The sequence below is a fragment of the Salmo salar genome, chromosome ssa13 (genome assembly GCF_905237065.1).
Source record: "Salmo salar chromosome ssa13, Ssal_v3.1, whole genome shotgun sequence".
In the NCBI taxonomy this organism is placed as follows: Eukaryota; Metazoa; Chordata; class Actinopteri; order Salmoniformes; family Salmonidae; genus Salmo; species Salmo salar.
In genome coordinates, this window is record NC_059454.1 from 45,104,211 (window position 1) to 45,248,389 (window position 144,179).

At 42.6% G+C, this 144,179-nt stretch overlaps 5 protein-coding genes and 1 long non-coding RNA gene across 18 annotated transcripts in view; 2 read left to right on the forward strand and 4 right to left on the reverse strand.

Annotated features, from left to right (window-relative positions):
* The first annotated feature begins 6,516 nt into the window (after positions 1-6,516).
* Positions 6,517-30,121, forward strand: LOC106566970 (eukaryotic translation initiation factor 4B). Of its 5 annotated transcripts, XM_014135679.2 has the most exons (14): positions 6,524-7,786; positions 8,030-8,121; positions 10,052-10,201; positions 17,495-17,700; positions 18,089-18,205; positions 20,811-20,865; positions 21,021-21,173; positions 21,271-21,384; positions 21,483-21,683; positions 21,784-22,015; positions 22,126-22,214; positions 22,420-22,651; positions 29,080-29,117; positions 29,222-30,121. In XM_014135679.2, exons 1-14 carry the CDS (start codon positions 7,680-7,682, stop codon positions 29,239-29,241), a joined length of 1,806 nt encoding a protein of 601 aa, XP_013991154.1. In that variant the 5' UTR covers positions 6,524-7,679; the 3' UTR covers positions 29,242-30,121. The 5 variants fall into 5 exon arrangements, with proteins under 5 accessions (XP_013991148.1, XP_013991149.1, XP_013991150.1 ...); XM_014135673.2 differs by lacking the exons at positions 29,080-29,117; positions 29,222-30,121 and adding an exon at positions 25,049-25,612 and having other exon boundaries at positions 6,517-7,786; XM_014135674.2 differs by lacking the exons at positions 29,080-29,117; positions 29,222-30,121 and adding an exon at positions 24,982-25,612 and having other exon boundaries at positions 6,520-7,786.
* A 2,665-nt stretch (positions 30,122-32,786) lies between these two features.
* On the forward strand, positions 32,787-87,999 carry tns2a (tensin 2a). Of its 6 annotated transcripts, XM_014135671.2 has the most exons (29): positions 32,791-33,672; positions 37,528-37,634; positions 43,121-43,226; positions 43,530-43,567; positions 56,260-56,298; positions 56,571-56,612; positions 56,728-56,777; positions 57,238-57,421; positions 65,983-66,033; positions 66,144-66,266; positions 66,609-66,673; positions 66,920-67,003; positions 67,121-67,233; positions 67,568-67,628; positions 67,783-67,858; positions 68,018-68,147; positions 68,560-68,625; positions 68,769-68,885; positions 71,369-72,937; positions 73,074-73,236; positions 75,238-76,286; positions 76,386-76,517; positions 76,647-76,739; positions 77,081-77,158; positions 77,482-77,562; positions 84,587-84,755; positions 84,923-84,991; positions 85,410-85,439; positions 86,156-87,999. In XM_014135671.2, the coding sequence occupies exons 2-29, from the start codon at positions 37,587-37,589 to the stop codon at positions 86,295-86,297; spliced, it is 4,968 nt and encodes a 1,655-aa protein (XP_013991146.1). In that variant the 5' UTR covers positions 32,791-33,672; positions 37,528-37,586; the 3' UTR covers positions 86,298-87,999. The 6 variants fall into 6 exon arrangements, with proteins under 6 accessions (XP_013991145.1, XP_013991146.1, XP_013991144.1 ...); XM_014135669.2 differs by lacking the exon at positions 37,528-37,634; XM_045693314.1 differs by lacking the exons at positions 32,791-33,672; positions 37,528-37,634 and adding an exon at positions 34,284-34,306.
* Positions 80,907-83,889, reverse strand: dhpr (Dihydropteridine reductase). The gene is made up of 7 exons (NM_001141387.1): positions 83,675-83,889; positions 82,997-83,089; positions 82,712-82,808; positions 82,393-82,533; positions 82,175-82,283; positions 82,001-82,084; positions 80,907-81,562 (listed from the first exon to the last, which is right to left on the reverse strand). Exons 1-7 carry the CDS (start codon positions 83,765-83,767, stop codon positions 81,463-81,465), a joined length of 717 nt encoding a protein of 238 aa, NP_001134859.1. The 5' UTR covers positions 83,768-83,889; the 3' UTR covers positions 80,907-81,462.
* A 148-nt stretch (positions 88,000-88,147) lies between the features above and the next one.
* LOC106566969 (uncharacterized) lies at positions 88,148-94,209 on the reverse strand. Its single transcript, XR_001319986.2, has 3 exons — positions 92,028-94,209; positions 91,335-91,553; positions 88,148-90,003 (listed from the first exon to the last, which is right to left on the reverse strand). It is a non-coding gene; the product is annotated as an uncharacterized lncRNA (long non-coding RNA).
* Positions 94,210-101,160: 6,951 nt separating this feature from the next.
* LOC106566968 (uncharacterized) lies at positions 101,161-117,072 on the reverse strand. Its single transcript, XM_045693317.1, has 4 exons — positions 116,359-117,072; positions 107,760-109,557; positions 107,383-107,646; positions 101,161-104,396 (listed from the first exon to the last, which is right to left on the reverse strand). Exons 1-4 carry the CDS (start codon positions 116,427-116,429, stop codon positions 103,524-103,526), a joined length of 3,006 nt encoding a protein of 1,001 aa, XP_045549273.1. The 5' UTR covers positions 116,430-117,072; the 3' UTR covers positions 101,161-103,523.
* A 15,031-nt stretch (positions 117,073-132,103) lies between these two features.
* renbp (renin binding protein) overlaps positions 132,104-144,179 on the reverse strand; it is a 12,620-nt gene continuing 544 nt past the window's right edge. Inside the window, exons 1-11 of one of the 4 annotated variants that reach the window (XM_014135664.2) lie at positions 143,097-143,305; positions 142,690-142,795; positions 142,430-142,505; positions 140,978-141,053; positions 137,880-138,058; positions 137,139-137,366; positions 136,888-136,969; positions 136,260-136,435; positions 134,453-134,584; positions 134,160-134,247; positions 132,104-133,731 (exon numbers count right to left, since the gene is read on the reverse strand). In XM_014135664.2, the coding sequence (XP_013991139.1) occupies positions 133,655-133,731; positions 134,160-134,247; positions 134,453-134,584; positions 136,260-136,435; positions 136,888-136,969; positions 137,139-137,366; positions 137,880-138,058; positions 140,978-141,053; positions 142,430-142,505; positions 142,690-142,790 (1,215 nt within the window). In that variant the 5' untranslated portion in view covers positions 142,791-142,795; positions 143,097-143,305 and the 3' untranslated portion in view covers positions 132,104-133,654. Of the gene's footprint in view, positions 133,732-134,159; positions 134,248-134,452; positions 134,585-136,259; positions 136,436-136,887; positions 136,970-137,138; positions 137,367-137,879; positions 138,059-139,701; positions 140,465-140,977; positions 141,054-142,429; positions 142,506-142,689; positions 142,811-143,096; positions 143,306-144,179 lie in introns of those variants that run through there. The other 3 variants (XM_045693318.1, XM_045693319.1, XM_045693320.1) reach the window with 3 other exon arrangements.

Below are 144,179 nucleotides of genomic sequence, written 5' to 3' on the forward strand. Positions count from 1 at the left end.
GTTTACTGACGCAATTAGCGTACATCCATCAGGTTGGCATGAGGTTTGATATACTCAGAGGCAATGGGGTCATTTATGGCATAACAATCCTGTTTTTGACCAGTTGCTCTGGCAACCATCACAGAAAACTTGCTCTGTAACAAATATCAAGTCAAAGTTGTCATACACATGGGATACATTATTTGTTTACAGAGCAAGTTTTTGGGGAATGTTGCCAGAGAAACAGGGCAAACACACTCATGGCTTCTGAGTAAACCATCTTTATGCTATAAAATAGATAAGAAAGTAGCATTCTACATAAGCATTAGTTGTGAGAAATGGCCGCCATCTCTGGCCTGGAAACCTGTCATCAAGGTGTGCGACTGTCACCACACAGCTTTAACAGAGACCACAGTGAGGACAGGATCATCAAGGGACTGTCACCATCATCACACCCCTCTACTGGCCAGGCCCCAGGCATGGCTGGTCACAGCACTTTGCACAGCAGTCATGCAGAACTGCTGCTTTAGTCCTAGCTACTTCCCGCTCCTCAGGAATGGTGACCCACATGGGATTCCCCGTTACCAATTACTAATCCACAACAAAACATATTGCTGTTGGAATGCCTTGGCTTGTATCCTGGTTATAATTTCAGATCACTTCCTGTATTTGCTGATAACAGCCATTGGACCATTTCAGAATACCACAGAAAAACAGTTTTAATTACATACAGTATAATTACCAGCAGGCTATGTATAAATCTAATTTCATGCTTGCTTAATCACTTTTCTTATCTGAGTATTAAATCAGAAATTCCCGGCATGACAGCTCTGACTATGAAACAAGACGGGAGCAGCCCAGGCCAAGTTGCAATCGTGCAGCTTGGCTAGGTCCACTGTGTTCCCCCCTATGGACTAGTTGGCTTTTGGCCTCCCATTCCAGTCAGATATGACCAAAAAAGGGTACTTTCTGCTACTGCTGGGAATCAGGCAATATCTCTCGCCTACAGAGCAGTGGAAAAATGACTCAGTAGTTGTGGGGCAGAGTGGAGGAATGTTGCAACTGCTACAGAAGCCAGGAATGATTTACCTGACTGTAAGAAATGTGTTATCTGACAGTGATATCTGTTGAATTATCATATTGTTTTACACTGTATTATCTACAGATTACTGTAGCGTCTGAGGTGTCTCTCATTGGAGCTTTGCAACTCACTGCCTTCAGGATTGTCTGAAGGCGCAACAGGAAAATATCATAGCTCTGTCCTTGTTGTTGAATGCTCTTTGGTCTGGCATCTGTCTGGAGATAATACTGTATGTCTGAGCCAGGAGACGTGTGTGTGTGTGTGTGTGTGTGTGTGTGTGTGTGTGTGTGTGTGTGTGTGTGTGTGTGTGTGTGTGTGTGTGTTTCTCACAGGTAAGGCTGACTCACAGATGAAAGATATTGTTGCGTAGAAACCCGAAGTGGGTGGCCAGCAGAGATAGATGGGATGGGCTGAGGGAAGCTGAGGGTTGGTATGTGGAATTGGAGACAAGTGGGAGTGGAGTTGCTGTGTGAGAGATAGAATGATGGTCAAAGATAAAAGTTTAATTTTTTTAATTAAAAAAATAAAAAACATAATAAAAAGTACATTTGAATGACACTAAGTGGCAGTGTTTTTACAACTAATGCCGGTTTGCCTGAGGTTGGATGCCGTGCAGGTGTTTGTACACATGCATATACACACACACTGTCATTCAAAACATACAAGAACACACACATGCATGTAATAGTGCCAGACATGCACACAAACATAATATACAGTTGGCATTGCTGTTATGATTTTAGTTGTCCTTGATGTCCTTTGTTTTAAATTTATAATCTTTTTATATATTTTGTTGCATTGTTGTTGGCTGTTTTCTTCTGTCTTTTCCTTTTTTCTCTTTAGTTCATTCTCTTGGTTGTTGGTGCATTGGGGGGGTTCTTGGAGGGTGGGGAATGGAATTCATTGGGGGGGTTTTTTCTTCCTGGGGGGGACTGTGGGAGGGGTCTCGAATGGTTGAGGGACAGCTATTGGGGAACTGTGGGGGGATCTTGGAGGGTTCGGGTTCACGTTTTTTGGCCTGGTGGTAGATCGGTCAACATGCCCTTGAGCAGGGCATTGAACCTGGATGCTTCTGTGTGTCGCTCTGAATGGGAATCTGTTGGATGACTGGTATGATGCAGTTATTGAGCGGTTTCACTGCAACTATATTGTATGTTTCGAATATTCAATAAATATACATCTTTTTTAATTATTTTTAAAAAAGGCTGACTCACAGAAGACAGGACACACACAGACATAACAGCAGGGCTTTCTCACACCCACACAATATTATGTGCACGCAGCACAGGACAAACAGTCATAGTGAAGGAATATGAGAACGCTGCTAAGGCTTAAACCTGGACATGACAGAACAGTGTCAACTGACACGATACGAATGCAACCGATACCATTTCAGTTGCACTTTCACTGCTCACTTAACTCTGGTGTTACGTAAGAGGACTAGACGTTCTGACCTCCTCCCAGGGCTTCTCCGGGCTAACTTATCAAACGTCAGCCCAGCTAAACGCTCCTTATGAAAACAGGGAAAAGAGACTTGACAGTTTGGTAGGATCAGGATGTTTAAACCATATCTGGTCTGTTTATACAAAACATGTCCCCGTGGGAACAAAACAGGTCATTTCTTAAAGCTGACACATCAGGTACTTAATTAATCTGATCCTGGATCACAAAAAAAGAAGATTACAGAATACATAATATTCTGATCCAGATTTTAAAAATTGAAAAACTGGGCTCCAGATGATGATGATGCATAAATATACCACAAGGGTGATATTATGACCTTAAGTGGGCCCTACATTTTGAAGCATGCTATGCATCTGGCACAACAGGCACATATTATCTCCTGACTGTAGACATTACTGCTGAGATAACACATTCATCATCAAGGCCCAGACAGGCCAAGCAGACACACCGAGAAATACTAGCTACCTTGAGCTGAGCATTGAATTTCTTAAAGCGTTGGCTCTGTGCCCATCAACACAGACTGGGATGAATTCTCAAGGATTCAGATAATTAAGAGAATTGACTCAAACTACCAAAGCTGACAAAACTGCTAACAACAAAATAATGAAAACTGGCTGCTGTTTTGAATGGACCCAGATCACTAGTCCCTCACATGGTATTGGTGAGGATATCAGCCAACAACCCTCTCTCACTCTCTCTACAAAAACAATACTTCATCATATGGATGGCTCCTACCGGTAATCTTAAGACTTCAAGTACTGTTCAATGTAATAATACTTTGCTCAAAGACCCTCCTGTGCTGTAGCCTATGTTGCTACAGTAGCAGCGAATGGGGGAATGACAGCCACTTCTCTTGGGAGAGTTCGAGATAGTCAGTATCAATCACATGTGAGCGACAAAAACAAACCCAGGACAGTAAATGGAGTCCTGTATCTTAGATTCCCAACCTGGATTCCTCTGTCTCCCCTCATCGGTGCTCATCAGTGAGGACGAGGAGAGTTAAGATTTCCGTGAGCCAGGCATCTGTAAAACCTCAGGAGACTAGTTTGCCTGCCAAGAGTGACAGTGGGAGAAGGGAGGGTGTCATTAAAACGGAGCTTAAATATTGTGATTAACTGCCACTGCTGCACACGCTTGAACAGTTTCAGATGGAGCGTGATCCACAGCATACATCCCACTTAGCTCTGTAAAATCACATTAAACTCAATTACCAGGCTTTTACTCAACACTTGTTTGCAAAGCAAGGAGTGTGAGAGAACAGATCTTTACTCAATCATGCGGTTCGTCTGCACACCTTTTGCAATGTTGACAGACCTGCCTTTTGTGGTGCTCGAGCAGTGATGTTAGTGCAAATAGCAGAGTCCAATTCAGTACAGCTGCACGGCCGCTGCAGTTATGGCTTTACCGACCTCCCCCAGGTTTTAGCTCATTTTCTGGCCTATCCAATGTCTTTTTACAGGTCACTCTGACATCTGCGATTGCATATTTTCTCAAGACAGCACAAACACAGCTTGAAATGTCATAAGGATAAATTGTGTTTACTTGACTTCTCTCAATTAAAAAGTACAATAAACAATTGTGTGCTCTTCCAAACCTCTAAAAGCACTTAACTAAGTCCAGCAAATCCAGCATGGTCAGTGTGGTTCTTTCTAAAGACACAGTGTTCAAGTCAATCTTTTGATTATGTAATGAACTTGAGCCACATTCCTTCTGCTTTCTGTGCAAAAACATCTAATAAATGATCCTGTCAATAACCACTGAAGAATCTTGAGTGAACCTGGCCACGCTGTTCCCGAGGGAGATCATCTTGGCATCCTGACTGGATGCACAATTATGACTTGTTAAGCTTTTAGTGGAATTCATTAGTTTTGGCTAGTACATGCCAATTACACATTTAGTGTGAAACACAGCCTCCTTTACAAATAGTACAGGCTCCTTGCTAAAAATATTGATATTCCTGATATGGCTTAATATTAAAATAACATCTGGAAACTGATAAGGTGAGACCTATAACAACAGAGCTGGTGGTGTTGCACTGTGAATCCACAATCAGCAGAACCCATGGAACGTAATAAATATCAGAATGTAATGTCATTGCTAAAGGGAGTCGGAACTGCGCGGAATACACATCTATCTGGAGGATTTTAGATCAAACTGATGGTGGAGGTGAGAGTGAAATGAGACATCTGTTATACTACCAAATCTATGGAACTCTGCACTCAATGTCCTTGAACAAGTCCAATTTGTTATTATTAATAGTTTGAGAAGTGTTATATTGTCCATGGTTCTGTATCTGTCTGTACACACAGGCAACACATTGATAGAGTATGACTAATCATAATGAGATGCTGTTGAAACATGCAAATAAAGTACTTACAGTAGTCAATTGGCAGGTGCTGTCTGTTGCTTTTCAGTGGAACAAGAGAACAATCCAAAAACAAAAGGACAAGAACCCACTTGCACTGACAAGAATCTAAATCCAAAAATGATTTTCCAATGAAAAATCTTCTGAAATATTTGTCTATCATCCCATCTAGCCTATTCTTTAGAAATGGTACCCACATGTTGTGTATATACAGTATACTGCTGGTAGTATACAAAAACAGATCTGTCATCAATTACCCCCTCCTCCCCCCGATCTCTCTCTCTCACACACACACACACACACACACACACACACACACACACACACCATATTGAAATTATTTCCAGGAAGACAGGTCAGCACCAGAAAAACTGTCTAAAGGAGCAGGCAACACAGAGCAAAGAAGCAATGCTCCACTAGCTTAGCTCAATCAACCACTAATTGTCTGGCAGCCATGTCCCTGTGCTGGAACAAGGACCCTGTGATAGAAGGGAGAGCATGAGCTCGACTCACTGGTTTCCCACTCTGTCATAAACCAGCAGCTTCTAGCTTAGCAACATACAGTCAAACCAGGGGGAAGTTGTGCAGTCAAACTAAATCAGCCCCAAAAATACCTCAACAACGTTACATTGACTTATGATTTAATAAGTAACACTCACATAGACACCCACAATCAGACCAGGATTTCCTGTCTTGTCATTGAGCAGAAACTCTGACGTTCACCAATGTTCTCCACAGTAATGAGGATCAAGGCAAAAACAAATACAGTACATTTGATATACTGTACACATGTTTAAAATACTTTGGCATTGGACAAACAAATATCGATAAACATACATAAAGACGACAATAATGCAGTTTTACAAGTGAGGGTTAAAAATGAGCTTTCCTCATTCTGTCTTCTACTACAACAGCTGTATCTTTTCACTTGACAGAAAGAAAGTACATCATGAGATATTTGTCCAGCACAACCTAATGGCCATATGTCAAACTAGCATGTTAAGTCAAACAAAATTAGATAACCTTGGTCTTCCAGTTCTTTCATTACAAAGTCGTATCAGAGTTTCATTGTACTCCAAAGTCTAAAGGCTACTGTGTGGAATGCATGTGGGAGCCACTGTTTTCAAAACACTGATTGAAGTGTTTTGGAGTTACTAAGTATTTCAGGCCTTGGTTGCGGTGACCAAGGAAATGAGGGAGGGAGTTAGGACCGCCCCTTGGCCCTAACAACTGGCTTGTGTGATACTCTACACCCGTTGTCACCCACCCAACAGGGCCGGCCCTATAGCCTTTTGTGAGCCCCCCCCCATCTTGGCGGCAGAGAGAAAATGTTTTATGTTAAAGTTAATTTCCTGTAATTCTACACATGTTGCTATGGGGAATAGAGAAGTTTTGCAATTTTGAAACAAAGTTCATACAATTCTACTAAGTTTGCCACGGGGCAGAGAAAACGTTGAAACGAAATTGGGATCCTTTAACAAAAACATTTATCACAAAACATAATATGTTTTATAGCCTAACTAGATGATAGGCTATAAAGGCCAGGGGGAAGTTGTGTCATTTAAAAGTAAACTCAGCGATATGACGTAGATGCAGAAAGCAAACAGCATAGTGGGTCAATCTCCGCAACAACTACGAGTGTTGAAGTGCAAGGTTCAACTTGTCCGCTGTTTAGGTGCCTTGGCTACCACGCTGTGATGATAGGCCCCGCTTTACTGAAGTTGCAAGACATTGCAAGCCAAGAAATTGCGAGATACAGCTTTTGATTGCTGATAGATAGGCCTAGTGGACGATTCTGACTGTCTGCCTGGTGGCCGACCTGCCGATACTGTGCCCCTCCCCTCTCCGTCCCTCACTAGCTCGCTATGAAAGATGAGTGTTTGTGTTCTCCTAAGTACAGCAACTAATCAGTCTCCTCCGTTCCAAAAATACTGAATCTTAGGAGTCTAATCTTGACACTCAGAAATGGGCGTTGACATCGGGCGGCGAATTGCAAGGATTTGAGGAATCAATTATTTTGGAGTCGACTTCACCACTACGTCATCGTTGTTAACAGAAAAAACTAATGTCAGAGAAAGGCAAGCGACAGCAGCGAAGTCCTGTATGGCAATACTTTGAGAAGTTCATTGAGAAGGAAACGCAAACTTTGTGAGGTGGAAGTTAAGTACAGTAATGGTAATACAGGTGCAATGCTTAACCATCTGAAAGGGAAGCACTGTGAGACCAAACCGTTGATGGCAGCAGCTGCATTGTGAATTCACGTGGGATTTATGCATTTTATGCTGTTTAATCGTTAAGAAAAATGTTCCACTTGTCACATCCCTACCCTGGGCACATGCCCTGTGTGCCTGGTCGGTATTCAGCCATGATTACTAGAAGTTTAGATCGCTGGCTAGACTAACTTACCAATCGTAATTGTTAGCTGACATGGCTAATTGAGTGACTGTCAGTGACTGACATAACAAGAGAAACTGCTGATGCACAAGCACATTTTTAAACTGCACCTTGTGTATTCTACTATTCTAACTTTCAACAGTATGCTGAGACCCCACTGAGTTCCTAAAACAGATATTTGTAAAAAAGTATTATAACTTTTTGGCCAGGGGCCCTAAGCGACCATCATATTGGTGTCATCATGCAATGGAATTAACACAGTGAACATGCGTACAAAATGTTAAATTGGACAATAGATCCCATTCTCATGAATTACTTTTGAGAACCTCGCTTCAAATTCCGTTAACTAGGCTTACACCGCCCCCCAGTGGTGATAGAGTGACCGACACCATTGCAATGCAGCCCTGTAGCTGGACACGTTGCGAAACATGCACGCGGAAACTTGCGTGCCCACGTCTCCAGGATCCAGGGCAGGCTGTCGATCTCCAACATGGCGGCGTTAGGTGAGGATTATGTTAGCTAAATTCTGCATGGGCCGGGTGTGGCAAGCATGGAGATATGCATTGAGTAGCATCGACTAAACATTTTAGAAAGGGATGGACTCACCTTTTGAAATACATACTTTCTCTGGGTGTTTCAGAATTGCGTGCTCTGTGTCAGGGCTGTATCACGATCGACGCTGCAGGGTGGGAGTGGGCATGGGACCGAGTAAACATCGCACTTACAGTTTTTTTCCCCCCCCCCAGGAAGAGGATCTGGTCATTGACCACAGGAATGACCATGCGTCTTCATAGATATTGTTTGTTTGGGACTACGATAGTTGCATACTGTGCCGACAGTGAGTTATCTGCTGGGTTTTAGAGGTAGTTACCTGTAGACGCTTGACATCTACACTATATATACCGAAGTATGCGGACACACCTTCAAATTAGTGGATTCGGCTATTTTAGGCACACCCGTTGCTGACAAGTGTATAAAATCGAGCTCACAGCCATGCATTCTCCATAGACAAACATCGGTAGTAGAATGGCCTTACTGGAGAGCTCAGTGACTTAAAACATAGCACTGTCATAGGATGTCACCTTTCCAAAAAGTCAGTTTGTCAAATTTCTGCCACACTAGAGCTGCGCTGGTCAACTGTAAGTGCAGTTATTGTGAAGGGGAAACGTCTAGGAGCAACAATGGCTCAACCGCAAAGTGGTAGGCCACAGAAGCTCACAGAACGGGACCGCCGAGTGCTGAAGCATGTAGCGCAAAAAAAATTGTCTGTCCTTGGTTGCAACACTCACAACCGAGTTTCAAACTGCCTCTGAAAGCAACGTCAGAACAAGAACTGTTCTTCGGGAGTTTCATGAAATGGGTTTCGATGGCCAAAATCACCATGCGCAATGCCAAGCATCGGCTGGAGTGGCGTAAAGCTCGTCGCCATAGGACTCTGGAGCAGTGGAAACGCGTTCTCTGGAGTGATAAATCATGCTGCACCATCTGGCAGAGAACACTACCTGCCCGAATGCATAGTGCCAACTGTAAAGTTTGGTGGAGGAGGAATAATGGTCTTGTGCTGTTTTTCATGATTTGGGTTAGGCCCCTTAGTTCCAGTGATGTTAAATATTAACGCTACAGCATACAATGACATTGTAGACGATTCTGTGCTTCCAACTTTGTGGCAACAGTTTGGGGAAGGCCCTTTCCTGTTTCAGCATGCCCCTGTGCACAAAGCGAGGTCCATACAGAAATCGTTTGTCGAGGTCAGTGTGGAAGAAGTTGACTGGCCTGCACAGAGCCCTGACCTCAACCCCACTGAACACCTTTGGGATGAATTAGAACGCCAACTGCGAGCCAGGCCTAATCGCCCGACATCGGTACCCGACATCACTGATGCTCTTGTGGCTGAATGGAAGCAAGTCCCCGCAGCAATGTTCCAACATCTAGTGGAAAACCTTCCCAGAAGAGTGGAGGCTGTTATAGCAGCAGGGGGGGGGGGGGATCAACGCCATGTTAATGCCCATGATTTTGGAATGAGATGTTCAACGAGTAGGTGTACACATACTTTTGGTCATGTAGTTAATGTAAACAAGAGAGTTGACAGCTGGCTAGCCTACGTTGACAGTATCTGGGGCATGCACAGTAGACCAGGGTGAGGTATTTATGTTTTGTGGGGTGTGTCAACATCTGATGGAGGAGGGGAAGGGGATGTCGGTATGGTAAATCAAATAGGGACCCTTGTGCGTCATGGCATCATTTCATGCCATTGTGAGCTCTCTGCAAGTCTGTAAAGGGAACATCCACACAGCACTGACATGGTCTGACTGTGAACCATATGGCCGGCTTGGAATGACCCTTAAAAATCAGGGAAATGTTAGTCTTGCAGGTTTATAATTTTTCCTTCACTGCTAAGGGACCATCATCGACCCAGTGCAACATCCCCAAACACGTTTGCCTGATTCACACTATAGGCCCAAAAGCAAGCCGAGCTGGCTTGGTTACGCAGCCACCATTGTTGCTGGAATCATGTTGGAAAGAACAGTGTGACTGTGAAAAGAAAATATCCAAGCCAGCACAGTAAGGTTTTGGGTCGGCCCTTTGGTATGAATCAGGCAATTGAACCAGGAGGAGTGTGTATGCCACTATATGATGCACTAGGTCTATATTGGTCTGTTAGGCTATGAAGCAGGCACTCTGGTAGCAGTAATACAGTTTTCCCATCACAGTCAGTCTTGTCAGAGAGCTGTTTGACTATGATGGTAAATGTTTTCCTCTACTCACAGCAGCTAAGAAGAAGGGGAATAAGAAGGTGAAGACCCTATCTCTGACTGACTTCCTTGCTGATGACAAGGGGGGCAATGCTCCCACAAGTTACGCTCCCACCAAGCCCACTAGCAGCTGGGCAGACGAGACAGATGACCTGGAAACAGAGGGTGAGATACTTCAGAAAAATAAACAATCGCCATAGATATTTTCTCCTATTTAGGCCTATATGTTGAGTGTTTATTCAACCAGGATAATGTTGGCTACTGTAATTCATTTAGGCCCAATCCTGTTTTGTGATATTCACCTCTGGTGTCAGTGCACCTGTGCTTGGTATTCATAGTCAACGTGTCAACAGCCGCTGACACATCTTATTGTTAGGATCCGTACATACAGTACCTAGCCAGCGTGACCTTAGAGGCAGTTTGCAGTTCAAACAAGAAAAGAGACACCCTGCCACTGTTTTGTGAAATAGCTAAGGGATGGGGCTGGATAAATGTAACCAGTCTTAAATTCATAGACATCTATGGATGCAAGGACTCTCATCATCCATGAGATCAAAATTATAGATCAAATCAAATTTTATGTCACATGCGCCGAATACAACAGTGAAATGCTTACTTACAAGCCCTTAACCAAAAATGCAGTTTTAAGAAAAATAAGTGTTAAGTAAAAAATAGCAGCAGTAAAATAACAATAGCGAGGCTATATATAGGGGGTACCAGTACAGAGTCAATGAACAGGGGCACCGGTTAATTGAGGTAATATGTACACTACCGTTCAAAGGTTTGGGGTCTCTTATAAATGTCTTTGTTTTCCATGAAAACATACATGAAATGAGTTGCAAAATGATAGGAAATATAGTCAAGAAGATGACAAGGTCATAAATAATGATTTTCTAAATTGAAATAATAATTGTGTCCTTCAAACTTTGTTTTTGTCGAAGAATCATCCATTTACAGCAATTACAGCCTTGCAGACCTTTGGTATTCTACAGTGGCTTGCGAAAGTATTCACCCCCCTTGGCATTTTTCCTATTTTGTTGCCTTACAATCTGGAATTAAAATTGATTTTTGGAGGGTTTGTATCATTTGATTTACACAACATGCCTACCACTTTGAAGATGCTGCAAGTCTCTTGGGGTATGTCTCTATAAGCTTGGCACATCTAGCCACTGGGATTTTTGCCCATTCTTCAAGGCAAAATTGTTCCAGGTCCTTCAAGTTGGATGGGTTCCGCTGGTGTACAGCAATCTTTAAGTCATACCACAGATTCTCAATTGGATTGAGGTCTGGGCTTTGACTAGGCCATTCCAATGCATTTAAATGGTTCTCCTTAGACCACAAGTGTTGTTTTAGCACTATGCTTAGGGTCATTGTCCTGCTGGAAGGTGAACCTCCGTCCCAGTCTCAAATCTCTGGAAGACTGAAACAGGTTTCCCTCAAGAATTTCCCTGTATTTAGCGCCATCCATCATTCCTTCAATTCTGACCAGTTTCCCAGTCCCTGCCAATGAAAAACATCCCCACAACATGATGCTGCCACCATCATGCTTCACTGTGGGGATGGTGTTCTCAGGTTGATGAGAGGTGTTGGGTTTGCGCCAGACATAGCGTTTTCCTTGATGGCCAAAAAGCTACATTTTTGTCTCATCTGACCAGAGTACCTTCTTCCATATGTTTGGGGAGTCACATGCCTTTTGGCGAACACCAAACATGTTTGCTTATTTTTTTCTTTCAGCAATGGCTTTTTTCTGGCCACTCTTCCGTAAAGCCCAGCTCTGTGGAGTGTACGGCTTAAAGTGGTCCTATGGACAGATACTCCAATCTCTGCTGTGGAGCTTTGCAGCTCCTTCAGGGTCATCTTTGGTCTCTTTGTTGCCTCTCTGATTAATGCCCTCCTTGCCTGGTCTGTGAGTTTTGGTGGGTGGTCCTCTCTTGGCAGGTTTGTTTTGGTGCCTTATTCTTTCCATATAATGGATTTAGTGGTGCTCCGTGGGATGTACAAAGTTTTGGATATTTTTTTTAGAACCCAACCCTTGTCTGTACTTAGCAATGCAAATAGTCTGGGTAGTCCTTTGATTAGCTGTTCAGCAGTCTTATGGCTTGGGGGTAGAAGCTGTTAAGAAGCCTTTTGGACCTAGACTTGGCGCTCCGGTACCTCGTGCCGTGCGGTAACAGAGAACAGTCTATGACTAGGGTGGCAGGAGTTTTTGACAATTTTCAGGGCCTTCCACTGGCACCGCCTGGTATAGAGGTCCTGGATGGCAGGAAGCTTGATGTACTGGGTCGTACGCACTACCCTCTGTAGTGCCTTGCGGTCGGAGGTCGAGCAGTTGCCATACCAGGCAGTGATGCAAACAGTCAGGATGTTTTGGTACAGGTACAGCTAACTAGTGCAAAAATTATATTGCGATATTGTCAAAACGATATGATATATCGTCAAAAATAATATTCCTAAATGTAACTATCGTCCCCCCCACCACTATCTTTGAGTCTAGACAGTGTTTACAATGGAGTAAAACAAACGTATATTTGGGGTTCTGGTTGGGTATGATAGTTGAACTAAGCTCATGAGGCATTTATACATTATATTCTTAATTAAGAATCAATGGGTATATATGTGGACACCCCTTCAAATGAGTGGATTTGGCTATTTCAGCCACACCTGTTGCTGACCGGTGTATAAAATCTAGCACACTGCCATGCAATTGCCATAGACAAACATTGGCAGCAGAATGGCCCATACTGAAGAGCTCAGTGACTTTTAACGTGGCACCGTCATAGGATTCTACCTTTCCAACAGTCAGCTTATAAAATTTCTGCCCTGCTAGAGCTGTCCCGGTCAACTGCAAGTGCTGTTTTTGTGAAGTGGAAGCGTATAGGAGCTACGTCTAGGAGCTGCCACACAAGCTCACAGAACTAGACCGCCTAATGCTGAAGTGCATAGCACAAAAAAATAATCTGTCCTCGGTTGCAACACTCACTAACGAGTTCCAAACTGCCTCTGGAAGCAACGCCAGCATAAGAACTGTTCTTCAGGAGCTTCATGAAATGGGTTTCCGTGGCCGAGCAGCCGCACCATGCACAATGCCAAGTGTCGGCTTGAGTGGTGTAAAGCTCACCGTCATGGCAGCCAATCAGTCTGTCCGTTTGTATGTCTGATCCTTGAGATCAGAGTTTTAAGAGTTTTTATGTATTAATGACCCTGATCCTGTTTACAGAAGCAAACACTTTTGATGTGTCTTTTTGACGAAATGTACTTTGAGAAGGCTTTTTTTCTGCCTCGGGCCGCTCGTAAACTGTAGCCCACACCTTTTTGGAGTTGGAGCCTGCCGAGTCAGGAGCGTCTGTCTGCATGCTAGGCCTGCTACGCGAGCGCAGGTGCACACTGAAGGCTAGGATAGGAGAAGTGGTTGCCAGATTGTAAAACCTGATGCGCCATGGGAAAATCTACGTCGTTCTACACAACGTCTACTGGTTGTTGCACACCTGTGCTGAAAGAGATATAAAAAACGGCATTATGTATCTGTTACTGTACTTGCTCTTTACTCAATGACATCCTGGATTAAATAGGATGAATGATCAATGGGTGAGTGATTTATCTTCGCCTTATGCCCTACAATTTGCAAACACTCTGACGAGACCATCATGTCAATACCACCAGGTTCTCTCTCTGCAATTGTATTTGTACCACTCTCTAACGCAGGTGAGCCTTCACTTGATGGCATACTTCCAAAATCTCAATCTCTTGAATTACCTTTTTTTATGTCGAAAGACTCAGCTCGTTTTATTGACAATGGTGCTGGCTCGCCAAGTCCTCACGCACTGGGCAACTGAGATATAGTGTTATGCTTTTATTGTTGATGTCTGGTAATGTGGGACCAACCCCTGGGCCGGTAGATACAATGCAATCTCCTTTGACTCCTTAGGATTTTAAAATCAGAGCAGGTTTTGGCCTCTTGCATGTTGTCAGAAGTCTATTTCCAAAAATAGATATGATTAGAATATGTGCCAATATGACAAATGCAGACATAATGGTTTTTATCAGAAACTTGGCTAAAGAAATAACTCGATTTCTATTGATGATACAGTTTTTAGAAAGGATTGGATGAGTAAAGGAGGACGGGTTGCAATTTATGTGAAATCCAAGTTTACTACTTGAAATTCTCTCGATTACCAAACCCAAACATTTTGAATTTCTTTAGGTTAAAGTCAACGTATACAAGGACTCCCACATCACTGTAGTCGGCTGCTACAGACCGCCCTCGGCTTCGGGAGATGCAAGTAACTCTCTGATGTCCTACACAAGCTAAATGACTCTGAATTCATTCTTTTAGGAGATTTGAACTGGGACATGATTACATCTGTATCGGACTCTTTTAAAGAACTGTGACTTTCTGAATCTCGCTCAATTAATCAATGCGCCTACAAGACCGAGTCCCAGAGCACCTAACAAATCAACGCTATTGGACATTCTTCTCACGAATACCCCTCACAAATACACATCGACTGGGATATTCTGTAACGGCGTCAGTGATCACTGTGCAATTGCTAGTGTTAGAAATACAAAAATGACCAAAGCCAAACCCCGTTATATTTTACAAGACATTTTAGACCGTTTGATGAGCAAGCGTTCTTACATGATCTGTACCATAATATTGACAGAGTGATAAGCACGCCCCTGTGAAGAAATGTAGAATCAGTGGTTTTCAGATAAGTTAGCAGAATGAATTAGAAAGAGAAATATCTCTTGGGCTCAAGCTAGACATACATATGCTCCTGTTGACTGGGCCTCCTTCAGTCCACTAAGAAATAAATGCACAGGATTGATCAGGAAGTCCAAATCAGATTTCTATTTAAATGCTGTCACAGAGAACCTAAACAACCCTACCAAGTTCTGGAAGCTAATCAAATCAGTGCCAGGTTCTAATGTATCCTCTGGCCTTCCTGACCATTTAATTATGGATTCTAATGAAGTGAAGGATAAAGCCGATAGTGTAGGGGTTTTTAACAAGCACTTCATATCTGCTGGTTCTGTTTTTGATAATGGTGGGTCCCAGGCCTCTAATGTAAGCTCCGTTACAGTAAACTATGATATAGGCCCTCGTGAACCATTTTAACTTTGAGCCTGTTTCTTATGCTGAGGTCTATAAAGCATTAAAGGCAATAGACACTAAAAAGTCTGCAGGTCCAAACAACCTGGATCCCCTACCTCTTAAAGATAGCAGCTGGTATTATTACTGAACCTGTGGCTCACATTTTCAACTTGAGTCTCTTGACTAATTCCATACCCAGCATTTGTAAATCAGTTTATGTCCTCCCGCTGCTAAAGGCTGGAGATCCCTCAGAGGCTAATAACTATCGTCCTATTTCCAAACTCCCTATCCTGGCCAAAGTCTATGAATCCCTTGTGAACTCAGTTTAAAAAACAACGTTTTAATTGAAAATAACATACTGAGCAGGGTTCAGTCTGGCTTTAGATCGGGACACAGAACCACAGCTGCAGCCATGGCAGTGGCAAATGACATCATAAATGCAGTTGATAAAAAGCAACATTGTGCTGCTCTGTTTGTTGATTTATCAAAGGCATTTGATTCAGTTGACCATGAATTGTTGGTAGCTAGACTCAGTAACATTGGTCTCAGTGAAGAGACCGAACTCAATGTGTATATACTGACAATCAAAAGTCTAGCTTTCTTGAGATGAATAGAGGTGTGCCTCAGGGTTTCGCTTTAGCTCCTGTGTTCTCAATTTGATTAATGATTTGGGAAATGTGATGCAACCAGCGAAGTTACATCTATATGCGGATGATACAGTCATATATTCATGTGCTCCTTCTCTGGTTCAGGCTGTTGAAGAGCTCCCAGACTGCTTTTCAGCCACTGCAGGCCTCCCTTTATGGTCTCAAACTGGTCTTGAATGTACAAAAAAAACAAATTCATGACCTTTACCAGAGCTCGCACTCAGCCAGAGAAGGTTAGCATTGTCACATCTGGTGGCTTATCCATTGAAAAAGTGTCATCCTACAAATACCTAGGTATATAGTTGGATGACAAGTTGTCCTTTTAAAGTTCATATGAATGATCTTGTAGCGAAGCTTAAATTGAAATTGAGTTTTTATTTTTGTAATGAGGCTTGCTTCCCACTTATGGCTAGAAAGAAGCTTGTTCATGCCTCTTTTCTCTCTGTAATTGATTATGGTAACTTGTTGTATATGTATGCAGCCTCCTCCATTTTACAGAGACTGGACTCTGTTTATCATGCATCCTTGTGCTTTATTACAAATGCCAAGTCACTCACCCACCATTGCACCTTGTACCAAATGATAGGTTGCACCTCACTTTATATGTGCAGGAAGCTACATTTGTAGGTGTTCATCTACAAAACCCTTTTGGGTAAACTCCCTCTTTACCTCTGTAGTCTGGTCTCCTTCACCACCAGCAGATACCATACCCGGTCTGCTAGGTGGTTGCTACTTAAAGTCCCCAGGATATATACAGTATTAGGCAAGACTGCCTTCTCTTCTTGTGCACCAGAGGCATGGAATAGTCTACAATCCATGCTTCATCTAGATATGTTAGTGCCCCTGAATGATTTGAAAATATTGATGGGAGACTCTGTTACAGAGGAGTGTAAATGCTTTTTTTTTTAGGCTGGATCATGTTTTAATTGTATGTATTGATTGTTGCTGCTGCCTTAGCCAAGTCTCCCTTGAAAAAGAGTCTCTGGGTCTCAATGGGCTTTTCCTGGTTAAATAAAGGTGAAAGAACAGTGCTTAACAGGTTCTCTGGAGTTATGAATTACGCTTCACCATCTGGTAGTTCAAATGACGAATCTGGATTTGGCTGATGCCAGGAGAACACTACCTGCCCGAATGCGTAGTGCCAACTGTAAAGTTTGGTGGAGGAGGAATATTTGTCTGGGGCTGTTTTTCATGGTTCGGCCTAGGCCCCTTAGTTCCAGTGAAAGGAAATCTTAACTCTACAACATACAATGACATTGTAGACGATTCTGTGCTTCCAACTTTGTGGCAACAGTTTGGGGAAGACCCTTTCCTGTTTCAGCATGACAATGCCCCCGTGCACAAAGCGAGGTCTATACAGAAATTGTTTGTCGAGATTGGTGTGGAAGAAGTTGACTGGCCTGCACAGCGCCCTTACCTCAACTCCATCGAAAAACCTTTGAGATGAATTGGAACGCCGACTGCGAGCCAGGCCTAATCGCCCAACATCGGTGCCCGACCTGCTTTTGTGGCTGGAGAAGGTCCCTGCAGCAATGTTCCAACATCTAGTGGAAAGCCTTCCCAGAAGAGTGGAGGCCGTTATAGAAGCAAAGTGGGGACCAACTCCGTATTAATGCACATGATTTTGGAATGCGAGTATGTCCACATACTTAAAATCCCAAAAATAGATTGACCCTTTAACCGCCAATCTCTCAATTCTCTCCCTTCTCCTTCATCCAGTGTCCACCTCCTGGCATACAGAGGAGGATATGTACAGGGCCCCGGCCATCGACCGCTCCATCCTGCCCACAGCACCCCGTTCAGCCCGGGAGCCAAACGTTGACCGCTCCCGTATCCCCCGTGGTCCCCCTTACACCGCCTTCCTGGGCAACTTGCCCTATGACGTCACTGAGGACTCAATTAAGGACTTCTTCAGGGGTGTGGGGGTAAGTGCACTACGAATGTAAAAACATGAAACCGTATGTAAAATGTATACACGCGTGACTGTAATTCGCTTTGGACAAAATAATCTGCTAAATGGCATATTGTTTTATATTATTACATTATAAAGCCCTCAAATTCAAGTCTGGAACTCGAAACCAGTTCCACTGCTCTTTTTCATTATTTCCCTAGAGTCAGGGACTGATTTAGACCAGGGACACCAGGTGGTAATTAATGATCAGATAGAACAGAAAACCAGAAGTAGTCTGGACCCCGTAGGGTAAGATTTGAATACCCCTTTTATAAAGTATTTGTCAAGTTGCTGCTAGTATTTGTTCATCCAAACCCAGACATATCTGTGTTTGAACCCTGTCTTTGTCTCTCTCTGTGTAGATCAGTGCAGTGCGTCTTCCTAGAGAGCCCAGTAACCCAGAGAGGCTGAAGGGTTTTGGCTATGCTGAGTTTGATGATGTGGAATCCCTCCTGAGGGCCTTGAGTCTAAACGAAGAGGTGAGTCAATTTTACAAAGTGAGCTACAAGGGAAAAAGTCAGTGAAAACACCATTCAATAGGTTTAGCCACTAGATGGCATCCATTTGTTTTTTTAAAGGCCCAGTGTATTCAAAAAACATATTTTTTTTCCTGTGTTTTATATATATTTCCACACTGAGGTTGGAATAATATTGTGAAAATTATGATAATGCCTTTCTACTGTAAGAGCTGTTTGAGAATGCCTGAAATGTCGGCCTGTTTCGGTGGGATGGAGTTTTGTCCTGCCTGGTGACGTCACCAAGCTGTAAATGAGTTAATAGGCCAATGGAGTTCCAAACCTCTGCCAATAACAGCTAGTTTTCAATTTTCTCCTCCCCCTTAGACCACTCCAAGACAGTCCTAGCAAAATTCTTGCTTGAGAAATTGCTCTTTGCAATCTTAAAAAATAACTGACATTGTCCCAAGATGGAAGGAATGTTGAAACATAATTAACTAAATTACAGTTATCGAAAATGTACGCTTAATCCATTATAAACTAATGTATAGAATTGATTATACAAGTGACACAAGTTTTATAGCACAATGGCAAAGTCATGTGTTAAGTGTAAAAGTAACCTTTTTATGCCTGTAAGTACATGTTGGATAAAACATTTCACTACAGGCCTGATGGAAACAGAATATTTGTTGATAAACTTTCCAAATGGCGATAAAGTATGCTAGACAAGGAGGCATATTTGCGTGTCTGTAAAATGAATTAAGCGAGAAATGTCGGTGGATAGCTTTTATGGGCAAATATTGATATATACTGAACGAAGAATATAAATGCAACATGCAACATTTTCAATGATTTTACTGCGTTAGTTTGTAAAAGGAAATCAGTCAATTGAAATAAATTAATTGGGCCCTAACCTATAGATTTCACAACTTGGCAGGGGCGCAGGCATTTGGGAGCCAGGCCCACCCACTGGGGAGCCAGTTTTTCCTCACAAAAGGTCTTTATTACAGACAGAAATACTCCACTTCTCCAGCGTGCCAGTGGCCATCGAAAGTGAGCATTTGCCCACAGAAGTCGGTTACGATGCCAAACTGCAGTCAAGTCAAGACCCTGGTGAGGACAACGAGCACGCAGATGAGCTTCACTGAAAAATCTTCTGACAGTTTGTGCAGAAATTATTGGATTGTGCAAATCCACAGTTTCATCGGCTGTCCAGGTGGCTAGTCTCAGACAATCCCGCAGGTGAAGAAGCCGGATGTGGAAGTCCTGGGCTGGCGTGGTTGCACGTGATCGGCAGTTGTGAGGCCAGTTGGACGCATTGCCAGCTCTGAAGGACGCTCCTGCAGTCAGCATGCCAATTGCACGCTCCCTCAACTTGAGACATCTGTCGCATTGTGTTGTATGACACAACTGCACATTTGAGAGTGGCCTTTTATTGTTCCCAGCACCTGTATAATGATCATGCTGTTTAATCAGCTTCTTGATATGCCACACCTGTCAGGTGGATGGATTGTCTTGGCAAAGGAGAAATGCTCACTAACAGGGATGCAAACAAATTTGTAAACCAAATTTGAGAGACGTGTTTTTTGTGCAGATGGAACATTTGATCTTTTCTGCTCATGAAACACGGGACCAACACTTTACATGTTGCGTTTTATATTTTTGTTCAGTATAATAACCATCACATCGATGAGTCATGCAATGACATGTTTTGTGGTCCTCCCACTACGATTCATCGGGAAAGCATGGAGTTTTAGGCTACAGATTAATACATTTATGATGAACTGCACACGGTGGTGAAAGTGCATGGTGATGAGCTTGATGCTCCTTTCCAATAAATATCGAGGGTCTTCTTCTAGTGACAGGATGATCGATGCTTGACTGCTGTTTGACAACAAAAAAATATTCTCGCTCTTATCCATAATTATCTCATCATGTAGACTAGACTACCTGCACAGCCTAACCACACTACGTCTGTTTGCTAGAGCGCACGTACCAAGACCAAAGCAGGCATTTGCTATTTAACTCAACCGTTTTTGTGACAAACTATTGGTAGAGTGGAAAATGCGATGGACACAGTGATTTTTATTCGGTACATGAAAATGTAACCAAAAAGTAATTTTTGTGCGCACTACGTCATCACGCACTGATTTTTATCCGCAAACAGTCCATTTGGGGTGCAGTGAGATACCTGATGGGTTGGACGATACTTTTCTCATCAATCATCTTGAAAAAACGTATACTTAACTGGAAATCAACCAATCAACCATCATTAACACAATGACAAGGTGAAATGCTTTATCGGAATGTTGAAAGTGTGCGGGCGATGGAGAGAAACAAAATGGTGCAGTTTGAGGCCATGTGTCGGAGAGTGATGCGGGCGTTGAGATGGGGGTGTGAGCGGGGGGGTCTGGGCAGGTGTGATGCTATCGTTTGTATGTGTACTTTTGTCGTGTAGGAAATAAATATATATACTTTTTTTATGCTCTTTGCTAAGCTATTTTTGTTTTCAATTAAGATGGTCAAAAAATAGAACAATCACAGTAAGGTACTTGTTACCAAGAAAGGATTTGATATTGAGATAAAACAGCTGCATTGGACCTTTAATGTTTACTCTTTCCCCATGCAGAACTTGGGAAATAGAAGAATCCGTGTGGACATTGCAGACCAGTCTAATGACAAAGGTGTGTATCTTATCTTGAAGCTACAGTACTACCATACACATTTTTGCAGCTGTGCATTCTACACACACACTTGCGCAGTTCAGATGAACTTGATTAAGCATCAGAAGAGTTTGTCTCCACTTCCTTTGTGACTCATCTGTGTCTCTCTCTCTCAGGGAGGGATAATCACTCCATGGGTGGCCGGGACAGGGACCGAGGGGGAGACTTTGGCCCAGACAAGACAGACTGTGATGACTGGAGGGCTCCTCGGCCCAGTGGAGGAGAGAGTGACGACGGGCCGCCTCGGAGAGATGACGCCTTTGGAGACCGTGAGTACAGTATAGGTCAGAAACCACATGTCCTCTATGTGGGGTAGATGGACCCCCTAAACCCCTCCGCCCCCTCTCTGTCTGCCGTTTGCTCCAGGGTCACGGGACCGCTACGAGTCAGACAGGCCCAGAGGAGATGATCGCTACGGAGGGGGCCAGGACAGGTTCAGGGATCGCTATGATGACCGGGATCGCAGAGATGACAGAGGAGGTCAGTTGGAATGCCTGGTCTTACACCAGTACACCTATACACATTCAGCATTTTAGTGAGAAGGCTTACTAATATAGTATTTCTGCCGCTTCCCTCAGGTGGTTTTGGTGGCGGTGGTGGTGGCCGCAGGGCATTTGGCACTGGTTACAGGCGCGATGAGGGAGGACAGGATAGCTACCGGCAGGATAGCTACCGGCCGGATAGCTACCGACGGGATGACTACCGGGTTAGTGGGGATCGGTATGGTGACCGTGGTAGCGATCGATATGAGAGACGGGAGGAAAGCCGGGATGACAGAGGTGAGAAAGTTTAATATTAAAATACATGATCTCATTCTTCATGTGCACCGGCACAGTGAAACCTGCACTGTATCAGGGTGTACTTTTTGGCCATTCTTAGTTGCTGTCGAGAGGCCCAAATTGATCCTGAAGCCCCGTAGCGTACCCAAAGAGGTGGAGCAGAGCAACACCCCGTTTGCCCCCTCAGGCAGGGCTGCCTCCATCTTCGGCGGGGCCAAGCCAGTGGACACGGCCGCCAAGGAGAGAGAGGTCGAGGAGAGGCTGAAGAGGGAACAGGAGAAACTGCAGCGACAGCTAGAGGACAGGATCCCAGACCGCAAGCCCAGAGAGAGGTATGTGACGAAGGGCAGAAGAGCATAGGCTAACATGAGGAAATGGAGTAAAGAACAAACTTCATGTATAGCATGTTACCCTTGACTCATTGATCCTGGTCATCCCTCAGGCACCCCAGCTGGCGCAGTGAGGACCAACCTGCAGAACGCTCTCGAACTGGCAGCGAGTCTTCCCAACCAGGCAGCCAGTCTGGCAGAGGTGAGAATTTGACTGGCTATGATGGGTAATGCAGTCAGCCATTAGATCAGTACTGTAGTCGCTGAGACGTCTTTGGAGGGTAATGTTGTGATTTCAGCTGACTTTGGGAGGGTTGGTCTAAAATAATAGAATACACATTTCCTGTTGGACATTTGTGGACGTTGGACAATAAAGTCCTATTTTCTTCTTCCTGTCCCATTGCCAGCCTCCAAGCGCAGGGAGAGCGAGCGCTCGGTGGACAGTGGTCGTGAAGAGGAGCCCTCCCCTGTGACCCTGCCCCCTCCCAGACAGGACGGGCAGCCCCTGAAGGTGGTGCTTGCCCCGCCCCCCAAGGAGAACGCCTGGGCCAAGAGGACCACGCCTGTTGGGGGCTCCAGTGAGGGCTCGGCTGGGCTACCTGTCGCCCCCAGTAGTGACACAGCCCCACAGCTCACCAGGTTAGAGGTCATCACATAGATTGATTCTATGGGTCACCCCACCCTACAATCCTAATGCCCCTAACACCTACAGTGGTTCCTCAATTCAAAGTTTTGAGATTATGCCGCAGGACATTGAGATGATTTGTATGTTACCCTGCGTCACTGATTCATATGCTCCAGACCACCGCAAGGCGGTGTTAGAGCGCTGATTATGCTTTTGGGTACATTGTAAAATGTTGGTCCCAACGCGCTAATGTGTCTCTACCTGAGTGAATGCTGTCAATGAATGGGCAATATGGCGCAGATCAGGCTCCGTCACAGCCGGCCGCGACCGGGAAACCGATGGGGCGGCGCTCAATTGGCCCAGCATCGTCCGGTTTAGGGGAGCGTTTGGCCGCCAGGGATGTACTTGTCCCATCGCGCACTAGCGACTTCTGTGGCAGGCCAGGCGCCCCGGTTAAGTGGCCATTGCGTGGTTGGGTTGTGTTTCGGAGGACGCACGGCTCTCGACCTTCACCTCTCCCGAGTCCGTATGGGAGTTGCAGCGATGAGACAAGACAGTAACTACCAATTGGATACCATGAAATTGGGGAGAAAACCGGTAAAATATTTTATATAACAGGCGAGATAAACCAAATAGAAACTGGTAATTGTGCACGACTTCGCAATTGTATTTGAATGAACTGAATGATGAGGATGAAGAAGAAGAGGGTGATTGAATTTAGAACAATAGTGTAAGAATTGCTCTTCCTCTGTCCTGCATGCGCACCCAAAAAAAGACACTTCATCAAGGGAATCTATAACTGGACTGTAGCATATTACTTCAACTGTTACACTAAGGTTTTTATTCTAAGTTAAAATAAAAATATTCAGTTATATTCCATGATAGTCGTCAAGTATACTGTGTGTGTTGACTGACTATAAGCACCTAGTGACGTCTGCTAAATAAACAAGTTGACGGCGCAGTCATATAGCCTCGGCTACTAGGCACAGATAAAATACAACACAAAAAAAGGTTTCACATATTTTCAAGGCCTGAGCTATTTAATTGATTAGTTGTATTTATTACTTTTACTTGTGGAATGTTACCGGAATGTTACCATCTGGTGGAGCATGGAGTGGAAGTGCTCTGTACTGTAAGAATGTTACCATCTGGTGGAGCATGGCGTGGAAGTGCTCTGTACTGTAAGAATGTTACCATCTGGTGGAGCATGGCGTGGAAGTGCTCTGTACTGTAAGAATGTTACCATCTGGTGGAGCATGGAGTGGAAGTGCTCTGTACTGTAAGACCTCAACCCAATTGAGATGGTTTGGGATGAGTTGGACCACAGAGTGAAGGAAAAGCAACCAACAATTGCTCAACATATGTTGGAACTCCTTCAAGACTGTTGGAAAAGCATTCCTCGTGAAGCTGGTAAAAAAGAAAGAAAAACCCTTGAATGAGTAGTTGTTCAAACTTTTGACTGGTACTGTATATTGAAATAGAAATTGAGAGAGAGACCTTTGGAGATTAGGGGGCAATTATCAGACCAAATGTGAGGACACTTCACCTGATACAAGACTAAAGTTATAAATGTATCAATATCACAGACCTGATTTGCCCTAACGAAAAATGCATCAACACCCTACAAATATGTACATTTATTATAACCCACATAATAATCAAATCAACCTTATAATAGGCAATGATTTATACATTTCCAAAAGAAAGATGCATATCCATATACAATATTTGTTCATCAACATCTTTGTTTTCATTTAATAAAATTATGATAAAGACTCAGATGTTTGTTTCAACTACATTTTAGTTCCACTTCCCCCCCCAGCTCCACAACCATGGGTAAAACCTTGCTGAGATGATTCATGTATTTGTTGTGTTGTTGTATCGTCAGTTTCTCAAGCCAATACGTCTTGATGCCCTTCACTGGTTCATCTTTGCTTGTAGGCTTGGCAGAGTTACAGATTGTTTTCAGTTGATGCCAATCAAGTTTTGATCAGATTTAAATCGGGAGACCTACATTATCATATTTATTTTTATATATACTGTAGGCCTACCATAGGCGAGGTGAGTCTCACTAGTGTTGAGTAATGTGCTGTGAAAAAAGTGTTTTAGGTCTACTTACTCTGCTGGCGTCTTGACCCAGATTATACCCTCGTTTGCAATGCAAACCCAGGCGGCAGTGTGTTTTGAGTCATTGTCTGCATTTGAGAGAGATCGCTCAATCATCATAGCTACAGTATGTGCTATAGCATAATCAAAGTGAGGACAGTGGGAGGTCTGCTGTATACTTATGGCCTGTTGTAACATGGAGTCACACTTACCATTAAAGAAATTATGTTTATCTCAGAATTTTTTCATGGAGAACAGATGGAATGGACATAGCCAGCTTCTTTCTATGGTGCTACCCGTTCCAGAGATACGGGCGATATGGAGAGTCATGCGGCATTGGCGGAGAGTCAGGCGGAGAATGACGCGTTGAAGAGGGCGAGGGACGAGATGGAGTCACGATCCACGCCAGGCACACCTGTGAGCTCTGGAACTCCACCTCCGACAAGCAGAGGCAACAATGGTGGAGGCTTCGTCAGGTCGTCTGTTCACCCCGACATTTCCATTCCTCTTCTGACACCAGAACTGCTCACCACGAGTGGACACAGAATACCAACTGGGATGGATCCTGAGGCAAATGTGGCTTACCAGTGAACCTCCGAGTGTTCATCATGAATACTGTGTTTCAGAAGTTTCTGTCCATGACTGATGCAACCCGAAAAAGCATAAAAGACAGAGTTAATGAGTACTTGAGATCGCTGAGAAAGTCTGGACATGGCCTGTTCTACCTTATCTAAGGAATTAGGCATACAGTATATCTAGGCTACAGTAAACATCTCATTATCCTGTTGGTTTTTGTCACATTGCACAGTAGCCTAATAAACATGTGCATTTTGAAACGGTGAAAACAATAAAACGTCTAATTCAGTATATTTCTACCACTAGATGCTGCGTTTTTATTTTTTGAGTTCTTGGCTTACAGAAGTGATGGGCATTGGTCTCAGGTCACGCGTTGATGAGCCATTTAAACTGGACAATAGCCAGCCAAAACCCTCATCATAGCTAATTGGTGATCGCAACTAATTTGTATCTGGCCATCCAGATACAATGACATATTTGTAGGGGTTGTTGCATTTGTCAATTTATTATAATCCACATAAATCACCCTACAAAAATCTCCCAATTTCTGGCTCTAATTTCTGGGTGTAAGTACATTTGACCGTCATGCTCATCGGTCTATAGAATAATTAGCATAATTGTATTTGTCAACTGGTAATTAAAGTGCGCCTCCCATTCACCATTCAAGTGCAGGCGACAGGCTATCAGAGCTTCACCCACCACTTTACAATGTGAGCTGGAGGCGTTTTGTTTTTCACAAGTGTAGCAGGTTGTGAACAACGTTTCCACACGTTTCCAGACTGAGAATTGTAAATGACTGTAATTAATGCATTCATTCGATACATTTGAATACAAAAGATGCCATACACCTATGATGAGCTATTAGCGAGACAATAGACTCTTGCCAAGTTGATTTCTATTTTTATAGACTTGAAATGTATTAATGGATGTTTGCCTAGTAATGATAATGACATGAAGAAGGAGATCAAGAAGCAGGGTAGGAGGAGCAAGCTCTGCGTGCTTATTACATTATGTGTGATTTCATTTTTATTTTTTTCTGACAATTTCAGTGTAAACACAACAAATACAATAATCATTCACAAACAAATTTATAATCAATCCCGTATAGTCTGTTCTAACAAAAAAGGTTTTTAAAGTCTTTTTAGTACAGTCAAGATTAAAAACGGTTGAATTAATTCCTGAATTCGGTTGCTTTAGCCGACATGTTGCGGTTGATTTATTGTTTATTTATTCAAGGCTCCTTTCTCTTCTCTGTGCTGGAGTTCTTTTAAGAACTTGATGGTATAGCAATAGTCTAATAAACTTGAAATTAACTTGAATCATCACTCTTCATTTTACCCACAAGAAAAATCACTAATAGTCTATCTAGTTTAGTCCCATGTAGCTCAGTTAGTAGAGCATGGCGCTTGCAACGCCAGGATTGAGGGTTCGATTCCCATGAGGGATAAGTATGAAGAAAGAAAGTACAAAAATGTATGCAATCACTACTATAAGTCATGTCTGGGGCGGCAGGTAGACTAGTGGTTAGAGCATTGGGCCAGTAACCGAAAGGTTGCTAGATCGAATCCCCGAGCTGACAAGGTAAAAATCTGTCGTTCTGCCAACTGTTCCTAGGCCGTCATTGTAAATAAGAATTTGTTCTTAGGTATAAGGTGTAAACATTTTTTTTTATATCATTGTTTTTTTAATAAATTATTGGCAGTATAATTTAGCCACTTTGACATGCATCATCCAAACAGCGGCTGAAGGGAAAATGCGATCTAATGCCAATGTCTTGGCGACTTCATGCCAATGTTCAAACACTCTCCATACTACATCAGCCTGATGTATCGGGCAGATGTCGGCGAGATGTACAGTACCAGTCAAAAGTTTGGACACACCTACTCATTCTAGGGTTTTTCTTTATTTTTACTATTTTCTACATTGTAGATTAATAGTGAAGACATCAAAACTATGAAATAACACATATAGAATCATGTAGTAACCAAAAAGTGTTTAACAAATCAAAATATATTTTATATTTTAGTTTCTTCAAAGTAGCCACCATTTGCTTTGACAGCTATGAACATTCTTGGCATTCCCTCAACCAGCTTCACCTGGAATACTTTTCCAACAGTCTTGGAGTTCCCACATATGCTGAGCAATTATTGGCCGCTTTTCCTTCACTCTGCGGTCCAACCCATCCCAAATCATCTCAATTGGGTTGAGGTCGGGTGATTGTGGAAGCCAGGTCCTCTGATGCACCACAGTATCACTCTCCTTCTTGGTCAAATAGCCCTTACACAGCCTGGAGTTGTTTGGTCATTGTCCTGTTGAAAAACAAATGATAGTTCCACTAAGCGCAAACCAGATGGGATGGCGTATTGCTGCAGAATGCTGTGGTTGCCATGCTGGTCAAGTGTGCCTTGAATTCTAAATAAATCACAGACAGTGTCACCAGCAAAGCACCATCACACCACCTCCTCTATGCTTCACGGAGGGAACCACAAACACGTAGATCATCCATTCACCTACTCTGCGTCTCACAAAGACATGGCGGTTGGAACCAAAAATCTCTCATTTGGGCACATCAGACCAAAGGACAGATTTCCACCGGTCTAATGTCCATTGCTTGTGTTACTTGGCCCAAGAAAGTCTCTTCTTATTGGTGTCCTTTAGTAGCTCATCAAGGACAACAACCCCATGAGCCACTGCCTGTTCACCCCGCTATCATCCAGAAGGCGAAGATAGTACAGGTGAACAGTGAAATGCTTACTTACAAGCCCTTAACCAACAATGCAGTTTTAAGAAAATACCTTTAAAAATAAATACCAAAAAACTAAAAATAAGTAAGAGATAAGAAAAACAAATAATTAAAGAGCAGCAGTAACAGCCATCACTAGGTAGCTTCCACCCAGTTACGTAACCCTGCACCTTAGAGGCTGCTGCCCTATATACATAGACATGAAATCACTGGCCACTTTAATAATGGAACACTAGTCACTTTAATAATGTTTACGTACTTTTGCTTTACTCAATTCATATGTTTATACTGTATTCTATTCTACTGTATTTAGTCTATGCCACGCCGACATTTCTCATCCTAATATTTATATATTCCTTAATTCCATTCTTTTACTTTTAGGTTGTGTGTACTGTTGTGAATTGTTAGATATTACTGCACTATTGAAAGAAGTCCAAATCAATTGAATATACCCAATCACAAAGAAATCCATTCATATTTTTAGGAAGGTCATAAAAAAAACATGATACTAAGTCAATTTATTTTAAAAGAACAGAAAAGCATGTTTTAAGATGTTTCTCTGTGCTGTAGTAGTTGAGGCTATGGTTGCTTCATGTCAACAAAATGAATGAACTTGCTATGCTTTTTAAGATGGGGTATAGCAATCAAAACGTCTGGCCTGCACGGACCTCCTGTAGGATTATTTGAGAAAGTAAGCAAGCACCGACAAGCTTCATGAAGACGCCCTCAGAGATGCCCTCTGGTGGTTTCAACGAGCATTAACGGCAATAAAGTCTGACAGTAAAATACTATGACACGTGCGCTGTAACATGCTGTACCATACCGCAGCGTTCTGCGAGCTGTGCTGCAGTATGATCCAACTTTTAAATGAGGACCCACTGTATGAACAGGGATGCCCCAACCCTGTTTGTTTGATATTCTAGCAATGCACCTAACTGAGGATACTTTTAGTCAACCATGTTTGAGCAGTACATTTCTCCATGGACATATTCCATTAACATGCATGTTTCCTTTCAGCTCCTCAAGCTTAGCTGATGATGAGGCGAATAAAAAAGGTAAAGATTGGTCGCTGACACTGAATTTACTGCTGTATTGAGATTTTAGCCATTGTTCAGACTTTTCAATGGAGAACTCATACTTTCTCCGCAATTCTGTTCAGAGGTCGAGCTCAGCGAATAAGTACAGTATGCAGCCTTGCTATAATGGACGCAGACCCACATGACAATACGGAGGACAATGCAGACAGAGGTGGAATGAAAGAAGTGAAGATGTTTGATGCCAAAAGAGTGAGATCTCTGCTCTGCACCATGACCTGGCTGGAGCAGCACTACAGCTCCCTTCCTGCTAACCTGCTTCAATAGAAACCCACCCCACAGTGCTGACTGGCTGCACCTTCAGGACTGTACCTAAATATAGAGAAATAATGACTGGTTTTAAGTAAAAAAGAGACTGGAGGTTGACGTTTTAATCATTATAACAATTTTGAAAGGTGGGGTTGAGAAAACATGTATTGCTACGGGCGTCGTCGCCACCCACCACCAGTCTAAATGCTGGACTGTAAGCTGTCTGAGCTCTGTAAGCCTGGTTATGCTAATGATGGAGCGCCTGTGTCCAAGAGGGACAGACAAGAGTTTTAATAAAAGAAAACGGACAAAGTCTCCTTATTTTAGGGGGCTTTGCTGACATACCTTAACTTTTATTTGACTATGAGGGAAGCAATGTTTGTGTTCCTCTGATCATCATGTATAGCAGTCATTAGCTGCTTCTTTCCAGGGTCTTTCCCAATACACCGTCAATGGCTTCCTGCTTCCTTCACAGAAAGGAACCGCTTCCTTGTCTCATCCGGACCTGCCTGGAGGTCAACGCCAAGGCAACCATGTCATGGAAAATCATATGAGCTGTGTGCTAAATGTTTTGGAGGAAAGCTCTTCACTCACTCTTATCCATGGGCCAAGTGTTGACTGGCATTTAATGCAGAGGATGTTTCAGCATTGTCATATGTAACCCCACTATCACATGTAACTGAAGAAGGAGATCTCATTAAATGTTTCTGGATGTTTCTGTTTCTCTATCTGTTACGTGCATGACTGTAGAACCAGGCTTAGGGTTTTTTAAGCCATGGGAATGTCAAGTCACCCGTAACTCATTATGGGGAGCTTTTAAAGAGTGGGAGAGCTTGATCAAAATGGATATAAGGATTTTTTTTATATAGTTATACGCCAAGGGTAATGGTACGCCACTGCTAAATTATGCAGTTTTGATTGTCGAATCTAACCTCCACTTCCCGTCTTAAAACAATATTCACCCAGATTTCGGTTTCTAGGTGTATTTTTGTCACATTTTAGGTTCTCTTGTTCACTTCAAACAGATGAAAATGCAATATTTGAGTATTTATCTTGTAATATCCTGTCTATACAAACCACCTCTTTCTTTACATCCCTGACCTGTGTGACCCTCAGGTTGTGACCTCTAACCTTGTGTGACAGGACTCATTAAGCACAGCATTTTTTGGGGTTCTCTGCTTCGGAACGCTGATAGTAAACAGACATTCCTGTGTAATTTTTTTTTTTGGGGGGGGACAGGACCCAGTGTGTCTGAGGAGTATACTGTAGCCTGAAGCCGGTCCAGCTGCATGTGCTCCGAGTCACTGTTAAACTCTTGACATTTTCCCAGCATCTTTTCCTGCTTGTCTCCCATATGGTCTATTCCTAGATACCAAAGCAGGCGCCTCCGCCCCCAGGGGAAGTCTAGATGTCCTATCCTGGGAGGGAGAGACAAAGCCCCTGGCTGTGTTCAGTCAAGGTTAAGGGGGGTCAGTAATGGGAAATGTGTGGAACACTGCCTCAGATCTGAATTCAAGGTTGGAATTAAAGGAATTTTACAAGGTAATACCCTCATCACCGCTTTGAGGAGTCACAGTTTAACTTTCTTCCCAAAAGCAACTTTTATTGGTCACTTTTGAATGTGAATCTATTAAATTTCCTACCTAACCGCCTATTATTTGTCATTCTCATACATTGTCAAAAAAATAAAAAATAACTACTCTTAATAGTGTCCTCAATATCATGAAGATGGTTCCTATTTGGCACATTTCCATCACGTCGTTTGTTCTGTACCTGTTTCCTCCACTGTTTTCCATAACTACAACCTTTCGCCACTACTATGTTTCATATCTGGCCTTGGTTGGTATGTTGGTAAGTCCCACATATTGTACTTGAATATACAGTACTTCATTTTGGTTACTTTCCCTTTTTGTCTTGTGGTCTGTGATATGGCCCATGTTTTGTTCTTTCCTGTTTATGGATTATGCCCACACTCTTGGCACAAATCTGTCCTTGGTCAAACGGCAAAAAAATGTAGGTTTACCATATGCAGACAACTATGTTCTATTTGAGTTCATGCTAATGTGTGTTTGGGCGTAGAAAGACACTAAAAAGTGGTCGGTTTAAAGGAGGGTGCCCCTTAACACTGATAATCATTTGAAAAATACTAGCTTTGAGAATGTGGCTCATTCATTTACATCGCTGAAACAATGCACAAAAACAACCGGTGTAAAATATAGTGTTTATTAATATATCATGAAAGTATAATAAATCTTTATCACAGAAATCTGTGATGTTGATTTGCAACATTTGAAATTTGAAAAGGAGCATAGAAGTAGACATAAGGAAACAAATTGACATTAATTTATTGTACAAATTTTGCAATGGCTTTCTCAATCTCCAGACTCAAACTTCATTGAAAATCTATGGTTTGAATTCAAGAGGGCAGTCCATGGGCGCCGATATCAAGGAAAGTATAAAAAGAATAGGAGTGTCAATCATTTTGACACCTATCTTTTTTAGATTGTTTATTATTACCTGTAAATAAATACAAATATTGAGCAATTATATTAGTATAAAATAATAGAAATGCCCCCTTTTTTTGCATACAATATACTATAGCTCAGTATTTGTATTATGTATCTCATATGGTCTTTTTTGCTCATTTTTATGAAGTGTGACAATAATTTTGGTCGTGACTATCTTTCTCGCTCTCCTCGCACTTTCTCTCTCAGGGTTTCTCTCATCCCATATTTGGTCTCTATGATCGCTCTGTCTGTCCTTACTCTCCTCTGTCATATTTTTCAATGTATAGAAACCCATGGTGAGTGTTTTTTCAGTATGGTTATATGTGTCACTGTATCTGGTATGCTTTGATAACCAGCACTGTCTGGAAGCCCAGCTACAGATCCTCAGCTTCATCCAAACCCTCTCCCTGTGATCAGTCTGCTCCACACAGGATATAAGGGCTGTAAGTTGATTAAAAGGAGTTAATTGTACTGTGGTTAAAGCAGGAGGGGTTCAGTTGTTAACACACAAACGAGGATCTGGAAACAGACATAACTGTAGGGGTGGGAAGAGAGGGTTAGGGAAAGAGAGTTGGGGTGAATACCTGCAAGGGCCGTCTGGAGGGAGCAACACATTTACAATAACAAGACATAGCCTGGCCTACTGCTGTTTTCAGTCTACTGAGGTAGGAGGGGAAAAAGAGAGGAAAAGGGAGTGAGAGACGGGGTTTGGAGGCACATCAAGAATTTGCCTTTTAAGGGGTACAGTCTCCAAGTCCTGCGAGTTCACATGCAGCAGCCAAAACACTCTGAAAAAGGATAAACAAAGAACACCGAAAAGACAGAGGAAAAAACAAAGCAAAAATAATACTAATGTTATTCTCACTCTAGTATAAAGAGCCTCTTTTGGGAGCAGTAGCAAAGTGTGAGAATGGGTAAAAGTAAGTTAACTTTGTCTACTCTAAGGTGTAGACAAAATGATAGAAGTTTAGAGTAGATGGATGGCCATAGCAGCACTTCTGACCACTTCAACTCTGCTGGAAGTATTTGGAATTGATGTTGCAAGTTCCACGTTTGTAAGTAGCATAGGGAGAGGGGACTGCCTCCACGCTAAGAGGTCTGTGTCTTTTAGAGCATCCAAACTGCAACTATTGTGGTTTTGTTGGTTTGTGAACCCATTTCTAGACAATACATGCAATGTCTGGCAAAATGACTGTGTATGTGTGAGCAGGAAACAGAGACGGTTTCAGAGCGAGAGAGGGAGGGAGAAACAGAGAGGTATTGTATATCCGTATGAGAGAAGAGAGTTAGTTACAGGGAAAGAGAGAGGGTAACAATTTGTGCCTGGGAGAGAGGGAACGAAGGAGAGAGACCATATATGTACTGTATGTCTATATGTGAGTATTTGAAATGGGGGGATGCATGTGTCTGTGTGAGACAGAAGGAGAGGAGGGAGAGAACGTATATCCTCTGGCCCTTGGCGAGTGTGCGTGAGGCTGAATGGGAGCCAGGAAAAGGGGAAGGGCCTCGCGTCCGCCGACAAAAACAGCTGCCTGAGAGTACGCAGGAAAACAGTGTCTGGTAGAGTATAGGGAGCGGGGGACAGGGAAAGAGAGGACAGGAGAGAAAGAGAGCACCAGGGCCCACATCTCTATATGGGTTGCGCCCTGAGTGCGGAGCCTTGCTGTGGGGAGGAAGCGGAGCCTGTGCCCTTGGTGAGAGGGTCACTGAAGCGCCGAGGTCCAGAGAGGTCCAACAGCGTCAAAATGAAGCTGACCAAGGTGAGTGTCTGGGTGGGCTTGTCTCGGGTTATGCGTGGGGCCACAGCTGCTCCAATACAAAAGAGCTGTATTTTAGGAAACCTTGCACATCATGCATGATATACTCATACATTTGAGTGCATGTGTTTGGTCTGTGTATATTAGCGTGCTTGTTTCTTTGAGTTGTGTCTGGTGTCTGTGCCCATGTTTGGGTACAGGGTTTGAGTTACACAGGGCTATGGAGGGATGGCTACCCCCATAAAAAATCATGGCCCCCTCATCAGAATGGAAATTGTCAAAGAAAGAGACGTTGGGCACCCCCAAGAGTCTGTGTATAATTGGAACCCTGTTTGGGTACATGAGTGTTATTGTAAGTCTCCATGGTTACAGCACATGCTGTGGAGCGTGGGAATGCTTAGCCCCCTGGACGACGTCAGTCTTGCATCCAACTGACCCGTCAGTATAGGTGTGGGAACTGGAGTCTACAGTCAGAATGGATCATCCTCTTTTCATGCTCTCAACCAATTCATTTAAATGATTATTTACTTATCACAGAGCTGTTGTACAGTATTGGTGGCCTCTGACGAACTTGACTTAATTTTGAATGGTTTGGCTGCAGCCGTTGAACATCAAAGAATGCTCCATGAACCGATAAGTATGGAAGAGATATCATTGACTTCTTAACAAATACACTTAACAGCAGTGTCCTTCTGGCCGATGCCTGTTTTCCTGTTGCTGGAATGGCAATGCTTTTTATTGGGTGCCAAAGGCAAGGTGGTGGTTATACTGGTAATTGTTTTTAAGCCTCACAGGGTTATGTGCTATGAGTCATGATGCGTCACAACTTTGTTATACTGCTGGCTGCAGTGCATCCTATGAGTGGGCTGGCTGTGTTATCATAGAGAAGCTCCATTAATGGCTTATAGTATTCAATTACTTGGCAAGCAAAAGAAAAACACAATTTGCTGTAGCTAAATGCACAACAGGGATCAAAGCCAGAGGTGTAATTTCTGCTTGGCGATTGAATCTATCGTGATATGATACTCACTCTTTCAAAGCCTATCTTGATCACCAGAGAACATTGTGATATTGGTTTATGATCCCCTCACCCTAAGCCAGAGCTGGGCAGCTCTCCATCTCTTTAATGTGAAGATAGAGTACAACAACACTGTAGTGACTCGATTGGAATAGATGACTAGATATCCCTCTTGTTCCACCTGTTACAGATGTAACATACAGCGGTTTCTGCAGGCTCAGATTACTCATCCCTTCAAAGGTCAAAAGACAATTGTTTGAATTCCTTAAAGAACCAACGACACTTTAAACTGGCACTGCCTTACAGCGACCATATTCCACAGGCATTTTCTACACACCCAACACAGAAAAGAGCATTGGCGGATCAAGGGTAAAAATAGCCTCTACGATCCATAATGCTCACTCAGACACAGACACAAATACACATAAACACACTGTTCCACTGGCACACACAACCACAAACTCACTCACATGGAAACTCACTCACTTCCTGTTATCTGTGGTCAAACTTTAGTCAAACCCCAGGGAAGCTTTGACTAGACTTGACTCCTCTGGTTTAGAACAAAACTGTTACCAGTACTTGAGGAATGTTTGTGTGTATGGGGCAGAGTATGAGATGAAAGTAGAGAAATGGGAAAAGGAAATGTAAAGCCTTTCCTTTCTCCAAAACCTGCCACCCCAATAAATCCCAGGCCCACCCATTTAAATAACAGAACCTCTGAAGATAATATTGTATGCAAAAGAGTGTTTTGAAAGAGTAGGAAATGTTTTGGGAATGAGCTGGAATTTGGTAGGGAGAGCACATAAAGTAAGTGGGATATGATTCAGCATTGTATTACTCTCATGGAAAATGAATGTAAATATTCCCAAGATAAATACAACCCCAAAGAGACCCTAGCTTTGTTTACTCTCGTGCGTATGTATTCATAGTCTCTCTCCCTCTCTCTCTCTCTTTCCGTCTGTACAGCTGTACCTTATCAACATTTGGCTTAGCGCTGTCTTACACAATCATTCCTCAAGCAATACAGCTCCCCCTTCACTCCCCTTTCCCCCACCCCATTTCCTCTTGGCCAATGTTCCCACTCTCGAAACCTTTTCCATTTACCTCCATGTTGCTCCATGCATTTCCCCTATTCCCCAAAGTGTTATATCCTTTGTATTTAGTGAACTTAAGCTAAAAGCAGTATTTTATTTTAGAGGTATCATTCTATATGTTCAGTACTGATGAGGATCAGTCAGGCTCACTCGGACTCAGTTTCTCAGTATCTCTGCACAGTTAAAGTTGCAATGATGGGAGGCATTTCTGCCTGATTTGCTCTCGACACAGGCTTATCCGACCCCCTATTTGAGGTTCAAAAGCTGTTGCTCCCCCTCTCTATTGTAGTTGTCTCTGTTCATATATCTTTCTTTGTAAATAACTACACATGTCCATCCGCAGGTTAGCGTTTTTCATCATGAATCTTCCTCGGGAGGCAGCTCTGCAGAGTGGTCACTTACTGGCACAGCTTGAAAGTCATAAAATCTGATTTGAAACCTAGCCCTAACCTTAACCACGGTGCTAACCTATCTAGCCTATCCCTAACACATTTTTGTTTTCATGAATGTTTACAATTTTGCAGCTGGTCTATCTAAGGGGAAATCTCTCAGTTCTGCCTCCAGGACAAGACTCATGACAATAAACATCAACCTGCTGTCCATCCATGTCTATGTGTATTTGAGGACGTGACAATAACATTTGTTCTAGGGCCAATTCAACAGCTGTAATCAAATCCCCATCCCTCATTTATTCCCCAACCCCCCAACCCTACCCTCCTCTCCAAGTCCCAGACTCCAAGCAACTTGTCAGCTCGAGGAAGTACCCCTGTATTTTGTTAAACTCTCCTGTGGCCTTCCTGCCCCTCCCTCCCCCTCCCTCCCCCTCTCCTCCACTCCTCTCCAATAGAGAAAAGCTACAGACAAATAAACGTCCCTGGTCCCTCCGTTTTCACATGAGCCGGAAATTCCATGGTGCTTAGGCCTTTTTTACGGCTGGACTGAATTACCCTATGTGTTGTTCTGGGATTCCTGTGAGTTACACTCAAATGATGTAGTGGTTAGATAAACGTAGGTCCCGAACACAGATATACTCAGTCATCATAGTCATGTTTCTAAGAATGTGTTTACTCTCCTATTTATGAATAGTCCTAAATCCTGTCAAGGTCACAGATTATTGGTATTTATCACTATTCTCTTGAGCATTATGGCATTTAATAGTTTCATCTTGGCTTCTAGTTGGCTGGGTAGAAATATCGACATAATGCTCCCATCTATCCCATCCTCTCAGATCGACAGATGTGGCTGGGGAATAGGGACTAGGGGTTGATTTGGAACTCACAAGACCACCTCTGGATTGTGTGAAAATGTGCTACGCCACAGAACTGACGCACTTGCACCCTACTTGTTGCACCTCTCTCTTCCCCCCACGTGGTGTAGCTCTTGTGCTATTGGTAACATGACACGAGTTTGGCTCACCTTTATTATGTCAATGTCTAATCTTGCAACCTGTGTGCATGCATTAAAAAGTGTGTGTGTGCGTTCCTGTGTGCGAGAGAGAGGAGAGAGTCGGAGAGGGCTACATAACCACATGAGGGGCCTTTTGGGGGGATTGTGTCTGGAGAGTATTTACAAGTTTGGATCTATAATTGTCTTACCACAATTATACCAAAACAACCATAACAGTTTCGAAAATTCATGATGGTTAACATGCAATGTTAGGACCCTTTTGACTTGCCCCCAGAAAATACATATCTAATTCCCAATCCTGACCAATCCTGGGGAAATTTCTTCACTCTTCCCTCCCAGATCTGACCAATCACAGAGTGGAATTCCAGTCATTCAATTCCACAATAGCCTTTCCTTTAATGGCTCCACCCACAGCGACAGAGCAGAGGGAGGCTAAAGGAAACAAGGTAACCTTTAGTTGCAAACTATGTTTTGAGGACTTTTTAGGGATGTAAGAGAACTTTTGAAACTAAAAAGTCTAACTCGGACCTATGCCTCGAGGCGTAGATTTAAAGGGAAAAGAAATGAATAAGGTAAGAAAATAATGGAAAAGTAATTATTATTGAAATGTGTTTTTATTGTAGGACTAGTATTACATAGTACTACTTATGATCAATCAAATAATACAAATTCGTGAGGGAATCAAAGTGTTACATTGGTGTGTGGGGGACTGTGCAAGCATCTTCTTTGACAGTTTATTCCATTAATTTGCGCACGCTGCGCTTGCCATCTCCCTCAAAATGTTGTCATGTTGATATCAATAGCTATAGTCTCTTGTCAAATGTTCCAGTGCTGTTATTTTTTTTTTTAATAAACAATTCTCCTTTTCTGTAAATGTTTTTGCGCTGTTAGATTAGTGGATTAGTCACCTTTTCAAACTCGCTTGTTCTTTGACAGTACACCCCGCTAGCCAAAAGTTACACCGCAGCACATCGGACAGGGTTATTTGTCCGACTGAATGAGATGTTCGAGACTCTTCCACAGAGTAATCATCCTCTGGTAAACTATACTCAATTGAAATTCTAGACTACTAATATTGTGGTTTTACTATGAGATTAATATCCTCGCCTTAGTGGAGTCTATTTGCCCAATTACAGTATAATCCGATGTCATAGCAGGCTAATTGTGCAGTATTCTTGCAGGTCTGATACAGAAAGCATAAAAGGAAAGTGGTTAAAGGATCATATGACTCCATGCGCACCCCTCCCCTCCAGTCTCTCCATCCCAATGTGTTCTGTGTTTATTACTGCGTCATAGCAACTTCCCAATCCTTTACCATTATTATGATTTTGTGAAAGTGTATTTTGATCTCCTTAGAGGTAGGTGTGTTTGTCTGTCTGTCTGTCTGTCTGTCTGTCTGTCTGTCTGTCTGCGGGTGTGTGAACTTAATGACAAATGTCAATTTTAATAACCAGGTGGTGATGGTAAACCAGGTAGTGTGTGTGTGTGTGTGTGTGTGTGTGTGTGTGTGCTTTCTTGCATGTGTTGTGTACAGTGTGTGTGTGTGTGTGAGGGGGAGACGTGGATGTGTGCTTTATGTATCATGCAATCAATCTCCTCCAATATCATATTCCCATGTCAAAAGTTTCTTCCCTGCGGTCTGAACATAATAACATGAGGGAAACCACAGTGAATAGGTAACACGATAACATTGTCCAATCTTTCCTTTGGCAGTGATAACCATGTTACTGCTAATAGACTGGCGCTGCTGTGTACTGCAGTGGCCTGAGCATGTAATTTATCAGTTGATAGATAGGGCCCACTCCAGCAGCACAGTGTTGTGGTTCAGACTCTGAGGGAGAAAGGAGCAGAGACAAAGTAGAACCAGCCCAAGTCTCATCGTAGGATTACCTATCTAGGATCTGTTTTGCATTTTAGATCAAAATGAATAAGAATACAATGGACAGGGGGGACCTGATCCTATATCAGCAGTCCTAATCTGAGAGATATGAAAACGGCCCCTGAACAACAGGATCAGGATTGGGAATGTGAGAGGAGAGGAGAGGACCCTAGCCAGCGACAGCAGCAGCAGTGTGGCTGACCACCAGAGGTTAAAACAGTGAGGAGGGCTACACAGGAAGTGTGTCATGGCGCAGCGCTGACCTCACCACTGGAACAAGCTGTCTCTGTTCCCTCCACTGCCTGTCCCACCCTTTTGAGACACACTGGCCTTCTGTGGAGGAAGGGACGGAGGCTGCACAGAGAACACACACACATGTGTACACACACACACACAAACACGTGCACACACGCGTGCACATCCACACACACGTCCACACATATTCAAACACAGACACACACACATCCGCATCTTTAGACTTTCTATTAAGGGAAGGGGAATACAGAGAGAACACACACACAATTACGCACACACACAGACACACTTGATCTCCATCTGTGACACACTGGCTTTAATCGAGGGAGGGGGACTGTACTGCAGACCCACACAAACAACCCCTGTAACAATATGAGTCACAAAGACTCATAGTGGAGAGAAGATGGCATATTACAAACGTTATTATGCTACCGTAATAATTTTACCAGATGGCACATAAAGTATGATGCTCTTGCACTGAACAGTGAACACTCTAAGCTGCTCTGCAGCTCTTCTCCTTCAACTCTTCTCCCTCAGCTGCTGGTGCCCCTCATCCAGCCAGTGCGCCACAACATCAGAGGAGTTGACATTCAGGTCCAAATACAGCTTCAGTTGTTTAGATATTGGAGTCTAAAGGGAAACCCAAGAGAAGACCTACCCTTATGGAGTATCTCTATAGTCCAGCTGCCTTGGGCCCCTGGCCTCGCTTTAGCCTGGGGTCAGTGGGTCCAGTCCGGTAGAGAGAGTGCCACACAATAACCATCATTGTGTAAACTAAATATCAACCTATTTTTGGAGGGGAAGAGGGAGTCAGAGCATCCAGGGGGTCTGTAGGGATGGATGTGTGTAGCATCTGTATGTATGGGTTGGCTCCTCCCTTCAATCACGCTTCTGTTCTGGGGGCTTCTGGTAGACAGGGAGAAGGAAAGGGAGGGATTTCTTTTCAAAAAGCGGTTCTTTGACTAAGGAACTTCTGGTTTTCTGGGCTGGACGACATAAAAATAGGAGAACAGAACCCTTTTGTGTGCTGAACTGCTGTTGAAGCCTGGGGGGTGGGGGGGGGGGCTGTCCCAGAGCAGACGGGAGACACAGGGACTTGGCGATAAAGGTTGTCCCATTACACTGACTGACTACACAAACAGTCAGGTTTGTGAGGTAGCAGCTCACTGGTGTGTACTTGAAGGGTGTTTTTAGGAGAGGAGGGGTTGTAACAGAGAACTGTCTGCAATTGTTTTTTACCCCAGAGTCTGAAGTTCTATTTGGGCGGCTAACGAGGTAAGATGTTATGCATGCCCATTTTAGACATACTTTGCCATGAAGGTGAATGGGATATATAGCCTGTTGGTGAACATTGCGAACTTGTAATAATAAATAATGTTTGTATAAATAAAGTACAGTATGAGGAGAATGTTAGCATGTTTTTGAACAAATATGTAAACCAATGACTGGAGAGCAAAAAATCATGAAAACCACAGACAAACTTTGTAAAGACGGAGGGAAAACCCTGATATTTGGTTTGAATCAACTCAACCAGTCTAAGTTTTCAAGTTGCTGTGTACACTTTGAAAAGGGGGTTTCGGCTGTCCCCATAGGAGAACCCTTTTGGTTATAGATACAACCCTTTTTAGTTACAGGTAAACCCCTTTTGGGTAGAACCCTCTGTGGAAAAGGTTCTACATGGAAGCCACAAGGGTTCTACCTGGAACCAAAAAGCGTTCTTGAAAGGGTTATCCTATGGGGACAGCGAATAGGTTCTACATAGCACCTTTTTAACTAAAAGGGTAGCAGTTTCACTAGATACCCTTATCTATCTTTCCCCCCCATCTCTCTTTCCCTCCATGTTGTCCTCACAGCTCTCATTTGGCAGCTGATTATCCAAAGAGAGCCAATCATTCCTATTACCGTAATTTACGGACTATTGAGCACCCACTGAATATAAAAAAATATATTATTTTGAACAAAAATAAGCCGCACATGTTTATAAGCCGCAGGTGCCTACCGGTACATTGAAACAAATGAACTTTACACAGGCTTTAACGAAACACGGCTTGTAACAAAAATAAAAAATTAGCAGTAAGCTTTAGTTGTCTTTTTGCAATTCCTCACGCTGCTGTTTCCAACGTCTTATCATCGACTCATTAAGACCAAGCTCCCGTGCAGCAGCTCTATTTCCTTTTCCAACAGCCAGATCAATCGCCTTCAACTTGAAAGCTGCATCATATGCATTTCTCCGTGTCTTTGCCATGATGAGGGTGACAAAATGACTACCGTAATCAGAATGATGGGAAGTTTGAGAGCGCTCGATTTAATCTAAACAGTAAACAAAAAAGTTGTTTGACCTTAACCCGTTCGGCAATTTCATTGGTCTAATGAAAGCGTCATGCCGGCAAAAAACTGAGCACGTCACAGAATGTTATTTTGAAGAAAAAAAAAATTGAAAGCGGGAAAAATCCATATATTAGCCGCGTCATTGTTTAGGCCGCGAGGTTCAAAGCGTGGGAAAAAAAGTTGCGGCTTATAGTCCGGAAATTACGGTATGTCATACAGAAGGATCCATGCGACACGTCTCACATGGGGGACATTTTCGTTTGTTACACCTAATTGTCATCGTAAGGACCCAACTTGCACATTGTTTCAACTGAGTGTTTACCAACTGTGGCCGGCTGCTTGTGCTTATGTCAGTATCCAGGTCCGTGTTCAGTTTTGCACAATGCTGTGAAGTGTTCACAATGACTGAAATGTCTCTCTGACAAGTAAAGTAAGGATTCATGTCAGCTTTTTATCTCTGCAACATTCAGTACACTGCACCTTTTTCTGAACGCATCCCAGGGTATGCAGGCGCTGCAGTCCGTCCGTCTGTTTCTCTGTCTGTCTGCCAGGTGGTCTGTCATGCAAAGTGATCGTGTCTTTAGCAAAGATGTTGTGAAACCATGCCCAGTATGTGTGAAACTGCTTACAATGTTTGACTCACATACAACAGTAGGCTTGCGGTGAAGTTAATTAATGTCTCTATTTAAACTATGTTCCCGGTCCACTCCATGGCTGCAGACAGACAGACAGGGACAGTTGTTTAGTGTCATGCCTGGTATGCTTGGGGTCAGTGGTGAGGTGGGGCCATGGGTGGGCAGGGGGGGGGAGGGCTGCCAGCCCTGGGTGTCCACACAGTTGCGTAGTGAACATGGTAAGCACAGTCTCCTGCCAGCTGTCCAAATAGTGCCCAGTCGTAGCGGGAAAGGAGAATGGAAAAGTGTGCAAACAGCCCCTTTACTGAAGAGGAAAAGCACACACTGCTGTAACAAAGGTTCATTATATGTTTCAGTTTGATTTCCGGACCAATGAAAACAGACAGGCTTTGAGGCAGTAGATAGATTGTACTGTACACACATGAACATGGACACACGGCCATGCATGGACACTTCTGAGGGCTTACATTAACTGGTGGATTTGCCCTCAGTATATCTGAGTGGGTGTTTCTATGCCTTCATTTTTTCCACAAACATTCTCCATCCTTTCTTTCCTTAGTTCACGACATAGGGAGAGAGGGTGTGTGAATGTGTGTAAGAGCAGAGCAACCATTTGTTTACATTGGCTTAAATACCATGCCATGAAATGTGTAACTCCCATCCCCCTGCAGTCTCATGTTCAAAGCCAATTTCATGTTGTGAAACAAAGTGGGATCATGGGCGTGTTACTAGAACATTACCTCCGTTATAGGACCAACCATCCACAACCTGCTAGTGTTTGTGCTACTCCCTAAGTACTGAGTTTATGACTGTGTGTGTACCTGTGTGTTCACAGACGGGCAAGGAAGAGCCACATGTCTTCAAGGAGAAGACCTTTAGGAAGAGGCGTCAGTGTGGGGTGTGTCATCAGAGTGTGGACAGCACAGGGTCCTTCTGTCGAGGTGAGTCTCTCCCTCTTTCTCCGACTCTCTCTCTCCTGCTTTCTCTCTCTCTCCCTCTCTCTCCACCCTCCTCCATGGAGGATCCTGTTCAGCTGGCACTCCTGTCAGCTCTAGCTAGCTGTCTCTCTCAGAGCCAACATCCTCCTGACTGTAAGCTGATTATTGTCTAGGGAGCTCGGCTCAGTTAGATCATGTTTTTAACAATGCTACATCAAATACACAAAATTAACCTGGATGATGGAAGCTGACTAATTGCTCCATTCTCTGTCTCCCTTTGTTCCATTCTCATCCTTCTCTCTCCAGTGTGTAAAACAGCCACTCACAAGAAATGCGAGGCAAAGGTAAGACTCCAAACTGATTCACTCCTGCGTAACTTGCCCAACTCTGGGATTGTCCTCCCTGTCCCTACCCTATGAGCTAGATGCCACCTCTGAGTTGAGCTGCAGCGGGTTAAGGAAGGCTACAGTTTCTTTCCACTGATGTGAAGGCTTCACTGTTCCATTCCCAGAACGGGGACCGGCCGCACCCAAGCCCCACGCTGCTCCATGTGAAAGGGTCATTGATGGAGGAGTGAATGCCAACTTTGGCCTGAGGCAGGGAGAGACTTGGCAGACTGCGGCGGCGGGCGCCATGCATTATGGAAGAAAGCATGTGGCAGAGATTGCCTTCCAATCTTCGTAGCATCTTTTCCATCTGACGAGAGAGCATTAGAGGATAAGTGGGGGTGGGTTTGGAAAGTAGCAAATCAATAAAAGTCCATAGCCGGTTGTTTTTTCAATATCATTTTCATATTTGATGGTTTCTATCTAGGAATGGGCACAAACTCGTCTGCAGTAGACCTGGAATAGTATGTAGGCCACTCTTGTCCTGTGGATTGTAAAGGTCTGTCTGTGTTTCCTCAAATTAATGCCTTTGTCAGAGGGATATTATTTCCACATTGCTGTGTTGTTTGTGGCCTGGATGTGTTTGGGTTTGGAGATGATAGCTGCATAGCTGAGGCTGTCCTGTTGACTGGGGGTGGTCGGTGCCCAGGCAGCGATAGCCATCGGTCCTGCCCAGGAAGGGAGAGGCCAGGCCAGCCTCCGGGGGCATGGCCATCTCAACTGTTATCTGGCCTTAAGAGCCAGCGCTGAGGGCTAAAGGGGCTTGCCCATGAAAGCTTGGGATTCAGGAAGCTCTGATCGAAGGAAGCTGCCTGGGGTTTTATTGAAACCACATACAGAAGAGCAAACACAAACCCCAAATACACATGGTACAACATCCGTCTGGCCCTGAGGGTTTTATAAGTTATTGTCCACGAAAATCTGTCTGATTTCAATAAAAAGACCAGCCTCTGTGTTATGCTAGTGTAATAACCTTAGCTTTATCACAGTCATTGAGAATGAAAGAGAGAGCGAGAGATCGACAGATGGTCAGGTCAGTGTCAGGCCAGGGCCCGTATCCACAAAGCGGGTCCCGACCTGTCCATATACAGATGTACGATCTTAAATTAAGCCAGTTTGATACAGCAGGGAAACAATCCTGCAGCAAGAGGAAATGTGAAATATTATGGGTATTATAATTAATGGAAATAGTTTGAGGGGTTGATACATTTTTCCTAGGGCAAATCAAGTCTGACATTTTAAAGTGGAAATTACACACTTTAGAAGCCTTTTTAAACCTTGAATACACTACAAGTTTGAAATTCTCAGCAACAAATGAGTGATCGAATTAAGGTCCTACATCTGTACTCTTCTTCATTATGATCTAAAAGGTAAAACTGATCCTAGATCAGCACTCCTACTCTGAGAGGCTTTGTGGATACGGGCCCAGATCTGTATTATCACTTGTCTGACTGCTAGCATGATGACGAGTTTCTCACACGACTGGCCTATCTGAGTGATGTTTTTTCTCGCCTGAATCTAGGATTACAGGGACTCTGCGCAACTATATTCAATGTGCAGGACAAAATTGAGGCTATGATTAAGAAGTTGGAGCTCTTCTCTGTCTGCATTAACAAGGACAACACACAGGTCTTTCCATCATTGTATGATTTTTTTGTGTGCAAATGAACCCAAGCTTACAGACAATGTCAAATGAGATATAGCGAAGCACCTGAGTGAGTTGGGTGCACAATTACGCAGGTACTTTCCCGAAACGGATGACACAAACAACTGGATTTGTTATCCCTTTCATGCCCTGCCTCCAGTCCACTTACCGCTATCTGAACAAGAGAGCCTTATCGAAATTACAACAAGCGGTTCTGTGAAAATTTGCACTCAGAGTATCCTGCCTTGGCAAATCGTGCTGTTAAGACACTGATGCCCTTTGCAACCACGTACCTATGTGAGACTGGATTCTCGGCCCTCACTAGCATGAAAACTAAATACAGGCACAGACTGTGTGTGGGTAATGATTTAAGACTGAGACTCTTTCCAATACAACCCAACATTGCAGAGTTATGAGCATCCTTTCAAGCACACCCTTCTCATTAACCTGTTGTGAGTTATTCACAATTTTCGATGAACAATAAGGTTTTATATGTAAGATGGTTAAATAAAGAGCAAAATTATTTATTATTATTATATTATTATTTGTGCCCTGGTCCTATAAAAGCTCTTTGTCAATTCCCACGAGCCGGGTTGTGACAAAAACTCACTCATTCTTATGTTTAATAAATGTATCGTATGTGTGGCAGGCTTACAATGATGGCAAATGTTGAATGTTTGAAGGGGTACGGGACTATAAAAAGTTTGGGAACCATTGACATAGACTGACCAGGTGAATCCAGGTGAAACTATGATCCCTTATTGATGTCACTTGTTAAATCCACTTCAATCAGTGTAGATGAAGGGGAGGAGACACGTTAAAGAAGGATTTTTAAACCTTGAGACATGGATTGTGTATGTGTGCCATTCAAAGGGTAACTGGGCAAGACAAAAGATGGAAGTGCCTTTGAACAGGGTATGGTAGTAGGTTCCAGGTGCACCGGTTTGTGTCAAGAACTGCAACGCTGCTGGGTTTTTCTCGCTCAACAGTTTCCCGTGTGTATCAAGAATGGTCCACCACCCAATGGACATCCAGCCAACTTGACACAACTGTTTGAAGCATTGGAGTCAAAATGGGCCACCATCCTTGTGGAACGCTTTCGACACCTTGTAGAGTCCATGCCCTGACGAATTGAGGCTTTTCTGAGGGCAAAGGGGGGTGGTGCAACTCAATATTAGGAAGGTGTTCCTAATGTTTGGTATACTCAGTGTGTATCTTATCACCATAGGAACACGTTTAAGGTTAACAAATAATGTGACAAATATTAGAGTGAGGAAATCTTACCTGCTTCGATGACATCTGCTTTGTCAGTCCAAGAGATTTTTAAATTGGGCAGAAGATTTGCAGCAGCAATAAGTTAGGGATCTTCCTTCATTCCTACAAAGCGCTTTCAGAGACCCTCTCATGAGTGGTAGGGACATCTTGCACGATGCTTCCAGCCTCTTAAGTTTTGGTTGTAGCGATAAGATCACCGGCAGCAGCCACCCCATATGTCTGTTGGTCTCTGACTATAGGATGTTCAAAGCCGCCACCTGCCGTCACCACAGTTCTCATCACGGTCAAGAAGGCTATTTCTGTAGGGCTCAGCCTGTAAGACATAAGCACATTTTAACACCTGTTAGAATAGTCATAGTTCATGGACAATAACTGTTATAGAAATAAATTACATATATTTATTTATATGTTATCATGGCAGATATCTTCGTTTGTTTGATGGTTCCTTGGTCCGCTTGTTTTTGCGTGCTGAGGTGAGGTTATTGTAGACCGTCATCTTTGATGGAGGTTCCCTCTGAACAAAAAGATTCCATCAATGTATGCAAAATGAATGTCACATGACCTCATGAAACACACAGAGATTGGTTTTATACAAATGAATGTAAACAAACCCATCTGCTGTTCTCGCTCACTTCACATACACACTCAATAACATTTATAATGATGTGTAGACAAAACATCACTTGTGAGAGACACTGATGTTGAAAGAATACATCAATCATGAAGGTTAATGTAATACATTATAGGCCTACTTAAACACTCATTAAGGTGTCATGAATGGCTTCATAAAGGTGTTTTGAATGCTTATGTAAAGTTTAAGTGCCAGTTATAGTAAAGATTTAATTATGTGATATTTGACTATTCTATGCTTTCATCATCTGAGTAAACAGCATGTTCATTACACAGGTGCAACTTGTGCTGGGTACAATAAAAGGCCTCTTTTAAATGTGCTGTTTTGTCATACAACACAATGCCACAGATGTCGTAAGTTTTGAGGGAACGTGCAATTGGCATGCTGACTGCATGAATGTCCACCAGAGCTGTTGCCAGAGAATTGAATGTTAATTTTTCTACCATAAGCCGCCTCCAACGTTGTTTTAGACAATTTGGCAACCGGCCTCACAACCTCAGACCAATTTGGCAACCGGCCTCACAACCACAGACCACGTGTAACCATGCCAGCCCAGTACCTCCACATCCGACTTCTTCACCTGCGGGATCGTCTGAGACCAGCCACCCGGACTGGACAGCTGATGAAATTGTGGATTTGCACAACCAAAGAATTTCTGCACAAACTGTCAGAAAAAGTTTCAGTGTAGTGTGTGCTCGTCGCCCTCACCAGGGTCTTGACTTGGCTGCAGTTCCAACTTCAGGTGGTAAATGCTCATCTTTGATGGCCACTGGCACGCTGGAGAAGTGTGCTCTTCACAGATGAATCCCGGTTTCAACTGTACCAGGCAGATGGCAGACAGCGTGTATGGCGTCGTGTGGGTGAGCGGTTTGCCGATGTCAACGTTGTGAACAGAGTGCCCCATGGTGGCAGTGGGGTTATAGTATGGGCAGGCATAAGCTACGGACAACGAACACAATTGCATTTTATCGATGGCAATTTGAATGCACAGAGATACCGTGACGAGATCCTGAGGCCCATTGTCGATCCATTTATCCACCGCCATCACCTCATGTTTTAGCATGATAATGCATGGCCCCGTGTCTCAAGCATCTGTACACAATTCCTGGAATGTCCCAGTTCTTCCATGGCCTGCATACTCAGCAGACATGTCACCCATTGAGCATGTTTGGGATGTTCTGGATTGACGTGTATGACAGTGTGCTCCAGTTCCCGCCAATATCCAGAAACTTCGCACAGCCATTATTGAAGAGGAGTGGGACAAAAGACCCAGTCAACAACTCTATACTAAGAAGATGTGTCGTGCTGCATGAGGCAAATGGTGGTCACACCAGATACTGACCGGTTTTCTGATCCACTCCCCTACCTTTTTTTTAAGGTATCTGTGACCAACAGATGCATATCTGTATTCTCAGTCATGTGAAATCCATAGATTAGGACCTAATTAATTAATTTAATTCGACTGATTTCCTTATATGAACTGTAACTCAGTAAAATCTTTGAAATTGTTGCATGTTGCATTTATATTTTTGTTCAGTATATTTAGCCTCACAATTACATTTTTTACCATTTTCTTGGTAGTGTACAGTAGCTAGCTAAAAGAAGAATACAATTTGACCCATTCTATGAGACTTAGCTACAGAGAAAGTACATATCTAAAATTCCTAGGTCCCACTGGGCACAGACGTCAGTTTAACATCTAGTTTTGATTTATATTTGGTTGACTTGTCAGCTAATGTAAATTCAACATGAAAACAACAAAAAGGGTCACCATGTCAATGTCTTTAGGTTAAAAGTTGGGTGAAAATGGGATGGAATTCCCTTACGTTGATTACTTTTTTCAAATCCAATCAGTTTTATATGTTGATTCAGTCATCACATTGAATTATTTGGTTGAAATGACATGGAAACAATGTTAATTCAACCAGTTTTTGCCCAGTGGGGTCTCTCTAAATATGTAATGACTAAGTAAGATAATATTAGTTAGTACTTGCTGACATTAGCCTAATGTTGTTATCTAGCCCAGATAACTTACATGGCTAGCTAGCCACCACCACACGTAGTGACAATGACGTAGGCACAATAACAGCTATCATCATCGGGTGGTGGTTAGCCATGTAGCTAACTAGCTAAATTAGCTGCAAGGATAGCTAGCTAACTTAGCAGCCACCTCCATCATCATGGGTAAGCAAAGCTTGCATTGCATGATTACACTCTCCCCTCTCTTGTGCTTAAAGGAGAACTGGTCACTGAGATGTGGCCAGGGATTTTCCTCCTCGGCTTTAACACTGGGTCTGTCTGTGTCTGGATTGTCTCATCTCCTCAGTCTCCTCTGTCGCCATTGTTTTTCACACACACCTCTGATAAAAAAATATATTTTCCTCTGGGGACCCATGCAAAATCAGCTTGATTTGGCATGGGTCCCCAGATCCTCAAAAGTTCTAAAGCTGCACCATCGAGAGCATCCTGACCTGTAGCATCACCGCCTGGTATGGCAACTGCTCAGCATCTGACCGTAAGGCTCTACAGAGGGTAGTGCGTACGGCCCAGTACATCACTGGGGCCAAAGTTCCTGCCATCCAGGATCTATATACCAGGCGGTGTCAGAGGAAGGCCCAGAAAATTGTCAGAGACTCCAGTCACCCAGGTCAAAGACTGTTTTCTTTGCTATTGCACGGCAAGCGGTACCGGAGTACCAAGTCTAGGACCAAAAGGCTCCTTAACAGCTTCTACCTCCAAGCCATAAGACTCCTGAACAATTAATCAAATGGCCATCGGACTATTTACATTGACACCCCTCCCCCCTCCATTTGTTTTGTACACTGCTGTTAGTCGCTGTTTATTATCTATGCAGTCACTTCACCCCTACCTCCATGTACAAATTACCTCGACTAACCTGTACCCCCACAAATTGACTTGGTACCGGTACCCCCTGTATATAGTCTCGTTGTTGTTATTTTGTGTTACTTTTTATTTTTTACATGAGTTTATTTGGTAAATATTTTCTTAACTCTTTCTTGAACTGCACTGTTGGTTAAGGGCTTGTAAGTAAGCATTTCACAGAAAGGTCTACACTTGTATTCGGCACGTGACAAATAACGTTTGATTTGATTGGCCTGTTTTGGTGTGATGCGTGACTTTTGATTTGATTGGTCACTGACTAAACAACATGAGCAGTTTTATGGCTCCGCAAACTTTCCGTGCCATTATAATCTACTATTATGGATAGCCTACACAATTGTGCTCTGTAACAGATGGTTTTAAAAAGGTAGCAGAGTACAATACTTCAAAACATACTTACAGTGTAGGGTAAAAGTACAGTTATTGACTTTGAAAAATTCTAAAAAAGTAACTACTCGGAAAAGCAACTCAATTACAGTAACAAGAGTATTTGTAATTTGTTACTTCCACCTCTGAACAAGACCTTTGGCTGATCTTCACGTTAACCCTAAATGTCTGAGTAGGGTATGTAAAAACTCAGTTCCTCATTTAAGAGTTTAAGTCACGTAGTTTCTACCATGGATCTGGAGACATCCTAATTCACTAGCCATCTGTGAACCATCGTGCTCTCATTATGACTGAATTTACAACCTTTTACAGACAAGTGTTGTCATGAGCCTGGTGACAAACTGTCCCGTAAGTTACTTCACTGTCCTGTCAATGCTCCCTTGGGAAAAACCCCTGGTCTCTTCTTCCCAGAATAAAGCATTTCCTGGAAAGGAGGGGGACCAGAAAAAATAATTGTCTGTGTGCTTCTCCCTATGGCTTCTACTCTTGTACTTGTCTTGTGGAGTTGCGGTCAGTCATCCAACCACGAAGTCAACAACCTACAGCTGGCTCATCTCTTGTCTTTCATGAGCGATCCCACATCAAAAATACATCAATATGCCAAAACAGTGTTTTATTTCTGCTTGTTCTCTGTAGAGAGAACAGTTCCTCCTTATCTGTGAGCTGGAGTGGAACATATGGTCCACAGGGAGCGAAGGGGGACCAGGGGTAGGGGAGGGGGTCCAGGATTAAGGGTCAGGGAATGTTGCCCATGATGAGGCCCAATAAGGCAGGAAGAGACATTTCCGCTATTTCGGGAGGAATAGTAACCCCCCCCAGCTGGATATTGGTTGTAATTTACGGGAAATCAGTTGAAGGTGTGGGGGGGGGGGGCATCCTCTCTGCTCATCTTCTATTTCCTGTCAGACCCAAGCTCAGAATAACGGAAAAATCTTCCTGGTAATCATTACTAGGGATGTGTCACTGGTAAATAATCTTATTCAAATCCAGTTGTTATATATTTATCTCTTAGTTAGTTTATATAGAAATGTACAACAGGAAGTGTAGAATAGAAATAGAATGAATGTGTCTCATCATCATCATCGTTAGGGACTCTGAGTCACCACCCCATCACAGAGTCATGTTAATTGCCGGGGTAGATATCGTGGCTTGTTGTGAATGTGGGCAGACGAGTGAGTGAGTCAGTGTGATGCTGATCAGCGTTAAAACCGTAAGCGTGACAGTTGGCTTAGCAGGTCTGGGACTCTGCCAGACGACCTTTGGTCGAGGGGAAATAAGCCAGGCTAATTGGCCACTGTTTTGCTCTGTTCTGACTGCACAACGCTGAAGGCTGCATAGTCTCCCTATCATCCCAAGAATGTCTTTCCACTTTCTCCACTACAGGGCAGACCATGGTAATGTGTCTGGTGCCGTATTCAATAGTCATTACATCCAGGTTATTGCCATTTGTAGATACATACATGCATTGAACTGACTATACATTGTATAATGAGACTGTATAGTGAGTCATGACAGTCAGTTTGTTGCTGTGTACATGGGGCAATAACTCCTTGCCACAAAACATTTCTCTTAGAACGAGAGGAAGAGAAAGAGGCATCGCCATCTGAGGAATGTATCTGTTCAGATTTCAGCAATATTAGTGGGACAACAAAAGAGACTAGCTCTAGCTAGAATGTTCAGGACGAACCCATTTTAAACAACAGAGGGAACAGGGACAGAGGAAACCATTTAGACACGATATAAAAATGTTGGTTGGTTCACAGGGGATTTTTTCCAGTGTTGATCTCTCACAATCTCGCTTTGCTGATTTTTTTCGATTCTGTTTATTTACCACTGTTTATTTTTGTCCAGCATTGCTCTTTGAATACTTCTTGCACTTGGGAGGGGGGTGAGTAGGAGAGGAGGGGGGTTGTTGTGGTCACTGTTGACTCTGGCTCTATGACTGGGAGTCCCACACAGTAATTACAGATACCAAAGGGACATATTTGACCTCTGACCTATCTTTTCTGTATCCACCCTCAGCTGTTTGGTGAGAGAGATGGAGAGAAAGAGAGATGAGAAAAGAGGGGGGAAATGAAGGAAAAAGTAAAGAGAGGGAGAACTTAGAGGAAGTAAGAGAAGCGAGGAAGAGAGAACGGGAAAGGGGAGGAAAGAGGGAAAGAGAGAGGAAGAAAGAGAGAGGGAGACAAATATAATGGACAGAGTTTAAGCCAGATGGATAAAGAGATCATTCCCTACAGCAGTTTATCCCAGTCCTGGCATTCGAGACCCCCAACGTTAGCTAGTTTTCTTGCATGATTCACTTTCAGGGACTCTCAGAGACAGCACACCTTGCAATGATTAAGGGGCGTTAGCTCTGCTTACTCCTGCTCTTACTCCTCATGCCAGCGTAGTAAAAATTATTGAATGGGGGTTGGGGTGTTTGAATAATGAAACCTAGCGCAGAGATATACAGTCAGGTACCTCCACTGGGACTTGAACCTTTGACCTTAGTCACACCTCACTATATTCTATATCAGGAGGGTCTATGAGAATGGACAACTGCCTGAGGGACACTAACCAGCCCCATGCCTGTTGGGCACTATGACATCACCAGCCCTCTGAAAAGACAGTAAGACAAAGGACAAATACACTCAGTGTGCTCTTTCCATGACCTAGACTAGACAGGTGAATCCAGGTGAAAGCTATGATACCTTATTGATGTCACTTGTTAAATCCACTTCAATCAGTGTAGATGAAGGGGAGGAGACAGGTTAAAGGAGGATTTTTATACTTTGAGACAATTGAGACATGGATTGTGTATGTGTGCCATTCAGAGGGCAAGACAAAAAAAATGTAAGTCCCTTTGAACAGGGTATGGTAGTAGGTGACAGTGAGTGTGACAGGAACTGCAACACTGCTGTTTTTCACACTCAACAGCCAACCAACTTGACACAACTGTGGGAAACATTGGAGTCAACATGGGCTTTCGACACCATGTCCCGATTAATTGAGGCTGTTCTGAGGTGTTCCTAATGTTTGTACACTCAGTGTATTAATCATATTTACGAATGTGCATACCATGTCAGTGAAGTCATAGAAATACCATTTCTGTGTGTGATTCTCTCCCATGCTAATTGAAAGCTGAGAAGAACCAGATGGTTGGGGCTGGTGATTAGACAACCAGAAATTCCTGCCATGTGGGTTTCAATCACCACTCTATTAGACCACAGTCTGTTTTGATATGTCATGAGGTTTTGTGGTGACCCTGGAACAGGGTCACCACAGAGCTATGGCGGATACAAAGTGTACAAATCCAGTGAAGTTTCTATGGTTACACATACAGCCTTAGCATGCTCATTGTCAGTTTTCAAAAACTGTTTTCGAACTCTGTTTAGTGATGGGCTTGATGGAATAAAAGAGACTCTTGAGAGACTCAACTCTTGGACAAAACATGAATCGGACTTGACAGAGAAAGGCTGAATGAATTATCATTGGGGTGGGGCAGAATCAAAGTTGATGAAGTCCAATTGGCCCCAGTTCTGCTCACTAATGATATTGTTTACATGATGTTCGTATCCCCATTACTCCTCCCTGTCTCCTCCCCTGTTCTCCAGTCTATTTACCCTGTACTCTACTTACAGAAACACATTTTGGTGTCAGTGGACATGAAGCAGACCCCTTTGTTCTCTCATGCACCCTAGGATCTCCCCTATACCCACACACTCACTTACTCATACGTATAACATACCAGTAATGCTACCTCATTATCAGTTATCTCTCCCATAGCTAGTCTTGCATAGCACTGAAGAGATGCATTCACAGAGAGTGCATTAGCCATGGTCCCTGGCTTTAATGGATCAAGGACATTGGTTGGACCAGTGGCCCATCTAGAAGAGGCAGAGAGGGGTTAGCACCATGAGCCTTACCAGTTGGGCCTGTTTGGAGAGTGATATAGTGGGAGAGGTACATGGAGGGAGAGCAGGAGTGAGGGAGAGGGGAGGGGGAGAGCACTTGCAGGAAGCGCGTGCGTAAGTGTTGGCCCAGGAGATGGAATCTGGTGTGTTTGTTCTGGTGTAATGCGCCCCTGCTGCAGGCCCCATCGCTCGCTCTGAGAGGGGAGGGCAGCAGGCCGGGAGAAAGAGAGAGGGTGAATGCTGCTGGAGAGAGGGAAAGTTTGACAGAGAGTGAGAGGGGAAAAGAGAGGAGGGAGAGAGAACGCTGGATAGAGGGATTATTGGAGAAAGAAAACGTTAGCGAGAGTCAGTTTGGAAGAGAACGAGGGAAAGAGAGGATGTGGCCGGAGAGAATTGGTTAGAGGCAGAGGAGAGGGACAGTTGGACAGAAAGACAGTGGACAGTGTGCTGTCTGGTTCACCTTCTGGCCATCAATCAATCAATCAATCAATCAATCAATCAATCAATCAAATGTATTTATAAAGCCCTCTTTACATCAGCAGATGTCACAACGTGCTATACAGAAACCCAGCCTAAAACCCCAAACAGCAAGCAATGCAATGCCATGTTGTTCTTGTGTTAGCAGCAGTACCATAATACATCCTTTAAACATGGTCCTTGTTCTTGTTTTCATAATTATGTGGTCTCAGTTTCACAAGCGCAACTGGCAGTCAGGACACAAGATAAGATCTGCTATGATTCTTAAAGAACAAAAGTATTATCCGTCATGGGGACAAAGTGTTCCACTGCTTGACAGAATAAAGCAGTGGTGGTTCCATGAACTTTATTGTAATCAATCAGAAACAAGCTCTGTGATGTAGTCATGTGTCTCATTACAGCACATTGTCTGTTGACACCACCCTGCTTAGCCTATAGCTAAGGAGAGGTTTGAGGCCCACACATTTTCTTAGAAATGCACACAAGCACACTAGCTATATCTGGCTCACACACACTCAAACACAAACATACTCCCACCCAAGGGGTCTGTAACTTCCCTCTGTACACAATGAGATATACAAGCCTTTGCCCTTTCCTGTGGCCAAACAAACAGGCGTAACAGGGTTGGGGAGTGGAAATGCTAGGACATACTCTGGCCCACAGTGTGCTTGGCCATTACGTAAGCATGACTGTGGTCCTCAAGCCTACCTCAAATCTACCACTGCTGCTACAGTGCTTCCTTCCGCTTGCTCCGGAACATAGGTCTGGGTTCACGATCTGCAGACCATTGCACATGGGAAATTACATTGTGTGGGTGTGCATGCGTGCCTGAGTGCGTACGAGACAGCAAAGGCTGTAGTGTTGTCAAAGCAAATGTTTCTAATAAATGCTTTTAACCAGGCTATTAGTTGTACTTTGTAGTGCTTTGTGTTTACATGAATCAGTGTGAACATGACCAACATGACTATGTGCACATGCTCCCTGGTTACCAACTGTGCCATTGTGTGAGTGACACAAAATGGAGTGGGTTAGCAAGCAAAAGTATACAACCTCTGGTTTTTCTCAGACCGTCCCACCAAGCACCCCCAGAGAATGTTGGGACTTGCATACCATACTTCACTTGTCCTGGTATTTCTACTGTAATCATGTCTTCATGGGATGACAGGGCTCTCGTATCTGGCTTAGATGTGTTTTTCTCTCTTTCTTTATCTCTCCGTCTGTCTGAGGGAGCATTTCCTCTGGCCCATCTTCCCCGGCCTCGCCAGCCTCACCACTCCCTTCCCTCTTTCCTGGAGAAAAATACAAGAAGAAAAAAAAACAGACAGCGGAAAACGAGACTAAGCGGACAGCCTCAAAACGTGTAATGTGTATGTTTGACTGTCTGTTTTGGTTTCGATCATGTTTCTCGTTGGAAAAATGGTCTGTTGTTCTGTTTCAGGTGACCACAGCATGCATCCCAGCTCCCCCATCTGATCTGGTAAGTAGACCCCTCTGTCTCTCACTCTTTAAATAGTCCTTCATTCCTTCACTTTATGATATAAACAACAAGCTGTAACCATCCATAAATCTGCAGTGCTGTTGGAAAATGGCAGATGCCCCTCTTTTCCTTGGCTAGTAGAGTGGGCTTGGTTTGTTCTTGGATGAGAGTGTTGTCTAGAAGTCAGGTTGCTACAATAAGTAGTATAGGTGGGCCTTCAGGAAGGAAGCCTGTTTGTTGAATCACCATATATCTCCCCTTGTTGTCTACAGCAGCGCAGAGGGACAGCTCCATCCCGACACGTCCAACACCTGGTGAGAAGACTTTTCCAGACACACTTTTCTCACTTCCCCTCCACAAATGAATGTTCATGCTGTTCTTCTCATGAGTGTGAGAAATGGTTCTAATTTAATTTCTCTCTGTCTTCAGGGTTCCACAAAGTCTCTGACTTACACCAAACAGAGGACCACCCTCCCCAGGTAACACAGCTCCCTATGATAACCTCATTAAATTCATTATTTAACATGTCTCTCTCTCTGGAGGAGGAGAAGGAGGAAGAGGAGGATGATGAAAAGGGGAGGTACTGGATGATTAAGAGGAGGATTTCACACTGACTCCTATCTCCTCCTCTTCATTCTCTTCTTCTCTTTCCCAGTCTCTTCCTTTTTGTCACTCCTCCTTCATTCCCTCTTTTTATTCCTGTCATTCTACAACTTCTCTCATTATCCAACTACACTTCCTCCTGTTTTTCTCTCGACCCCATTTTCAAATCAGGCAACGCCACATGGGGTCGCGACCCCAAGTTTGGGAAATGCTGAATTAATGTAAGGGAGGCCTGCAAATGAAAGGTTTCAGTGTTTCTGTTTTAGAGGTCAATGGAGTAACACAACATCAATCTGTAGACCACTGCATAACCCCTTGCGATTTTCCTCTGGTCAGGAGTTTCAGTGTGGACCGTGTGATGGAAAGAGTCATGGAGGGCCACTATGACTTTGACCTTACCTACATCACCGAGAGGATCATCTCCGTGTTCTTCCCCCCTCTGCTGGACGAGCAGCGCTACCGTCTCAACCTCAAGGAGGTGACCGCCATGCTCAGGTCCAAGCACCAGGACAAGTTCCTGGTGAGTACATTATATCCTGCCGCTGTCGACATGGGCTGGGTTCAAATATCTACACTACTATCATACCACTCCAAATGAAGGATTGTGTTGGGCATGTATTATAAGTGGTAGGCTGGTATGGATTTTGGAACGTAGCCATACACTCAGTGATGCTTTCATATGTGCTTTCATAGTCACCCAGAAAAGCAACCAAGAAAAAGGTTAAAAAATAGCCCACATGAACATATGTAGCCTGAGAAACAAGGTTCATGAAATCGATAACTTACTAACATCAGATAACATTCATATACTGGCTATCTCAGAAAGTCATTTAGATAATTCCTTTGATGATACAGTGGCAGAAATACATGGTTGTAACATCCATAAAAGAGACAGGAATGCCAATGGGGGAGGTGTTGCTTTATGTATTCAGAATCATATTCCTGTAAAGAAGTGGTCACAAACCTTTTCTGAGCCGAGATCACTTTCTGAATCAAAATGGAGGCAGAATTATTATTTTTTTAACATGACTTAAAAGTCGTAAGCCTATGCAACATTAACCTATTAAAAACAGTGCTGTAGCAATGAGGTTTGTGCAGTAGGCTCAATACATTATCACTGCATATTGGTTATTCTTGAATGGCCCTACCATTGTTGTTCTTCTCGGACCATTTAAAAATGATATACTATCAGAATGTTAATACAGTGCATTCGGGAGGTATTCAGACCCCTTGACTTTTTCCACATTTTGTTACTTTACAGCCTTATTCTAAAATGGATGAAAATAAAAAAAATTCCACTCATCAATACCCAATACCCCATAATGGCAAAGCAAAAACAGGTTTTAGACATTTTTGCAAATGTACAGTTGAAGTCGGAAGTTTACATACACTTCGGTTGGAGTCATTAAAACACGTTTTTCAACCACTCCACAAATTTCTTGTTAACAAACTATAGTTCTGGCAAGTCGGTTAGGACATCTACTTTGTGCATGACACAAGTCATTTTTCCAACAATTGTTTACAGACAGATTATTTCACTGTATCACAATTCCAGTGGGTCAGAAGTTTACATACACTAAGTTGACTGTGCCTTTAAACAGCTTGGAAAATTCCTGAAAATGATGCCATGGCTTTAGAAGCTTCTGATAGGCTAATTGACATCATTTGAGTCAATTGGAGGTGTACCTGTGGATGTAGTTCAAGGCCTACCTTCAAGCTCAGTGCCTCTTTGCTTGACATCATGGGAAAATCTAAAGAAATCTGCCAAGACCTCAGAAAAAATTGTAGACCTCCATAAGTCTGGTTCATCCTTGGGAGCAATTTCCAAACGCCTGAAGGTACCACATTCATCTGTACAAACAATAGTACGCAAGTATAAACACCATGGGTCCACGCAGCTGTCTTACCACTCAGGAAGGAGACGTGTTCTGTCAACTAGAGATGAACATACTTTGGTGCGAAAAGTGCAAATCAATCCCAGAACAACAGCAAAGGACCTTGTGAAGATGCTGGAGGAAACAGGTACAAAAGTATCTATATCCACAGTAAAACGAGTCCTATATTGACATAACCTGAAGAAGGAAGAAGCCACTGCTCCAAAACCGCCATAAAAAAAGCCAGACTACGGTTTGCAACTGCACATGGGGACAAAGATTGTACTTTTTGGAGAAATGTCCTCTGGTCTGATGAAACATAAATAGAACTGTTTGGCCGTTGTACTTTTTGGATAAATGTCCTCTGGGATGATGAAACATAAATAGAACTGTTTGGCCATAACAATTTTCCATTGTTATGTTTGGAGGAAAAAGGGGGAGGCTTGCAAGCCGAAGAACACCATCCCAACCGTGATGCACGGGGGTGGCAGCATCATGCTGTGTGGGTTCTTTGCTGCAGGAGGGACTGGTACACTTCACAAAATAGATGGCATCATGAAGCAGGAAAATTATGTGGATATATTGACGCAACATCTCAAGACATCCGTCAGGAAGTTAATGCTTGGTCGCAAATGGGTCTTCCAAATGGACAATGACCCCAAGCATACTTCCAAAGTTCTGGAAAAATGGCTTAAGGACAACAAAGTCAAGGTATTGGAGTGGCCATCACAAGCCCTGACCTCAATCCTATAGAAAATTTGTTGGCAGAACTGAAAAAGTGTGTGCGAGCAAGAGGGTCTACAAACCTGACTCAGTTACACCAGCTCTGTCAGGAGGAATGGGCCAAAATTCACCCAACTTATTGTGGGAAGCTTGTGGAAGGCTACCTGAAATGTTCGACCCAAGTTAAACAATTTAAAGGCAATGCTACCAAATACTAATTGAGTGTATGTAAACTTCTGACCCACTGGGAATGTGATGAAAGAAATAAAAGCTGAAAGAAATAATTCTCTCTACTATTATTCAGACATTTCACATTCTTAAAATAAAGTGGTGATCCTAACTGACCTTAGACAGGGAATTCTTACTAGGATTAAATGTCAGGAATTGTGAAAAACTGAGTTTAAACGTATTTGGCTAAGGTGTATGTAAACTTCCGACTTCAACTGTTTATATAACAGAAACTTAAATAAATATTTACATAAGTATTCAGACCCTATACTCAGTACTTTATTGAAGCACCTTTGGCTGCGATTACAGACTTGAGTCTTCTTGGGTATGACGCTACAAGCTTGGCAAACCTGTATTTGGAGAGTTTCTCCCATTCTTCTCTGCAGATCCTCTCAAGCTCTGTCAGGTTGAATGGGGAGCGTCGCTGTACAGCTATTTTCAGGTCTCTCCAGAGATGTTCGATCGGGTTCAAGTCCGGGCTCTGGCAGGGTCACTCAAGGACATTCTGAGACTTGTCCCGAAGCCACCTCTGCGTTGTCTTGGCTGTGTGCTTAGGGTCGTTGTCCTGTTGGAAGGTGAACCGTCACCCCAGTCTGAGGTCCTGAGCACTCTGGAGCAGGTTTTCATCAAGGCTCTCTGTACTTTGCTCCGTTCATCTTTCCCTTTATCCTGATTAGTCTCCCATTCCCTGCCGCTGAAAAACATCCCCATAGCATGATGCTGCCACCACCATGCTTTATCGTAGGGATAGTGCCAGGTTTCCTCCAAACGTGACGCTTGGCATTCAGGACAAAGGGTACAATCTTGGTTTTATCAGACCAGAAAATCTTATTTCTCATGGTCAGAGAGTCCTTCAGGTGCCTTTTGGCAAATGGGCTGTCATGTGCATTTTACTGAGGAGTGGCCCTTCTCCCCCGATTGCTCAGTTTGGCTGGGCGGCCAGCTCTAGGAAGAGTCTTGGTGGTTCCAAACTTCTTCCATTTAAGAATGATGGAGGCCACTGTGTTCTTGGGGACCTGCAATGCTGCAGAAATGTTTTGGTACCCTTCCCTAGATCTGTGCCTCGACACAATCCTGTCTCTGAGCTTTACGGACAATTCTTACTACCTCATGGCTTGGTTTTTGCTCTGACATGCACTGTTTAACTGTGGGACCTCATATATACAGATGTGTGCCTTTCCAAATCATGTCCGATCAATTGAATTTACCACAGGTGGACTCCAATAAAGTTGTAGAAACATCTTAAGGATGATCAATGGAAACAGTATGCCATGAGCTCAGTTTTGAGTCTCATAGCAAAGGGTCTGAATGCTTATGTAAATAAGGTATTTCTGTTTGTTTTTTTAAATAAATTTGCTAAAATGTCTAAAAACCTGTTTTCACTTTGTCATTATGGGGTATTGTATCTAGATTGATGAGTGCACTGAATACTTCCCGAATGCACTGTATTTCAGACCAGTTTATTGTTAATTACCCATTCTGACACTGACTGTAACTCCTTGCTAAGAGTTTCAGTGAGCTCACTAGGTGTAGGTGCTGATGTGTAGAGTGTGCAATCGTCAACATACATAGTAATTTTAGCTGGTGGCTTATCATTATTGATGGATGACAATTGTTTTTCCACCTCTTCCACACAAACTTGACCAAATTCAAAACAGCAATTCTTCTCTTTCAATATTGTATATTCAATACACACAGAGATGGGCAGTATTTCTGTTACTTTTTCGTGTTTGTCATCTGTATTTCACTGGCCTAAACTACAGTCCAATGTATTTTCAAAATACCAAATACTTTTCAACAGACCCGATACAAAATTATTTAGGGCGAAAATAAATTGAAATAACTTTCCTTTTTACATTTACATTGCATTTTAGTAATTTAGCACGGGGCTCTAACAGTTTTCACAGATAGTTTCTAACAGGTGAATGTTTGTCAACAATTTGCAAGAATAATTGTGCAAAAACTCAAAGTGCTGCATCTGGATTCACCTCCTTATACACATCAGACCAACATCTTCGACAAACGTTCTGAGAAAACATTTTGTATGATCTCTTATGAATAACTTTAGGCCCTGCTTTGGTACTTTGGCTTTCCTTGTTATTGCCACAATCTTATGATCACTACAGCCAATGGGAACTGATATTGCTTTGGAGCAAAGTACTGCAGCATTAGTGAAGATATGATCAATACAAGAGGATGTCACAGATCCAACACTATTGGAATACACTAGTTGGCTGAGTGATAACATGGTTCATGTTACAGGCATTAGCCACAGTAAGAAGCTTCCTCTTGAGAGGACAACTAGATGATAACCAGTCAATGTTCAGGTCACCCAGAAAATACATTTCTCTGTTAGCATCAGAGACCTTGTCTAACATCACACACATATTCTCCTAGAGAGAGAGAGAGAGACTCATGCACCAATTCATGTTGTTACTCGTATGACCAGAGAATGTTAAATACTCCTCGATGTTAGATAGACACAAGCCATTAATAACAACGCAAGTCTATCGATACATTAACTCACTCATAAAAACAGCAGCTCTTTGATGTATTCATTGACAGCCTCTCTCTTGTCATGGTTTAAAAAAAAAATGTATCGCACACGGTAGTCGACTATCAACTTCGCTGTGAGTTCATGGAAGCTGCAGACACAGTGATCTGAGCTATCTGATTGGCCAGCGGTAGGCCTATAGGTGCACTTGATTTGCTGTCTTTGCCTGCTGGGTAGGGGGAGTTTGTACATTCAGACACATCGAATGGTTCAAAATGGGAGCACTTCGACTACCCGGAGTGCAGGGCAGCTGAATCAAGTGCAGCTACCACCAAATAGCGCAAAACAAATAGATAAATAGGAATGCAAGGCTTTATCGTTGGCCTTTTTACATAAATATTTGCAGATCGACTGGTTGGCGAGTGGATAGAGAGGATCTCATGTCAAATGCTTTTGAAGTATATATGGCTACAGATTCACCCACCTCACCTAAAGCCTATCCTTGTGGGAAGTCGCTATAGACCACTGAGTCCTAATAGTCAGTTTTTGGATTACGTGTAAAATGAGAGATATATTTTCTGACCTAAATATTGACTGGTTTTCATCAAGCTGTTCAATCAAGAAGAAGCTTCAAACTGTAACCAGCGCCTGCAATCTGGTTCAGGTTGTCAGTCAACCTATCAGGGTATTTACAAACAGCACAGGAACGAAATCATCCACGTGTATTGATCATATCTTTACTAATGCTGTAGCCTCTTCGCTCCGAGAGACCTGTAACGTTACACATTGATCTCCTGTCGCTGAAGGCTAAATTCCGTACCCCGAAAACATATTTACCAGCCTTCTGGTTTATTATTTCCGTCACCGAAAGCAAATCTGGAATGCCTTACCAGTTGTTTCGGACTATACAATGTGGGAAAATAAACGTTTAAATAAAACTTTTACAGAGTTAGCCGAATTCACACCATATCTCCCTAAAGGTGCGCTGCCATCTTGGATCACGCGGTAATCTCGCTTGGCAACCATTACGGAAATTGGGGACTAGGGAATGAGCTTTTGGAAAAAAAATGTTACGTCTGTTTTTAAACATTGTATAGCCCGAAACGACTGGTAAGGCATTCCGGATAATAGATTTGCCTTTGGTGACGGAAAAAGTTAATCGGAAATAGGTAAACTAGAGGGCTGGTAAATATGTTTTTTGAGGTATGGGATGCTGTGATGGGAGATATGTGTAGTGTACAGTTCTCCCAGAGTGAAGAGGCTACAAGCAGTATCCACACCCATTGGCTGTAGTGATCATAATATAGTGGCCATATCAACAACAACAAAAAAGGGTCTAAAATAGTGTATAAGAGATCATACAAAAGGTTTCTAGTGATTCCTATGTTGAAGATTTAAAAAATATTTGCTGGTCTGTTTTGTGTAATGAGGAGCAACCAGACGCCGCACTTGACACATTTATGAAATTGTTCCTTCCAGTTACTGATAAGCATGCACCCATTAAGAAACGGACTGTTCAAACAGCTAAATCCCTGTGGATTGGTGAGGTATTCAAAAACTGTATGGTTGAGAGGGAAGAGGCAAAAGGAAATGGCAAGTAAGTCTGGCAGCTCAGCCGATTGGTAAACCTATTGTAAATTGAGAAATCATGTGACTTAACTAAACAAAAAGAAGAAGAAACTGTACTACAAAACAAAGATACATGATAAAAAGGATGATAGAAAAAAAAACTTTGGAGTACCTTAAATTACATTTTGGGCAAAAAGGCAAACTCGGCTCCATCCACTGAATATCACAAAACCTTCTGATACTGCCAACAACTTTAATTACTTTTTAATTGGCAAGATTAGAACACTTAAGCATGACATGCCAACAAAAAACTCTGAACATTCATATCCAAGCATAACTGACCAAATAATGAAAGACAAGCAATGTAATTTTGAATTCTGTAGTGAGTGTGGAAAAGGTGAAAAAATTATTGCTGTCTATCAATAATGACAAACCACCTGGTACTGACGATGGAAAATTACTGAGGATAGTAGCGGACTATATCTCCACTCCTATTTGCAATCTCTTCAATCTAAGTCTACAGGAAATTGTGTGCTCTCAGGCCTGGAGGGAAGCAAAAGTCATTCCACTACCCAAGAATAGCAAAGCACCCTTTACTGAATCAAACACCCGACCAATCAGCCTGCTACCGACTCTTAGTGAACTTTCGGAAAAAATGGTGTTTGACCAGATACAATGCTATTTCACAGTAAACAAATTAACAACAGACTTCCAGCATGCTTATAGGGAAGGGCACTCAACATGTACAGCACTGACATAAATGACTGATGATTGGTGGAAAGAAATTGATAATAAGAAGATTGTGGGAGCTGTTTTGTTCGACTTCAGTGCAGCTTTTGACATTATCAATCATAATCTGATGCTGAAAATACATGTGTTATGGCTTTACATCCTCTGCCATATCTTGGACCAGTCTAATAGAACACAGAGGGTTTTCTTTAATGGAATCCTTTCTAACGTAAACCAGGTAGAGTGTGGTATACCTCAAGGCAGCTGTCTTGGTCCTTTACTGTTTTCTAGCCTTGAGTAAAGCCTGTGTGTCAACTGTATGCATGCTGATGACTCAACGTTATACACATCAGCTACCACAGCAAGTGAAATCACTGCAACCCTTAACAAAGAGCTGCAGTCAGTTTTAGAACAAGTGGCTGGTAATAAGTTAGTCCTAAATATATCAAAAACTAAAAGCATTGTATTTGGGACAAATCACTCGCTAAACCGTAAACCTCATCTAAATACTGTTATTAAAAATGTGGCAATTGACACGTTGAGGAGACTAAACTGCTTGGTTTAACCCTATACTGTAAACTGACATGGTCAAAACATGTTGATGCAACGGTTGCTAAAATGGGGAGAGGTTTGTCAGTGATAAAGCGCTGCTTTGCTTTCTTGGCATCACAATCAACCAAACAAGTCCTACTGGCCCTAGTTTTATCCTACCTGGACTACTGCCCAGTTATATGGTCAAGTGCTGTAAAGAAGGACATAGGCTAATTACAGTTGGCCCAGAACAGAGCAGCACAACTGGCCCTTAAATGTACACGGAGGGCTAATATCATGAACATGCATGTCAATCTCTCCTGGCTCAAAGTAGAGGAGAGATTGACTGCATCACTTCTTGTCTTCGTGAGAGGTATTGACGTATTGAAAGCACCGAACTGTCTGTTCAAACAGCTAACACAGCTCAGACACCCATACATACCCCACAAGACATGCCAACAGGGTTCTCTTCACAGTCCAGAACTGAGGCTGGGAAACGCACAGTGCTACATAGAGCCATGACTACATCAGGTAACTCAAGCTAGCAGTAAATTCAGATAAATAAAACAGATAAAACAACACCTCACGGCACAACACAGCCTGTGAAGAGATACACAAACACACACACACACACAAATTTTAATATTGAATTGTTGTAATATTGTACATTTTATATTGTGGATGTGTAATGGTGGAGCAGTGTAAACTTGTATAGTGCACAATGTCTTGTGTGATGTATTGTTTTATTTATGTTGTAGACTATTGTTTTGTTGTGATGTGTTGTTTTGTTCCTGTTTGGACCCCATGAAGAGTAGCGGATGCTTGGCAGCAGCTAATGGGGATCTTAATAAAATATTAAATACTAATATGTGCTTTTATATGTGTAGCTTGAGTACACACATCATTAATCTCGAATATGAATTTTGCTTTCAGCTCTTCAATCTCTCTGAACGACGCCATGACATCACCCGAATGAATCCAAAGGTGTAACATTTTTTATTTTCTGTATCAATTCTGTATCAGTTCCACTTTCTGTGACTTATTATATTAACATACTTTTTCCATCTTCCTCACTATTTTCCCATGACATCCAGGTCCATGACTTCGGCTGGCCTGACCTCCATGCCCCTCCCCTGGACAAGATCTGTGCCATGTGTAAGGCCATGGAGACCTGGCTGACCTCCGACCCTCAGCATGTGGTAGTCTTGCACTGCAAGGTCAGGGTTCGGCCTGCTTTTGACTGGGTTTTAAACGGCTGTTTTGTTGTTTTAGGGGCTTTTAAAGAAAACACAAAAAAACAGAATGCTGGGTTTACCCAGATGACTTGCATTCAATTTACAGAAGCTCTTTGATATATTTAAGGGCAATATGTAATCTCATCTTTGTATCTTTTCACTGTGAAGTGTTGAAATCGCTGTGAAGTTGGTGGTCAGAATGTTCTTATAAAGGGTAGTGACGTCCGTACCTTTACAACAGTAATAATCAGTTTAATGCCTCAAGCCTTAGGCTAAAAACAGTTGGTACTTTATGTCCTGATGGCACGGATCTTCCTCTTCCAGGGCAACAAGGGCAAGACAGGAGTGATTATTGCAGCCTACATGCACTACAGCAAGATCTCTGCAGGGTAAGTGTCCTGTCCTGCATCCAAAGCCACAGTTTCCATGCTGAGCATGGTTTAAGGCTGTAGTAATGGAAACTGGTTTGTTCTTTGGCTCAAGCCTGCTGCATTCATGTACTTCTGGCTCTTAGAGAGCCTGGTCTTAAGCCCATAATGGGAATGTTATGTAAATGTTGTATAATTCTCGCTATGAAGTATGTATTCTTCTTGTGCATTGTGTCGGTTTAATTCTGTGTTTCTGTGTTTGAGAAGGGCAGACCAGGCCCTTAGCACACTGGCCATGAGGAAGTTCTGTGAGGATAAAGTCTCGTCCTCCCTCCAACCGTCCCAAAACAGGTAAGGACTATCTACAGACATTTTGTCTGTATCACTAACCAACAAGCAAGCCCCATCTTTTTATTTGTTGTCTTAAGTGATGTAGGCTTACTAACCCCCCACCCCCCTCTCTCTCAGGTATATCTACTACTTTGGGGGGCTCCTCTCTGGGGCGATCAAGATGAACAGCAACCCACTGTTCCTCCACCAGGTCCTCATCCCCACACTCCCTAACTTCCAGGGCGAAGGAGGTGAGGCCATGCGAGGGGCACTACGCATTTGTTCACCCTGACTGACATCCTCAGATAAGACCACTCATTCCCCTACCTCAGGGAGCTGAGTCGGTTTTGAGTCTATGTTTACAGTAGACTGTGGTGTGTGTGCGTGTCTATGAGTGCATGTCTCTGCACAAGGCTCTGAGATATGGCCCTGTGAATGACAGCAGTGTTTTCACATGGTCAAGTTCACCCTCCACCCACACACTGGCCTGTTTATCTTTAATCGTATGACAAAGGACAGGGGGAGAGACAGTTAGCACAGTCCACTGTGTAACGCTGAACACCGCCTCTCTTTATCGTTGCCCAGGTTACTTTCCCTTCCTGAAGATCTACCAGTCCATGCAGCTGGTCTACACCTCAGGGATATAGTGAGTCTGCATCACTTTATGTCCTACAGTATTGTTAACCAACACAACTGACAGAAAAGCCATAGCTCTAACATACTGGACAGGATGTGCCTTTACTTTTCCTTGTCTGTGTGCGCCTATCTGTTTGTATTCATATGTTGTGTGTTGTCCACAGTGACTTGCAGGGTTCCGGGGGCCGAAGACTGTGTGTGACCATTGAGCCTGCATTGCTGCTGAAGGGAGACATCATGGTAAGTCTGAGTCAGACAGACAGTCTGACAGATTATTCCACTGTTTCTCAAGTTAAGTCACTGCCTTGCCAATGTCTGTTCAGAAAGTAGATTGATTCTCCTCTCCTCCATCTCATCTGTTGTTCTGCTCCCTTCCCACATCTCTGTCTCCCCTTGCAGGTGAAGTGTTACCACAGACGGGCCCAGAGTGCAGAGAGGGACACAGTGTTCAGACTGCAGTTCCACACCTGCACCATCCACGGGGCACAGCTGTGGTTCGGCAAGGGGGAGCTGGATGAGGCCTGTACTGGTATGGAGGGGGAGGGTCTGGGGAGAGGGCAGGGAAAGGCTCTTCTTGAGACAACTATGGAAAGGGTTTATTATCAATACAAGGCCTTCTTGGCAGTAACGGTTAAGCCAGTGTGGAACAATAAAACTTGTTGGTTCATTGTGGTGGTTAAGAGAAGTGGAAATTACTATATAGAACCGATGTGTCAAAATGAATCCCTCAAGGTTAATTACTTAATTGTATAATGAACACACTAATTTCCTAATTCCCGTTTTTACTTTCTGTTAAATTACTTCCAGCTGAAAAGTTGTGTCCTGTATTGTAAAAGCACCAGGGGATTATGTGGAAGTAATTAGCCCAATTGAACCAACCAAGCCACTCTAAAGGAAAACATTAAAACGCACCCGATAGATGTGGTCATTTCTTTTCTCAGATGAACGATTTCCCTCGGACGCAACTGTAGAGTTTGTCTTTTCCTCTGGACCAGAGAAGATCAAAGGTTTGTTCTTACTATGTGTCTCGTCTTCAGCTCTATCATTTCAGGAGAATTTACAATGTAACAGTACCGGTGAACACAATAGCAGTTTGTATTAGTGTGTTTGTGCTTAATCATATGTCTAATCATGTGCACTATCCCCTCAGGGCGAGAGTACCAGAGGAATGACCCTGCTGTCACAGTGGACTACAACACAGCTGACCCAGTGGTGCGCTGGGACTCCTATGAAAACTTCAACCAGCGCTACCAGGACAGCCTAGAAGGTACAGAAAGCCTCCCTGAATTTCTGGTGGGCTCTATCTCAATCATACAGCTTAAAGTAACTGCCCAGTGAAAATGCCACTTTTAAAAGTTAATATTTGATTAACTCATATCCAAATAATGTTGTTGACTCGTCCTATACACTTCAAAAACCCTGCCTCAAACTTGTATCTCAAGCCAGAGAGGGATAACTAGGCCCAACATCTGTCTTTCACCACCAATTTTTTTGCACACCGAGCGAAAGGTCAATGAGTGTTAAATTTGGTCAAAAAATGATTTAACTTCTATGGGCTAGGTCCCACCTGCGGGACACAGCCAGTGAAATATCAGGGCGGCAAATTCAAAAACAACAAAATGTCATAATTCAACTTTCTCAAACATACAACTATTTTACACCATTTAAAAAATACACTTCTCCTTGATGTAACCACATTGTCCGATTTCAAAAAGGCTTTACAGCAAAAGCAAAACATTAGATTATGTTAGGAGAGTACATAGACAAAAATAATCACACAGCCATTTTCCAAGCAAGGACATGTGTCAATAAAACCCAAAACACAGCTAAATGAAGCACTAACCTTTGACGATCTTCATCAGATGACACTCCTAGGACATCATGTTACACAATACATGTATGTTTTGTTCGATAAAGTTCATATTTATATCCAAAAACAGCATTTTACATTGGCGCGTGATGTTCCGAAAATGTATTCCCACCAAAACGTCCGGTGAATGTGCACATCAATTTACAAAAATACTCATCATAAACGTTGACAAAATATATAACAATTATTTAAAGAATTATAGATGGACTACCCCTGGATGCAACCGCTGTGTCAGATTTTAAAATAGCTTTACGGAGAAAGCACATTTTTCAATATTCTGAGTACATAGCTCGCCATCACAGCAAGCTATACAGACACCCACCAAGTTTGGGGTCACCTAAACTCAGAATTAGTATTATAAATATTCTCTTACCTTTGCTGATCTTCGTCAGAATGCACTCCCAGGACTGCTACTTCCACAAGAAATGTTGTTTTTGTTCCAAATAATCCATATTTATGTAAAAATACCTCCGTTTTGTTCATGCGTACAGATCACTTATCCAAAGGCATAACACGCGAGCGCGGAACGAGAGACGAAAAGTCAAAATGTTCCATTACCGTACTTAGAAGCATGTCAAACGCTGTTTAAAATCAATCTTTATGGTATTTTTAATGTAGAATTGTGATAATATTCCAACCGGACAATAGCATATTCATTCAAGAAGAAAAAGAAGGAACGGCGTGCTCGCGTGACCGCGCATATCCAATCCCTTTGTTGCCAGGCAGACCACTCAGTAACTGAGCTCCTATACTCTGCCCAGTGACAGGAAGATGCTCAAACCACTTTCTGAAGGCTTTAGACAGCCAATGGAAGCCTTAGGAAGTGCAACATCACCCCACAGACACTGTAGCTTCGATAGAGAATCAAAAGAAGAACTACAATTCTCAGACTTTCCACTTCCTGCTTGAATTTTTCTCAGGTTTTTGCCTGCCATATGAGTTCTGTTATACTCACAGACACCATTCAAACAGTTTTAGAAACTTCAGAGTGTTTTTTTTATCCAAATCTACTAATAATATGCATATTCTAGTTTCTGGGCCAGTGTAGTAACCTGTTTAAATTGGGTACGTTTTTCATCCGGCCGTGAAAATACTGCCCCCTAGCCCAGACAGGTTATTAATGGCTTATTTGCTACGTGAGGTTTATTTGATTGAAATGAAGTTTTGTAATGCTTAGGTAGTTATGAGTGTACTGATATAAGTAGGGCACGTGACAACTTTAATAAAAAAATTACTTTATATCAGAGTTGTGCTTGTTAATGGATCCTTGGGATGTCCCAATCCCTAAACCCTAACCTTAACTGGTACCTTAACCATTTAAAACGTCTACTTCATACCAAGGATCCCGGATAGCAAGGACTGTTGTGGTTGGTCACACATGTATCTGCCCTCTCATTGGCTAGAATGGTGCTAACTTAACATTGCCTCCTCCTGACTGCCTTCCATTTTTTAAGACATTTATTTTTATTGTTAGAGCGGCCAATGGAGTATCTATCTGTATAATATAATGGAACAGACCGTTTAAAAAATGCTTGCTATTTCCTCATAGAACATGATGCCATCTCCCTGAGGAGGATGAGTTGGCCAATCAGTGGTCTAGAGGATGAGCTGGCCAATCAGCGGCTACTTGTGTGAATATTTTTTATGACTGGGATACGGCCACACCATTTTGTTGTTGGGGTACACCCACCATTCCAACACAGCTGATCTTTAAGATACTTCATTTAAACAATTTGGAAATAAAACTATTTCACTCATATTGTAAATAATTATAGGTCATATTTCATAGAAATATGGAAACACTGGGCAATTACTTTATGGCTATACTGTCGATACTGTACTCTGAAGGTACAGTATGTTAAATCTCTACTCTCTCTCAGACATAGCCCACACCAGGGGTCCAGTGGATGGCAGTCTGTACGCCCAGATAAAGAAACGTCGTTCAGGCCCAGGTTCAGGCTCCCTGACCTCCACCAATGGGAGTCCAGCAGGCACCAGTGAGGAGAGGTCGAGTCAGAACCAGCTCCTCTCCCCTAGCTCTGACTCTCTCAATCACTCCGGCCTCTCTGGCCACACTAGCCACTCCGGCCACTCTTCCCACTCTACAGCCCACCCAGAGCGTCCAGAAGAGCCCAGAAGGCCCCCGCCCCCCACTCGGCAGGAGAGGGAGGAGCTGGAGCGCCTGCTGGGGGGCATCGAGGGGGAGCGAGACGACCGGGACAGGGAGAGGGAGACTGCCATCCTGGATGACGGGGACTCGTCCTCTCCCTCTGAGCGTACAGGTACCCTGAGGCTGGGCCGCTCCTGTTCCTGCCGGGTGGGCTACCGCTCCCAGCACTGTGCCGAGCCCGGTTGTGACCAACTCCACCTCATGCCCAACAGCTACTGCCTGGACAGAGCCCCGGGCACCAATGGACATCCTGGGGCACCACCCTCAGCTAACCCTGCCACCGTCCCCTCACACATGGACCTGTGCCAGCACTACAGTCCCCACCCTCACCCTCATCAGGCCCTGCCTCCCCCTGACCTGGTGTGGGACCGCCAGCAGGGCCCGCCACACTACCTGCACCGCTCCTGCTCTGAGGGACCCTCTCATCACCCCTCTCTGTGCCCCTATCCATCCCAGGAGCTGACCCCTCACCCCCACTCCCACCCACACACCCTTCCTCCCGGCCGCCTGCTCTGTAGAAGTGATGACTATGGTCCGTACCATCACCCTCCCTCACACACCCATCACCACCCTCACCACACCAAGTCCTCCGGCCCCTACCACGACATGCTGCTGCTGGACGGTCTGCCGCCCCCTGGCTGCCCCTGCCGGGACTGCCTCATCAGGAGGGAGGACTCAGCCTTCCGCGGCCTGCGGCTGGAGCGTGGAGAGAGCTTCCACTGGGACAGAGAGGCAGAGCTGCAGCATCGTGAAGCAGGGCTGAGGAGGGGGAGGGAGTCTGAGCTGCCCAGAGGGGTAGAGATGCACTGGGAGAGGGAGGCAGTGGGACTGAGAAGAGGCAGGGAGATGTCACTGCATTGGGACAGGGAGGCAGAGCTCCAATGGGAGAGGGAGAGAGAGGCAGATTATTGGCACAGGAGGGCCACAGTGTCTTCCTATGGGCCCCAGGGACACGAGCTCCCTGCCTTCACTTTTGACCCCCTGCCGTCAGGCCACCCTGCGTACCCAGAGCCGTCTCGCTCCCACGCCCACTCCCACCTGGATCTGAAGTACAGCAGCAGCAGCAGTGGCTACCAGACCCCCCACCAGGCCTACCCCTGCTCCCCCTACCAGCCTTCCCCCTCTGAAAGCAGGGGCTATGCCTCAGGCTACCAGTCTGAGTCTACCTCCCCTCTGCCCCCTCCCTCCACCCTGTCAGGCCCCTGCAGCCACACCACAGGGCCAACAGACCACCACCCTGGAGCCCACCCTCAGCAGTACCTCTCCAACAGCCAGACAGGTGAGACAACCTCGACTGACAACATTTTATAAAATCATTTCATGAAATTACATTTAAACCAATGTAGGAAATAATTTGTCAATTGTCAGTTCAGTGTCACATAAAAGAATTCCCTCTTTTCTCTGTCTTCCATAAGATGGAAGGGGGATGAGTGAGAATGTGGGTTGGAGAGACCACATCTCCCAGGGTTCCTTCAAGAGGATGCATCGAGATGCCCATGTCCCGTGTTCCACGCCTTCTGACCGCTCTGGGCCACCCACTCCTGTTCATACCAGCAGCCCTCTGCGCACACAAGAAAGGTATTATCTTTTTTTTAACATCTGCATGTCACATATCAGTCGTGTGTGTCGATTGAAGACATGCTCCAGAACTTTGGCAACTACTAAGTATTTTTTTTACTTCCCACTTTGGGCTGGATGTGTCAATGTGCAGTTCATACATGCATAATCTATAATTACTGTCTTACCTCAATTAGCCACGAAATCCCTAATTTGAAAGCAACTGTTTTTGTCAAAGCTCTGCTGCCCCATTTTCCCTACATTTTCCCCCACGTGGGCCAGCCCCCTAGCAATTCGAGTTCTAGCCAATGAGCTTCAGCCCCTCGCCATTTGAGTGAGCAATGACGTGGTGCACATATCTGCACATATGTGACGTAGTAGCAATTTTCGGGGACAACTTTTGGCTTATAAGCGCTACTTTCAGAACTACTGGTTAAATGAACTCAGCAAAAAAAGAAACGTCCTCTCACTGTCAACTGTGTTTATTTACAGCAAACTTAACATGTGTAAATATTTGTATGAACATTACAAGATTGAACAACTGAGACATAAACTGAACAAGTTCCACAGACATGTGACTAACAGAAATTGAATAATGTGTCCCTAAACAAAAGGGGGGGTCAAAATCAAAAGCAACAGTCAGTATCTGGTGTGGCCACCAGCTGCATTAAGTACTGCAGTGCATCTCCTCCTCATGGACTGCACCAGATTTGACAGTTCTTGCTGTGAGATGTTACCCCACTCTTCCACCAAGGCACCTGCAAGTTCCCGGACATTTCTGGGGGGAAATCGCCCTAGCCCTCACCCTCCAATCCAACAGGTCCCAGACGTGCTCAATGGGTTTGAGATCCGTGCTCTCTGCTGGCCATGGCAGAACACTGACATTCCTGTCTTCCAGGAAATCACGAACAGAACGAGCAGTATGGCTGGTGGAATTGTCATGTTAGGATGAGCCTGCAGGAAGGGTGCCACATGAGGGAGGAGGATGTCTTCCCTGTAAAGCACAGCGTTGAGATCGCCTGCAATAACAACAAGCTCAGTTCGATGATGCTGTAACACACCGCCCCAGACCATGACGGACCCTCCACCTCCAAATCGATCCCGCTCCAGAGTACAGGCCTCGGTGTAACGCTCATTCCTTTGACGATAAACGCGAATCCGACCATCACCCCTGGTGAGACAAAACAGTGACTCGTCAGTGAAGAGCACTTTTTGCCAGTCCTGTCTGGTCCAGCGACAGTGGGTTTGTGCCCATAGGTGACGTTGTTGCCGGTGATGTCTGGTGAGGACCTGCCTTACAACAGGCCTACAAGCACTCAGTCCTGCTTCTCTCAGCGTATTGTGGACAGTCTGAGCACTGATGGAGGGATTGTGCGTTCCTGGTGTAACTCGGGCAGTTGTTGTTGCCATCCTGTACCTGTCACGCAGGGGTGATGTTCAGATGTACCGATCCTGTGCAGGTGTTGTTAAACATGGTCTGCCACTGCGAGAACAATCAGCTGTCCGTCCTGTCTCCCTGTAGCGCTGTCTTAGGAGTCTCACAGTACAGATATTGCAATTTATTGCACTGGCTACATCTGCAGTCCTCATGCCTCCTTACATCATGCCTAAGGCACATTCACACAGATGAGCAGGGAACCTGGGCATCTTACTTTTGGTGTTTTTCAGAGTCAGTAGAAAGGCCTCATTAGTGTCCTACGTTTTCAAAACTGTGACCTTGATTGCCTACCGTCTGTAAGCTGTTAGTGTCTTAACGAACGTTCCACAGGTGTATGTTCAATAATTGTTTATGGTTCATTGAGCATGGGAAACAGTGTTTAAACCCTTTACAATGAAGATCTGTGAAGTTATTTGGATTTATACGAATTATCTTTGAAAGACAAGGTCCTGAAAAAGGCACCATTCTTTTTCTGCTGAGTTTAGTATACTGAAGTACCAGACAATTTCCTTAAATAAACAATTCAAAATGTCATGTAAGAATATATTGCATATCTCTCTTAAAATGACTTACTATTTTTTCAGGCCCAGTCTAGGTGTACAAGAGGATGAAGTTCGATCGACTGACATAGTCAACAGTGACTTTGAATCTGCCCAGTCTCAGGATAGGCCCGATAGTACTGCTGCTCAAGTGTCTCAGCTCAACCAGCAACACATCCCTGACCCCTCACAGTCTTCATCCGTGACACCCACACCTTCCCCCACCCAACTCAACAGCCACTGCACCACACCGACACATCCACCCTCACCCAACCAGCCCCAGAACCACTGTACCACACTCTCACCTACAACCAGCCAAGCCAGCAACCACTGCCTCCCCGTATCACCCACTCAGACCCCCCCTGAGAAAGTTAGCCCACCTGGTCCAGAGACCACCCTTCCTACAGAGACTGCTGCACTGCCTCCTCTTGCCCAGCACCAGCCACCCAACCCCAACTCTGCACCTGGCACAACGGGACCCTGCCCAGCTCAGGGCCAGTTGAATGGAGCATGTCCACCCAGGGAGCTGACCCCAGAGGTCCCTAAATCCATCTCCACTTCAGCCCCTTCCTCCCCCCAGCCTCCCATCAGCAGTCTGGAGGGCTCCCCCTCCTCAGAACCTCCTGTGCCTGGCTTCGCCACCCTGGGCCGGAGGCTGATGCTGGGCACTGAGCCCCCAGGACCCCTGCAGCATTACCCTGGCATGGAGGGCAGTGCCAGTGGGCACTCTTCAGCCCCTGAGGGACATGACACCCCCACCTTCCCCACCTCTGCCACTGGCTGCTGTGCCCAATCTGCCCCCCATGTGCCATACTCGGGCTACACTGCTGTCACCATCCCCCAGCCCCCACTCCCAGAGAAACGGCGGCAGTCTGCCCAGCCAGGATCACCTAATGGCGGGGTGGGTACCCTGAGGCCCTCCCTCTCACAGCACCATGTCACCTTCTCTCCAACGGTGGGGGAGATGGCACCCCCTGCAGGCCAAGGAGAAGGAATTCTATCTCTGGAAGGAGAGATGGCAGGCAGAGTCAGTGTTAAGTTTGTCCAGGACAGCTCACGCTTCTGGTACAAGCCTGGCATCTCCAGGGACCAAGGTAACTTAAGTTACTTTTTAACTCGTCATAAAGAAAGCTGTTTGACTGTTATGCAAAATGCATGAAACTTTTTTATGTCTATTTTCTGTTTTCCTGTAGCCATAGCTGCGCTGAAGGAGAGAGAACCAGGGGCGTTTCTTATCCGGGACAGCAACTCCTTCCAGGGTGCCTATGGCCTGGCACTGAAGGTGGCCATCCCGCCCGCTAACGTCAACAACCACAGCAGCAAAGGTATGACTCAACAACTGCCCGAGCATTTTGCCTTCATCTCAACACCCTACATTTCCTCGACACAAAGCACTTCAATTTCGGCTAGCTAATAGTGTTCTTCATGTTCTCTCCCTAACACACACATGGTAGCCAATCCATTAGAGCAGCTGGTGCGACACTTCCTGATTGAGACGGGCCCCCGTGGAGTGAAGATCAAAGGGTGTCAGAATGAGCCCCATTTTGGTGAGCTGTTCAATAAGAATAGTATACTCTCAGTTTTGGCCTATATTGTTTTAGTTTTTTTCAGTATTCAGCTATTTAGGCATTCAGTCATTATGTTCCATAGTTGTTGTTCCCAATGGATCATTTAGTCTAAGGGCTCTATTCAGTCCGTATCGCGGAAGTTCAGCATTACAGCGAGATTGAAATTTAAAGGCAATGTTCCCGCGTTAGCGGACTCTGCATTCACAGTAAACGCTGCATATGTCGGCTCAATCAAAAATTACCTTTACATTTCTATCGTGCAATCGGTAACAATTCAGCAATATAGATTGAATAGAGCCCTAAATGTCTGTGTTCCACAGGGAGTTTGTCTGCATTGGTGTACCAGCACTCCATCACCCCCATTTCCCTACCCTGTTCCCTACGGATCCCAGAAAAAGGTCTGCAGTCACTCACATTATGGGCTATTATTAGCTAGCCGGCTGGAGTCATTTTAATGGGAACCAGTCCCCACCGAAGTAAACATAAGCTGTTTTATAACCATTGATGCTAAGTACCCTCTCACAATCTAATCCCTAGACAATTTGTGTAATAATAGTACATAGACATTTTATGTTTGTAGCACTTTTCACTGATACATAATGCCTAGAATTATAACCTTCTGGCGAGGTTGAAATATTTCCAGCAATTTCCTCCAGATGGAGACAGAGTAAAGATACTGATTCAAATACCTTTATCTAATTTGTACATCCCTGTGTTGCAGATCCCATTGGAGAAATGCAGGCGCTGCAGTCGACTGCCAGTAACATGAGCACTGCTGCAGACCTGCTGAAACAGGGTGCAGGTGAGTTCCCTAGCCTAGTCAGTTATCACAATGTTCAATTACAAAAGGCTGCATTCCTGCTGTTGTTGGTGAGAGACCCTGTTGTGTGTGACATATATGAACACCATGGTGCTTTATAATGTAATACATCTTATTTTACACAGTATATAGGGCATACAATATGTTGTAGTCCATGCAACTGATAATGATGGAAGAAAGTCACGTTTTATACATTTGTATAATATACCAGTTTTTCTCATATTCATTCAACAGTAGGGTGACCATACGTCCTCTTTTTCACGGACATGTCCTCTTTTTGGACCTAAAAAATGCATCCGGCCGGGATTTCTAAATCGCCCAAAATGTCCGGGATTCTGCTTTTGCTTTCTACAGTCGCCATTCATTGTTTTGGGGTTTTTGCATTGCTTTGACCTTTCTCTTTAGGTCCCTCCTTCTCACACGCCACCATTGGTGGGTCATGTAGGCCTACGCAAACATTGGTCAAACTGCATATCAATCATTACCCTCACCATGGCAACAGCCAAGAGACAGAGCAGCAGCTTGCTTGTCAACAGTGGCACATGGCTCCAGAACAGCGTAAAAATGCCCAAACGCAAATGTAAATTCACAGACGAGTTACAGAGAAAATTCCCGTGTTTTCGTCTTGGTCGGGATCCATGTGAAGCAGAATGCATGACCTGCAAAGCTGGCACGTACGTGTCAGTGTCAAATAAAGGTGCTATAGCGACCTAGAAGCCCACATAAGCTCCGCAAAACACAAAATTGCAGCCAAATGAGAGAGTTCGTCAGGTAAATTAACTGACTATTTTGTGAGAGCAGGTAAAACAGAAGATGCTGTTACTGCTGCGGAGGGAGTTTTTGCATTCCACAACACGAAGCATCACAATAGCTACAGATCAATGGACTGCACGTCTGCCTTGTTAAAAAAGGCTTTCCCTGATTCCGAGACTGCGCGAAAATTTTCAGGCGCTCGTACTAAGACCGAAGCAATTGTTAACGCTGTGATAGCACCACATTCTGTCGACATAGCTCAGAAAGCACTAGAAGACATACCTTACTGTGGTGTTTCTACTGATGGGAGCAATCACGGTGCTGTGAAAATATTCCCTCTGCTTATTCAGTATTTTGATTGGAAGAATGGTGGTGTGCAAAGTAAATTAGTCGAAGTTAAAAACACTCCAAATGAGACAGCTGATACGATCGCGCAATACATCAAAGAAACACTGGAAAATAATGGGACTTTTTCCAAATGTATTGCATTTACAGGTGACAACTGCAATACAATGTTCGGGGGAATCCGGCGTGATGAAGAAGGAAAGAATGTTTTCGCAAACTTAAAGAAGTCATTGCAGAACAAGTCTTTAATCGGTGTAGGCTGCCCAGCACACGTCTTGAACAATTGTGTTCATTACGGGCCAGACACACTAGATGTCGATATTGAGAATATCATCTTCAAAATATGTCAATACTTTCACATCTACACTGTGCGCACAGAGAATCTGAAGGAGAACTGTGAATTTGTTGATGTTGAATACAGAAGTCTCCTTTCTCACAGCAAGACGCGATGGCTGTTATTATTCCCAGGTATTGAGAGGCTGCTACAGATGTTTCCAGCCTTGAAAGCATTTTTGTCACAGGAAAAAACACCCTCCTTGATCAAGAAGTTTTTTTGAAGATGAGTTCAGTGAAATTTACCTTTGGCACATGCACTCACTCATGTGTGTGTTTCATTCACACATTCAGGAGATGTAAAGGGAGAGTAATTCAATTGTGGAAGTGAAGAACCTTTTGAACAAAGTCCACACCATGCTTCTTGAACGCAAGACCAATAACTTCATGTCCCTTACAGTTAAGGGACTATTGGCACAAAAGCACAAGGATGGACTTGGTAAGAATTGTGACCATTTCAGTGCTCAAGTACAGGGTCTGTACAGTTCATGCCTGGAGTATCTGGAGAAATGGATGGCACCCATGGAGGAGTTATCCTCTTTCATGTGGATGGATCTGAGTGAGACACCTGACTGGAATGACATAGAAGCCTGTATAAAACACCTGGGAGAAAAGGGGGTACCAATTGATGATGCAAAGTGCTTTGATCAGGTCACCAACCTGAAGAAATTCACAGAAAGGTGTAACAGTGATGGGGAGTGGACAAAGGAAAGGAATCACTTGTCTGTTGAGTCACTGAAGGGGCTTCTGTGTACACAATACAACTTTAAAAACATGTCTTGCAAAGACTTTCATGCCTACTTGATTGGTAATCAAGGACTGTTGGGAAAGATTCGACCTTCGGGAAAGTATACCAGAGAGCATCAGGAGGACTGACATTATTTTTGACTGAAATAGTGGATTTTTTATAACTGTTTTTTAAATGTTATTTTAACCTATGGCCATGAAAAGAAAGGTGTTAAAAGCTAAACTATTTTTATTTTTTTATTGTTGAGGGCCAACAGTTGAATGGAAAGGATGTATTACTTTATGTACTAAAGTTCAATAACATAGTTGCATGGTTGTGAACGCATTGTATTTACCACCCACTGTGTCCGTCTGCCTCCCGCTCCCACTGTCCTCTTTTATGAAAACTAAAATATGGTCACCCTATTCAACAGTGACCTGCCAATTGCTAATGAAAATGCTTTTAAGCCTACCTCCACTTGTAAATTAAATCCATTCGTCTATCCTTCTGGATGAATGGAAAATTGTTTGCGGTGCATAATATCCATTTTGTCAGGTTATTGTTGACGTTAGCTGACACTCAGAGGATGCCAGCGCCAAACTATGTAGACGCCCCAAATAAGCACTGTTAATAAAAATGTTTAAAGGCAATACGCATGTGCAAACTATGAAATCCGCTCAATTAAATGAATGAAGCTAGCATCATGGAGAAGGCAGCAAAGCCCTATGCCTGAAACGTCCAACTGACTGGAGTGCATTTCAGTTAACGGGAAGGAAGGCACTGCATACGGCGATCGTGATGCACACCCTGGCAACTCGAGGTTTTGATGCAGTTTTAGTACATTTTAGGATTTGTGACAAATAATTTTTTTTTGCAAAAACAAATTAGATAACTGAAAAAAACAATTGTATTTTCAATTTGACTTTCATAACAGCTATTTTGATTAGATTGTCATTACAGAGTAAGCACTGTCTACCCTGACTGCACGTCACTGACACACACACAGAGGGTGTGTTTGAGCAGTAATGCTAACAAAGCTCACAGTAGATTTAGTCGGTGAGTGAAGGCGGGGGAGGTGCATCTGCGACAGTCAAAAGTTGGGACACTGGGGGTTTTCCAGCAGCAAGGCTCAAATCAATATGGCAGTGTCAACATAGCTGCTATTGTTAATAAAAGTTTATTTACAAGATGTTGAAATATACTTTTATGTACCCCCATATCACACTCACAAACTGAAAACATAACATGTGTACAATTAATTTGTTAGATCTTAAATATCACTTGTTTTTATTCCCTGTAGCTTTAGAATCATGGCAAAGGTGGTTCCTGTTTCAGTCACGTTCACGTGGGTCAACCAAAAACACTAATGATTGCTTAACTCAAATTTATAAAGCCCTTTTTACATCAGTAGATGTCACAAAGTGGTTATACAGAAACCCTGCCTAAAACCCTAAACAGCAAGCAATGCTGAATTAGAAGCACAAATGAAGAAGCACAATTATTTTATTCAAATTATTATTTTTTTTACATTTGTAAAGTTCATGCAATCGATATGTAGGCACATGTCGAACTATTTCTATCCCCATAATGCAGCACACTTTGAAAGGCGGTGACTGACTAGACAAAATGAATCTGCTTGAACGCACCCAGCATTAAGTAGTGTTGTGGTGATGACAGTGAGCAGATGATTGCGGAAGAGTGTGCACATACACGTGCGTGCGCCTCTACATCGGTGTGGCCTGTGTCTGGCCCTGTGATGTCACCAGCTGCAGCAGAGTTCCGGAGGCCGGTCGGTTCTCTCCTGTCGACCAGCCGTAGAACATTCTGGAACAACACAATTGAACATTCCATAGATCACAGCACGGTAGAACACCACACAGTATAACATTCTAAAACATCACATCAGACAGCACTGAATCACAACACGTTATTATATCACAGTACTGTGTTAAAGCAGTGCTTCTTAATCCTGATGCCAGGGATCCAATACCCCATTTTTGCCCTAGCACTGCACACATCTGATTCCATTATTCAAAGGTTTGATGATAAATTGATTAGTGTAATCAGGTGTGTAGTGCTAGGTGTCCTCCACCAGGATAGAGAAACTGTTACAGCATGGCTCTTGCAGCATCAGGGTTTTGGGTTCGATTCCGGCTGAGACCACCCATATGGAAATGTAAGCCGGCATAGCTAAATACTGTATATTACATCATTATATTATATTTTGTGTGGTGTGTATGGACAGCACTGTCGCACACTCACTCTGCCACATATTCCAGTGGTGTCCAGGAAGTGACATCAGCGTCAGGCATGCACTTCCTGTTCATAGGCGTATCCAAGGTAATGCTGTCAGAGAGTGAAAAAGATGATTACAGACTGGTGTGAATGTGTGCCCGTTCGTCGGTGTGTGTGTGTGTGTGTGTCTGTCTGTCTTACGGTAGTATAGTGACAGCAGCAGCTTGTGGAGGGAGGCCACTGTTGGTTCCCGCTAGAGACTGACATAGCTGGTGGACCGCTGCCTTCGCCATACCATAACCCAACATACCTTCACACACACACGCAGAGGAGGGAGAGAACAATATATGGAATCTACTGCTCACATTCTTAATGGATGCCAATCATAAAAGCCAGGCACAGTGTGTGTGTGTGTGTACCTGGGGTTCCGGTCAGGGCAGCCTGGGCTCCAGACAGTGTGAGCAGCCCCCCTTCTCTCAGGTGTCTGGTTGCTAGGTGACTGGAAATGGTTGATGTCCACACACTCTGCTTCCACATCAGATCACTGCTCTTATAGAGAGCTACACACACACACACACACACACACACACACACACACACACACACACACACACACACACACACACACACACACACACACACACAATCATTGTCTTATACAGGGCTGAAGAGAGGGAAAGAGAGATCAGTGGTTGTGTGTGTGTGTGTGTGTTCTGTCTGTGTGTGTCGAGCCCTGACCTTTAGCCTTGGCGCTGCCTCCGACCCATCCTCCCGCCACACACAGGATGGCATCCACCTTCTGGTCGCCTAGCAACGACAACACATCCGCTGTCACCTAGGCAACACACACACACTCCATGATCAACATGGGCATACATACAGCATATAACAGACAGTCTGGCTTAATGTCCTCTTCTTCCCTTATCTCCTTGCCTCATCTCCTTCCCTTCCCTCTGTGGTATTGAAGGAAATAGCTGAGGGAAAGAGACGAGACAAGGAGAGGAGGAGCGGGGAGGGTCTCACCTGTTCTGCCTGGTCAGTAAAGGAGTCGGTTGGTTTGACTAGGATGTTGGCGCTTGCCTCCTCATTGGCATTGATGTCAATACACGCCACCCACTGGAGAAACACACACAGTACTGTAGGCAGGGCTGCAATTTGAGTGTGGCTTCAGCTCCTCATATTCTATTTATTTAACCTTAGTTTGGTTAAAAGATCCTTGAGGTTAGAGAGCTCTTTAGCGAGGGGTACCTGGCCAGTTAAGACAGTTCCTAATTCTACTGGCACCAACGTTACACCTTAAACCTGGGGTGTATTAATTCCGCCAATTTTGTTTCAAAACGTTTCTTAAACGAAAGCAAACAGAACAAAACGGGGAGCGACTTAACTGGATTTGTCCAATAGAAACTCTCGTTTTAGGGGTGTATCATTAGTGCACACAAAGTAGCAAGCCGTTGCAAAACGTTTGGCAACGAAAACGAGCGTTTCAATTAGACAAATTCCATTCCGTTTGCTTTTGTTTGGTTCCGTTTGTTCCTAGTGAATACACCTTACAAGAGCTACCATAATAACAACACTATAAGTCTGACAGTCGGCATCAGTTATATTTCTATACTGTTCATATACCTGACGTTGTTGAAGCTAATATGGTTCATTGTAGCTTTACAAAGAAGAACAACAGTTTGTCTATCTGTCAATTCTCACCCAGTTTTTAGACTTGAAGTATTGAACACAAGTGGCTCCTAGTGCTCCTTTCCCGCCGTAGATAATTACTTTTCGTGCCTCTCCCGCCGCCATACCTATAGCTTTGTCTGGTACGTTAACTAATGTCCAGTAGTCTGTCCGCGGACAGAAGGGGCTGTTGTAGGTTCTAGAACTAGACTATAAACTCCTCCGTTCAGACTTTGCTCTTCCACCTGGTCGTCACTAGTTATCGCAGCCACAAAGTCATAATTATGGCTAAACCCCTCCTATTTCTACCATTTATCTTCTTAAAATCTGGCCTTAGTCTTAACCCTAAACACACTGCTAACATTATGCGTAACCTTAAGTTAAGACAGTTTTTTTGTTGTTGAGTTTTATCATGAATGTTTACGATTATAGGCATTTTTTTACTTTCTGGCTGTGGTAACTAGTGACAACCCTTCCACCAATGATCAGTTCACCCGGAACTAGTTACTAACCAAATACCGCCCCAGAGCCCGGAGGACCAATGGAAATTCTCCAAAGTGAAATCTGACCAATCACTAAAAGATTGTGAGCTCTTTTGCACAGCAGGGGGAGTTGGGACAATACCTCAGTGGTTGGGACGTCACAGTACTAACTTTCCGTGTTGAACTTAACTGTTCTGATACCGTACAAAAAAATAGAACAAAACGCACTGGAATTAATTCATCACTGTGATGTGAGCTGATATAATTCCTATGTGATGCATAATGCATTAGCTGCTATTGATACGCTATTGATACAGTACTATGTAATGCCGAATTTGAAAAACTTGCCTAGTTAAATAAAGGTTAAATAAATACAAATGTCGAATTTGAAACTAAATCATTCTCTCACAGTTCCCTTCCTGATTGTTCTGACTTTTTCCTGTCCCACCCCTCTCCTGTCCAGCCTGCAACGTGCTCTACCTGAATTCTGTGGAAACTGAGTCACTGACTGGACCACAGGCCATCTCCAAGGCAACCGGAACCACACTGGCACGAAACCCCCAGCCAGCGGCCACAGTGGTCCACTTTAAAGTGTCTTCACAGGGCATCACACTGACTGACAGCCAGCGCAGGTAACATTACCACTGACGAAATCATATGGTCTAAATGTCACCCACATAAATTTTCTTAGGAAAGAAAACAGGAAGAAAGGGTGTATGGATGTATTGTGGTAGATTAGTACATATGATAGTGATATCAATGGTCACACTAAATGGTCTTTCTGTCTGTCTATCTATAGGGTGTTCTTCAGGAGACACTACCCAGTCAACAGTGTGACTTTCAGCAGTATCGACCCCCAGGACAGGAGGTGGGCACTAGGGTAGCACACTAACACGAACCATTCACAAACAATTTAAATGTCAGTCAACCATAACATGAATTACATGAAGACTGTGCCCTTATGCGATCTAATACACCTCGGCCACACTGTTTATAAACCATCTCAGCTAACCATCTAAACAAGAGAAAAAATTGAGGCATTTCCATTCTGTCATCACCATATTCCATTCATCCTTTGCTGTAAACCTGCGCATGGATCTGTGTGTGTGAGCTTGAAATATGTGTTTCTGAGTGTGTGTGTGTGTGGGAGACAGAATGTGATGTGTTTATGCCTGGGCAATGCAGGCCGTGGCTGTGACTGCACCTGTACCCATGCCTGTGCTTGTTTGAGAGCTCTGTCTGTCAGTATGGGTCTTGAGTCCGGTCTGTCTTTCTCTTTGCTTCAGGTGGACTAACTCAGACAGAACAACATCTAAGTAAGTGCTCTATGTGTGTTTGTGCATATGTTTGTTTGGGAGTGTGATGTGTTTGTATGTGTATTGATCGGTGTGACATGATGTTTGATTATCTGCATGGCATCATATTGCTTTTGTTTCTTTGCCATCATCCCAGTAAATACAGTATCTGTTGATCACGGTCACGAATTCATGTTCACAAATATTCATGCTCACAGCTTCTGTTTTATGCCAGTTCATAGGCTTTATGTACATTTGTGTAGTTCGATTATTATTTATTTGTTATCGTATATTAGCTTAGGAGATATTATCATAGCCTAATCCACCATCCTGACCGCTACTTCACTTCACTGAATCCGAGTAGCAGAACATAATGTACTGTAAGCTCGCCAAAACGGATCTGATTGAATTGAGCCTTTAATCACAGAAGTCTCAGTCATAGTATTAAACCAGTAAGAATGGACATCAATATATCTAAATAGGGGCTTGATTCAATCCGGAACGCAGAATAATTGCAATATAGCGCAATTTATATTTAAAGGTAATTTCCGATTGAGCCGACATATGCCGTGTTTACCATGAATGCAGTTTCCGCAAACGCAAGAAACCTTGTCTTTAAATGTCAATTGCGTTATAATGCCGATCTTTCGCAGTCAGGTTCGAATCTAGCCTTAGGTGTGTATTTCTAACCCTCTAATATCTATTTCCTCTCTCCCCCTCCTCCTTCTGTTCAATAGGGTGTTTGGGTTTGTAGCCAAGAAGCCAGGCAGCATGGCAGAAAACGTGTGTCATCTGTTTGCTGAGCTCGACCCGGAGCAGCCAGCCTCTGCCATTGTCAACTTCATCAACAAGGTGATGTTAGGGCCGCAGCGCAGGTAGAGAACCAAGCCAAAGACCCGTCCCTGGTGTTACACTGCCAACAGTGTTACAACTCCCAAAGAGGAGGCTTCAGAAACAAATGCTTTACAGACCCACAAAGCACCATTGGCAGTGGCCTCTTCTCAAAGACTGAGTTTTGGAACCAAAAGGCTCAACATTTCAAACATGACTGCCATTTTGAATTATAGTCAAAATGTATTAGTTGTTTAAATGTCTAATGTCTAAAAATGTCTTAAAGGTCCAATGCAGCCATTTTTATCTCAATATCAAATCATTTCTGGGTAACAATTAAGTACCTTATTGTAATTGTTTTCACTTAAAATGGTAAAAAATAAAAAATGTTTCTCAGCAAAGAGCAATTTCTCAAGCAACAATTTTGCTAGAGCTGTCTGTGAGTGGTCTAAGCGGAAAACTTAAAAACTAGCTGTTATTGGCAGAGAGGTTTGGAACTCTCTTATTTGTCTATTAACAAATGTATCGCCTTGTGATGTCACCAGGCAGGCCAAAACTCGATCCCACCATAACAGGCGGATATTTCAGGCGGTCCTTTCAAACAGCTCTTAAACTAAAATGGCATTTATCATTTTCACAGTATTATTCCAACCTCAGTGTGGAAATACATATAAAACACAGGAAACCTAGTTTTTGACGGCACTGGGCCTTTAATTTCATATTGCCTTAAAGTTACCAAAGCCTTGTCGTCACTTGCTAGTCATTTAAGGTTTCAGATATGCAATAAGCAGCCTAGTCCACCCACAGGCCTACCAAAGACTACACTTAATTACAGATAAAACTTGCCTCAACCCTGTCACTCTCCCCAGTATAAGTCAAACAAAATGTTGAAGATGTAGTCCTACAGTAGGCTACAGTAGAAAGTAAAAGTGAATGTGAGAAACGTCTATTTGTAATGTGCAAGGGAGAGAGTGTATGTGGTTAGGGTATCAGTGTGTGTAGAGGCTAGGGCACAGATATGGTCAGTAATAGAGATTATGGGGTATTGTTATGTTTTGTTCACATGTACGTTTGTATGAATTGTACTCTAGAAAGAAAAGTTTGTAGTAACCAAGGAATAATGGTGTGCCGCACCAATGCCGTCTCTAATGTATTGTATTTATACCTATGGCTTTTTCTGTTAAGAGCAATACACAATAATATTGCTGCAAATAGTCATTTTGTTCTATTCCACAATTTTTTTGTGGGTCAATTATCTAGACTATGGGGCAAATACTAGTCCTTATTATACAGTATAACATTGAGAAATGTATTCAAACATTAAAAACAAGACAAGAATAAGTCACAATATCAATGTAACTCCCACATATATTTTTACCTGTATGACTTTATGTACAAAGTTAACACACAAAGCAGACCGTTGTCTAAGGTCCTATGTACTTAACCAAAGACAGAGCACTCCTGTATTAAGATTTAATCGTTCATATTTTTAAGCTTCATGTATTTGTATTCTTAGTGTTTTGCATTGTTTTTGTAAGAAATAGAAAGACACTACTTTGTATGACAGCGGTAATATATTGTGGTCTGTTTTCTTATTGATCTTTATATGTAGTAATATATTTTCTCACATGCAGCTAGGACAAAAGGAAACATTTGTAAGAAAATCTGTTATATGCTATTTTTTAAGAAAGCTTTGTATGCACAAATGAAGAATATAATAAAAAAAAAATGTAAAAATTGTGGTACCAAATCTGACTTTGCTCATTGGATTTATTATCACTAGGTTTCTAAACTGTACTCCAGAATTTAAAGCCTTATGTATTTTGCTTAATTTTTTCAAGAGCAAGAATCAGGCCTGAAAACAAAGATGTCACAAACAGAGGAGACACACAGACAGGTCCCAAAAAATAACCATCTTTATTAGTTGAATTATTTTTTGCCATTTTAGAATTCTGCATTTGAAAAATATAAATGTATTCAAAAATATCTAAAAAGCAAGATACATCAAGTTATTTTTTTACATCGCACATCATCCATTTTAATTTCACCTTTCTCCATTGTAGCCTCGTCCCATGATCTTTGTGCTCTTGTCAACTCATTGCTGTCATTTTCATGCCAACTCCCTGTCAGTCATTGTCAAACAGACAGGCACTCAGGCCATCTCTATTGCCATTTAGTGCAATAACACTCTTCAAATTAAACAGCCAATCCGCAAACTTGGAAATACCACACAAACGTACAACTTTTTAACGTTCTCGAAATACAACTCTGAAACTACATTTCAAGCCATTACATTAGCTTATTCTATGTAGGTCTATGACAACAAGAGGGTGTGCTTTGGAATGTAAACAACATTAGCAGGATGCTCAACATAATAGGACAGTGAGTGAGTTCATGTAATTAAAGTTATCCTGACCTGGTTAATACCACAGCAGTTGACATTACAAAGATCCCTTTTACAAGCCACTACGGAGTTATGTCCAAGCTGGGCCTCCAGACAGACGTCCAGACGTCAATGCAAATAGTCTGGGTAGCCATTTGACTAGATGTTCAGGAGTCTTATGGCTTGGGGGTGAATGGGCAAGACAACATTTCTAAATGCCTTTGAGCAGGCTATGGTAGTAGGTGCTAGGAGTAACGGTTTGTGTCAGAAACCGCAACGCTGCTGGGTTTTTCACACTCAACAGTTTCCCATGTCCATCAACAATGGTCCACCACCCAAAGGACAACCAGCCAACTTGACACAACTGTGGGAAGCATTGGAGTCAATAAATTGCCTTAAGCACATCCCTTAACTAGTCTTGTCAAGTCCCCTATATAAATAGCAAAGAACAAATCTCCCTTCTTGCGCAACACAATGTCAGTCGCTTTATACATTGTTACTATGCCAAGCACCTTAAATCACATGAACCCACGCTAAAGGACCTTCCTAAAATGTTATAGGATGCTCTCAATGTTACAAATAAAACGACTAGCACAGCAGGATACAGTCATAATTCAGTAGTAACACCAGTTACTATGATCAAGTCAAGGTTAACTAATTAACTCCTAAAATCAAGGATGTTGAAGCTACAGGAGGCTGTAAATTAGTCATACCCTGAACATCAGTCAAATGCACAACAGTTAAATATAATTTACTGAAGAGCTAATGTTTTATGCATTGACGTAGGCAAGTGATCAAGCCTAATAATCCTGCAGTCGAAACAAATGCTCGGACTGAATTGGTTCTTGTGGTCTGGCTACCAGCACCTTGGCGAGCACCAATGGTCCCTGTGACCCTATCACTCATCACTGTGGCTGGTGGTGACTGTAGTGGGTGGGGGAGGGAGTTTTACTGCCACGGTCTGCGTGGGGACTGGTGAACCGTGGAGTTGGAACCACAGTCAATGTAGCGGTAGGCTTCCAGGGTATTCTGGGTCGTGCGCACCATGTAGGAGGTTTTCTCAGACGTCCTGGGAACAAAGAACACAATTCTGATGAACAATTGAATAAAAAATAAGTCAATATCAGAGAAGGTAAATGCATGAGGACATAATGGCAAGAAGTAGAGATGGAAGGAGGTAGGATATGCTTAATGCATGAAAACCACAGTATTGTGAACCTTGATACTTGCCATGGTGCAGAAGGCACTGAAGGGTGAAAAGGGTGGTTAGGACCTGTTCAATTTTCAGCAGCTCGAACCCGCTCGCGTCTCTCAACTTTGGAAACGAAGTTAAGATGAACTCCACAAATTCTTGTGAGCTTTCTCAATTACCTGTGAGATAATGACAAACAAAAAATATAACTTGCAAACCTGATTTTCATCATTATATACACTTTTTATTACAGATTTTATTAGGTACATCTATCTAGTACTGGGTAGGACCCCCTTTTGCCTCCACAACAACCTGAATGATTGACGGTGTTGTACATTAAGAGATGCCCTTCTGCACACTACTGTTTTAAACAGCTGTTATTTGAGCATTTGTGGCCTTTCTGTTAGCTTGAATGAGTCTGGACATTCTCCTCTGACCTCTCTCATTAACAAGGTGTTTTTGCCCACAGAACTGCCACTCACTTCTTATCGCACCATTCTCTGTAGACTCTAGAGACTGTAGTGCGTAAAAATCCCAGGAGGGCAGCTGTTTCTGAGATGCTGGAATCACCATGTGTGGCACCAACAATCATACCACGGTCAAAGTTGCTTAGATTACGCATCTTGCCCATTCTAATGTTTTTGTCAAACAACAACTAAAGCTCTTTACTTTATAGATTGAGTTGCAGGCAGCTACATTATTCTCAGAGGAGCAGGCTATTTGCGTTAAAATGCAGGTATACCTAATAAAGTGTACATCTCTAACTGACAGGACCTTCAAAATGGTCTGATATCTGGGCCAGCTGTCCAGCTTCTTGCACTATGGTGCAGATCTATGATCACATTTCCCCTGTCTATATTCTATCCTTATTCTTTGCTAGATAGCAAAACTGACCCTAGATCAACACCCATGCTCTGAGAAGCTTGGTAACTACATGCCCAGATTAGCTTTAATGACATGAGTAGGATTTAATATTTAATAGCCATAGAAGTTCAAGCTTCTCAGAGTACGGGTGCCGATCTAGGATCAGTATTATACACTATGCAAATTGAATTTAAACATGCAAGAATCTCTTAATAATTCAACAAGAAACTCCCTATATTTTCAAGTTATACGTTCTAAAACGTAGGATTTGTGCATGCCTATGTACATCACAAAACAAATTGTCACAATATTGCACAAAACAATTTGGTTCACTCTGTTGATTGACTTTAAATGTCTGGTTGAGGGCTCCCTTTTGGCTATCAAGTGATGTGAACATGATTCTTTGATTTCAAAAATACATTCTCAACCAATAGATCAGCTTAGCTTGAGTTATGTTGTCTAATATTTTTAGTACACTAGGCTTATGCACAAGTAAGTTAGGCTTACTGGCAAGTAAGTTAGGCTATATAACAGAAAATGAAGTGATATGTCAGTCGTCGGAGGCACATTCTTACTTTACACTTGGTTATAAATTATATAATATAATATGAATTATAATACATTCTTTGTATGTTAGCTAACTCACCATCAACAGGGTGTAGGCCTACTCGACCCCCTGAAGCGCCAGATGGAGTGCTAGATGAAGTGCCAGATGGAGTGCTAGATGAAGTGCTAGATGCAGTGCCAGATGAAGTGCCAGATGCAGTGCCAGATGAAGTGCCAGATGGAGTGCCAGATGAAGTGCCAGATGGAGTGCTAGATGAAGTGCTAGATGCAGTGCCAGATGAAGTGCCAGATGAACTTGCTGTTGACAATGAAATTGTACAATACAAATTATCAGCATTCACCATTAGGCCTAGATATCCACAGCATAAAATATGTAGCTATAAACTTTCATTCAAACTGCAGAGGAGTATATTGCTAAGTTGCCCATGCTTACTTCTAAACTTGACCGCACCATTTCAGCAAAAACTGGCAATCTACCTAGGGACATCTTCTAATATTCTCTTTGTGGACTGCTAGACAATTCACCATGCTCACTAGCTAACTAATGCTACAACATTTGAGTGAAAAGCAAATTATTAGAGCTAGCTTTAGCCAGTCTGCACTCTTCACTTTGGTGAACATGTGCTCCTTTGGCCAGTCTGCTTGCTAAGTTAACGTTAGCGGTCTGAACATGTGGTTTCTATGTGCGCAAAAAGTACACATCAAATAATGTTCAACTGATGCCCAGCAAAAATCTAATTTATACCTTCAGAGTATGTGTCATCATACTTACAGTGCTCTATTTCTTCAAGCCGATCAGCCGCCTCTCAAAGAAGCTCAGACACCGACACTCGTCGTGTAGACATGTTCACAGTGACAAAAATACATAAATAAATACATAAATAAATAAATGAAGAAATAAAAGTTGGCAAAAATAAATAAATAGGGAAATAAATAAATACAGGAATAAATGGTCAAGAAAATAAATAGGGAAATAAATAAATACAGAAATTAATAATTAGGAAAATAGATATTTTGGAAAAATAAGTAAATGCAAAATTACTCATTTATATCAAATTGTGTTTATTTATTTATTTCTGTGTATATTCATTTATTTTGACATTTACGTGCATATATATATATACTTATTTATTTATTCATTTATTTTTGATTTTGGCTGTCTTGGTCCTCCATAGGGGTGTGGCAGATGGTGAAAAAACAACTATTTAATCCATTTTGATTTTCAGGCTTGTCGTGACGTGACTATCATTCATGTGATGACATGCTATTTTTAGAATAATTAACTATGTTTAATTATTACATGATTAAATTAATAATGTAACAATTAACTCATTAGTAACTTGGGGCACCATGGGAAAAGTTTGTTTAATGAGTTACTGTTTCCCAAATTAACTCAAGAATATATCCGAATATCTCGATATCATAACAGACAATAATCAATCATTTCCTCATATCAGTCTCATTCTGAAAGTTGTAGACTCCGTAAATCTGCACAAACCCGGGTCTCACTAATCATTCCGTACCACACAAATTGAGTTAATGATTTATTTACTAACAAGCTAAATGATAACATAAGATACACACAGTCTAGGTTATTGCTTAGAACTTAATACAATGACAACAGGTCCCTAGCGGACCAACTCAATATGACACGTGTTTTGAGAGAGAGAGACTTGGATACATTTGTAAACTACGCTTAGTTTAGCCCTAATACCTTGCCCCGAACTGCCGCTCTTATGGGTAAGAAGTGCAATGCATGTATTTACATGTTGAAGGTCTCCGTTGGCTATCTCTGTTGGGCCCACTTCGGATGGCCTGGTTTTTCGTCCTCAGGTATAAGTCTCTGATTGTCCACAAGATGTCACAATGTCCTTTCTCTTAGTTGTCTGTTTCCTTGCACTCGTTCTGTAAGAGTGGTCTATGTGGACACTGTTTCAAATTAGAGAATGACTATTTCAGCCACACCCGTTATACTGACAGGTGTATAAAATCGAGCACACAGCCATGCAATCTCCATAGACAAACATTGGCAGTAGAATGGCCCGTACTGAATAGCTCAGTGACTTTCAACATGGTAGTCATAGGATGCAACCTTTCCAACAAGTTAGTTCGTCAAATTTCTGCCCTGCTAGAGCTGCACTACATAACATGGAGTTAAAGCCTTCCAACTTCTCCAGTCTTGCTCCTGTGCTCCCCCATGCCCATGAACCTTTGGTTATGTAGTGTACTTACACCAATCGGTGCGCCCTTCGTGGTAACGTATTACCTCGAAATATAAACAGAAAAAACAAAACCTGTAACATAATTTACATAAGTATTCACACCCCTGAGTCAATGCATGTTAGAATCACCTTTGGAAGTGATTACAGCTGTGTTGTACAATATTTGCACATTATTATAAAAAAAATTCTTTAAGCTCTGTCAAGTTGGTTGGTCATTGATCAAGCCATTTAAGTCTTGCCATATATTTTCATACCAATTTAGGTCAAAACTAGGCCACATTCAATGTTGTCTTGGTAAGCAGCCAGTGTATATTTGGCCTTATGTTATAGATTTTTGTCCTGCTGAAAGATGAACGTGTCTCCCAGTGCGTGTTGGAAAGCAGACTGAACCAAGTTTTCGCCTGCTCTTAGCTCTATTCGACTCCTTGCCAATGACAAGCATACCAATAACATGATACAGCCACCACCATGTTTGAAAATATCAGTGATCTGTTGATTTGCCACAAACATAACACTTTGTATTAGTGCCTTATTGCAAACAAGATACATGTTTTGGAATATTTTTGTTCTGTACAACCTTCCTTTTCACTCAGTAATTTAGGTTAATATACTGCTCAAAAAAATAAAGGGAACACTTAAACAACACATCCTAGATCTGAATGAATGAAATAATCTTATTAAATACTTTTTTCTTTACATAGTTGAATGTGCTGACAACAAAATCACACAAAAATAAATCAATGCAAATCCAATTTATCAACCCATGGAGGTCTGGATTTGGAGTCACACTCAAAATTAAAGTGGGAAACCACACTACAGGCTGATCCAACTTTGATGTAATGTCCTTAAAACAAGTCAAAATGAGGCTCAGTAGTGTGTGTAGCCTCCACGTGCCTGTATGACCTCCCTACAACGCCTAGGCATGCTCCTGATGAGGTGGCGGATGGTCTCCTGAGGGATCTCCTCCCAGACCTGGACTAAAGCATCCGCCAACTCCTGGACAGTCTGTGGTGCAACGTGGCGTTGGTGGATGGAGCGAGACATGATGTCCCAGATGTGCTCAATTGGATTCAGGTCTGGGGAACGGGCGGGCCAGTCCATAGCATCAATGCCTTCCTCTTGCAGGAACTGCTGACACACTCCAGCCACATGAGGTCTAGCATTGTCTTGCATTAGGAGGAACCCAGGGCCAACCGCACCAGCATATGGTCTCACAAGGGGTCTGAGGATCTCATCTCGGTACCTAATGGCAGTCAGGCTACCTCTGGCGAGCACATGGAGGGCTGTGCGGCCCCCCAAAGAAATGCCACCCCACACCATGACTGACCCACCGCCAAACCGGTCATGCTGGAGGATGTTGCAGGCAGCAGAACGTTCTCCACGGCGTCTCCAGACTCTGTCACGTCTGTCACATGTGCTCAGTGTGAACCTGCTTCATCTGTGAAGAGCACAGGGCGCCAGTGGTGAATTTGCCAATCTTGGTGTTCTCTGGCAAATGCCAAACGTCCTGCACGGTGTTGGGCTGTAAGCACAACCCCCACCTGTGGACGTCGGGCCCTCAACCCCTCATAGAGTCTGTTTCTGACCGTTTGAGCAGACACATGCACATTTGTGGCCTGCTGGAGGTCATTTTGCAGGGCTCTGGCAGTGCTCCTCCTGCTCCTCCTTGCACAAAGGCGGAGGTAGCGGTCCTGCTGCTGGGTTGTTGCCCTCCTACGGCCTCCTCCACGTCTCCTGATGTACTGGCCTGTCTCCTGGTAGCGCCTCCATGCTCTGGACACTACGCTGACAGACACAGCAAACCTTCTTGCCACAGCTCGCATTGATGTGCCATCCTGGATGAGCTGCACTACCTGAGCCACTTGTGTGGGTTGTAGACTCCGTCTCATGCTACCACTAGAGTGAAAGCACCGCCAGCATTCAAAAGTGACCAAAACATCAGCCAGGAAGCATAAGAACTGAGAAGTGGTCTGTGGTCACCACCTGCCGAACCACTCCTTTATTGGGGGTGTCTTGCTAATTGCCTATAATTTCCACCTGTTGTCTATTCCATTTGCACAACAGCATGTGAAATGTATTGTCAATCAGTGTTGCTTCCTAAGTGGACAGTTTGATTTCACAGAAGTGTGATTGACTTGGAGTTACATTGTGTTGTTTAAGTGTTCCCTTTATTTTTTTGAGCAGTGTATTATGGAGTAACTACAATGTCAGTTTTCTCCTATCACAGCCATTAAACTCTAACTGTTTTGAAGTCACCTTTGGCCTCAGTGAAATCCCTGAGCGGTTTCCTTACTTTCCGGCAACTGAGTTAGGAAGGACGCCTGTATCTTTGTAGTGATTGGGTGTATTGATACACCATCCAAAGTTTAATTAATAACCTCACCTTGCTCAAAGAGATATTCAATATCTGCTTTTTTTACCCATCTACCAATAGGTGCCACGCTTTGCGAGGCATTGGGATAAGTGAAAACAAAAAATTTACTAAATAAATGTCTCTGGTTATTGGTATTGCCAATAGCCGGCTAGCTACATATCTAGCTAGCGTGCTAATTGGCATCAAATCATCAAACTAACCAACTAACTTACATCTACCTGTAAGCCTAGCTAGCTTCTTAGGGATAGGGGGCAGTATTCGGAAGTTTGGATGACTGAGGTGCCCAAAGTAAACTGCCTGTTACTCCGGCCCAGAAGCTAGAATATGCATATAATTGGTAGTATTGGATAGAAACACTCTAAAGTTTCCAAAACTGTGAAAATAATGTCTGTGAGTATAACAAAAATGATATAGCAGGCAAACACCCGAGGAGAATCCATACAGATTTTTTTTGTTTGTTGAGCTCACCACTCATTGAAATGGCTGTCTATGGGAATATCAATGGAATACCTCCCAGACTGCAGTTCCTAGGGCTTCCAGTTGATGTTAACTGTCTTTAGAAAGAGTTTCAAGCTTGTTTTTAAAAAAATGAGCTACAATTTGTAGTTTTTCTAGGTGGCTCCCATTTTGGCTGTAGTATTGTGGCACGCACTTTGTTATTTATCTCCGGTAATGAACATACTATTCTCCATCTTAAATTGTATCGTTTATTTACATATTAGGGTACCTGAGGACTGATTAGAAACGTTGTTTGACTTGTTTGGACGAAGTTTATTGGTAACTTTTGGGATTCATTTGTATGCATTTTGAACGAGGGAAACCGGTGGATTACTGAATCAAGCGCGCCAACTAAACTGACTTTTTTTGGATATAAAGAAGGACTTTATCGAACAAAAGGACCATTTGTTATGTAGCTGGGACCCTTGGGATTGCAAACAGAGGAAGACCTTGAAAGGTGAGTGATTTATTTTATCGCTATTTCTGACTTTCGTGACGCCTCTGCTTGTTTGGAAAATGTTTGTAATGCTTTTGTACGCGGGGCGCTGTCCTCAGTTAATCGCATGATATGGTTTCGCCATAAAGCCTTTTTGAAATCTGACAAAGCGTCTGGATTATAAGGTAATAAGGTAAGGTAAGCAATAAGGTAAGCTTTTAAACAATGTAAGACACTTGTATTTTCATGAATGTTTAATATTACGAATTTTGTATTTTGAATTTCGCTCTCTGCAATTTCACAGGATGTTGTCAAGGTGGGGCGCTAGCAGAACGCCTAGCCCAACTAACTAATATATTTAAAGATTGTTTACAAATTATTGGTTAGTTTCTTACCTTAAAATAGCACTAATCCAATTTCAATTCAGGCTGTAACAAGACAAAATGTGGAAAAAGTAAATAGCTGTGAATACTACTGAAGGCACTGTATTTATGTAATTAGCAGTCTCATTAAAGTTTTGCTACATTTTCTAGCGTCTCCCTCATGTCAGCATCGGTGTGGACATGAGAGGCTGTACCCATATCACCTAGACTACACTTTGACATGTAGGCTAATTATTTATCTACATTTTTGCTAAATAAACTCAGCAAAAAAATAAACGTTCTCTCACTGTCAACTGCATTTATTTTCAGCAAACTTAACATGTGTAAATATTTGTATGAACATTACAAGATTCAACAACTGAGACATAAACTGAACAAGTTCCACAGACATGTGACTAACAGAAATAGAATAATATGTCCCTAAACAAAGGGGGGGTTCAAAATCAAAAGTAACAGTCAGTATCTGGTGTGGCCACCAGCTGCATTAAGTACTGCAGTGCATCTCCTCCTCATGGACTGCACCAGATTTGCCAGTTCTTGCTGTGAGATGTTACCCCACTCTTCCCCCAAGGCACCTGCAAGTTCCCGGACATTTCTGGGGGGAATGGCCCTAGCCCTCACCCTCCGATCCAACAGGTCCCAGACGTGCTCAATGGGATCGAGATCAAGGGCCCTTCACTGGCCATGGCAGAACACTGACATTCCTGTCTTCCAGGAAATCACGCAAAGAACAAGCAGTATGGCTGGTGGCATTGTCATGCTGGAGGGTCATTTCAGGATGAGCCTGCAGGAAGGGTACCACGTGAGGGAGGAGGATGTCTTCCCTGTAACGTGAGATTGCCTGCAATGACAACAAGCTCAGTCCGATGATGCTGTGACACACCGCCCCAGACCATGACGGACCCTCCACCTCCAAATCAATCCCGCTCCAGAGTACAGGCCTCGGTGTAACGCTCATTCCTTCGACGATAAACGCGAATCCGACCATCACCCCTGGTGAGACAAAACTGCGACTCGTACGTAAAGAGCATTTTTTGCCAGTCCTGTCTGGTCCAGCGACGGTGGGTTTGTGCCCATAGGTGACGTTGTTGCCGGTTATGTCTGGTGAGGACCTGCCTTACAACAGGCCTACAAGCTCTCAGTCCAGCCTCTCTCAGCCTATTGCGGACAGTCTGAGCACTGGTGGAGGGATTGTGCGTTCATGGTGTAACTCGGGCAGTTGTTGTTGCCATCCTGTACCTGTCCCGCAGGTGTGATGCTCGGATGTACCAATCCTGTGCAGGTGTTGTTACACATGGTCTGCCACTGCGAGGACGATCAGCTGTCCATCCTGTCTCCCTGTAGCGCTGTCTTAGGCTTCTCACAGTACAGACATTGCAATTTATTGCCCTGGCCACAGTGTCGTCTGGGTTAGGGGAGGGTTTGGCCGGGGGGCTTTACTTGGCTCGTCACGCTATAGCGACTCCTTGTGGTGGGCCCGGGCGGCTGACTTCGGTGGTCAGTTGAACGGTGTTTCCTCTGACACATTGTTGCGGCTGGCTTCTGGGTTAAGCAGCAGGGTGTTAAAAAGCGCGGTTTGGCGGGTCATGTTTCAGAGGACGCATGACTCCACCTTCGCCTCTTCTGAGCCTGTTCTGGAGTTGCAGCAATGAGACTGGATCGCAATTGGATATCACAAAATTGTGGGTAAAAAAATAAAATAAAAAATCCCCAATATGGAAAAATCTGCTGTTCTGTCCTTGAGCAAGACAACTACGCGTGGATTTCGATTAAGGCAGCCCTCCACACCTCTCTGATTCAGAGGGGTTGGGTTGAATAACAATGGGATTTAAATGTGTTTTGTAAAGTTTATTATTAGAATTATAATATTAATATTGTTATTAATATTATTATTATAATTTTTTACATTGGCATTTTTTGATGACCTAGCAGCCTATAGGGCTACTATTATTAACAGTAGCATTATAATTAATGTTTTGTTACTGTTGTTACCATAATACTATCTAGTCATCATTCTTTTTAATTCTGTTAGCAATATTTTCAATGCTATATTAATTATTTGTGCTATTAAGCCTATTAACTTCATTCCTTTTTGGATAATGTCAAACAAAATTCTAAGTCTGCTAAGATTTCTTAATACATTGTTTTTACACATTTTTACCATTTGTTTATATCTTTCTTCCGGGACTTTTAGTTTGAAGATAGATTGCCAAGGTTACTGCCTAATTCTTGCTAGGTCTTGCTTATTCTTGCTGGCTTCTCAGAGTTTGAATTTTCGAGCAGCTGTTTAAATAAAAATGATTGCAAACTTGTGTGAAACTAGCAACAGTAACAAATCATGTTTGTAAAAGGCCTTAAATAAAATCACACATTGTATGGCAAAATGTATATGAATTATGAAAGCAAAAAATATGACAAATACACAATATATAAATTTCTAAGGGTACCCCCTATTTTTAAGTCTTTTGTGTGTACTGATGTACCTAGCTGTACAGTCGTGGCCAAAAGTTTGGAGAATGACACAAATATTAATTTCCACAAAGTTTGCTGCTTCAGTGTCTTTAGATATTTTTGTCAGATGTTACTATGAAATACTGAGTATAATTACAAGCATTTCATAAGTGTCAAAGGCTTTTTTTGACAATTACATGAAGTTGATGCAGAGTCAAAATTTGCAGTATTGACCCTTCTTTTTCAAGACCTCTACAATCCGCCCCTGCATGCTGTCAATTAACTTCTGGGCCACATCCTGACTGATGGCAGCCCATTCTTGCATAATCAATGCTTGGAGTTTGTCAGAATTTGTGGGTTTTTGTTTGTCCACCCGCCTCTTGAGGATTGACCACAAGTTCTCAATGGGATTAAGGTCTGGGGAGTTTCCTGACCATGGACCCAAAATATTGATGTTTTGTTGGTACCATTCTTTATTCATGGCTGTGTTCTTAGGCAAAATTGTGAGCGGGCCCACTCCCTTGGCTGAGAAGCAACCCCACACGAATGGTCTCAGGATGCTTTACTGTTGGCATGACACAGGGCTGATGATAGCGCTCACCTTGTCTTCTCCAGACAAGCTTTTTTCCGGATGCCCCAAACAATCGGAAAGGGGATTCATCAGAGAAAATGACTTTACCCCAGTCCTCAGCAGTCCAATCCCTGTACCTGTTGCAGAATATCAGTCTGTCCCTGATGTTTTTCCTGGAGAGAAGTGGCGTCTTTGCTGCCCTTCTTGACACCAGGCCATCCTCCAAAAGTCTTTGCCTCACTGTGCGTGCAGATGCACTCACACCTGCCTGCTGCCATTCCTGAGCAAGCTCTGTACTGGTGGTGCCACGATCCCGCAGCTGAATCAACTTTAGGAGACGGTCCTGGCGCTTGCTGGACTTTCTTGGGTGCCCTGAAGCCTTCTTCACAACATTTGAACCGCTCTCCTTGAAGTTCTTGATGATCCGATAAATGGTTGATTTTAGGTGCAATCTTACTGGCAGCAATATCCTTACCTGTGAAGCACTTTTTGTGCAAAGCAATGCTGATGGCACATGTTTCCTTGCAGGTAACCATGGTTGACAGAGGAAGAACAATAATTCCAAACACCACCCTCCTTTTGAAGCTTCCAGTCTGTTAGTCGAACTCAATCAGCATGACAGCGTGATCTTCAGCCTTGTCTTTGTCAACACTCACACCTGTGTTAACAAAATAATCTCTGACATGATGTCTGCTGGTCCTTTTGTGGCAGGGCTGAAATGCAGTGGAAATGTTTTTGGGGGATTCAGTTCATTTGCATGGCAAAGAGGGACTTTGCAATTAATTGCAATTCATCTGATCACTCTTCATAACATTCTGGAGTATATGCAAATTGGCATCATACAAACTGAGGCAGCAGACTTTGTGAAAATTAATATTTGTGTCATTCTCAAAACTTTTGGCCACAACTACACTGTTCAAGAAAAGGTTCAATATCCCTACCCATCGAGATGAATGAACCAGAGATCCCGTTACATTTAATCAAATTCCTAATTCTATGGAATAAATGCCCTTTATTGAGACATCATGTCCAGAAAATCTCTGGTACATGCAATCATAGATATAGTGTCTATGCAGGCAACTTTGTATAGCCCAACATGCTCCAACCATTCATGTTTCAGTCTTTTAGCAGACAGTCTTACAGTAGTGAGTGCACACATTTTCGTACTGGACCCCCATGGGACTCGAACCGACAAACCTGGCGTTGCAAACGCCATGCTCTACCAACTGAGTCACACGGGACCACATTCATGTGCATATAGTGAACACATAGTGATAATTTCACATATTGTTCAGCAACACTTGCTACTTTTATTACAAGTCAGAAATGCTTCCCATTGGTTGACTATGATACTTTCGAAGTGGGAAACTCGGGTATCACCATAGTTAAAGGACTCTAGATGGCTAAAACCCATTTTGGCATGGACATCGCCATTGAGGGCTTCCACCATTTTAAAGTAGTCAGTTGGGTGGGACTTCCTATGGGTCAAGGAAGGATCACACGATTCCATCAGAGGGATCATCCAATGAATTATACCCATTGTTTGTTTGCAAACCATACAGATAGAGGACTCATCTTTGTATCTGTGACATTATAGTGTCTTTGACAGCATGGGCAGTGCCATTGAGGCAATCTCCATTTTTAAGTAGTCAATTTTCTTCACGATTGGCTGATCCCTCTGGTTGACCCGGTTGAACATGACTCCAACAGGGTTACCAGGAGGGATCAGCCAATGAAATTGGATGTCCCACCCAGTTGACTACATTAAAACGGTGGAAACCCTCAATGCCACTGCCCATGCTAATACAGCCTTTTGGCCACTAAAGGCCTCTATCATTCTCCATGTTGCCAACTCATAGAAGTAGTAAGAAGAAAATGGAGTACTTCAAAATGGAGGTTGCCTCAATGGCACTGTGGTTTGGATACTACTTGTGTATAGTATAATAAACCCAGTTATGAAATAAAATACAGATGGTCTTCGCCATAGTGCGAAATAGACATAATGGGATATCACCTTATTTTCCACAGTTGCTTCTGATTCTAATCAAATGGTATTATTGCACACATCTTGGTATGTGCTTTTTTTCATGTTATAACCAATTTAATCCAAGCCTTAATGTTCCTTATTGATGCTGGCTTCACACAGCTAATTCACTGCTGTGGTAACTTCCTGTGACCATGACAAAGGCTGTTTTCAAAATGAGAGGCAGTGAAACTGTATAGCTTAGCCCTAAACATGTGTGCATTGCTTCAGATTTTTTTGGGGCATTCTCTGTACACTATTTTGATAGTGCTTACAAATGCAATATCGTTACAAAAAGCCACTCCGTAGCAATTGCCAGTGTTTTCCAGGGAGTCCTGGGTTCCATAGAATCAATAAAAACATATACAGCATACCCATTGGCATACATACAAAGGGATACATACAAAAGCACATCTAAAATCACCGTATACACATCATATGCGGTAGCCTACATACAAAACCACGCTCACATTACAGCTATATGTACTGCTCTTTTGAAGGTGGACATGCTAGCTAGCTGTCGTGTGGATAAGTCCAGCTTGTTCCAGTACAATGGTCCAAAGACCTGCAGACTGCCATGTTTTTTGCAAAGGGTTGTGCCAGTGGGTGCGAGTCCCATTGGTCATAGGCTTTGACTGCTGCTGTGGTCTACCCCTGGAGTGTGGTAAATTGTCAGGATGATGTCCTTGGAGATGAAGTCTGTCTCCTTCTCAAAACCCATTGGAGCAGAAGCTCAGAGGGGAGGGACATCTGCCTTTTTCATCCAATGGATTTTGGAGGAGACAAGGAGAGAAGAGCAGTACACATGATTTATTAAATGTTTTGAGTTACAGTAATTTCATTTACAGACAGAAAAACACTTATGCCTACTAACCAAATGTAACAATTACATTATAAAATAAATGACTCTTAAGGAAGCCAACAAGTATCTGTATGCAGTTTGAAGATGGCATTGTGATCCATCTTTGCAGAACAAATATAGAAAACAGCAAAAGCTTGATGAAACAGAAATACAAACATCAGAAAATGCTAGTCTGTAAAATGTTAATATTTTCAAAAACATCTTAAGATGCTTAGTCAATGCATCAATATATTCTCTCACTACACTTATCCACAAGGAAAACAAAGTTAGTTACATTTCAATACTGGAATTATTGTATTTTGGAATTAAACATTCAATACTGAAAATAAGTTAATTTCCTGCAGGGAATAAAACTTAAATTACATAAATATGATGGATGAGAGTTCTGTAAGGCTAAAGTTATGAAATACATTATGGAATTTGGAAAGTGATTCCGTCCCTCTCCAACTCAGCTCATGTTCTTTCTAATCATCTCAAGAGCAGCTTCCTTCTCCTTTAAGAGTCCTTTCAGTCGTTTGATTCTCTCATGACGCTCAATTTCTTCAGGGTCCATGGGTGCTGTAGAGCAGAGATAACTGGTTGGGATCTCTCCAGCTGTACTACTTCCCTGCTCACTCATAGTTGAAGGACATTGGCTCTCCATAGATGCTGGCTCTTTATCTTTCGCTTGAGCCTTTGTGGACTTTCTCCCCTTTTGTTTAGTCGACTCTGCAACTGCACTGGTACGGTTCCCTGAGGACCTGGTGTTTGGTGGTTTAGATGAATCAGGCTCCTTTTGTGAAGTGGATGATGTGCTCATTGCTTTGACTTGTACTTGTGTTCCAGTCACCTCACATGGACATGCAGTGCATCTTCTCCCTTTTCCCCTTCTTCTTCTTCTAGAGTTTGGCTTTATGTTGCTTGCTGTGCCACAGCAGGGCCTAGGAGCGCAATCCATAGCTTCAGTGTTTATTTGTGGGTGGACAGATGAAACGGGTGAGTTTGAGCTTCGTTTTGAAATATGCACCAGATCGAGATCTGGCAGAGGTTTGGAAGGGACAACTGTTTCATCTGTGGTTGAAATAAAATAATTGACAGTCGGTTCCTCATGAACAAATATTTGTTCACCATCAAATAACATGTCCAGCTGAGGAGTTTGACTGGTAAGGGGCTGCAATGTCAACTGAGGAGTTTGACTGGTAAGGGGCTGCATGTCCAGCTGAGGAGTTGGACTGGTAAGGGGCTCTGGGTTTTCTGAACTTTTAAATGCATTTTCAACTTTTTCTATTTTCTGCCTTTTAGCATCTTTTAGACAACCATCACTGTTCCTTGTGGCAGAGACCTGTGAGAAAACAAGGGTTTTAATTTCAGAGTGGGAAATACAGTAATAAACTCAGCAAAAAAAGAAACGTCCTCTCACTGTCAACTACGTTTATTTTCAGCAAACTTAACATGTGTAAATATTTGTATGAGCATAACAAGATTCAACAACTGAGACAAACTGAACAAGTTCCACAGACATGTGACTAACAGAAATGGAATAATGTGTCCATGAACAAAGGGGGGGGGTCAAAATCAAAAGTAACAGTCAGTATCTGGTGTGGCCACCAGCTGCATTAACCTCTCTTAGGTAGGGGGCAGTATTTTCACGTCCGGATAAAAAACGCACCCGATTTAATCTGGTTATTACGCCTGCCCAGAAACTAGAATATGCATATAATTGTTTGATTTGGATAGAAAACACCCTAAAGTTTCTAAAACTGTTTGAATGGTGTCTGTGAGTATAACAGAACTCATATGGCAGGCCAAAACCTGAGAAGATTCTATACAGGAAGTGCCCTCTCTGACCATTTCTTGGCCTTTTATAGCCTCTTTATCGAAAACAGAGGATCTCTGCTGTAACGTGACATTTTCTAAGGCTCCCATAGGCTCTCAGAAGGCGCCTGAACGGGGAATGATGACTCTGCAGTCCCTGGCTGAAAAACAGTAGGGGTTGTGGATAGTGGTCGATCTGAGAACAATGACACGGGTGCGCGCGTGAAGACACCATTTTCTTCTTTCAGTCTTTGAACGAAAACAACGACTCCCGGTCGGAATATTATCGCTATTTTACGAGAAAAATCGCATAAAAATTGATTTTAAACAGCGTTTGACATGCTTCGAAGTATGGTAATGGAATATTTTGAAACGTGCGTCTGCACGTCACCGTTCGGATAGGGACCTGAACGCACGGACAAAACAGAGGATATTTGAACATAACTATGGATTATTTTGAACCAAAACAACATTTGTGGTTGAAGTAGAAGTCCTGGGAGTGCATTCTGACGAAGAACAGCAAAGGTAATCCAATTTTTCTTATAGTAATTCTGAGTTTAGTGAACGCCAAACTTGGTGGGTGTCAAATTAGCTAGCCCGTGATGGCGAGCTATCTACTCAGAATATTGCAAAATGTGCTTTTGCCGAAAAGCTATTTTAAAATCTGACACCGCGATTGCATAAAGGAGTTCTGTATCTATAATTCTTAAAATAATTGTTATGTTTTTTGTGAACGTTTATCGTGAGTAATTTAGTAAATTCACTGGAAGTTTTCGGTATGTTTGCTAGTTCTGAACGTCACATGCTAATGTAAAAAGCTGGTTTTTGATATAAATATGAACTTGATTGAACAAAACATGCATGTATTGTATAACATAATGTCCTAGGAGTGTCATCTGATGAAGATCATCAAAGGTTAGTGCTGCATTTAGCTGTGGTTTTGGTTTTGTGACATTATATGCTAGCTTGAAAAATGGGTGTGTGATTATTTCTGGCTGGGTACTCTCCTGACAATCTAATGTTTTGCTTTCGTTGTAAAGCCTTTTTGAAATCGGACAATGTGGTTACATTAACGAGAGTCTTGTCTTTAAAATGGTGTAAAATAGTCATATGTTTGAGAAATTGAAGTTATAGCATTTAAAGTTTTTGAATTTCGCGCCACTCGATTCCACTGGCTGTTGACTAGGTGGGACGATTTCGTCCCACATACCCGAGAGAGGTTAAGTACTGCAGTGCATCTCCTCCTCATAGACTGCACCAGATTTGCCAGTTCTTGCTGTGAGATGTTACCTCACTTCCACCAAGGCACCTGCAAGTTCCCCGACATTTCTGGGGGGAATGGCCCTAGCCCTCACCCTCCAATCCAACAGGTCCCAGACGTGCTCAATGGGATTGAGATCTGGGCTCTTCGCTGGCCATGGCAGAACACTGACATTCCTGTCTTCCAGGAAATCATGCACAGAACAAGCAGTATGGCTGGTGGCATTGTCATGCTGGAGAGTCATGTCAGGATGAGCCTGCAGGAAGGGTACCACATGAAGGAGGAGGATGTCTTCCCTGTAACGCACAGCGTTGAGATTGCCTCCAAATCGATCCCGCTCCGAGTACAGGCCTCGGTGTAACGCTCATTCCTTCGACAACAAACGCGAATTTGACAATTTTTTCCAGTCCTGTCTGGTCCAGCGATGGTGGGTTTGTGCCCATAGGCAATGTTGTTGCCGGTTATGTCTGGTGAGGACCTGCCTTACAACAGGCCTACAAGCCCTCAATCCAGTCTCTCTCAGCCAATTGCGGACAGTCTGAGCACTGATGGAGGGATTGTGCATTTCTGGTGTAACTCAGGCAGTTGTTGCCATCCTGTACCTGTCCCGCAGGTGTGATTTTCAGATGTACCGATCCTGTGCAGGTGTTGTTACACGTGGTCTGCCACTGCGAGGACGATCAGCTGTCCGTCCTGTCTCCCTGTAGCGCCGTCTTAGGCGTCTCACAGTACAGACATTTCAATGTATTGCCCTGGCCACATCTGCAGTCCTCATGCCTCCTTGCAGCATGCCTAAGGCACGTTCATGCAGATGAGCAGGGACCCTGGGCATCTTTCTTTTGGTGTTTTTCAGAGTCAGTAGGAAGGCCTCTTTAGTGTCCTAAGTTTTCATAACTGTGACCTTAATTGCCTACCGTCTGTAAGCTGTTAGTGTCTTAATGACCGTTCCACAGGTGCATGTTCATTAATTGTTTATGGTTCACTGAGCATGGGAAACAGTGTTTAAACCCTTTACAATGAAGATCTGTGAAGTTAATTGGATTTTTACAAATTATCTTTGAAAGACAGGGTCCTAAAAAAGGGAAGTTTCTTTTTTTGCTGAGTTTAGCATCTTGGAAAATACTGTTCTAATGAATGGTAAAACAATGTGGACTTTGCCAAAGTTGAGTTTGGAGACAATCTAATAGGCAACATCAATATACAGTACAAAATCCATTAGAAAGCTTTAGAAAAGTTGAAAATGATCATTTACCTGTGTTTCATTATGTACCCTCTTTTTTGTCACAAATATTGATCCCTGTAACAATTTGCGAATAGCCTCTATGGTACGTTTGTTTGTGGTCCCAATCTGAGGAAACACCTTAGGGTTAGCCTTGGGCTTAGAATCTATCCTCTTCAAACATATCTGCACATCAGATGTGATCCCAAACATCTGTTTCAGCAGGCGATCACAAGTTTCCAGGGATTCTTGGTCCAACATGGAAGTCTGCTGCTCAGGAATGGGATCTGATGAGCTCTGAAATTTGGGAACGATCAAGATTAAAAGTTTAGAAAAACTGGGCTCTTGAGAGTTTACCTTATTAGCTATCCTACTGATCATGTAGTAATGTGAGTAGTGGGTTGTCTTACCTTTTTTTTGTGTGTCTCCATTTCTGTTTGGAGAGCGGTGCTTCCAGGAATGTTCTCCATTTCTTGAATGGAGACATTGTGCTGACTATTTCCAATGCTTTGGTCAGTGGCATCATTCTGGATGTTCCCCATTTCTTGGGTGGTGGCACCACTACGAATGTTCTCAATTCTGAGTCCAGTTGCACTGCCATAAAATCCTTCCATGTGCAGTCTTTTCCAATCCTGACCAGTGATGTTTTGCTGACGGGAGTTCAACTCTTGGCCTGTTGCAATACCTTGACAGTCTGCCATGTCTTGGGCAGTACCAACATTCTGACACCTTTCTATTGAAAGGCCAGATACATTGTTCTGACTATCCACTACCTGGCCATTCAAATTCTTTTGACTACGTACCATTTCTTGTTCAGCTTCGAAGTCATCCAGCATATGAGACATTTCTCCTTCACATACTTTAGGCACCGCTTTGGGTGGAAGGTATGAGACAAATATTACATTGGAGTCTTCGTCCTCATCAACTTCAGACTGTCTGAAAAGTTGCCTTGTTACATCCTTTGTTGATATTGCCTGGCATGTGAGGTCATCCTGGGAATCATCGTCACAGAGGTCAATGATTTCATCTGGTATGACAATGTGTTTTGGGTCTGGTCTGGTTTTATTTGACAATTGTGACCCAGATGAGGAGCACAGGGGTAGGGAGGGCGGTACGCTGATTCCCTGATTGAATCCAACATTTTCCTTTGCCTGCGTGGAGGAGGTACCCATGTTCCTACTGGCCTCCAAGGGTTTTGATGGTCTGTTACAAAGCTCAGGGGTTTTGTTGACCACAAAATACACCTTCCCATTGTACATCACTAAGGCATTGTCCTTCTCTTGTCCAATTTTTGTCTGACCCTCTTGGGAAGGTGAATAATTTTTTGCTGTGTGATCACACATTTTGCTGGCTGTTTCCATCTCTGCCAGAGTTTTCAGGATATCTGAGGTCATAGAAGATGAATTCACAGGAACAAGGCATGGAGCAGGTAAGCCATCTGCCTCCTCAATCACCCACTTAATCGGAGTGACCAGTCTTTTGCCATCCTTGGCAGTAGTAGAACACTGTCTTGAGTCTGTTGAAGAGCATGTAGAAAGTGTTTGGCCAGATGACCTTGGAAGTCGGCTGAGTGAGGGGGCTGACTTCGGAGATGTTGGTACATAACTATGCTTCATGGTTTGGACAGGGGACACATAAAGAACCATTGGCGAATTTGAGGTACAGGTCGTTGATGAAGTAAATATCTGTCTCTTTATGCCTGGGGGGAGTGCGGATGCTGGGAGGGTTTTGACTTGTGCATTAGGGGGAATTTGAAGGTATTGTCCATTTGGAAGCGCTGGGGATTTCACAGCGACTGGCAGCTTTTTCTTATTTATAAGTGTTAGGCCAAATGTGTTCCCACAGGTAAACTCAGGTGATGTCAAGGATCCTGCACTTTGGGCAACTTTTGTTGTTACTATGGGAGTCTGGATGCGCACTGAAGGATATATTCCTGTCAGATTGGCTGGATTTGGAGAGGTACTCACGTAAAATGGCCTTTTATTCACAAAGTGTTCTTTAGCTGTGGGTCCCGAAATAGATATGTTACTCTTCGAAATTGATGGAACATTCGAGGTATCATCTCGTTTAGGTTCAGCAATGTCCTTTATGGTGCCCGTTGGTGATCGAACAAACTGTCCGTTGACTTTTTGAACAGGGATTAGTTTCATAACATTTCTCCCATCGGTTCCCACAGCTGGCATCGCTTGGTAAAAGACACCTGTCCCACTGAAAAGGAAAAATAAAATATATATAAACATTTCACAGCAAAACTTTAGACTGGTAAATCTTTCCTTAAGAAGGTTAGGCCTGTGTTCAATACAATACAGGCCACCTCTTAATTGAGAACAAATCAATGCAGTTAGAATTGGTTGTATTCAATACAACAGTCACTCACTGACACATCACACCCTTTCCTTTAAAGCCCTACTCCCTACTTTTTCTTTAATATTTCTCTCTTTCTTTAGTCTGGCATTGTTTTTGTATAGATTTCTGTTTCTTGTGGTTTTTTGATACTATCTAAAATATCTTAGGGGCCTTGAAAATTACTATATCAATCCCATGTATTCTTATTATTAAAGCTCCAAGCCTTAATGTTTTTGTGTGATTCTCCTTGCATCTACAGCCCAGATTGTCAAAAAGTTAGACAAATGGACATACAAGTAAAAACAGCCAATCCCAGAACTGAACGGCCCACAGGTGGCACTATAAAAAAGGCACCTAAACTGTTGGGGATAGGGGGCAGTATTTGCACGGCTGGATAAAAAAACGTACCCGATTTAATCTGGTTACTACACCTGCCCAGTAACTAGAATATGCATATAATTATTGGCTTTGGATAGAAAACACCCTAAAGTTTCTAAAACTGTTTGAATGGTGTCTGAGTATAACAGAACTCCTATGGCAGGCCAAAACCTGAGAAGATTTCAAGCAGGAAATGGCCTGTCTGAGAAGTAGTGTTTCATCTTGGCTCTTTTTATTGAAGACTCAGGATCTGTGCAATAACGTGACACTTCCTACGTCGTCCATAGGGTCTCAGAGCCCGGGAAAACGTTGAACGATAGAGGCAGGCTCTGGCTGAAACACTTTATCGCTTTTGGCAAGTGGCCACTCAGAGTACTATGGGCTTAGGCGCGTGCCCGCTTCGACCGAATGGTTTCTTTTCCTTTGTCTGTTTATCTAAACGCAGATTCCCGGTCGGAATATTATCGCTTTTTTATGAGAAAAATGGCATAAAAATTGATTTTAAACAGCGGTTGACATGCTTCGAAGTACGGTAATGGAATATTTAGAATTCTTTTGTCACGAATTGCGCCATGCTCGTCACCCTTATTTAGTCTTTAGGATAGTGTCTAGAACGCACGAACAAAACGCCGCTGTTTGGATATAACGATGGATTATTTTGGACCAAACCAACATTTGTTATTGAAGTAGAAGTCCTGGGAGTGCATTATGACGAAGACAACAAAGGTAAGAACATTTTTCTTATAGTAAATCTGACTTTGATGAGTGCTAAACCTGCTGGGTGTCTAAATAGCTAGCCCTGTGATGCCGGGCTATCTACTGAGAATATTACAAAATGTGCTTTCACCGAAAAGCTATTTTAAAATCGGACATATCGAGTGCATAGAGGAGTTCTGTATCTATAATTCTTAAAATAATTGTTATGCTTTTTGTGAACGTTTATCGTGAGTAATTTAGTAAATTCACCGGCAGTGTTCGGTGGGAATGCTAGTCACATGCTAGTCACATGCTAATGTAAAAGCTGGTTTTTGATATAAATATGAACTTGATTGAACAAAACATGCATGTATTGTATAACATAATGTCCTAGGGTTGTCATCTGATGAAGATCAAAGGTTAGTGCTACATTTAGCTGTGGTTTGGGTTTATGTGACATTATATGCTAGCTTGAAAAATGGGTGTCTGATTATTTCTGGCTGGGTAGTCTGCTGACATAATCTAATGTTCTGCTTTCGTTGTAAAGCCTTTTTGAAATCGGACAGTGTGGTTAGATTAACGAGAGTCTTATCTTTAAAATGGTGTAAAATAGTCATATTTTTGAAAAATTGAAGTAATAGCATATCTAAGGATTTGAATAACGCGCCACAGGATTCAACTGGCTGTTGAGTAGGTGGGACGCAAGCGTCCCACCTAGCCCATAGAGGTTAACAGGTAGACTCAGTGAAAAGACATCGCCACGAGCAGCACCGCAGATATTGAGACTTCACTCTCACAGTCACACACAGTATCTGCGCAAGAGGACCAAAACAGCAGAGAAGATGAGCCTCACCCTTCAACACTCTTAGTTGTTGCGGAAATTGACCCACTATGTTTATTGTCTGCATCTACGTCATAACCTTTAAATTCAAAAGCTCAGTCCGCCACGTCATTTGATGGAGAGCTAAGAAATGTAGTATATGCAATAATGACAGAAATGTTATTGGGACCCTTGATAAAGATGATCAAAAAAGACTGATAATATAAATACAAATACTGAGCTGTATTGTATTCACATTTCATATATATATATGAAATATATATGAGACAGTTTTATATATATGAGAGTTTTCAAATTCCACAACTGCAGGCTTTCATTCCAGTTTACACAACACAATGAAAATGAACAAAATACACACAAAAAGGAAAAAAGCTATAAATTAAAAAATATATACACAATTGAAGGATGATTATGAAGACTAAACACAATGTAAATGTTTGAGGACAGGGTTTTGTTCTCTCTGGATTCCATTCTAATGGAATCCAGAGAGAACATACACCAAATACATTTAAACTCAGTTTTTCACAATTCCTGACATTTAATCCTAGTACAAATTCCCTGTCTTAGGTCAGTTAGGATCACCACTTTATTTTAAGAATGTGAAATGTCAGAATAATAGTAGAGAGAAAGATTTATTTCAGCTTTTATTTCCTTCATCACATTCCCAGTGGGTCAGAAGTTTACATACACTCAATTAGTATTTGGTAGCATTGCCTTTAAATTGTTTAACTTGTGCTAATAGATACTTTAGTATTGCCAGCCTAATCTCGGGAGTTGATAGGCTTGAAGTCATAAACAGCGCAATGCTTGAAGCATTGCGAAGAGCTGCTAGCAAACACAGGAAAGTGTTGTTTGAATGAATGCTTACGAGCCTGCTGCTGCCTACCATCGCTCAGTCAGACTGCTCTATCAAATCATAGACTTAATTATAAAACACACAGAAATTACGAGCCTTAGGTCATTAATATGGTCAAATCCGGAAACTATAATTTCGAAAACAAAACATTTATTCTTTCAGTGAAATACGGAACCGTTCCGTATTTTATCTAACGGGTGGCATCCATAAGTCTAAATATTTCTGTTACACTGCACAACCTTCAATGTTATGTCATAATTATGTAAAATTCTGGCAAATTAGTTCGCAACGAGCCAGGCGGCCCAAACTGTTGCATATACCCTGACTCTGCGTGCAATGAACGCAAGAGAAGTGACACAATTTCCTTAGTTTAATATTGCCTGCTAACATGAATTTATTTTAACTAAATAATGCAGGTTTAAAAAAAATATACTTCTGTGTATTGATTTTAAGAAAGGCATTGATGTTTATGGTTAGGTACATTCGTGCAACGATAGTGCTTTTTTCGCAAATGCGCTTTTGTTAAATCATCCCCCGTTTGGCGAAGTTGGCTGTCTTTGTTAGGAAGAAATGGTCTTCACACAGTTCGCAACGAGCCAGGCGGCCCAAACTGCTGCATATACTCTGACTTTGTTGCACAGAACGCAAGAGAAGTGCCACAATTTCCCTAGTTAACAAGCGCATTCGTGAAAAAAGCACTGTCTATGCACCAATGTGTACCTAACCATAAACATCAACGCCTTTCTTAAAATCAATACACAAGTATATATTCTTAACCTCTTACATCTAGACGTTCCGCTAGCGGAACACCTGCTCCAATATCCAATGATGGGCGTGGCGCGAAATACAAACTCCTCTAAAATCCAAAAACTTCAATTTTTCAAACATATGACTATTTTACAGCATTTTAAAGACAAGACTCTCGTTAATCTAACCACACTGTCCGATTTCAAAAAGGCTTTACAGCGAAAGCAAAACATTCGATTATGTCAGCAGAGTACCCAGCCAGAAATAATCAGACACCCATTTTTCAAGCTAGCATATAATGTCACAAAAAACAAAACCACAGCTAAATGCAGCACTAACCTTTGATGATCTTCATCAGATGACAACCCTAGGACATTATGTTATACAATGCATGCATGTTTTGTTCAATCAAGTTCATATTTATATCAAAAAACAGCTTTTTTACATTAGCATGTGACGTTCAGAACTAGCATACCCCCCGCAAACATCCGGTGAATTTACTAAATTACTCACGATAAACGTTCACAAAAAACATAACAATTATTTTAAGAATTATAGATACAGAACTCCTCTATGCACTCGATATGTCCGATTTTAAAATAGCTTTTCGGTGAAAGCTCATTTTGCAATATTCTCAGTAGATAGCCCAGCCATCACGGCTAGCCATTTAGACACCGACCAAGTTTAGCCCTGACCAAACTCCGATTTACTATTACAAAAGTTTGATTACCTTTGTTGTCTTCGTCAGAATGCACTCCCAGGACTGCTACTTCAATAACAAATGTTGGTTTGGTCCAAAATAATCCATAGTTATATCCAAACAGCGGCGTTTTGTTCGTGCGTTCAAGACACTATCCGAAGTCTAAATAAGGGTCACGAGCATGGCGCAATTCGTGACAAAAGATTTCTAAATATTCCATTACCGTACTTCGAAGCATGTCAACCGCTGTTTAAAATCAATTTTTATGCAATTTTTCTCGTAAAAAAGCGATAATATTCCGACCGGGAATCTGCGTTTAGGTAAACAGACGAAAGAAAACAAAGCATTCTGTCGACGCGGGCACGAGCCTGAGTCTCACAGTACTGTAACCAGCCACTACCCAAACGCGCTACTTTTTTTTCAACCAGAGCCTGCAAAGCCACGATTCAGCTTTTTGCCGCCTTCTGAGAGCCCATGGGAGCTGTAGGAAGTGTCACGTAACAGCAGAGATCCTCTGTAATGGATAGAGATAATCAAGAAGGGCAAGAAATTGTCAGACAGGGCACTTCCTGCTTGGAATATTCTCAGGTTTTGGCCTGCCAAATGAGTTCTGTTATACTCACAGACACCATTCAAACAGTTTTAGAAACTTTGGAGTGTTTTCTATCCAAAGCTAATAATTATATGCATATTCTAGTTTCTGGGCAGGAGTAATAATCAGATTAAATCGGGTACGTTTTTTATCCGGCTGTGTAAATACTGCCCCCTAGCCATAACAGGTTAAACCTGCATATTTAGTTAATATTGCCCGCTAACATATATTTATTTTAAATCACCCGTTTGGCGAAGTAGGCTGTGATTCAATGATAAATTAACAGGCACCGCATCGATTATATGCAACGCAGGACAAGCTAGATAAACTAGTAATATCATCAACCATGTGTAGTTAACTAGTGATTATGTTAAGATTGATTGTTTTTTATGAGATACATTTAATGCTAACTAGCACCTTACCATGGCTCCTTCCTGCACTCGCATAACAGGTAGTCAGCCTGCCACGCAGTCTCCTCGTGGAGTGCAATGTAATCGGCCATAAATCGGTGTCCAAAAATGCTGATTACCGATTGTTATGAAAACTTGAAATCGGCCCTAATTAAATCGGCCATTCTGATTAACCTGTTTAGGATAAGGGGCAGTATTTTCACGGCCGGATAAAAAAACGTACCCGATTTAATCTGATTATTACTCCTGCCCAGAAACTAGAATATGCATATAATTATTAGCTTTGGATAGAAAACACTCCAAAGTTTCTAAAACTGTTTGAATGGTGTCTGTGAGTATAACAGAACTCATTTGGCAGGCCAAAATGGTGTTTGTAATAGCCTTCCCTGTAGCTCAGTTGGTAGAGCATGGTGTTTGCAACACCAGGGTTGTGGGTTCGCCAGCACAGAAAAAAAAAATGTATGAAATGTATGCATTCACTACTGTAAGTCGCTCTGGATAAGAGCGTCTGCTAAATGACTAAAATGTAAATGTAAAATTCGCTAAGGACACTGTCTACCGGTCCCCAGTGGTGTAAAGTGCTCAAGCAAAAATTATTGAAAGTATTACTTTAGTCATTTTTTGGGGTATCTGTACTTATTTATATTTTTGGACAACTTACACCAGTACATTCCTAAAGAAAAGTATGCACTTTTTACATTTTCCCCGACACCCAAAAGTACTCGTTTCATTTTGAATGATTAGCAGGACAGGGAACTGGTCCAATTCACGCACTTATCAAGAGAACATTTCTACTGCAGTCATCCCTACTTCATCTGATCTGGCGGACTCACTAAACACAAAAGCTTTGTTTGTAATTTATGTCTGAGTGTTGTAGTGTGCCCCTGGCTATCTGTAAATATATTTTTTAAATAAAATTGTGCCTTCTGGTTTGCTTAATATAAGGAGTTTGATATATATACACACACTTTTAATTTTGATACTTGTATATTTTTGCAATTACATTTACTTTTGATAATTAAGTATATTTAAAAACAAACTTTTACTCAAGTAGTATTTTATCATTTTCTATTAACATGTATGAAAATTAGGTACTTTTTCCCACCATTTTCCGCCCCCTCGTTCCACTAGCACAGCATAGGCTTGGGCGACACCATGCTTGTCAGTTAGCTAGCACATGGCGTCGCACCCGCCTCCCGTGTGCCGTAGAAAACCGTGCCTGAGAGGCGGGGGCGAAGGACACTGTCTACCGGTGGCTACGTCCAAAGGATCCCGGATAGCAATGATCATTTGAATAGATTTGGCTTTTTCCTTACCTTCCAGTTTAATCCTTTCATCAATTCAATTGATGTCACATATTCCAAATGTTTAAGACCACAACCCTCATTCTAACTAACATGTTTTTTGATACACAGAGATCAGATTTTATTCGTTTAATCTTACCTGAGACACGCGCCTTGAGATGCCATTGTTTTACCTTGAGTACTGTATGACACGATATTCAAGTTACTCATCGTTATCCAATGAGTTAGCTTGCCTATCAGTTTGAAGCGCCGAAAAGCAGCGGGCACCCCTTAACAATTTATATAAAGCATATTCATGCCTAACCGAAATTACTGGCAACGTCGTAGGCTAGCTAGCTAATGTCTGGTGGTAACGTCGTTTGATGACAGCTGCGCCATCGAAAGTTAGCTAGCCTAGAGGCATCGTGCTGTTCAGAGTAACGTTAGCTACGTTGCTATGGCCCTGTATGACTGTCTAATAAACTGGTCAACTAACTCACATAATTTATATTACATCACTGGTAGGCACTACTTTCTACTGGAAAATAGTTTCACTTTCCAAAACTCTGTTAGCTATCGTAAAACTATTCCCGTGGATTTCCTTTTTTGTTGCGTTACACTTCCGCGAAACGTTACCATGGTGCACGTTCAAGAAATTGAATAATTCAAGTTTGTCAATGGCTTCAGAATTCCGCTCAAAACTGTGCGCAAGGCTCATTGAGACCCGTATCTGTTTCAAACGGTATTAATAAAGGTTTCAGTCTATTTCTCTCATCTCCTTCCAACGCAGAGAGCGAACAGAATAGATCAAAACATTAACAGCATAAAAAAAACATTGATGATCTTGAATCCCCACTTGAGACGGCTACAAAAAGAAAGCATAACTTCCGGGGACAATATACAATTTCCGGTGGGATTTGGAGACCTCGGTTTTGTCTAGAAGGGATACAGCTTTTGTCCAAATTGACTTTTCGTAGCAGGTTTATGATAATTTACAGCAGGTTATGAGTATTAGCGTAGCAGTTTAGGATAACTAGGTTAGGAAAAGGGTTAGGGTTCAGTAAAATCTAAAATAATGCTTATGTTATTTGTAGTTAGATGTGCTTGCCGAAGGCAAAGCACAACTTTAGATGTCTTATATATTCATATTCTTATTAGATGTGCTTGCTGAAGGCAAAGCACAACTCTAGATTTCTTACATACTCATTATTAGCATTATTTGATTTCTCTTCCCCCCCACTCTAGAGCTTAAACGTTCAGGTTATCCTAACTTCAAATTCTTTAAAATCTTTATGAATTAGCATGAATTATCATAAAACAACTCGTCATCAATAACCGTTGAACCATTCAAGCTAGAGACACCAAACCAACATTTACATGTTCAGGCTATCCTAACTTCCAATTCTTAAAAACTTTGATCAACTATAACTATATACATTTGCATACATTTGTATAAAACAACCCACCAACAGTAACTCTTGAACCGTTCAAGCTAGAGACAACAAACCAACGTTCATATGTTCAGGCTATCCGATCATGTCTAATCATTCATCCAATCAATGACTCTTTCCATCTATCTACTTTTTCAACTATAACCAGTCACTAACATTACAACTGCAGTGACTACCACTACTATAACTTATTTCACAACCATAAATACTTTAAAACATGCTAGCAAGCCGCCACATGTTCTTTAGGAAATGTACTTTTCTTTATTAGGTGTGCTTGCTGAAGGCAATGCACAACTCTAGATTTCTTATATTTTCCTATTATTATTAGGTGTACTTACTGAAGGCAATGCACAACTCTAGATTTCTTATTTCTTACTGGCCAAGGCTTTCGACTCTGTCAATCACCACATTCTTATCGGCAGACTCAACAGCCTTGGTTTTTGGTTTCTCAAATGACTGCCTCGCCTGGTTCTCCAACTATTTCTCAGACAGAGTTCAGTGTGTCAAATCGGAGGGCCTGTTGTCCAGACCTCTGGCAGTCTATGGGGGTGCCACAAGGTTCAATTCTCGGCCGACTCATTTCTCTGTATACATCAATGATGTCGCTCTTGCCGCTGGTGATTCTCTGATCCACCTCTACGCAGACGACACCATTCTGTATACTTCTGGCCATTCTTTGGACACTGTTAACTAACCTCCAGACGAGCTTCAATGCCATACAACTCTCCTTCCGTAGCCTCCAACTGCTCTTAAATGCAAATAAAACTAAATGCATGCTCTTCAACCGATTGCTGCCCGCACCTGCCCGCCCGTCCAGCATCACTACTCTGGACGGTTCTAACTTAGGACAACTACAAATACCTAGGTGTCTGGTTAGACTGTAAACTCTCCTTCCAGACTCACATTAAGCATCTCCAATCCAAAATTAAATCTAGAATCGGCTTCCTATTTTGCAACAAAGCATCCTTCACTCATGCTGCCAAACATACCCTTGTAAAACTGACTATACTGCCGATCCTTGACTTCGGCGATATCATTTACAAAATAGCCTCCAACACTCCACTCAGCAAATTGGATGCAGTCTATTACAGTGCCATCCGCTTTGTCACCAAAGCTCCATATACTACCAAAGCCCCATATACTACCTACCACTGCGACCTATATGCTCTCGTTGGCTGGCCCTCCCTTCATATTTGTCACCAAACCCACTGGCTCCAGGTGATCTATAAGTCTTTGCTAGGTAAAGCCCCGCCTTATCTCAGCTCACTGGTCACCATAGCAGCACCCACCCGTAGCACACACTCCAGCAGGTATATTTCACTGGTCACCCCCAAAGCCAATTCCTCCTTTGGCCGCCTTTCCTTCCAGTTCTCTGCTGCCAATGATTGGAACGAATTGCAAAGATCACTGAAGCTGGAGACCCATATCTCCCTCACTAACGTGAAGCACCAGCTGTCAGAGCAGCTCATAGATCACTAAACCTGTACATAGCCCACCTGTAAATAGCACATCCAACTACCTCATCCCCATACTGTTATTTATTTTTTTGCTCCTTTGCACCCCAGTATCTCTACTTGCACACTCATCTTCTGCACATCTATCACTCCAGTGTTTAATTACTAAATTGTAATTATTTTGCCACTATGGCCCATTTATTTCCTTACCTCCCTTATCTTACCTCATTTGCACACACTGAATATGGACGTTTTCTCTATTGTGTTATTGACTGTATGTTTGTTTATTCCAGGTGTAACTCTGTTGTTGTTTGTGTCGCACTGCTTTACTTTATCTTGGCCAGGTCGCAGTTGTAAATGAGAATTTGTTCTCAACTAGTCTACCTGGTTAAATAAAGGTGAAATAATATATATATATATATTTATTATTTGATTTCTTTAGCCTGCCATAGATCTTAAACGATTTAAGCAACTAACACAAAACCAACTTCCAAATGTACAGACTGCCCCAACTCGGGATGCTTGAGAAAATATCTTTGATAGCATTTATACTTTTTGAACTATAACAATAGTTAAATGGTCTCCCAATATATTTCAATCGAGGAAAAAAAGGGCCATAGAATGGTATTAGTTTTTTTTATAATAATCTAGACATATCTCCTCTTTCACCGTTTAAGCTAATCAACTCCAAACCAACGTTGATATTTCAGTTACACTTTATTTCACACCGTGTCATAACACTGTCATAGCCATGTCATAATATATTATAACTTCTCATAATCTGTCATAACACTTTCAAGACCCATATATGTACACCTTTTGTGACATACAGTGGGGGAAAAAAGTATTTAGTCAGCCACCAATTGTGCAAGTTCTCCCACTTAAAAAGATGAGAGAGGCCTGTAATTTTCATCATAGGTACACGTCAACAATAACAGACAAAATGAGGAAAAAAAATCCAGAAAATCACATTGTAGGATTTTTAATGAATTTATTTGCAAATTATGGTGGAAAATAAGTATTTGGTCGATAACAAAAGTTTCTCAATACTTTGTTATATACCCTTTGTTGGCAATGACACAGGTCAAACGTTTTCTGTAAGTCTTCACAAGGTTTTCACACACTGTTGCTGGTATTTTGGCCCATTACTCCATGCAGATCTCCTCTAGAGCAGTGATGTTTTGGGGCTGTCGCTGGGCAACACGGACTTTCAACTCCCTCCAAAGATTTTCTATGGGGTTGAGATCTGGAGACTGGCTCGGCCACTCCAGGACCTTGAAATGCTTCTTACGAAGCCACTCCTTCATTGCCCGGGCGGTGTGTTTGGGATCATTGTCATGCTGAAAGACCCAGCAACATTTCATCTTCAATGCCCTTGCTGATGGAAGGGGGTTTTCACTCAAAATCTCACAATACATGGCCCCATTCATTCTTTCCTTTACACGGATCAGTCGTCCTGGTCCTTTTGCAGAAAAACAGCCCCAAAGCATGATGTTTCCACCCCCATGCTTCACAGTAGGTATGGTGTTCTTTGGATGCAACTCAGCATTCTTTGTCCTCCAAACACGACGAGTTGAGATTTTACCAAAAAGTTATATTTTGGTTTCATCTGACATTCTCCCAATCCTCTTCTGGATCATCCAAATGCTCTCTAGCAAACTTCAGACGGGCCTGGACATGTACTGGCTTAAGCAGGGGGACACGTCTGGCACTGCAGGATTTGAGTCCCTGGTGGCATAGTGTGTTACTGATGGTAGGCTTTGTTACTTTGGTCCCAGCTCTCTGCAGGTCATTCACTAGGTCCCCCCGTGTGGTTCTGGGATTTTTGCTCACCGTTCTTGTGATCATTTTGACCCCACGGGTGAGATCTTGCGTGGAGCCCCAGATCGAGGGAGATTATCAGTGGTCTTGTATGTCTTCCATTTCCTAATAATTGCTCCCACAGTTGATTTCTTCAAACCAAGCTGCTTACCTATTGCAGATTCAGTCTTCCCAGCCTGGTGCAGGTCAACAATTTTGTTTCTGGTGTCCTTTGACAGCTCTTTGGTCTTGGCCATAGTGGAGTTTGGAGTGTGACTGTTTGAGGTTGTGGACAGGTGTCTTTTATACTGATAACAAGTTCAAACAGGTGCCATTAATACAGGTAACAAGTGGAGGACAGAGGAGCCTCTTAAAGAAGAAGTTACAGGTCTGTGAGAGCCAGAAATCTTGCTTGTTTGTAGGTGACCAAATACTTATTTTCCACCATAATTTGCAAATAAATTCATTAAAAATCCTACAATGTGATTTTCTGGATTTTTTTTTCTAATTTTGTCTGTCATAGTTGACGTGTACCTATGATGAAAATTACAGGCCTCTCTCATCTTTTTAAGTGGGAGAACTTGCACAATTGGTGGCTGACTAAATACTTTTTTCCCCCACTGTATATTGCGTTATTTTATGGCTGATTATGACACCTACATAAGAATGTAAAATCCCACATTTATTCAAATTAGTTTTTTCCCTGCCAAGAAGTTTCCTTTCATTTGAAAGTTTGTTTCCTTAGTTGTAATGAATTCTTTACAGTCGTGTTTTTTTCCACCATATTTAAAAAAAATGTATAGAAAATACAGTTTAAGACACTGCCATGGAACATTATGACCATCGTGTGTCACTTTACTTGGACTAAGAAAATACACTTTGACACTGTAAAGAAGCATTATGACCATCATAACGCCAGATAGGGCTATCATGTACATGGCATTACAGTAGGTGCGTTCGTAAATTCGCTCTTGCCATCTACTCCGCACGTCTGACTGTGCCAGAGCGCAGAAAAACTCATGAATTTACAAATGCTCAACACTTGTTGAATATGGCCTGTGCCAGTAAACCTCAGCAAAAAAAACAATTAAAATGTTGCCAGCAGCAAAGTTACAGTCCCCAACGCTCTGGATAACATGAAAACAGCCTAACCAGCTCTGCTAGGGTGAGCAAAATGGTCAGAGGGAGGTGTTCTCTCATTTATGTCTGTAAGTAGCTAGCAATCTAGCTAACTTTAGGCAGTTAGCTTGACTGCTGTTGTGAGGTCAGAACGCTCAGATCAACCCTACTCCTCGGCCAGAGTGTCCAGTGGGCGCTCTGAACATTCCGAGAGCAAAACGCTCAGAATTTACTAACTGACAATATGACAATGTTCTGAGCGAGCTCTGGCACTCCAGATTGATAGCCCAGTATATCAGTCAAAAAGAGGGTGTCTTGTCCTGCTCTTGAAATCTGATCCTGCATTCATCCCAGTCATCAGCAATAGTGCATTGGGGTAGGTGCATGCCTGACATCAATGTGTGTGCAATTACAATGATAATTTAATATGGTCAATAAAATAAAAAATGTAACAAAAACATACTGTTGACATGTAGTTTGTGGTGTGATGGAATGTTTTGCCTTGTGTGGTAGGTTTTGACACTCTTTTGTAGGTGTCATAACCAGCCATATAATAACAGGCTAGTTAGCACACCCCATTTTTTTCAGGAAATGTACTTTTCTAGTATTATTTGACTTCTTCCTTCTGCTCAAGAGCTTAAACGATTTAAGCTATTATCAAGAAAGCAACCTCCAAATGGGCAGACTGATCCAACTATAAGTATACAGTAGTTGGTATTCAAAATCGCCTGTTCTTTGGCCAATGCTACAAGACCAACTTTAAAACGTGCAGGCTATCCGAACTTCAAATTCCTTAAAACCTTTATAAACTATAAACAATGTTAATTAGCATAACACTTCATGGATTCAATGCCAAACATATGAACACAGTGGTAGACATTTTAAATGCTACTGTTCTTTAACCATTTCAACCAACAACAAAAAAAACTAACAATTTCAAAACATTATAAATGACAACTATTTAAATTGGCATAAATTAGCATATAATATCCACCAACAATAATTGTAAATCTTGAACTGTTCAAGCTAGACACCAAACCAACTTTCACATGATCAGGCTATCCTATCGATCAACTCAATCAATCAATCAATCAACCAATCTTTTCATCTACCTACCGTTTCAATTCTAACCAGTTACGATTACTACTGCAGTCACAACCACTAATAGAACTTATTTCAAAACTGTAAATACTTTAAAAAATCTAGCAAACAAACATTTTCTTTAGGGAAGGTAATTTTCTAGTTATATCAGTTATTTAATTGCTCTCCCTCTTTAGAAGCTTGCAGGGCAGGTTTTTCATAAAAACATCTGTAGAGTCCAAACGGTTTAGCAATTATGTTGTCTGTTTTGTTCTACTCTTTAGAAGCTTGCAGGGCAGGGTTTTCATTGTTTGCAGGACACAAACACATTCTAACTCTAGAAGTGTGTTAGGGACAGGAAAGCAAAGACATGTATATTTATTTATAGAATGGATAATACAGGATGATTCAATAAAGGCACTTATGCATTTCGGTGACATTCATCCTGAGGCCTTTAGATTTTTCCAGGGCAAATTCCCCAGTTAAAATAAATATATACAGTACCAGTCAAAAGTTGACACACCTACTCATTCAAGGGTTTTTCTTTATTTTCACCATTTTCTACATTGTAGAATAATAGTGAAGTCATCAAAACTATGAAATAACAGATACGGAATCATGTAGTAACCAAAAATAGTGTTAACTTGCAGACTTGTTTACGTGCTGCTGTGCGTTTTTGTTGCCAACCTTACTTTGCTACCTGACAACGTTACGGTTTTTACTTTTTAATTACCGTTTATATTTTTAGTTTTTCCCTCAACTTTTTTTTTTTTTCATTCAACTTTTACACTCCGGACATTTTATCTGGACATGGTTCGTCAGGACTTCCAACAGCCGAAGCTAAGTAACATTAACATGATGCCTTCTAATTGCAGTCGCGGTACTCATAATATACAGGAGAACGATCGCCTTACGGTGAGGATAGCTGTGCTGCAAGCCCAGCTTCAGACGCAATCGTTAGGCAAGGGTAATTTCAGTGTAGGAAAGGATGAAACAGCGTCTGTGCCACCAGTAAGTACAGATAGTAACGTTAGTATAAATCCCCTCGCACGGTCCCCGCAGCCGGACAACTTTCTCATGGCTTCTGGAGGGAAATGCTGTAGGAATGCTCAACCGGTGTCGCTCATTCAGCCGACAGAAACTTTCAACCGGTTCTCCCCATTAAGCAGCGAGTCGGAGTCAGAGGCCAAGCCTTCTCTGGTCTCTACTCCTCCCGTTCCTGGGTCTGAGACGCCGAAGCTTCCCACCATTAGCTCTGACAAATTGAAAACCCTAGTCATTGGCGACTCCATTACCCGCAGTATTAGAATTAAAACGAATCATCCAGCGATCATACACTGTTTACCAGGGGGCAGGGCTACCGACGTTAAGGCTAATCTAAAGACGGTGCTGGCTAAAGCTAAAACTGGCGAGTGTAGAGAGTATAGAGATATTGTTATCCACGTCGGCACCAACGATGTTAGGATGAAACCGTCAGAGGTCACCAAGCGCAACATAGCTTCAGCGTGTAAATCAGCTAGAAAGATGTGTCGGCATCGAGTGTCTCTGGCCCCCTCCCAGTTAGGGGGAGTGATAAGCTCTACAGCAGAGTCTCACAACTCAATCGCTGGTTGAAAACTGTTTTCTGCCCCTCCCAAAAGATAGAATTTGTAGATAATTGGCCCTCTTTCTGGGACTCGCCAAAAAACAGGACCAAGCCTGGCCTGTTGAGGAGTGATGGACTCCATCCTAGCTGGAGGGGTGCTCTCATCTTATCTATGAACATAGATAGGGCTCTAACTCCCCTAGCTCCACAATGAAATAGGGTGCAGGCCAGGCAGCAGGCTGTTAGCCAGCCTGCCACTAGCACAGTCAGTGTAGTCAGCTCAGCTATCCCCATTGAGACCGTGTCTGTGCCTCGACCTAGGTTGGGCAAAACTAAACATGGCGGTGTTCGCCTTAGCAATCTCACTAGAATAAAGACCTCCTCCATTCCTGCCATTATTGAAAGAGATCATGATACCTCACATCTCAAAATAGGGCTACTTAATGTTAGATCCCCCTCTTCAAAGGCAGTTAGTCAATGAACTAATCACTGATCATAATCTTGATGTGATTGACCTGACTGAAACATGGCTTAAGCCTGATGAATTTACTGTGTTAAATGAGGCCTCACCTCTTGGATACACTAGTGACCATATCCCTCGTGCATCCCGCAAAGGCGGAGGTGTTGCTAACATTTACGATAGCAAATTTCAATTTACCAAAAAAAAAAAAGTTTTCGTCTTTTGAGCTTCTAGTCATGAAATCTATGCAGCCTACTCACTCACTTTTTATAGCTACTGTTTACAGGCCTCCTGGGCCATATACAGCGTTCCTCACTGAGTTCCCTGAATTCCTATCGGACATTGTAGTCACAGCAGATAATATTCACATTTTTGGTGACTTTAATATTCACATGGAAAAATCCACAGACCCACTCCAAAAGGCTTTCGGAGCCATCATCAACTCAGTAGGTCCAGAGACATATTGGACAAAACCCACTAACTGCCACAGTCATACTCTGGACATTCCTGTGGAATACATGTTGTGGATCTTAATGTTTTTCCTCATAATCCTGGACCACCATTTTATTACATTTGCAATCGCAACAAATAATCTGCTCAGACCCCAACCAAGGAGCATCAAAAGTCATGCTATAAATTCTCAGACAACCCAAAGATTCCTTGATGCCCTTCCAGACTCCCTCTGCCTACCCAAGGACATCAGAGGACAAAAATCAGTTAACCACCTAACTGAGGAACTCAATTTAACTTTGCGCAATACCCTAGATGCAGTTGCACCCCTAAAAACTAAAAACATTTCTCATAAGAAACTAGCTCCCTGGTATACAGAAAACACGCAAGCTTCCAGAAAATTGGAACGGAAATGGCGCCACACCAAACTGGGAGTCTTCCGACTAGCTTGGAAAGACAGTACCGTGCAGTATCGAAGAGCCCTCACTGCTGCTCAATCATCCTATTTTTCCAACTTAACTGAGGAAAATAAGAACAATCCGAAATGTATTTTTGATACTGTCGCAAAGCTAACTAAAAAGCAGCATTTCCCAAGAGAGGATGGCTTTCACTTCAGCAGTAATAAATTCATGAACTTTTGAGGAAAAGATCATCATCGTTAGAAAGCAAATTACGGACTCTCTTTAAATCTGCGTATTCCTCCAAAGCTCCGTTGTCCTGAGTCTACACAACTCTGCCAGGACCTAGGATCAATGGAGACAGTAAAGTGTTTTAGTACTATATCTCTTGACACAATGATGAAAATAATCATGGCCTCTAAACCTTCAAGCTGCATACTGGACCCTATTCCAACTAAACTACTGAAAGAGCTGCTTCCTGTGCTTGGCCCTCCTATGTTGAACATAATAAACGGCTCTCTATCCACCAGACGTGTACCAAACTCACTAAAAGTGGCAGTAATAAAGCCTCTCTTGAAAAAGCCAAACCTTGACCCACATTTTTTTTTTTTTTAAACGAATCGGCCGATATCGAATCTTCCATTCCTCTCAAATGTTTTTGAAAAAGCTGTTGCGCAGCAACTCACTGCCTTCCTGAAGACAAACAATGTATACAAAACGCTACAGTCTGGTTTTAGACCCCATCATAGCACTGATACTGCACTTGTGAAGGTGGTAAATTACCTTTTAATGGTGTCAGACCGAGGCTCTGCATCTGTCCTTGTGCTCCTAGATCTTAGTGCTGCTTTTGATACCATCGATCACCACATTCTTTTGGAGAGATTGGAAACCCAAATTGGTCTACACGGACAAGTTCTGGCCTGGTTTAGGTCTTATCTTTCGGAAAGATATCAGTTTGTCTCTGTGAATGGTTTGTCCTCTGACAAATCAACTAAATTTCAGTGTTCCTCAAGATTCGGTTTTAGGACCACTATTGTTTTCACTATATATTTTACCTCTTGGGGATGTCATTCGAAAACATAATGTTACATTTCACTGCTATGTGGATGATACATAGCTGTACATTTCAATGAAACATGGTGAAGCCCCAAAAGTGCCCTCGCTAGAAGCCTGTGTTTCAGACGTAAGAAAGTGGATGGCTGCAAACGTTCTACTTTTAAACTCGGACAAAACAGAGATGCTTGTTCTAGGTCCCAAGAAACAAAGAGATCTTCTGTTAAATCTGACAATTAATCTTGATGGTTGTGCAGTCGTCTCAAATAAAACTGTGAAGGACCTCAGCGTTACTCTGGACCCTGATCTCTCTTTTGAAGAACATATCAAGACTTTTTCAAGGGCAGCTTTTTTCCATCTACGTAACATTGCAAAAATCAGAAACTTTCTGTCCACAAATGATGCAAAAAAAATTCATCCATGCTTTTGTTACTTCTAGGTTGGACTACTACAATGCTCTACTTTCCGGCTACCCGGATAAAGCATTAAACAAACTTCAGTTAGTGCTAAATACGGCTGCTAGAATCCTGACTAGAACCAAAAAAGTTGATCATATTACTCCAGTGCTAGCCTCCCTACACTGGCTTCCTGTTAAGGCAAGGGCTGATTTCAAGGTTTTACTGCTAACCTACAAAGCATTACATGGGCTTGCTCCTACCTATCTTTCCGATTTGGTCCTGCCGTACATACCTACACGTACGCTACGGTCACAAATAGCAGGCTTTCAAATTATCCTTAGAATTTCTAAGCAAATAGCTGGAGGCAGGGCTTTCTCCTATAGAGCTCAATTTTTATGGAATGGTCTGCCTACCCATGTGAGAGATGCAGACTCGGTCTCAACCTTTAAGTCTTTACTGAAGACTTATCTCTTCAGTAGGTCCTATGATTGAGTGTAGTCTGGCCCAGGAGTGTGAAGGTGAACGGAAAGGCTCTGGAGCAACGAACCGCCCTTGACGTCTCTGCCTGGCCAGTTCCCCTCTCTCCACTGGGATTCTCTGCCTCTAACCCTATTACAGGGGCTGAGTCACTGGCTTGTTGGTGTTCTTCCATGCCGTCCCTAGGAGGGGTGCGTCACTTGAGTGGGTTGAGTCACTTACGTGGTCTTCCTGTCTGGGTTGGCGCCCCCCCTTGGGTTGTGCCCGTGGCGGAGATCTTTGTGGGCTATACTCGGCCTTGTCTCAGGATGGTAAGTTGGTGATTGAAGAAATCCCTCTAGTGGTGTGGGGGCTGTGCTTTGGCAAAGTGGGTGGGGTTATATCCTTCCTGTTTGGCCCTGTCCGGGGGTATCATCGGATGGGGCCACAGTGTCTCCTGACACCTCCTGTCTCAGCCTCCAGTATTTATGCTGCAGTAGTTTATGTGTCGGGGGGCTAGGGTCAGTGTGTTATATCTGGAGTATTTCTCCTGTCTTATCCGGTGTCCTGTGTGAATTTAAGTATGCTCTCTCTAATTCTCTCTTTCCTTCTTTCTCTCTCGGAGGACCTGAGCCCTAGCACCATGCCTCAGGACTACCTGACATGATGACTCCTTGCTGTTCCCAGTCCACCTGGCCGTGCTGCTGCTACAGTTTCAACTGTTCTGCCTGCGGCTATGGAACCCTGTCCTGTTCACCAGACGTGCTACCTGTCCCAGACCTGCTGTTTTCAACTCTCTAGAGACAGCAGGAGTGGTAGAGATACTCTCAATGGTCGGCTATGAAAAGCCGAGGTGCTGACTTGTTGCACCCTCGACAACTACTGTGATTATTATTATTTATGAACATTTGAACATCTTGGCCATGTTCTGTTATAATCTCCACCCGGCACAGCCAGAAGAGGACTGGCCACCCCTCATAGCCTGGTTCCTCTCTAGGTTTCTTCCTAGGTTTTGGCCTTTCTAGGGAGTTTTTCCTAGCCACCGTGCTTCTACACCTGCATTGCTTGCTGTTTGGGGTTTTAGGCTGGGTTTCTGTACAGCACTTTGAGATATCAGCTGATGTAAGAAGGGCTATATAAATACATTTGATTTGATTTAAACAAATCCAAATATATTTTAGATTCTTCAAAGTTTACATACACTTAGGTTGGAGTCATTAAAACTTGTTTTTCAACCACACATTTCTTGTTAACAAACTATAGTTTTGGCAAGTCGGTTAAGACATCTACTTTGTGCATGACACAAGTAATTTTTCCAACAATTGTTTACAGACAGTGAAATAATCTATCACAATTCCAGTGGGTCAGAAGTTTACATACACTAAGATGACAGTGCCTTTAAACAGCATGGAAGCTTTAGAAGCTTCTGATATCAATTAGCCTATCATTTGAGTCAATTGGATGTGTACCTGTGGATGTATTTCAAGGCCTACCTTCAAACTCAGTGCCTCTTTGCTTGACAGCATGGGAAAATAAAAAGAAATCAGCCAAGACATCAGAAAATAAATTGTAGACCTCCACAAGTCTGGTTCATCCTTGGGAGCAATTTCCAAACACCTGAAGATACCACGTTCATCTGTACAAACAATAGTACGCAAGTATAAACACCATTGGACCACGCAGCCGTCATACTGCTCAGGAAGGAGACGCGTTCTGTCTCCTAGAGATGAACGTACTTTGGTACGATAAAGTGCAAATCAATCCCAGAACAGCAGCAAATGACCTTGTGAAGATGCTGGAGGAAACAGGTACAAAAGTATCTATATCCACAGTAAAAACAAGTCCTGTATCGACATAACCTGAAAGGCCGCTCAGCAAGGAAGAAGCCACTGCTCCAAAACCGGCATAAAAAAGCCAGACTACGGTTTGTAACTGCACATGGGGTCAAAGATAGGACATTTCTCCAAATGTACTCTGGTCTGATGAAACAAAAATAGAACTGTTTGGCAATAATGACCATTGTTCTGTTTGGAGTAAAAAGGGGGAGGCTTGCAAGCCAAAGAACACCATCCCAACTATAAAGCACAGGGGTGGCAGCATCATGTTGTGGGTGGCAGCATCATGTTGTGGGGGTGCTTTACTGCAGGAGGGACTGGTGCACTTCACAATATAGATGGCATCATGAAGCAGGAAAATTATGTGGATATATTGAAGCAACATCTCAAGACATCTGTCAGGAAGTTATAGCTTGGTCGCAATTGGGTCTTCCAAATGGACAATGACCCCAAGCACACTTCCAAAGTTGTGGCAAAATGGCATAAGGACAACAAAGTCAAGGTATTGGAGTGGCCATCACAAAGCCCTGACCGCACTATATAAAATTTGTTGGCAGAACTGAAAAAGTGTGTGCGAGCAAGGAGGCCTACAAACCTGCCTCAGTTACACCAGCTCTGTCATGAGGAATGGGACAAAATTCACCCTACTTATTGTGGGAAACTTGTGGAAGGCTACCCAAAACATTTGACCAAAGTTAAACAATTTAAAGGCTAATTGAGTGTGTAAACTTCTGACCCACTGGGAATGTGATGAAATAAATCACTACTATTATTCTGACATTTCACATTCTTAAAATAAAGTGGTGATCCTAACTGACCTTAGACAGGGAAATTTACTAGGATTAAATGTCAGGAATTGTGAAAAACTGAGTTTAAATGTATTTGGCTAAGGTGTATGTAAACTTCCGTCTTCAACTGTATGCATCTATGTATAAACTCAGCAAAAAAAGAGAAACGTCCTCTCACTGTCAATTGCGTTTATTTTCAGCAAACATTTGTATGAACATAAGATTCAACAAATGAGACAAACTGAACAAGTTCCACAGACGGGGGGGGGGGTCAAAATCAAAAGTAACAGTCAGTATCTGGTGTGGCCACCAGCTGCATTAAGTACTGCAGTGCATTACCTCCTCATGGACTGCACCAGATTTGCCAGTTCTTGCTGTGAGATGTTACCCCACTCTCCACCAAAGCACCTGCAAGTTCCCGGACATTTCTGGGGGGGAAATGGCCCTAGCCCTCACCCTCCGATCCAACAGGTCCCAGACGTGCTCAATGGGATTGAGATCCGGGCTCTTCGCTGGCCATGGCAGAACACTGACATTCCTGTCTTGCAGGAAATCACGCACAGAACGAGCAGTATGGCTGGTGGCATTGTCATGCTGGAGGGTCATGTCAGGATGAGCCTACAGGAAGGGTACCACATGAGGGAGGAGGTCTTCCTTGTAACGCACAGCGTTGAGATTGCCTGCAATGACAACAAGCTCAGTCCGATGATGCTGTGACACACCGCCCCAGACCATGACGGACCCTCCACCTCCAAATCGATCCCGCTCCAGAGTACAGGCCTTGGTGTAACACTCATTCCTTCGACGATAAACGCGAATCCGCCCATCACCCCTGGTGAGACAAAACCGCGACTCGTCAGTGAAGAGCACTTTTTTCCAGTCCTGTCTGGTCCAGCGACGGTGGGTTTGTGCCCATAGGCGACGTTGTTGCCGGCGATGTCTGGTGAGGATTTGCCTTACAACAGGCCTGCAAGCCCTCAATCCAGCCTCGCTCAGCCAATTGCGGACAGTCTGAGCACTGGAGGGATTGTGCATTCCTGGTGTAACTTGGGCAGTTGTTGCTGCTGCTGCTGCTGCTGCCTGCCATCTTGTACCTGTCCCGCAGGTGTGATTTTTGGATGTACCGATCTCGTGCAGGTGTTGTTACACGTGGTCTGCCACTGCGAAGACGATCAGCTGTCCGTCCTGTCTCCCTGTAGCGCTGTCTTAGGCATTTCACAGTACAGACATTGCAATTTATTGCCCTGGCCACATCTGCAGTCCTCATACCGCCTTGCAGCATGCCTAAGGCACGTTCACGCAGATGAGCAGGGACACTGGGCATCTTTCTTTTGGTGTTTTTCAGAGTCAGTAGAAAGGCCTCTTTAGTGTCCTAAGTTTTCATAACTGTGACCTTAATTGCCTACTGTCTGTAAGCTGTTTGTCTTAACGACCGTTCCACAGGTGCATGTTCATTAATTGTTTATGGTTCATTGAACAAGCATGGGAAACAGTGTTTAAGCCCTTTATAATGAAGATCTGTGAAGTTATTTGGATTTTTACAAATTATCTTTGAAAGACAGGGTCCTGAAAAAAGGATATTTTTTTGCTGAGTTTATATTTTAAAACATTATTCATTACAGTATAAACCTAGTATTTACTTGAAATGAGCCACAATGTTTTTGCCTTGTGTCCCAGTCTGTTTTACTTCGTCCATTGTTGTTATGAAATTATAAGTATGACAGATAGGACACAACACAGAATATAATTACACTTTCAATGACTGTCAAAGAACATTTGGCTGCATGTAGGTTAATTTAATCATTGACCAGACATGAGTTACTGTAAATTGTTATTTCCTTATAACTATACAGATCCTAGACTTAAAAAAGCACTGATGAAATGAACATACCGGTAAATGAAAAATTAGAAAGACAATAAATCAATATAACTACAGTATACAATTTTAAAATATTAATTGGGTTATGGATCATAAAAGCACAATTTACATGTGATACATTTATCATAGAACAGCTACAACAAGTTGTCTTGGGTCTAAAAGGGTTCTGGGGCATTTTTGTGGTGCTGCTTGCTGCGCTCAAAGTTCAAATGATTTTAAGTTTCAAACACTTCTTAAAATTAAGCAAGAGCCTTGTTGCCATTATGTGAAATGAGTCTAAGCTTCTCTTGGTGAGAGATGCAGAGCTGCACACCGGTACATGACCTCCTGACAATAATGTTATAGATGGTCATGTTCTGTCTTTCCAGCTTGCAGGCTTTGAGACACAATAACTTGTTGCAATATTCTCTATGGTAAATAACAAAGTGATTTTGGGTCACCTTTATATTGACCTTAGGTGATAACAATATTTCCCTTATTTGCCTATGATTTCATTAATTTATTAAATTGTGTTTCATATTTCAACAGTTGAGCTGATGTAATGTAATCATCTTAGTACAAAACTTTGCAGTCTGTGTCCCCTATTTCTATAGCCATTTTCTTTACCCTTCACCGTTACTAATAAAATGTATGCCATCTTCACTTTAAGAACATATGCAGTAATCTGCAATTTTGCTTTCAAAACTGTCTCCAGAATCTCAGGAAATTGACACCATTGTCCAATGTAGACCTACACTGAATGTACAAAACATTTCCATGAGACTGACCAGGTGAACGCTATGCTTCCTTTTTGATGGAACTTGCTAAATCCACTTCAATCAGTGTAGATGAAGGGGAGGAGCCAGGTTAAAGAAGGATGTTTAAGCATTGAAACAATTGAGACAAGGATTGTGTGTGTGCCAATCAAAGGTTGAGTGTCTTTGAACGGGATATTGTTTATGTCAAGAACTTTAACGCTGCTGGGTTTTTCACGCTCAACAGTTTCCCGTGTGTGTCAAGAATGGTCCACCACCCAAAGGACATCCAGCCAACATGACAACCGTGGGACGCATTGGAGTCAACATTGGCTAGCATCCCTGTGGAACGCTTTCGACACCTTGTTGAGTCCATGCCCTGACAAATTGAGGCTGTTATGAGGGCAAAAGGGGGAAATGCAACTCAATATTAGGAAGGTGTTCTTAATGTTTTGCATACTCAGTGTAAATAATGATTATAAAATTACATTGTCCAGGTCATGCTAGTTGGTGACCTCAGGATTCCTGTTTGTTCAGTATAGAGTCCAGGATTTTCTCGCACATATAAAGGCACCGAGGCACATGGAAGAAACCTGAAATAAAACGAAAGGTAGATTAATAGTCAGTGTAATCACAGACGTACACAAGGTCAAAACATTTTATCTGATGCATTTATTTTGGGGAAAGAAACCAGTCTGATGAAGGTCCACCATGACCGAAACGTCTGTTTTTAATTGATTCATAATAAAATAGAAGAGTGTCGCGCCTCCACCACTTTTTGGTTGGGGGAAAGGAAGCCTTGCATTCACTTTAATCAAATACAACCACATTGTATTTACTATATCCACTAGAGTGGGTGATATGGACATATAGAAACAAGGGCAAAACATCAAATATTACAGATTGAGCATATATCAAACCAATGTATACATCACTGTAGTCTCAAACAACAGGAGGTAGAATTATTTGTGCCTGTCATGGTTTCTGAGTAACCCCTTCTCTGGCCTGTTAACATTCTCACCTTTGAAAGGCCCTCCTTTAAAATCCAGTGTCACTTTCCCTTGCTGGGTCAAATATCCAAACCACTCGCCATTCTCAGCATCAGAAAACTGCATAAACAGGCAGACAAACAGCACACCATATTGAAAAAGGTTAGCTCCTCAAAGCAGTTTAGCTGCAATATCTAATATGTGTTATTTATTCTCTACATATAAAATGACACCCATATTCATGCCATTTCCATGTATGGTCTATTTCTAGCAGAACGATAGCAAATAAAAAAAATAAAACACAATAAGACTGGAGTTCACTCACATGGCTGAAGGTGTAGTCGTACACTTGAGAGAATCGCTCCAGCAGGGCTGGCTCTTTGGTATGGCTGTAGGCCATCAGGTATGCGATGAGAGCCTCACAGTGCGGCCACCATAGTTTCATACTCCACTCCAACTGTGAAAACAGAACACATTGGCCCTGGTTCAAATTTCTATAGTACTTTGTTCCCATATTTAGTCAATTAATAAAGGCCTTGAAAAGGGTTGGACAAGCAAAAGGTTTGATACCCTCAGTTGCTATTTCATCCATATTACTTTCACCCATTCAACCCTTTGTGACGAGTGTGGGTTTGAGCTGCCAAATGACTCCCACACTGATTTTTATGCTATAGTTGGTTGAACGACTCATGCATTTGCAGCAAGCGCAGTGTTGTATAGATGGGTTCTGACTTCCAAACTTAAAAATATGAAATATACTTATTCATGTTACTGAGGGAGAGAGGGAAAAGTAGAAGGTCTACATTCTGTCAGGATGTGTTAATGTTAGCCTTCAGGGATCCTATGTGGAGAAGTGAGGAGTTGGGGCCGAGGTCAGGTATTTGTATTTATTATGGATCCCCATTAGCTGCTGTCAAAGCAGCAGCTACTCTTCCTGGGGTCCAGCAAAATTAAGGTAGTTTATACAATTTTAAAAACATTACAATACTTTCACAACACACTGTGTGCCCTCAGGCCCCTACTCCACCACCAACACATATCTACAGTACTAAATCCATGTGTATGTATAGTGCGTATATTATCGTGTTATAGTGTGAATGTTACCATGACTACATGGAACTCTATTCCACATCAAGTAACCGACGCAAGCAGTAAAATTAGATTTTAAAAAAACATAAACTTATGGAACAGCGGGGACTGAAGCAACACAAACATTGTGTGTGTGTGTGTGTGTGTCTGTGCCAACGTTTGTGTTGCTTCACAGTCCCTGCTGTTCCATAAGGTGTATATACATTTTTTTTTTAATCTAATTTTACTGCTTGCGTCGGTTACTTGATGTGGAATAGAGTTCCATGTAGTCATGGCTCTACGTAGTACTGTCAGATGAAGTGAGGAAGAACAGAAATCACTAAGGTTCTGTCTAGCAACAGACGTGTAAAAGGGAAAGGGGGATACCTTGTCAGTTGTACAACTGAATGCATTCAACTGAAACGTGTCAACATTTAACCCAACCCCTCTGAATCAGAGAGGTACGGAGGACTGCCTTAATCGACATCCACGTCGTCGGCGCACGGGGAACAGTGGGTTAACTGCCTTGCTCAGGGGCAGAATGACAGATTTTTACCTTGTCAGCTCAAGGACTCAAATCCAGCAATTGGCTGTCCAGATGTGTAAGGAGGGGCTCAGCATAAGAGAAAGGGTTAAATACCAGTTCTTGTGTGAATATGTTTGTCTTATGCAGCTGTATGACCCAGTGGGTGAATCAACTTGCTTTGAGCTTTACTAAGTGTCCGTCAGTTTTTTACTCTGTTTATTTAGAAAACTAACAGTATGCAGGGGTGAAAGTAAGGCGTTACGGTCTGATACGGCATCGAAGCAAAATAAATAGTGGGGGTACGCAGTATCGGTAAAACAGTGACAATCAAATAAAAAAACCTGACTGGTTGTGTTTATGCCAAAATGAAAAATAATACAAGTTAAATGACAAATCTTTTAAGACTAGGCCCACAGAGAGCCTACTGAATTAATAGGGATTCTATATGCATTTCTATGATTAGGCCCATAAAATGTTTTGGTGCACACATAGGAGGCCCATACTGGAAATAAATTAAGTCTACTTTCACAGGATGTACCTGTGTGGGGCAGTAACCGTCCACATCCAGGAAGTAGAGGAGCCCTCCGTGCTCCTTGTCCCAGCCTGTCAGAAAGGGGATCTCCATGAACTTGTCCACTGCTGTCCTTTGGAGCTCCTGGTCCCCATTCTCCAAACCGTACTGAAGCAGGAACCAGCCTGCTTCCAGTGCATGGCCTATGGCAAATGTATATATTAAGGAAATAAGGAAACCAGAAAGGGAAGAAACAACAGGCAGGCAATACAATGGTAACAACCCAGTCATCTTCGATATCACTACATGTGCAGTATCCAGTCTAACTAAGTAACTAGTGTTATTACACAAAACGTATAGTATTAGGGATAATAAGGTAATACATTGTAATATATACCACTATGTTAGACATAAGTAATATGGAGCTTATCAAACATTATCTACAGCAGGGCTGTCAATGTCGATCCTGGAGGGCCAAAACATTTCTGGTTTTCATCCTCTCCTAATAAGGGACTAATTCAGACCTGGGACACTAGGTGAGTGCCATTAAAAACCAGGTAGAAACAAAAACCAGAAGTGTTTTGGCCCTCCAGGACTGGAATTGAACAGCCCTGATCTAGAGAAATCTCCTTTAGTTGAGTACAAAGGGTATCACCTGGGTTCTGCAGTCGCCCCGCACAACCAGGAAGTTCCTTTCCTTCCGATGAGACACTTTCCAATATGGCCGTACCACCTCTCTGTACAAAGACACAGTCATAGACAATTTAATGGAACCAATGGAAATGCCCCAAAAAGTGCAAACGCCTCCCATCTGACACTCCAAACGGGCTCAATCACACACACACATACACACATATTTCAACCTAGGTCTGGCTGTTTCATATTAGTAGGCCTACAGTTCTTTACCTGAAGGTGTTGGAGGATCTGCTTTACGCACCAGCCTCCAACCTCCCTATACTTGTCTACCTCCTCCCCGCTGCGGGCCTCCGTGAGCTGCTGCACCAGACACAGCAGCATCATGGGGACAGCCATGCTGCAGACCGGGGTGTCTCCAGAAAGCTGGGGCTTGCCCAGGCCTGATGGGTCCACCCTGACCCAGTGGACCAGCTGGTCCATCATTTGTGCTGCTTCCGCCTAGTAACAACGAGAGCATATGAGAAATAAAATAGGCCATAATACAGGCAAAACCCACTAAGGATTCTGTGTTCTGATTGGCTAGCAGATATTTGCCCCCATTCTGCTCAAATTTGATTGGGTCTTTGATGCATGGCCCTTTTCGCCAAACCGGAAGTGTCCCCCCCCCACAAAAAGTAAAGAATTGGTTCACTTTAGGTTAAAGGGGTAATCTGCATTTCAAAACAATAACAAAGTGGTGACCCCTCCACTGTGTTGGTAAACAGCGAAACGATGGGGCTGGAGAAATGTTATCTGTCTATAATTCAGAGACAGCACTATGGATGGAAGGTTGATTCCATGATTTCAAAATGATAGTTTTAACCATGTAAAAAAAGCTATTTTGGGTTCTCATGGGCTCAACAGTTAAAGTAATTATTAATAATAAATTAAAACATGGTTGTATCGATCACAGATTGCCACTTTAACAGAGAACTTTATTGTGGAAGTGTTTTGTGCCCCGGGCTGTTTTACCTGCATGTCTTTGTCTCCTGTGACCCTAGCCAGCTCATCCATGGCCATGACATAGAAACACTCGCTGAAGATGGTCCTCTGCACTTTCAGGGCTTTACCGTCCCTGGTCAAACAAAAGGCACACTTCCATGGGCTGCCACTATTGGGAATGCGAGCGAAGCGTCGCAAAAATGCACCTCCTAAGAAAACAGAAAAAAAAAAAACATTAACAAAGTTTGCTTGTCACAACTAGAATTGTGTACCAAAATCCCTATAGAGACCACAAACGGTTATTACCTCACTCCTGTTTGTTTTCTGCAGCCAATTAAAAATGTGGTATACATTTTTAAGTACCGATGACACATTGAATAGCAAACCGGAAAAACAAAGAGGAGGATCACTCAATGTTTACCATGTTCGGCGAGTGGGGGCGAGTGGTTAGAGCGTTGGGCCAGTAACCGAAAGGTTGCTGGATCGAATCCCCGAGCTGACAAGGTAAAAAAAATCTGTTGTTCTGCCCCTGAACAAGGCAGTTAACCCACTGTTCCCCGTTAGGCCGTCACTGTAAATAAGAATTTGTTCTTAACTGACTTGCCTAGTTAAAGGTTCAATTAATATATATATATATATATATATATATATATATATATATATATAGTTTTTATTTACTTTTTTGCTCTTTTGCACCCCAGTATTTCTATTTGCACATCATCATCTGCACATATATCACTCCAGTGTTAATTTGCTAAATTGTAATTACTTCGCTACTATGGCCTATTTATTCCCTTACCACCTCACACCATTTGCACACACTGTATATAGACTTTTATTCTATTATGTTATTGACTGTACATTTGTTTATTCCATGTGTAACTCTGTTGTTTGTTGCACTGCTTTGCTTTATCTTGGCCAGGTCGCAGTTGTAAATGAGAACTTGTTCTCAACTGGCCTACCTGGTTAAATAAATGAGTCAGTCTTTGACAACCTGAGCGAAGACGGTTCTTAACCTGAGCGAAGACGGTTCTTAACCTGAGCGAAGACGGTTCTTAACCTGAGCGAAGACGGTTATTAAGCAACAGAGAAAATTGCTGTTTTGTACCACTTAGTATGGATTCAGGGGTTCAGACACGGCAAGGACATCAGGGGTTGGCGGAGTGGGCTAAAGCAGTGAGTAAAACAAACTTAGGGAGGAGGCTTCTGATATTAACATGCATGAAACCAAGGCTTGTACAGTTACAGAAAGTCAACAAATGAGAGCGCCTGGGGACACGCAGGACCTGGGTTAACCGCCACATCACCCTAGGAACAGAGGAGGAGTAGGATGAGGGTACGGCTAAAGGCTATCAAAGCTGGTCGTCTAGTGCGACAGAGAATAAAAGGAGCAAGATTTCTGGGCATGGTAGGATAGATTCAGGGCATAATGTACAGACAGGGGTATGGTAAGGTGTGGGTACAGTGGAGGTATACCTAGGCATTGAGTGACGATAAGAGAGGTTGCATCTCTGGACGCACTAGTTATGCTGGGTGAGGTCACAGCATGTGTGGGACAAAAGAGGTATCTGAAGCATGTTGAGTGGGACCAGGGGCTCCGCAGGAAACTAAAACAATGATAACTATCCTAAACAACAGTATACAAGGCATATTGACATTAGAGAGAGACAAAGCGAGGCATAAAGCAATCACAGGTGTTGATTGGGAGAGCTAGCTAAGACAACAACTAATCAGCTAAGACAACAACAAGTAACATGGCGATGAATGGGCAGAGAGGGTCAGTTAACTACACACAGGGCCTGAGTTTGAGGCTGGGGCTGACAGATAAACAAAAATAAACTAAATTGAGTACCGTGATTAATGAACAGTCCAGCAGGCATCAGCTATGTAGCCAAGTGATCATAGGGTCCAGTGAACAGCAATAGATGAAACAGGGAAGCCGCTGGGTAGTCGTTACTACACTAGCAAGCGGGAGACACGCCGTTCAAAAAAGTTGGCAGGCCGGGGCTAGTACAAGCGTCTGCTCCGACGTCTGGCAAAGGCCGGTTGAGGGCACAACGGATGGAATTACGTCGGCAGACCAGTCACGCATGGAACGGCGGGTCTCCGTGTCAACAAAGGGTCCAGGCCAGTTGGCAAAAGTGGTATTGTAGCTGGAGTAACTTCGTTTGCTAGCGCCTGGCTCGCGGCTAACTGGTGTTAGATTCGGGACAAGGGCGTTAGCCACTATAGCCACTTGGTAGCAGCGATGATCCGATGCAAAGGTCCAGAGCTTACGGCAAGAATCCGGTAGAGTAGTGGATTCTAATTGTGTTAGTGAAGAGTCCGGAAGGCATCAGCTGTGTAGCCAAGTGATCACTGAGCAGGCCGGGAGGTGGGCCTTGCTCAAAGCTAGCTTCGGGGCTGGGCCACTCGGTGGCAGCTAGCTAGCTGTGATAATCAGGAAATGGTCCAGGGCTTTTGGCAGGAATCCGGTGTTGTAGTGGAGAAAACAGTCCGATACTGGCAGGCTGGGAAGTATTATCCAGGCTAAAAGTGTCTGGTGTCTGTGCAGAAGGTAAAGGCCGTTAGCAGTGGCTAACAATGACTAAATAGCTAGTAGCTAATTAGCTGGTTAGCTCCTGATGGAGGTTCTGGCAATAAGGTCTAAAAATAGCAGATCAGTGTCACATTGGGTGAGGCGGGTTGCCGGAAGAGATAGAGATATAGATATAGATATACACACACAATTTAAAAATGGAAAAAGAGATTGAAAATAAATTGAAACGTAAACAAAAAAGACAAAATGTACACAGGAGAACAAACAACGTCTGCACCATCTTGGATTTTTTTTAAACTTTGCATCAGTTAAATGAGTCAGAATACTGGCACAGCAGGTGAGGTGACATCTTTAAAGGACTCGCATTAATCAACTAAATCACTAACAGAAAACATTTCACCATCTACCACCTTTGGAAAAAGCTTGGAACTAAATGCTTACTTGGGAAATTCCTTGCAAAGCTGACAGGACAAAACAACCTGATAAGTGTTTGGAAATCCACTCTAAAATGCTCTAACAGTCTGAATATGTATGCATTTTCACTCCCAATTACTGACAAAGATGCTGTGCAACCACCAAACCCCCATACCAGATTTGGCGGCTTCCAGGATCTCAGGCTTGTTGAAGCGCTCCATTGTCCTGTATAGACGGCAATACATCCACACCTGCAAAGATACATTGATCCAAGTGAAAATGTGAAATTATATTGTGAGCAATGTTCCCTCTAAGCTGCGCAAGTATGCGAGCGTGCAGCCCATTACTGCCATGCAGAAGAAATATCAGCCAGCGCAGAGAAGCACAAGCTTTAATTGAAGTTCACTTTCTAGAGTTTTCCCTGTTAGTTAACACTATCAAAGCTCCCCTTTACTGTTAGAAATGTGATCAGATCCATGCAATATTAGCCACTTTCAATACAACATACTGAACCAAAATAAACTATGCAAAACTTAGTGTGCAAAACTAACTATGCAAGAGATGTTGTTGGCAGAACGCATCGGAGTAGGATTCTATTGCATTGAGAGGCCTGAATCAGGCCCGTACTCTACACAGACCTGAGCTCCATAACCAATCAGAGCTGCAGTAGGCCTATATGCAAATCGACCATTGCCATATATGGATCTATGCCCTTCACTTTGAACTAGATTGTGTTTACAGCATGAGGGGTCATGAGTTGATACGCTTGTTTTGAGTTCAAAGCAAGAGCTACATGTAACCACGTGTGCACATTTGTTCATATCCTTTGCTAGTTAGTGAGTTATTAGCCCAGTTATAGATACTTTGTAATGGGGGAGTGACTGCTTCCTACAAAAGCACAAAACGTGTACATTTCTAGCCATCTTTGAAAAGTGAGTAAATGAAAGAGGTTTTTTTTTGTCTTAAAGGGGCAGTGTTGTATTTTGAGACAGGCTTGAATAAGCTAAGGAGCCAATAGGCAGAGGGCAGCATAATTTGTCTGATTCTCTGTAATAATGGTATGGGAATAATTATGCATTTTATTTTGAAAAGTGGTTTCTTGCATCAACCACCACAACATTTCCAGTCACCTCTTTGTCTGAAGGACAAGTGGATAGACCGGTTAATGTCAGGCCTACACTGAAGACCACACATTGACTGCAACTGTCAGCTGAATGATAGAACATCTATTTCCGTGTTCAAATGTTATGGGATGCATTTTCTTCACTCTGGTAGGCCTACATTATGATCAAATAGCCACAGCAGCCTACTTGACCACTGTTACAACAGTAACTTAAAGCAGGTACAGCCTCAGTGTTCACAGTAAATGCGCGCTGGAAGTTGCACTGAATTTTAACAATGTTCAAGTTTGCGCTCAGCAGACCTGAAATTTGCTCAAGGCCAAACAAAAAGACTATTGCTTTTTACAAAGTATATTCATAGGAAAACCCACCCAATAATCAAATCAAGGTGCACTGAAACATTCAGCAGAATATGCACATCAATGTTATTAGCAGCCCTTTTCATTGGTCTGGCTGTTTGGTGTTGAGCAGTAAGGCAATCACTGAACATTTGTGGATGAGTTTACCTGTCTCCCCTGCAACCAGACATATTTCAGCTCATCGTAGATTTTTCCATCTTTCCCTATACAAGTGAAAAATCCACTGGAAAAATACATTGTTTAACATGGTCAATTGATATCATCTCACAGATATGGCATACATACTATCCTACAGCAAGACAAGGCTACACTTTTTATTTTTGTAAAAAGTCACTATAATAAAGAAAATGTTAAAATAACAAAAAACATTGACAAATATTTGTGAATATCTGATCAAACGGTTTTACCCATATTGTGTGTCATGAGAGTATTTCTGCCAGAAGTCCACCACTTTGTCCAGCTCTGTGCGCATCTGCTCTCGATACCGCTGCAACTTCTCGACAGACATCGCACCTTCCAAAAACAAGACTGAATCGATCATCAAGCCAGATGAAAATTGGTAGGTCTTAGGTCTACACGTTTGTAGAACACTAATGTGAATGCCGTTATTCAGATATCCTAAATACTATTCTTGCAGGACCCGTTCAGGAAAGCATAATAATGGTTTATGGCTATGGTGTGAATCCTATTTTTGAACAAGTGACAAGTTAGACATATCAATGTACTATGTACTTACGTTGGGCTCGTCTATACACTTCAGCCCACTTCTGCTCTATAGAGAAGTAGATTATTTTAAAGCGCTGCGCTTAGTTACCTTTTTCCCAAACGTAGTTTTAGATTTTCACTCTTGTAACGGAGCTTCATTCGATAAATGCAGACGTATGCCGTCTTAGACGCGAACGCAACCGTAGATCAACACAGTGTACACACAAAATAATAACTGGTTAGTTCAAGAGGAGGACGTTTAAAGTCTTATCATATGACTGCTTGTCATGTGGGGTCATGTGCTTCCCTAGATCGGTCACGTGAGGAGCAGGGAGAATTACAAAATAAAAGCAAACCCCTTTTATTCAATGGTAGGATGTAGTAGGAGGCTAAACCAATGAACCTCTCAACCTAAGCATACCCCCGCTGTTACCTATGAATAAAGACACACAATTCATATAGGATCACGAAACTTAGTTATGGGCTACATTTCAATGACAATGATTTCTAACTTCTAATACAAAAAACGGGTATTTCATATTTGTTACTTAGCTTGTAATGTATTTCTATTGTCTACAGTGTTAACATTTAATGTCAACATACTGTATACTGTGCAATGCTTTAGAAACATCCTCAGATGCATAACTACTTTTAAATACAGTACCGTTCTTAAGCATGAAAAATACAGTTAACACTTAAATGTTTCTAATATTATACATGGAAATAAAGAAACACAAAATATAGCATTATTTAGAGATTTAGATAAGACATGTTAGGAACATATAGTTACTTCATGACATATGAATTATATACAAGCATTTGGCTACACCCGCAATAATATCTGCTAAATATGTGTATGTGACCAAATAAATTTGATTTGATATACAGTAGCTCCTGCTCATGGTTTACAAAATATGTCAAATAAGTTATGTTTAATTTGTCAAAATAAAAATATAAAGTAATTTTATGCATAATCAAATTCAAAGGACAATATCTACAAGTGTACCTTCTTTATACTATGTGTGCCTCCATTCTAAAGTACCATTTTATTTCCGCAATTGACTGAATACTGTCCAGAGTCCTAACATTGCAACCGTAGATCCACACCCTTTTGACTGACCCATTGAACAGCAATATAGTATTTCATTCCCCCACAGCTAGTTCAATGTGAATATTTGTCGATGTTTGTCCT

Excerpts from the sequence above, each read along its gene's own strand:
- LOC106566970 (XM_014135673.2), top strand. The coding sequence starts at position 7,680 with ATGCAGCCCTGTAGCTGGACACGTTGCGAAACATGCACGCGGAAACTT. Across the intron at positions 21,385-21,482 it reads TCGCAGAGATGACAGAGGAG|GTGGTTTTGGTGGCGGTGGT; the intron begins GTCAGTTGGAAT and ends CGCTTCCCTCAG. Across the intron at positions 22,652-25,048 it reads ACAGCCCCACAGCTCACCAG|AGATACGGGCGATATGGAGA; the intron begins GTTAGAGGTCAT and ends TACCCGTTCCAG.
- tns2a (XM_014135669.2), top strand. The coding sequence starts at position 33,547 with ATGGGTTGCGCCCTGAGTGCGGAGCCTTGCTGTGGGGAGGAAGCGGAG. Across the intron at positions 56,299-56,570 it reads CAGCTCCCCCATCTGATCTG|CAGCGCAGAGGGACAGCTCC; the intron begins GTAAGTAGACCC and ends TGTTGTCTACAG. Across the intron at positions 56,778-57,237 it reads CAGAGGACCACCCTCCCCAG|GAGTTTCAGTGTGGACCGTG; the intron begins GTAACACAGCTC and ends TCCTCTGGTCAG.
- dhpr (NM_001141387.1), bottom strand. The coding sequence starts at position 83,767 with ATGGCGGCGGGAGAGGCACGAAAAGTAATTATCTACGGCGGGAAAGGA. Across the intron at positions 83,090-83,674 it reads ACTTCAAGTCTAAAAACTGG|TGGGTGGCGTGTATTGACAT; the intron begins GTGAGAATTGAC and ends GTGTTTCTCCAG. Across the intron at positions 81,563-82,000 it reads CCACTGGAATATGTGGCAGA|AATGTTCTACGGCTGGTCGA; the intron begins GTGAGTGTGCGA and ends GTGTTGTTCCAG.
- LOC106566968 (XM_045693317.1), bottom strand. The coding sequence starts at position 116,429 with ATGAGTAACTTGAATATCGTGTCATACAGTACTCAAGGTAAAACAATG. Across the intron at positions 107,647-107,759 it reads TGGAGACACACAAAAAAAAG|AGCTCATCAGATCCCATTCC; the intron begins GTAAGACAACCC and ends CCCAAATTTCAG. Across the intron at positions 104,397-107,382 it reads GGGTACATAATGAAACACAG|GTCTCTGCCACAAGGAACAG; the intron begins GTAAATGATCAT and ends GTTTTCTCACAG.